This window comes from Meleagris gallopavo, chromosome Z (genome assembly GCF_905368555.1).
Source record: "Meleagris gallopavo chromosome Z, MGAL_WU_HG_1.1, whole genome shotgun sequence".
Taxonomy (NCBI): domain Eukaryota; kingdom Metazoa; phylum Chordata; class Aves; order Galliformes; family Phasianidae; genus Meleagris; species Meleagris gallopavo.
Window position 1 is genome coordinate 34,054,252 of NC_139435.1, and position 126,036 is coordinate 34,180,287.

Here is a 126,036-nt window from a genome sequence, read left to right on the forward strand (position 1 = left end):
CTACTCTGAACTGTGAGGTAGTCCCTGTGTGTGATGAAGCTTTATATTCTGACAACAGTCCTAAATTCTGTTTAGTGGCTGTAGGCACTGTGTGTCTGTGCTGTGAGAAGGCCAGCATTTTCCCACTGGACTTCACTGAAAAGGCCTTTCAGACCTCTGTACTTAGGGGACAGGGTTCAAAGAAGAGAGGAGCTGCCAACAGTGGATGATGACTAAGTCTGATGTCTCTTGGGAAATCCTTATCCTAAGGTGCTGTGCATGCTGTCTGATACCTTAGCAAGGCTACTGTCTAAAATCTTGGATAGATGTTGAGGGAGTATCTCCTAATGGGCAGAAAAAGGCAAATGTGGTGCAGATCCTTAGAAAGAGCAAGAAGTGTAATCTGTTGAATTACAAATCAGTGAGCTTCTTTGCAGTACCAGAGAAAAATCACGTGGTAAACAGTCTTCTTGTAAATCTCTTTTAGTGACAAGAAGGTGGAGGTGGTGACAGGTGATAATCAGCATGTGCTTACCAAGAATGAAATGGAGAGGAGTGAATGCCACTTACCGTTTAGTGAAGTTCATTCATTTATAGTATTTTTGCATTCAGCTTTGGACATTTATGGTCTGGATGAGACAGCTAACATAGGTTAAAAAATCTGGTTGGGCATTGGGACTTAAAGATTGTTAACAGTTTGTGCTCTACCTGAAAACCAGTTGGTAGTGACATTCCTGAAGAGGTATCTGTTCTGTTTAATGTCTCTATTACTGACCTTAAGGAGGATATGAAGTACATCTGCCTCAGCTTTGCATATAGCTAGTTAAGGGCCTACTGTTACTCACCTAAGAGCAGGACTGCATGACCAACGTGAGTGGGAGGAAGAGAATGACAGTGACTCCATGAAATTCTGCAAGAACATACACTGAGCTCTGCCCTGGGAAGGCAGAGGGACTGAAGGTACGTAGAGACTCGGAGCAGCCTTTTCCCAACCAGGATGGCCCAGCCCTGGAGCCAGGGCGCAGGCCTAGGAGTTTCAGGTGAGGCGAGGCCCTGAACAGCCCAGAATGAGCCCCCGCACTAAGCTCACTCTAGTCAGAGTCTGGGGACCTCCCCAGGGCCTTCATTATTTTATTAGTATTATTATTTTGCTAGCATGCTCTCTCTCTCTCTTGAGATTACAGTCTTGTGCTAGAAATTGAAACTGTCAAACCTTAGTGAAAAGTAAAGTGGTCAGGAGCTTTCAAGGAAGGTTAACATCATCTACATCACTGTCTCAATCCTATAAAACAAAGGTCTTTATACTATACTCTGTAGGGAATACTCAAAGTTCCTACATAAATGTGCTACATTTCCTATTGCTGAAATTACCCTTTTAAAAAGCACAGATTAAATCTTTATCCAAAGTTACTGTAGCTCTCAAGTCAGAATTATTATTTGCTCAAGCTTTCACAATAATTACCATAGCAGGCAAGCCAGGTTTCACATTTGCTCTTCTTGAAGTAAAGTTTACTATGGTGTTGGATAGGCTCACTGGCAGTCAGCCATGGCGATTCAACAGCATTACAAGCTTCCACTTTAAGTTTCTACTCTTCTAAATACACTACAAGTTTGGTAAGAATACTGAAATCATTCTGTAATTCCACTGTTAATGTCTTCATCATTGCAAAGAATCATGAGAACCTCACAGATCAGAGGGCAAACCACAAACTTGAGAAACATCAGAGCAGTATCATTAAATCTTTCAGTCAATAGCTATTTAAAAATCAATCCCCAATACAACAGTGATGAAGTACTGGCCAGAGGGGCTGGGGATTCTCCCTCCTTAGAGATCTTCAAGAAGGTCCTGGGCCAACTGCCTCCCCTAGGTGGCTGTTCTTGAGTAGGAGGGCTGCAAAAAAAAAAAACACCTCCAGAGTTCCCTGCCAATCTCAAACACTTTGTGATTCTGTGACCTCCACTTCACTAGACACTGTGTAGCAAAGTGAAAAGTTCAAAGCAGCCATACTCTTTGTTAATAAAACCTTTAAAAAAAAAAAAAAGTTTTAAAATGCAAGTTTCTTACTATTAGCAGAGATAGTTTTTTCAAGGTAGCTAACTACACAACTGTTAGGAAGAATAAATAGCCAGCTTGAGAGTTTCCGTAATAAAATGAGCCTTTAATTCTGACAAGAAATACCTCATGTAATACTGGTATACATGAAAGGCTAGATCCTCCCTAAGTTGAAAAAGAAAGCATCCAACAAGTGGTGCCTAACATTTAAGCACACATGTTAGCACAAATGAGTTCTGCAAAGGATGCACACTGACACTACAGGAGATACTCATCAGATGTAAGATTGAATGAGATCTAAGGACAAACGATTCACACAAAATCCCTTGTTTATAGGAGACTCCTTGAATACATCTTTTAATCTTCTTTAGCCATCTGGGTGATGAATACCAGAAGAGCTTTTTTCAGCAAACAAGAGCAATATTTACAGTATCTTAAGGGACATCACCATTCTAGCCTCTAATAATATGAAAGGCATTTTGTAGCTGGCAATTTCACTGAATTCCTTTTAGAGACCCCATGGCTAGTATGAGCAGATTATGTGAGCCATAAATTAATTCAGTGAGTGCTCAGATAAAACTAGAATAAAACAATTCCACAGGTCATAGGGTGAAATTTTCTCATAGTAATTGAAACCAGTGATGATGAAAAGGATTGCTGACCAACCGCAGTAAAACAAGATTTTCCCTAAAGTTCCCTCTAAAGGTTCATCCAAAGTCCTTTCATAGCTTTGAAGTCAGATGTTTTGTGCTACTTTTCTCTTTGCATGCACCAGCAAGAATGTCCCATACAAGGACATTCAGACCATGTAGAAGAGATAAAGATTATTCGGAGATACAAGAGTTCAAACTCATGATGAGTTTGATGACCCAAAATACACTCAACTGCCCTGTGTCAAAGTGAGATTATGTGTTAGTATCTTTTCAAAAGCATAAAAGAAAGAAACACACGATTAGGTAACGGATGGAAGGAAATCTTCTGGTTATCTCCTCCAGAAACGTGGAGGTTTTTCTGCTGCTATAATATTGTCAATGAACTGTCAGAAAGCGTTATTATAAAAATACTGCAGTTAAGACTAGGATAACTTTCTATGAAATCACTTCAAGATGATGGGAATTCTGACGCTCAGTGAAGATGGCAAGTTTTTCACAAGTTTCAAGGAGAGATCCAATACTGAAATGGCACAAGTATTTTTATCAAATTTAATACCTCAGAAGATGATATAGTACATGCATTAATAATGAAACAACAAAAAGCAACAGTTAGTGTAAAATCCATAGTCAAACAGGTACATTTGGACTGTAAGGCCAAATACTTAAATTGTTAAAAAATAAAGCAGCACCTTTAAGATTATTTTCATTTACTGCACATACTAGAGGAAGACCTGAACCACATTAGGCCTTGGAGAGAAGAAAACATACACATCCTGAAAGAAAGAATCCTGTTCAGAAAGTAACAGTAACATAACAGCTTTGAGATAGTGACTTCATGTTCATAGCAATATTTAGTTTACTAGGACAATCATAGCATGAGAAAGGCTCAATACCAGGAGTTTCCCAAATGGTCTGCTCAAGGCCAATCAGATTTGCATAGAGAAATCATGAAATTGGACAAGATGACCCTGTAAATGTCCCTTCTAACCTCAATAATTCTGTGAAATAGCATCAATCTTGCTACCTTGCTTCAACTCAGAGGTAGATGTAGTGTTGAGTCAGGCCATCAAATGTTGGTCAGATATCTAGTATATCAGATTGCCAAGACAGAAGGGAAAAGTGCTAGTTCCAATGTTTAATTGTTCATTATTTTAAGAATCCGAACCAGTGTGGAAGACGTTGCTAGGTGGCAAAAGAACAATTAATTCTCTCCACCATTTTTAAAAGATTAAGTTCTGTAACTGAAAAGGATAAAGGACAAAGATTTATCTGAGGAATCAACATCATGACTACTCCACAACACAATTCAACTTAATAATTCAAAGCAATACACTGCTGAGCTCTGTCTTGTAGTTGCAAGATGACTACAAGTGCCTGCCCTAGTAGAGACTCTTATTACACATTTCAAAGAGAGTGCTATGAAGTACTCAAAAATCCCAGCAGGTACTACTAAGAAGTCATTTTTTATATAGATGGTGTGCATATGTTGTAGAGAGCTTAGGCAAAAGACAAAATCTAATTCCATACCTTAATCACAAATACCCCTTACCTCACTTGCTCGCATGGTGAGACAGTCTAACTCATACATTTCTGTAGTAATAACAGCAACATTGCTAGGTCCCTCTGCTCACAAGCCACATCCTATCTTACATGTGTACACATTCAAGAGAAACTTCATCTTAATTCATCTTCTGAGCCAAATGACAGTGACACTAGTGAAAGCAGCATTAACTTCTTCCCACACTTGAGTGTTTTCAAAGGAAAATATTTCATACGTTTGTGTCAGCTAAACAGTGCAAAGAAATAAAAAGAAGAGACTACCAGCCTCTATCTTTTCATTCTCTGCCCAAATGAAGGAACCATAGAGAAATTATCCTACTCCTGACCTGACCCTATCCCTAACAAAGATCAAACTCCTGAGTGCGACTAATAGCATTGGAAAAAATAAGTTTTATTCAACTACATATTTTCAAAGTGAAAGCCTAGCTGCTCAAGAATACTGGAAGAAAACTGCTTTATTACATATAGTCTGGGTGGTGCTGGCAGAATCCACTCAGAATGTCTTCTCTGCACTGCTCAAAAACTAAGCCCTCCTGCTGCACTTCGCACTGTTTTCTAGACCACCCACTCAGACATGGATACACAAACCACATGTGCTAGGAATGTCACCCCTGCACTAAAAGCAGTATCAGCATTACAACCTTATTGCTTGCACAGTCAAGCTTTTAATACAACTCATTTGTTTTATCTTTTCAATATCTTTGATTTCTTAATGGTTTATATGTAGTTTCTCTGCTGGCCTTGAGATGCTTAAGGATTTAGAAAGAGAATGTTACTGCGGGAAAAATACATTACCACTATGAAAATATTTTTTGTGCATTTTTCCTCACTGTATTCAAAGATGAGAATTATTTATAGGTAAGACTAAAAATGTAACAGACAGCTTCAGAAACCATTTCCTGAATAGGACCCAGACCTCTAATTTTGTTTCCCTGTCAGCAGTGATAAAAGGTAATCATTTATGCCTCAAAGCGCAGAGGAGGGCAAAAACTGGTAGGACCAGTTTTATAGCATCAGTTCTCTGAAGGAATGTAGGAAAATGCACAACCCATTTGATGCAACATTCTGGAAGGGGATGCTTCCACTCATAACTTTACTGACAGATGGTGAAAATAAATCTGCTGTATCCACAGGCTTACATTTGACTTTGGTCAAATCTCCAGGCTAAAAAAAATAAAGTAAATGAAGAATGAAGAAAAAAAAAAACAAGATTATCACTTCGTAGTAAAATAAATTCAAATGGGGTAAAACACAGATGTAATAGTCATACAAATGTGAAACAGACCCTTTCAAATCATAAGGTAACTCAGAATATTGTACTATACTGCAATACATCTCATCAAGACAGCAACAACACAATTAGTACAGCTGTGAACTGAAGAAGCTGCCATTTTGCAAGCTTTGTCATCGTGGTATCTTACAGCAGATAGAACCATCAACCAGCAAACTGTATTCTCTTTGTTAACATAAGAACCACTTTCAATTACTAAGAGATGCCTTTAACATTACTCCCCTCCTTTCTCCTTTTTTTTTTTCCCCTTCCTTTTCTTCCTTCTTGAAAGGGTATTGTTCTCACTCTGGTAATATTTCTTCTTCCTGTCTAGTCACAGTGGCATTTCTGCTGCTCAAGTAAATGTAAGGCCCTTATATGATTGTGCTTTGATGTTAATTTATCTGCTCACTCACACAGAGCTGCCTTGTAAATGCCATTGTTTTAGCTGTGTTAATGCACTGATTAACTCCCAAAACCCACAAAAGCACTGCAGAAATATGAGTAGTAGTCCCTCCCCATCATCATGTTTGTAGCCTTTCATGCCCAACAGTACAGAATACAGTATACAGAAGAGCTCCTAGCACACTATATACAGCTGTATACTGCTTAGCAGTTAAGCAAACTGAGACACAAACAACAAAACTAAAACACAAGCAAAACACAAGCAAAAAAAAAGGCAAACACGTGCACTAGCTGAACTTAGGAACATGTTTTACACTGCTTATTTTTGCAGTTCTTGCTAGCTTCTGCTATGGATGAAGGTCTGACAGAATTTTCACTAATAAGCCCCAATGTCAGTGCAATGTACTACAACTGCCAAAATATATATTTAAACCATAGAGAGTAGTGTTTTTGTCTTTCCAATTTAAAACCACTTTCTCAATGCCACCTTCACTACAAAGCACAGAGAACAGCACTGAGAAAATAACAGCAGTTCAAAATACACTCCAGCTTAGCACTGAATCATGGAAATTAACAGACCAATTAGCAAACACAGAAATAAAAGCTCTTATGGACAGAAGCAAGAATCTGCCTAAAGATAGAGGGCTTGGCATTAAACAGCAAGACATAAAACACAGAAGATGAAATGTATGATCAAAGACAGCAGAAAGCAAATCAAATATATTACTCAAGATAATGCATATGACCACTGAACAGGGCAGTTTTCTATTCAGTCTTGTCTACAATTTTCCCATTCATTTTGCAGACTAATGGGACTTGAAATCAGTGGTTTGCTCAGGAGACCCCAAAACAGTAACACAATGTTTAAGAAATTAGAATCATACTTCTAGGGACCTGAAACAGATTGTGGACATACTTTATTTCACTGTAAGAAAGGGAAAAAGGGACAATGGATGAGGCAAAACCCAAGAACTTGCCATTTTCCTTCCCCCAAACTAAAACAAACATTAATAGAAATAAACTAAGGCTCTCCAAATGCACTGTACTGTACGTATACTGCGTCGAAAATTAAAAGAATAGACTTAACCTAATGAACCAAACCAACGAAAACAATAAATTCACCAAGAGAAATGATTGACCGCTTCTTACAATCCAAATGTTCTGGCAGAGGAAGCACAGGTTTTATTTTATCTTGAAAGACTCTGATAAGAGTACACTCTTGCTTTCTTTACTGTGAATTATGATGCCTTTCAAATTTAGACATTGAATATCACGTAAGGCCTTTCAATGAACCCAGACACCTAGAAAGATACTAAAACTTGCCTACTCATCTGGATGTGAAGATTTAGTGGCAAGAAAGAAAATTGGCCTTACCAGCTGGATAAAACATTCTAGTGACTCACTGGCTCTGAAATTTGCAACTCACTGATAGCCCTCTGTCCAGTTACTTCAGTGAATTAATCCAAATTCTCCCAGACAGCTTTGTTTAAACAGCTTAATGTTATGTACAACTCCAAAACATTTATTGCTAAAACATTTTAACCATTCCCAAACAGTGTTTTTATGTTGGTAGGGTGCCTTACAACAATTTCTTTAAGAGAAATATGACTGTTTGAAATTAATTGAACAAGAATTTATTTTGTTTCTGTATACAAAATTAGACGAAAATAGCTAACGTATTTTTCAGATCAACATTTGGTAACTCTTATCTATCAGAATTTTGTGGAAAACTCAACATGCACACACACACAACTCTTCAGTCTATATTTTTTTCCCCTCTCCCAACCTCATTGAATTAACAAAATTAAGAGTTTATGGATGCTCCATGATTTGCATTAAATTCAGCAGTAACGATACTACAATTGCTGTTTATACCTGTTTTCCTACTTGCTGTTTTCTTCTACCCTTGCCAATGAACATTAAAGCTTATCCAATATTTTAAGGGTTAAAAGATATATTTTACCATTTCTAACAAAACAGTTTTCAATATTCTTACACTAGCAGTACCATAGAATCCTTCCCACTCCCCTAAGACTGAAGGAGTTGTAAACATGAAACTTGGGAAAGTCAAAATGGAGAAAATTCCACATGTATATGGTATAACTAAGAGACAGGATGTTGAACAACCACTAGTAGACCAAAAGTTAAGGTTGTTTTTAGATTTCCAAACATTTTCATATAAAATATTAATAAAAATTGAAGTTAATCCCCCTCACATGCACCCCTTCCTCCTCCCAACTATCACCTGCCTTATGCTAGAAGTAACTTTAAAATGATCCCCATTTCCCTCCAACAATTGCACATTAAGACATGGACTTAAAAGAACAACATAATGCTTCAAGTATGCTTCATGCCAATCGTCAATAAGAGTCATAACATTACTGAAAAAGTACACTTGTTCTTTGGAAGCCTGAGAAGAACTTCCTGCAGAGTGTGGTCAAACAACGTTTTAAATACGAAAATAGCCCCCAGCCCAATACCCAGCTCACCCTCTCAAAAACAGTAAAGTGTAAAATTTTCTTTGGACTTAAAGAAACAGTATTAAGATCTACTATTTGAATAAGAAATAACCCCAATAGGAATTTAGTTTTACAGTGCTACACAAACAGTGCGCATGAAACAATAAATCATACAGATGCTACTGTTCAACACTATACATAGAGCACATGTGGCATAAAAGCATATACATGACATATACTGGCCTGTCCAGAAATAAGATACATTTCTTAAGGCTGGTAAATCTGAAAAAACTTTTGCATCCAGAAGTATGTATTTTTTTCTTCTTTTCTCTTTCTAGTAGGGGTTTTGTTTTAGCAATTAGTGTTCAGTCATTAGAAAGGTAATGATTTCATCAGGAAACCATCAGCAATGTGACAGCGCCAAACTTTGTTATGAAACACTTCCTCTAATTTATCATGCGTGAACAAGGATTCCCATTTTAAAGAACAAAATACAGCATGAAAGAAAACTCATTTTTATAGGCAAGAAATCCTTCTGGAAGCACAAGCTTGTTACTGAATCTGGGAAGGGTGAAAGACAAGTGTGTGTATATATTTATATATGTGTGAACATGTGTACATATACACACATATATATGATATATATATTTATCCCAACATGTAACTGTGTAACAACCAATTTTTTATTTTCAAATAAAGGTTTTTAATTTAGCAGTTGTAAAAAAAAAAAAAAAAAAAAAAAGAAAACATCAACAACACAACAAAAAAACCACAAACAACAAAAACAAAATCCCCAAACAGGTTAAGAAGACCATTTACTACATGAACAAACAAAAAATGTTATGTCAATAGTTTTATGGTAAGAAGCAAAGGAGTGCAGAAACTCATAGTAATAAATAGCTCCAAATTAAGAATTTTCTACAACATTTTCTTAGAAGACAGGATCAGTATTTCTTCTTTTATGATGATCCTGCAGAACACCTTCACTCATATATATTTAATTTTATAACATTAAAACAGACAAAAATGCAGACTGCAAAAAATTCTGGATTCAGGACAGTATACATAACATTTTTTTTTGTTAGAAATCCTAATGGTTTATTCACTAAGGCTAGACAGGAAGTCATATGATCCTATTTGGTGCATTTTCTACCATGACCAATATCAATAAATGGATAGAGCCAAGGATCTGCAGTCCAACCTGCCATGGTCCAACTTTGGCAGACTGGAGGCAAAACGTAGGACCATCATTTGGTCCCTCCCTTTGTATCTTGATTCCTGGAAGTGCAGAAATAAAAACAAGACTGCAGTGTTTTCATTGTCTAGAGAAAGTTAGCAAGAAGTGGGATTTCAACATGAATAAGATTACTAGGTTTTTGATGAGACTGAATCAAAAAAGCATACATGGAATACCACTACTTGCAACATCTGGTAGTGTCATTCAGTGACTCACTGACTTTGAAATATGTGTATGCAGTAATAAATAGATCAGTTATGCAATAAGGCAGTGTGTTGAACATGCATTCATCTTGTGGACTGGAACACCACAAAGAGATACATGATACCATACACATTCATTAAGACCAAGTTTTCTGTTTGTTTTTGTATTTGATTTTCAAGGCTATCCAGGTAAACTCTTCCAGAGCATTTTATTGTTGAGAAGAGCAGTCCTCTGAGTCTTGTCACTTTTCCTCTTCTTTATCAAGAGATGATGACTGGCTTTAATGAAAAATAAAACTGAACGAGGTTGTTTTGTTTCTCCACCATTTTGGTTGCATCATTCTGAATGTTTCATTTAGAGAACAGTTTTTGATGCATCCAGATGCGGAATCCTCAGGAGGTTCCAGATGTTTCCAGATAACTCTGTAGTTTCCGGACTGTGGTTTTGTCCAGAGAGCAAAGATCAAAGTCAAAGGTTGTATTTGTGATATGAAAGTGTCCAGTTTCTTCTATGAGATTTACTATCTGAAAGGAAAGAAAAGCAGCAGCTGAAAATTTCAGTAGTATCATACTTCCACTGAGTGTATTAACAGACCCGTAAGTATCATACGGATGGCATAAAATAAACCCACTTCACTAATACACGCATATTAAACCATTATCCTTATCACTATCTGACACAGAACCATACTGCAGACTATAGTTTTTGGTGTTTTTTTTTTTTTTTAAGAACATTAACATTTTCATATTTTGAAGGTCAGTCTTTACTATGAATAATAAACAAAAAAGCCCCCTAAATTAAAAATAAAACAAAAACAAAAAAAAAAAACCTTCATCTGTAACCATACAACTGCAAAGAACAATCACCATAACAACAAACAAACTAGGCAGATCTCTATGGAATACATACTTTGTGCTTAGCTGCCAAACAAGTTACTTTAGAAAATAACTGGCATAAACCTTTCCACAAGGAAGAAAAATAAACAAATCCTTACAGAAGCTAGTCTAAATTAAACAACAAAGTACTCAAGAGCTCTCACATCTATGGTTAGCTTGTGTAATAGTATTATTTTCCTCAAATAACGCACTTAATTTTTTTGTAGAAACAGATGACCATGAAGGAGTAATACTAATGGTTTAAAATCTATGGTGACTACTTAATCTATGATCACAGTTTTCATTCAAAGAAGAAACAGAAAAGCTGTTAGGAGTCTTTGAGAAGATCAAGAACTGATGCACTTCATCTATGATGAAAGGCTGAGAGAGGATTTGTTCAATCTGGAGGAGCAAAGGCTCTTGGCGATGTTTTTCGTATGTAAGTACCTGAAGGAAGGGTGCAAAAAAGGATGAATCCAGTTCTCTTCTGTGGTGCCCAGTGATGGAACAAGAGACAACGGGCACAAACTAGAACAAAGTGGTTTCTGTACAAACACTAGGAAATGTTTTTTTTTTTCTTCTGATAGTGACAGAACACTGGCACAGCTTGCCCAGAGTTTGTGAAATCTCTCTCTTCAGAGATCTTCAAAAGCCACCTGGACATGGGCCTGGACAATCTGCTCTGGTTTGCTCTACTAAAACAGTAGATTAGGACAAGAAGATCTCCAGAGGTTTCTTCCAAACTCAGCCAGCCTGTAATTCTGTGAAACCAACATTAATATCCTAGTTGTGTTTCTACACTTTCAACAGTTTGTAGTCTGTTAATTGTAGTGTGTATTTTTAAAGTGCTCATTTTCAACACCAAATTTCCTGTAACAAGTAATTCCATGTATATTATACGCCAGGATTTTCACCCACCTAAACATACACTCAGCATCCTGGAAAGCTGAAGTATAATTAATCAGACTGGGCTAACATGGTGCCCATGCTATAGTTATTGATCTCTTATGCATTTCTACATTCCAGTAGACATATATTCCAAGTGAGCACGTGAAAAGGTACACCATCCTGAAAAGAGTCTCTTTGTAATGGACTGACAGAATATTGCTCTTCTGCTTCACCCTCCCAGCCACTTCTTCTGTGCTCAAGCTAGTATCAGTATTTCTGCCCTTCCATTTGAAACCCACATTGTTTTAGGGTTTCCAGATAGTCCTCTACTGAAATGCTGTTGCTAAATATTCTTTGCTTTATTACTCTGATGAGGAGTTTTTCTATTGCTGAATGAGATACCTATTAACTCATGGCTAACAGAATATACCTTAAAATAATAAATCTGGAAGGAATATACCACCTTAGAAAAGAACTAAATGTTGGAACTGTGTTATAATTTCTCCCTCTCCATTTCATTATGTAATGAGCTTTTTGGTTGTTGTTTTTTTTTTTTTTTTTTTCTGTTCAGACCACAAGAAGAGAAGATTGTTGGTGATAAATGAAATAACTTAATGTATACTGTCAGATATGGAATGATACAGCCCAGTGTGGATTAAATAGATTGGAAATGAGAAAACATGCCTGTTACAGTAAAAATCCCTTTCCAATCATTGCTTTCTACTTTCCACAGACTGGGAGAAAAAAAACGAAAAAAAAAAAAGCAAACTTAATGTCTAATTTCCTTTGCAGATGTACAAAACTCTGAAAGTACAAAGAAACAAACCTTCCCTTATTAGCACTTCATTTAAATCTGTACCACTTGTTTTTTTTTTTGTTTGTTTTTTCCCCATATGAGAATTTTTAATTTAAACTTGCATATTTCATTTGTCCACTTATTGATTCATTGGTTCTTGTAACACTTCTCCATCTCCTACTGTCCTACAACCAACAGGAGAGAAAAATTCAAATGGAATACAACTGATTGTTAACAGTGGGAAACTTTCATATGTGTCATTCTTGTCTTAAGGCACTCTCTGAAGCCTCATTTAAGAGTGAATCCTACTTTGTAAAGTAGGAATCTAATTATAGACTTGGTCCCCAAATATCCACTGTATGATAAATAACTAGCTGCAAAACTTTACAGAAGCTGTGGCCAAGAGAACAATGCTAAACAGTTCTGCCTATACTTTCTTACTTTCTTGTATTACTGTGGAAGAACAACACCTCCCAAAATCCCCACAGCAATATTTCTGATTTTAAGAACAAAGATTACACTGAAGTGTTACCACATGTATTTTTAAGCAGCACTGCATATTTAAAAAACAAACAAACAAACCCGATAAGCACTTTTTATTGATTAGGTTCTACTTTGGGCTTTTAAGCCCTAAACCAAAGGAAATATAAACATTTTTAATATATTCCTCATCCTGCCCTCACAAAATATAGCCACTGTGTCAGGGCACCACACTGAAACCACAGTAAAGACAACTGAAATGAACCCAAAAGCTTTAATGGATGTATAAAAATATATCAAGATAAACCCAGACAGCTCAATGAAAAACATCTGCCCGTGTGTCCATGAATGAGGAATTCATGAGTTACAGTATTAGCATTTGCATCTCTGTGCTATTCAGAAATATTTGAAAAAGAACAAAAGGTTGAGATTAGTTGCCAAGAAGTCTGACAGTTGCAATTTTAAAAACACAGCATTAAAATGTTATATTCAGAGAGCTCAGGCAGCAAAATACAAAAATACTTCATTTGGTCCCGGTGTAGTAATCTTTGCTATTCTGCTGTAATGTACATCTCTGTTTACATAATGTTTCTCCAGCTCAGTTGGATCATTATCCATCATAGCGCAACTATTTATCGGCCTTTAAACAAGCAAATGAGTGTGTGTGTTTAAGGAAGCCGAAGTGCAATTAATGACATAGTCATTTTTCAATTTATGGAGGTTTTAAGCCATTTGATAGTTTCCAGACCTGCAAGCTACCCCTTGCAGAAAATTCTCAGAAGATAGCTGCCATCTGAAGTTAAGCATCTTGTAGACATGAACAATGTAATTTTAAGCAGAGCTGCATACTCCCAACTTCTTCCTTACGCCTGTACTGTCTCGTACAGTGGCTTTAAGGAGAATTTTCACCAGATGAAGACATACCTTCTGATGCATCAAAATAAAAGGCAAAGCCTACCAGAAATCTTGTTTTCTTTCACGAGTCACAATAAGACCATCTGTTCAGCAAACGCTGATTTAGGAGCCCAGCTTCAGAAAGCTAAATTAGAATATATGGGGCATGCAGCATTAACATCTGATTTCGGACTCAATCATCCCTACTTTTTCATGGCAAATGATGAAGGGAAAGTAAAATGCCTTATCACTGTGAAAGACGCTGGAGAGAGTGCTTTTTAAAAGGTAATTTCAAACCAATTTCCGTCTAGTTATGGTCCAATATCTGGATCAAATTGCTCAGGAGGTTCTCACAGAGCTCATTTCTTGGTCAAATGTTCTTTCTCATCCACCTTCTCCCTGTTAGACATTTATTATGTACCTTAAAGAATCACATGATATCACAATTACTTAGTTCTTATTTAGGCACTTCCAGCTTAACACCACACTTTTCTTCTCTTTCTTTTGGTGTATTAATTTTAGCTTTCTTTAACAAAGCAACTCAAAGAGAAATATCTCTCTTGAGGAAAAGCCATATTCTCAAAAAGATGCATTTCTGTCATTTCCAGCCGAGCCACATCCCTATTTGCTGTCACTATCTATAGACTTGTTAACAATTCAGATAGCAAAAAATTTTCCATTCCTTTCCACATCCCTCAGCAGTTCAAGTAGAACTTTGAGTTCTTTGACATTACAATTCCTTACAATCCTGATTGACATCTTCATTATTCTCATCATACAGTTCTGTAAAAATTCCTTAAAAATCTGCAGGTAAGACTTTGACATGTGAAAGAGGTTTTCACCTGCTCCAACAAACTGAAAGTACTACAAACATCACTTAAGATGGCTGCTGCCATTCCACTTCAATGCCAACACTGTTTGCATTTAAACATGCTTAAAACTCCTACAGCTAACAATTTGATGCTTTGATGTTAAGAATGTACTGGTTTGTACTGAAGACAAAGTGAAACTGGGAAACAACAGTACACTAAATATGAAGGGTACCAAATACAGGCCAAAGGACACATGATTGTGTATCATAAAACATGAAACCTGGCATAACCATCAGCATTTTTCTTTAACTAAGAATATTCTTAATCATGATCTTCCTTTCAACTGACCTCAATTTTTTTCCTGATCTTTGCAAACAAAGCCAGCTTACTAAAAGATTTTTTTCTTTTCTTTCTTCTTCTTTTTTTTTTTTTTTTTTTTTTACACTCTTATCCAAGTGTTGAGAAATTTGATGAGTGATTGCAATCATTTAGAAGTGGTAAAAATATCCATATTTATAACATGTCCACAAGAGGCATTTAAGTGTGAGAAATATAATATAACCATCTGTGCTACAATTACATCTGTTTTGCTACTACGCCTTTATTGCTTCATCACAATCCAATGGTGTCTAACAATGCCACCCAAAAAAAGAATAAAAGTTCTTACTATTGTGTAATTTGTAAATATATTTCAAGCCTTCTTAGTTCATACTTTTTTTTTTTTACTACTTCCAAGACTTCAGAAGACTCAAACATTTTTTTTTCTATATTGAGATTGGCATTAAATTCCATGTTTTGTTTGCCAAAATGCACATCTTTAAAAGTGTATTTGAAAAAATGCCTGTCCTTTTCAGCAAAAAGCAACAGTATCTTCATGAAGCATGGTGCACAGATGAATCTATTCACCTATCTTGTTTTCATTATTATTGGCACAATACATTGAAAAATATAAATACAAATTGGTTAAAAAAATCTCAAATAGGCTTTTGTTTGCTTAACTTTTAATCTTACCATTTAGTGTGGCAACACAATTTAAATAATGTCTAAAAAAACTCTAAGCTATACTGAAAGTGTAATGGGCAGGAAATAGATTACACAGACTTTAAGGCTATCAAATCTTACGATAGAGATTTAGACAAAGGGAAAAAAAAAAGTGACTTCACAGCTTCAGTGAGCATGCTGTGACTTTTCATGAGAGTGTTCCTCACCTGCTGCAGTACATGTCTCTCTCTCAATGTCATTAATCTTCTGTGGAGCTCTACTAGTTCATCGAGATATGCCTAGAAACAAACCCCCCATAAACAACTTGTTAATGAAATCATAGCCATGTATTTCAAGAAATTCATATACAAAAGGAAATTTTATTGTACACCTTCCTTAAGCTAGATTTTATTACTAAGCAGGCTAGTTTTCTTAAGTTTCATACAACCCACATATAAATTTTTGTGGATTTCCTTAGATACTTTATGACACTGAAAATTTTAAGGTACTTAAATTTTAATGGGAGAGCCACCTCTTCCTTTTGAAAGCTAGGTGGCCCTTTACTTGAGAAGAAAATATTTCCATCTCAGCTATGGCAAACAGTATGTAATAGACTTGAGCTGCCCAAGCAGCATATTTAAAAAACATCTCCCAGCTTTTCAGATAAGACACAAGATGTAAGTCTCACAACTGATTTCCTCTCTTCCTCTAAAGCTGAATAATGAATTTTCTGCATCAACAGAGAGACATAAGAGGAGAAAGATAAAGAAAAATTAATCCACTAGCAACTTTCACTTCCTTAATTCCTGGGGCATTGCATATGTCCCATCTGTCCAGCCAAGTATCAACTGTCTCCTTCAATCTGAGACATGAAACACCATGTTTGCTTTTAAGCCCAGAGAAATATGGCATCCTGTTTAAGAAATTAAAGAAGTGCATGGATCATAATGCTGAAAATCCAGTAACAGATACTGCAGCATTGGATTCCTACATCATATTAGCGCAAAGAAAATACAATGTTATGCAAAATTTAAGAGGAACTTGTCCACACTGGGAAATAACAATGTACTCTCTCAAAAGGATTGAGAACTCTTAGCCATGCCAGTGACATGATTTTAAACAAAACCACCTTTCTAAGTGGTAAACTGTAACTGTTGCTTCACATCATCTTGGTTAATGCCTTAATACACATTGCCATTCCCTAATGCACACTACCATAAAATGATTCAGTAAAATGTTTATTTCAGTTGTTTATTGACTAAAAATACTAGCGTAAAGTTTCCTGTTCAAAAACCATCATTTCATCTGAAAAGCACAATGCGAATTCATGCAGAACAGACAAAATAAATAGTGTATGGCAGATTCTCATCTGATCGTATTTGCTGAATCACTATATGTTTTGAGGAGAAGGAAAGCATTTTCAAAATAGCACATAAGAAAGAACTACAGAAAAAAAGAAGAGAATCTCCACTTTAAGGAACACAAAGCAAAGATGTTGCAATGACAGCCTTTCACTCCAACAAGAAGTATTTTGTTTTTAGTAAATACGTAAATATTGAATAATTTACTGTTTTTTCATTGGCATTTACCTTATCACAATCACCATTCTTTATTTGTTTATCAGATTTGTTTTGCTTTACTGGACTTTTCACTTCTAAAATCTGGAAAAAAAAAGAAAATCCATTAAAAAAATAAATGCAAAATTGGACACAATTACATACAAAAAATTCGCTGTTAATAACACGGAAAGAATAAAGCAGCTGGAAAAAAAAACAGTCTAAACTCAAAACCATCCTTTTCATTACTTTTCACTTATTCAAACAACCTGCATTTTTTTTCTTTCTTCCAGAAAAAAAGCTGAAAATCCCAAGTTGCTGGATTGAAGTTATACTGATATTATTGATCTTAAAAGTAATTAATTTCATGTTATTTAAACCCTTCTCAATATTTCTTTTCACATTTTTTCCATAGTTGGTAGGAAAAGGTCTGATTTTGCAGGTACAAAATTATGCTACAGGACCCTCTAGCACCTTTGAAGTGACACATACCAGTATATTTTCCATGATTTTTCATGCAAGGCTCTTTTCTTCAGATTCTAAAACAATCTTTGAAATGACTGCAAGAGTTTTAACTAAAAGTAAGAACACTAGAAAGTAGTCTGCCTTGCAAATATATGTACTTTTCTTTCAATGTGAAACAGAGCCAGTTATTGCCACATATATAAATAAAGAATGCTTCGACAACAAGCAACAGAACATCTTCCCTTACATGAAAATTTTAGGACTCAAGTGAGGAATAATTTGAGGAAATAAAACTGCAGTTTAATTTCTATGTATACAAAACATTTTCTGAAGGTAAAGGCAGAGTTACTGAGACAGCACGTCATTCTTAACCTACAATTCTGTAAAACAATAAAGAAAAATATATGATCAAAGATGGAGATTTTGTTTCACATTTTCTTGTAAATAAAACCAACATTAATAGCAGCATTTTCTCCAAAACCTCCTGAGCAGTCACAACCCAATACAAAACTAAGTAAATACAACAATGGAAACAAAGCTTGCAAAAAAAGCAGAGATTTTTCAATTGCAACTATGGCCCACACAATTTGAACTCTTGTAATAGAATCACAGAATCCTCAGAGTTGGAAGGGATCTTTAAAAATCCTCTAGTTCAACTGCCCTGCAATGAACAGGGACATCCACAGCTCGATCAGGTTGCCTAGAGCTTGGTACAGCCTGACCTTGAATGTCTCCAGGGATGGGGAATCCACTACATCTTTAGGCAATCTGTTCCAGTGCCTCACTACCCTCACTTTAAAATACTTTTTCCTTATATCCAACCTACATCTACCCTCTTTACATTGGAAATAATCTCCCCTTATCACCACAGACCCTGCTAAAGAATGTCCTAATACTTGCATGAATTTCACATTCTCAGCTGACTTATAAAAATGCAAGGAAATCAGACATTCCATTTTAGCTAGCTCACTGCTACTGGTTTAGATCATCTAGATAGCCAAGTAAACATATTGTTAGTACAACAAAAAGGAAAGGAACATGAAATACGTGACTGAGTGAGATGTTGCATATTAGGACTTACATTTATGGACTTAACATTTATATCACTTCTTTAGAAGTATACATCTTCATTAAACAAAAAAAAATTGAGACTTAGATACACATGATCTTAGAAAAAACCTATAGAATTTGTGGTTGATAATAAGAATGCTTTTTGGTCAAGGATCCTCCGTCCTCTGCTAAATACAAACCCTACTCCATAGGTTTTTTTCCCCTTCAACATATATTTGACTTTAAGTGACATGAATAATGTCAACTTTTATTGAAATGGATTGAGTACTCTTTCTGTGAAGTAAAGACTACTGTACCTTGTAGTAAAGGAAAAAAAATACTCCATCTTCAAGTCAGAAACTGGTGAGGGAGAGGGGAAAAGCGGAACACAAACTCGTGAGATTAATCCTATCAATTTCAACTGGGTCTAATGCTAAAATAAACCAAAAATAGTATGAACTGTACAATTGATGTTGTAAAGCCAGTTTAGACTGTTTACCTTATGAAGTTAATACATATGCAATGAACACATTCCTTATAACAGAGATAAAAATGATAATTGGCTCTTACAGTATTTTCTAAACCAAATATTTCTCCATCTCCTGAAAAAAATGGTTTTGTCAATTTACAGATTAAGTGACTTCATTTAAGTAATCAAAACATTATATGAATTTCTAGGTGCAAGGCATGCTCCATGTGAGGCTTGCATTTATGAATTCTGACTTTACCTGGTTGCTGTTAGCTTTTAATAAAGGTGGTGCTGGTTCATGATGTAGTGGTGAGGAAGCTGAATTGCTGTCACTGTCACTTCCATCACTCAGACTAACCCTATGGAAAAACAGAGGCGAGAGATTACACTGCGAGTCAAAGGGCTGCTTATAGGAGTGAACCAAGCTTATATTTGAGGGAGGAGGCCAAGAATAAACCCTTTACTAAGGAAGTTATTATTCAAAGTAAATTGAAAAGTGCTGCTCAGTAGCACAGCGGCATCCAAGTAAGGCAGCATTCTGGAAAATGTCCAGTGTAGCATGGCATCCGTTTCACTGGGCTGAGATGTCACTGTCCAGCTAACAACAGTTAACATCTAGGGAAAGAATTAAATATTTTTGAAATATTTATGCTGTTTCTATCATAAGTGGAGTGAATCTGTATCTCTGACACATATAAGAGAGATGATGTTTTTCAGAGATATTTTTCTACTCTTGTAAAAACTTTCTAAAAGCTGTACTTTTGTTTGGAAAATTGCTTCAATTAACAGTTCTTTGTTTCTTGATATAAATAACATTATCTTTCCTGACTAAACTTTAAAAACTTGGTATCTCAGGATATGTAGAGGCCATGTAAAAAAGCTCTATTCTAGTCAGTCTTACCCTTCATTTACTGAGGAACAACAGGAAATATTTGCTAATTGGAAGAAAAAAATATGGTTATTGAGGATAAAAAGAACTCAAGGCTGTGTTTTTCTGACTTTTGTTAAAAATAGGAATAAAATCTCTACACTGAGATTAAGCTGAGCCTAAGAATCCTTTCTAGAACATGACCTGACATGAACTCTCAAACTGCTAGGCTTTTTGCCTTTTTTTTCCCTGTGATTTCAGCTGCTAAAGTGTTCCAGAGAAGCAGTTAATCTTCACTAATACTTGCCTATTACCTTCCCATTTAGACCAGTTGCTGACGGAGTTGCTCAGGTGCTATGCACCCACAAATGGTAGAACAAGCAAAATGTTTTGGAGAAGATCAAGTATACACTATGAAAAAGCTTGAGAGAGTCTGGGATTCAGCAGAAAGAGCTTTCAGTTGCTTGAAAAATAGCTGACTTTTGAAATGCCCTCATGAAATTATAGCTAGGAAACAGATCCCTTTTTTAAGAAATAAATTCTGTGACTGACAATTGCTTTACCGTCTGTCTGCACTTTTACTTATTATTTATGATATGCAGTGCAGAAATTGCTCGGAATTCAATTTCATTGATTCTGATCCAATTTAACAACCTAAAGCTGGTAAGCAGAGGGCTCGTGACAATGTGACATTACATACAGGCTGGCTCGTTCAACAATTAAATGACTTAATTTTATCTCTTATACCAGAGAATAACTACAACTGCTCTCTGAAGTCAAAGGCATGAAACAAGTCAGATGAATGTGGTTCATCATATCCATGTGGATTTGTACAGAAACAGTTTGTATTGGGAATGGCTGATTCTAACAGTTTTTTGTTTGTTTGTTTCTTTAAAAATAAGAATCAAAACCGTCCATTTGCTACTCAGCACTCTTTGAGAACATTAGACTTCATTCCACTAATAATAAGAAAAATGTTTTAGCCACCAAACTATCTGCCATCAAAAGACACTCACCTGCGACTCCTGCTTCCTCCTCGTGTGTTTACAGGTCGTTCCAACTCAGAATCATTATCATTGTCATCCAGTTCCTCTGATTCATCTTCATTATCATCCGAATGCAGATCTTTCATTATAGACCTCAATGGACCTGAAACAACAGAAACAAACAAATAAAAAAAAGCAAAAAAAAAAAAAAAACACAGCAGGCAAATGAAGTTCACTTTGCAGTATGACTACCCAGATTTGTAGATAACAGAAGTGACCTTCCCAGCATTGTATTGGGAGGGGAGAGTCAAATATTAAACAAATGAAGTAATGCACTGGGGGCTTATTTATGAATCATTTATTTACATGAGCAACACAGGAAGCTTCAGGAGACTTACTCATGACAATGAAGTGACTTGTGTTCAAGTGTTTGCAGGTTTGGTCCCCTGGAACATAGACTAAGTAAATAAAATGCTGTCGCAAACAGGCATTCTCTACGCATGTTTTAGTTTAGGAGAAATTTATTATTACTACACTATTAGAAGCAAGATTATTTTTCATTGCTAAGTTTTAGGTTTTTTTTCTTTGTCAAAGGGTATTACATGCCAGTACAGATCTACAAAGACCTACTGGTAGTGGTATATCTGTTAGGTTAATCCACATACTGAGAAGCAAAATCCAGTACATCATTCTGACTGTAACTTGTACTTGTGAAGGCAGACTTTGTCTTCTGTTTTCGATAAACTTAGATTTAGCAGCTCTCCTTATTTCAGGCTCAATTTCGGGTGAAATAAGCAGTTTGCTGACGTTCATATGAAAAAAATAAAAATAAAAAAAAAATAAAAAATCAGTAACTCCCCCAGCCCAAGAAACACAAGAACTGATGTGAATGAACTCCCTAGTGCTCTCCAAAGGGAGATGAATCTTTCCACTCTGTATTTGCTAATGGCGGAACAGAGCCAAGGAGCATTATCTTTGGTCACAGCCAAAAGAACAGACATCTCTCTGCCTGACCCCTTAACAGTAAAGATGTTCCCTCCTCAGGAGTAATAGCTTTGTGGATTACCCAAAGCCTGGCAAAGTACAAATAATTTTGACCAGTTTTGCATATCTGACTTCAAAGCTACTGCTGAGTATGGTTTACAACTAAGTCTGCACAAGAACATTTGTGAGTTGAGGCAGTTTCGGCAAGGTTTCTTTTACGTGTTTGCACACCTTGAGGCTGGGATGGCAGCAGGCACAAATGGTTCTGCTGGGCCTGGTCCTGGTGGAGCAGACAATCACACAGATCACAAGGGAAGGCAAGTTACACAGAATTCTTGTCTGTACAACCATTGCTGATGTGCAGAAGCAGCTGAGTTGTGCTTTGTTTTCTGTTTCTGTGTAAGTATCAGACAAACAGTGCTCAGATATTTGCAAATGCTAAGTTGGAGACTGATTATCTAATCACTTGACACCTTGGAAAAAGGCTCTCTCCAATTTTAATTGGAGCAGTAGCAATTTTCCTCTGAATCAGAGGGAAAAAGGCACACTCAAGAGTGTCAACACATGGCTGAAGGAAGAATCTGACTATTTCCATTTTTTGCAAAAGCATTCCTACTGAGAAGTTCGGCTGTTGGGATGAAAAAAATGAGAGATAAGGAATAGGGGGCTAAATGAATTGAGGTGAAAGGTAAGGAAGGAACATTAAACTGCAAACATACAAAGAAGGAATACACTTTTAGAAAGAGATAAAAGGGAAGAACATATGGGTATTTCCCACAGGTCAGCTCTAATCTAGTAAGGCTAGTTTCCTTACTGCACAAAGAGATACTAATAACTACTGTAGAAATTCTGCTGAAGACAGTAGTCTTCTGTCTGTTCTGGCAGCAGTGAAGTCCTGCTTCAGTCCATAGGCCAAAATCAACTCTTGAGAATGTATTCATCTCCTCTCCACAAAGAGGAAAAAAAAAAAAAAATACAGAAAAGACTAGATAAAAATGTGGATGAAAGAAAAGCTCTTTAAGGAAAGAGCAGAGAAGAAAGACAATGACATGGAAGTTAAAATAATCAACCAAAACCCAAATTTGTAAAAATATTTAGTGTCACAAAAATAGTTCACCTTGCATTAAAGACCAGCACATAACTCAAAAATACAGAAACTGGTAGCTGGGCTGGCAGTGAGTTGGAAGACATTCCAAACAACAGTCCTTGATTTTATTTTTAAATAGAAGAAAACCAGCACACATACAACACGTTTCCCACACAGCCTGTCCTCCCAGGTTTGAGCTAATTCATTATCCCTGCCTGTCTTTTTTCCAAGTGCAGCAGAGGGCCATTTTGTCTTGTTCTATGCTGCTTTCGGGGGCAGACAGTCCCATCTCAAGCTGGAAACGGGCTTGTTCTTCTGTCTTGAAGAAAAATGAATGCAGACTCCTGACAAACAGCCACAACTGACATCCCTAGCCAATAAACAACCTGCCATTCAAATATGCTTTCACTGAACAGAGGATCAGGTCTGCAACTCTGAACAAGACACTTCGTACCTAGCTGGTTGACTTCAGTCAGCCTTCTTAGCAATCTGTAAAGTGTTAAAGTCTTCTGTTTCTAGCACTGGTAGTCACGTTGCCATTAGTACTTTGCTCCTTGCTAGTACTTAATTTACAACTTTGTTTTTTTTTTTTTTTTTTGTTTGTTTGTTTTGTTTGTTTGTTTTTAAGAGTTGTAGAAGCTGTTCTCTACAAAAAGGTCAGAGTGGCTCACAAGAAACTGAAAACTAAGAGCTATCCAAGAGAAAATATTCTTGGCAAGGAAACACAGAAAACCCAAAGTAAGCCCTGTAGGCAAAACAACTTGAAAAAACTTCAGTTAGCCCAATGTTTACCCAAAAAGTGGTGAAAAAAGCCCATCTTGTAGTGGTTCTGACAATTGAGTGAGCAGTTGATTCTGAACCGAAAGGAAAAAGAGTTAACAGGCTTTGTAAATTTTAGTTAGAGAATAAAGCATGAGTTTCCACAAGAGCACAACATATACAGGGCAAACATACCACAGTATGCCTAGTGCTTCATTCCTTGCTATACAAATGCACAACCTGGGGAACAGATGTTTTTAGTTAACTGAAATTCCCAGTAAGAAAGCATAATTGCTATTTACTGTGACAAGGAATCAAAGAGGTATGTAATACATGTACTTTAAAATAGTTCCCATCAGAGGAAAAATCTCCCATCTACTCTTCTGAAATACAGAAATGAGTCTGTGATTTGCCTTATATATGACCCAGGAGAAACTGATGAATAGTTTGCTCAGAAGAAAATACAACATGAACAGGATTTTCCCCAAAATAAGGTTTCCTAGCAGGAACACTGGTATCAAAACCTGCCGGATTGTCATAGACAGCTCACAGCACTAATGATGTTTTCATGAGCAAAAATGGGGTTTCAGCAAGAAAGGGTTTTTTTTAGCATTCTTTATAAGAAAAAAAAAAAAAAAGCCTAAAGCCAGCCATCAGCCACAGTTCATTTCAGCTCTTGCTTTCTTTCACCTGCAGTAGTGCCCCCAGAAACACATTAGAAATTCAGTGCCAGTCACCTCCAGAAAAGTAGCAGGACAGATAGATACAGATCATACTACGTAAACCTTTGTAAAAACAAACTGTCTGCCTGAGATACTAATGTATTTCCATAATCTTAAAAGCAAGTTGACCACTGAGGAATATAAATAGATAAAACAAATGCAATTTTAATTAGCCAAAAGGCTGGTTTTTTTAATGCTTCTGTATCTAAAGGACTAAACAAAAGCTGATTAAGAATGTATAGTTGTACAATCTTACAAAAGCAGGGAAAAATGCCAAGGTGAGAACTAAGTAGTTTAATACATCGTCTATAATGAATCTCAGCTGATGCACAGAAATATTCCTTCAGCAAGCTCACTAAGAATAAGATTGCATTTCTTTAATGAGGTCTGAGTAAACTGTAATTTTTAGCCAGAAAGCCAAAAAGCAAACTTAACGTCAACTTAAAATATAACCATATTCTTCCCCAATCACACTTTCAAAGGAAACACTGTATGCTCCTAAAACCTGCTTATAAAACAGGAATATCATACTCTTTGAAGGGGTCCACATATACACACCCTTGCACTTTCCAAAGCAGCCACGTTAGCCTGAGCAGGGCTCTGGATGGCACATAAGTGCCATACGACATAATCCTGCAAGAGACAGCTTCAAGAAAAGAAACTCTTTTGGGTTTAGCATAAAAATTGACTGGCACATACCTAGTGCTTCAGAACATTCTTTGTGCCCTTTTCTCAGAGAGATACACATCTTCCCTTTTATTCTGCCCTTACAATCAGATTTGTAAACACTTGAGGAAAAACCTCTAAAGAATAACAGTGGCCAATTCAGCCTATAAAAGTCAGTAGAAAAGTGACAATGAGATGCCATCAGTCTGTTTTTATTGGCTCATTGATTTCACATGTTCTTTTTTTTTTTTTTTTTTTTTTTTCCCTTCCGGGTACCTTGTTGTCTGCTGTTTTGAGATGGTGTAAAACTGGAACTGGAACTGGAGCTGGAACTGGCAGGACTGGGCTGTTCAGACTTAAAAGAAAAAAAAAAAAAAAAAAATAAATAACATCATAATGAACTTTTTTTCTTTTTTTTTTTTGCCTAAAACACTTACTGTTAGCTACTGCTTAAGGCATCCTGTGAAGAAAACAGAACTCCTGAAAAGAGCAATACTTTCAGATCTTTGCTTCAGGTGCCAGCAAGCCAAACAATATAAAAATTGCAAAGCACTCAACATACATATGGACTATATAACACACAGTGCTTTAGTAAAGTGTAAATCCCAACATGAAGTTACCATGTTTGAGAGACTCTACAACATGCAAGCCCAAATGAGTTTACAACAGAATGCATGGACAGAAGGCTACTTTGCTCTGCAGTCGCAACATTTTCCAAATAAATAATGCTTTAGTGGAACATGAAAAGAAAGACCTGAGCAGATCAAGCAGAAAACTCCAAGCAGTTTTCTTTCAACTTCCATAGAAAGTAAGTCTTAAGATGAGCAGTTAAAACAAACTTTTCTGCTGTTAATTGATTTCCTCTTATGCCAATATTTTCCTTACACAGTAAGGTCCAATAAACTGTAGCAGTGATTAAACTAGAAAGACTGCATTATTATACAGGAAAATTATTCTAACTCACTGAAAACTAGATTTTTATATCTCTTTAGAATAGAGTCATTAACATAACTTTACATGATTTTACAAGCAGTTACATACATAGTTTTCCAATGCTGTTTAAACCATATTCTTCTCTAAAATTCATAAAAATCTCTTAGACAAATTAATCTGTTCTGATTATTGTTCTGATTGTTCTTGCCTCCTGCTGGTATACTGTATGCCTCCATACACTTCTTTTGTGGTATGTCAGGTTTTAGGTATGTACGTGCACACATATCTGCATATGAGAGAAGAACGAATCTGGTATATGGGCACAGGGAATGCTAACAGAACACAAAACAGGAAATGTCCACACACAAAGAATGGTGAAATTTGAGGCAAGAAGTAATAATAGAAAAATCTACTACTGAAAATAAAACGTGCTTAATCTTATACAGTTGCAGTGCTGTGAATTGTTACCTAAGTAAACCAAAGATTTCTGTTTCTCCTTGCCTATACAATAACCCTTGTGATTTCTCCAGAACTAAATCCTTCTAAAAAACAACAGCAGTAGTATGCAGTCACAGTTGTCTTTTGTCCATAAAACAATCTATTGTTGGCATGTATAAGGAACAGGCAGATTTACAGCATCTTGGTGCCTTTTCTCACACTGAAAGATGCCTCTCTGGACAGCAGAACGTTTAAGAAAAACACCATTGAGATCTACTCTCCTGAAATGTAAGCTTTCACAAAAAAATCAGTCAAAATACAAATTCTAGACAAAGACTCATAGAATCATTAAGGTTGGAAAGACCACTAAGATCATCTAGTCTAACCATCAGCCATGACTGAATGGGTATACACCATTTGTATACACAGGAACCAACCCTCTGCTGAGGAACACAACCCAAACAACTATAAAATCCCTTTCTGACTAACAAGTTTGATTCTAATGTTGTTGACGTGATTGGACCATTTTGGAAGATATGGCAGTATCACTTGACACTCGCTTAAAAAAAAAAAAAGTAATTTTCTGAAGCTTTTTTTTTTTAATCGCAATTTTTTTTTTTCTCCACAAAATGATTTATTTTTTCCTGCCTGGATTTCTGAGTTTAGCTGTAAAATAAGTTTGATGACTGGCTGTTTGATGATACAGACTGTACTGGTAAAGAACAGGAATCAATGCAAACTTATTACAATTCTGGAAACTAATTTCAGCCTTCTAGTTGCAGGTTACCCTTACACATCTGGTTTGCTCGCAGCAAAATTACTGGCTGATAGCCAGCGAGGTTTCCATTAACTGCATTTTTTCCTTTATTAATATTCACATGAACTGTAGTGTATATAAAATCCATTCTCTTAAAAAATTCCAAACACTAATAACATTATATTCAACTTAAAATGCTCGAAGAAAAAAAAAAATGCACCGACATAGAAACATTTGCTTGTAAACTTTACCACTTTCATTTTGAACTAATTTACTAAAGAGGGAAAAGGCCTGATTATGGAATTCCCGCAAACGTTTCCTCCCATCATTATCTTAAGCAAAAGAATCACAAGCAGGAATAGCTAAGAATAGATATAACATTGGTATAATACCTCCTGATACAAATTCCTCATTGCTTCAGTAAGAGAGAGCACTTTGAGAGGTCAAATCATGGAAACTACTAGTGGAACACAAATGATCCCTTCTCTTTTGAAAAGGATTCTCAATGCCACTTGAAGCCATTATTTTATTAAACTGCCCTACCTGAAAATTTACTCCAAGACATTCAGATTAGCACATACATCTAAGAAGTGTTATTTGCTGGAAAAGAAACTTTTTTCTGCTCTGAGAAAATGAGGATGTAATTGCACCTGAAGGATAGTGCAGACAGCTGATTTTAACATGAGAATAAACATCATTAAAAGACCTGCCTTTTAGAAGGAGCTAAAAATCTTCCTTCCATATATAAATATGGATTAGTCCCCATAGCACTGACTCTTCTTTTTATCAGAGGATATCTTTTGTCACTTAACCAAGGCTTTTTGACAGCTTTACAGGATGCTATCCCAAGAGCTTAGGTATTTATAGCTTTATTCTCTTCAGTTTTCTGCTCTTACCCGCTAGTTACTAATCACCAAGTAGATTTTTTAATGGGTCTGAAATGAGCTAAAGAGCGTCCTTCAACGATAGAAACTTAAGACAGGACCAGCAAAGAGCTTCTGTCATACATTCTTTTCCTGTTTTACTGGTTTTCTTTTCCTGCAGACAAGCTAATGAGAGCTCAGACCCAAACTGCTCATTAGTGCAATGAGCTGATATAATTAATTGTGCTCAGTTTATTCCCCTTTACTGCTCTCACACTGATGTACAGGAGACACTGCCTTCTTTATTAGGCCCAGCTAAGAGATTCTGTGTTTTGAAACTGGCAAGGAAAGGAACTTCTCTCTGGCTCAAGTTTTCCCAGAAAAGGTACTTTTTTTTAATCGGTTCTAAATCTCCTGGCTTCAGTTAGTTCAAAACATTTTTATTTGTTTCTACAAGTAGGACAACGATTTATTCTCAGGCAAGAAACAATTTTAAGGTGAACTCATCTGTTTATGACATTCCATATAATATTTTGTGGTTTCTTGGAATCATATAACAATATTAAAAGTAAACCCCATTTAAAGCTGTTTATTCACATTAAAAAAATAGAAAACATCTCTACGTAGATGACATAGGCTTTTCATGCCTTCCTCTGAACTAATTCTAGAGGACCTTGCATATTACTGCATATTACCACAAAATAAAAATCTGCAGTAATATCCCACATCCCATCACCAGGTCTACATATACATATGCCCAACAGTCCTAAGAGCGAGGTTTCCCTGTACTGTACATACTGAGAGGTTAAAGCAGTCAGAGTATTATTTGCATTCCCATTTTGTCCAAAGTGTCTTCTCAAGCAAGGGGCATACTGCCCTAAGAGATACCCTCTTCTGTAATGGAGCTTCTGGACTTGCAACTTCTAGCGCCTCACAGGGGCCTGTCATCAACCACCACTTCAACTTTCAAGAAAGTAATCACAGCCATCTGTAGCTCAACAGAGAGAACACCAGATTAATCCCATCACGTCCACCCAGTGTCCACATCTGTCACAGCCAAGGGAGGACACTATTTCAGCATTCACAGTTCTGTAAGCCTGCACTTGTCAAGTTCTATACCACCACATTTCCTCTCAAGCAACTACAATTGCAATTAACTTGCCAGGCAGGGCAAAACTGTTCCCTTGTATAACTAATGAGGAAAGCTAACTTACAGAATGCAAGCTCACAGAGAAGATGGAAGAATGAGTGTACTGAGCAAAAAGTTGAATTAATTTTGTTCTTATAGAACAGAAAATATTTATTTCTAACTATCATGTTTAAAGAACCAAAAAATTATTGAGAAAAGTAATTTGAGATGTAAAACTTTAACAGAAAATGCAAGAATATTTGTTTTGGGAAGAATAGGTAACTAAAATGGAAGTTGATTCATCACAATAAAAATTAACATACAAGTCACATACCAACAGAACATTCTCTTGTACATTATTGTGTTATTCACTTAAAAAAAAACAAAAACAAAAACAAAAACACCACATGCCCACATACACCACATACAAATACATACTAATGTGTGGAGGACATTTTACCAATTAAAACAATCACTTGGCAGAACATGTGACTTACAATTAGCTGCCTTAATTATTTATAGTCTTGTTTCTTTAAAAAAATCCTTAATGAATTGATGGGGATGAGACTGTTTGTTGATTAACTTGATCCTGAATCTGCTAAATGAGCAATACAATTCTCTGGATAATCTCTGGGAAGAAAATAAGTAAGAGAAGCTCAATGTAACTATAATCCATAACATGCCTGGTGATGTTTGGCTCTAAATCAGCATTACATTCTACCACCGGCAAATAATACTAAGATTCTCCAATTCTAGTACTTAAAAATATTTCACAATACTTGTAAATTCTTTTGCTGGAGAAGGATACCATGAGATGAACGCTATACTGATCAGAATAAACAATGTTAGAATTAATACATACTTCAGAAGACAGGGGAGAGATCCAGGGACAGTGATAACTAGTCAGTTTCTTCTCAAAGAATGGCAATGTAAATACTTTTGACAACTTTCTCCTGTGTACAAGTCTCTTTGCAGAACTGTAGGGATTGGAAGGGACCTCCGGAGATCCCTGAGTCCAAGTCCCCGCTAAAGTAGATTTCTTACAGCAGGTTGCACAGGAAGGCATTCTGACAGATTTTTAATACCTCCACAGAAGGAAACTCCACAACTGGGCAGCTTGCTCCAGTGCTCTCTCATTCTCACAGCAAAGCTTTTCCTTGTTCAGATGGAACTTCCTGAGTTCCAGTTTGTACCCACTGCAGTGCTGGGCACTACTGAAAAGAGGCTGGCCTCATGCTCTTGATACCCACCTTTTAGTCATTATTAAGCACTGACAGGATAGCCTCTTGGCCTTCTCTGGACTGAGCAGTCCCAGATCTCTCAGTCTTTCCTCATAAGGGAGATGCTCCAGGCTCCTGATCACTTCTGCTGGACAATCTCTGGGAGATTACTGTCTCTCTTGAATTGAGGAGCCCAGAACTGGACACAGTATTCCAGATGTGGCATCACCAGGGCAGAGGAGAAGGAAACGATCACCTCTCTTTACCTGCTGCCACAGTCTTTTTAATGCATCCTACCCTTCTAACACAATTTTTTAAAAAATCATGTTTTGTGGTATACTGCACACTACAGTTTAAAGGATGAAGCACTAATTACATCCGTTGTCTGTAGGAGTATTTCTGCTGAAAAAATCTCAAGAATATTGTGACTGAAAACATATAGAAAAGCAGACAAAGAAGCACAAAAGAAAAGATTACTTGTTCCGATGTAAAGCCGCTGAACACCGGTTTCCAAGGATATTGTGCCAACAAAATACTGCATAAAGTTAAAATAAACCAAAAATGCATATAGCCATGAGTGTGAACATGGTCCTTAACATAGCTGAAAGAAGTTGAAGGCAAACTAATGCAAGCTCTTGTTAGAATACTCCAACCAACACAGATAACAACTCTGTTCTAAAGGTGAAGAAGGTATGGCTATCAAAGACACGGCTATATAAAGTACTGGGCATCTCAAAATTGGAAATAATATCTGTGTTTATCTGGACTACATTTTCCCAGAACTGTATGAAAAAACTTCAATATTTATGAAGCATTAATACAGGATGAACAGCACAATATGAGGAAATTAACAGCTCTACATTCCATTCAAAGTCTGAACTATGCATATAAATTCAATTATGCATTATAAAAACAAAGCAAAGTATGAGGACCATTGATGAAAGATGAAGACATCCTGAGTAAATTACTTGTGTGGTGAGTTCTCTGTATCTGTAAGCTCAGTGGTGACTGTACTTACGCGCTCCTGTAATTGCAGAAGGGCCAAATTAAGCTAGAAAGCAATATTTAAGTGCTGATTTTTTGAGAATGACTTTACAACTTCTTTACTTTGTCAACGAAAACTCTATACAGAAAGCTCTCATAAACCTACTGGGCATAGAGGAGAGAAATGTGTTGTAGAAATAGAAGTCTAACTCTCAGTTTTAGAACTGCATAAAAAATAGAAAACTCAGCCTAGGTTTTAAAGTCGATTAGACCATTTTGCTCAACTGATCTGTGTTTTCTGTTGTATGATTGAATTAATAGCAATAAAAGAAGCTGAGTGGTAACTGCTGTGGTCAGCCCTCACAGCTGCCATGTGGGAAGAACCTCAAGTATTGTGTTCAGTTTTGGGCCCCTCACTACAAGAAAGACATTGAGGTCTTGGAACTTGTCCAGAGAAGGGCGACGAAACTGGTGAGGGGTCTGGAGCACAAGTCTTATGAGGAGCAGCTGAGGGAGTTGGGATTGTTTAGTCTGGAGAAGAGGAGGCTCAGGGTTTGGCCTCTTTTCCCAGGCAACGAACAGGACCTGGGGACACGGCCACAAGTTGTATCAGAAGAGCTTTAGGTTAGACATGAAGAAAAACTTTTTCTCTCGGAGGGTGGTCAGGCACTGGAATGGCTGCTCAAAGAAGTGGTGGAGTCACCGTCCCTGAAAGTGTTCAAGAGGAACCTGGACGAGGAGCTGCGAGGTACGGTTTAGTAGCTTGTGGTAGCAGTGGTAATGAGAAGACGGTTGGACTAAATGATCTTATAGGTAGTTTTCAATCTTGTGATTCTAAGAAAAAAGTTCTTTATTTTCTTTTATTGCCCTATTCTCTGCTATGCCCTATCTTACATATCAGTGCTGAGAAGGACAGATGTTGATGCTAACCCCAGTTCACTACTCTGGAGAGTAGACAGTTTGCTGTCACTTTTGGTGCAGTAAGAAGGCTGTTCATTTAAATTCTCCCAGATCCAAGGCCAGGTATTAGAGAAATCTATGCACTCACATTAACAAAGAAACACCTGGAGAACCATGTAACTACATGCTAATCTCCTTTTTTGCATGTTATTCTGCACTCTGGTACATTTCCATACCATTAGGGAGTGGGTCTTCTCAGCACGTACTTACAGACATCGCAAATACACTGTAGTTCCTCTCTTATCTTGTTTACTCGAACTCTATACAGTGCTTCCAAAACAACCCTAAACTAAATACTCAGTGTGCAAAAATCCATGAAAGTCATACATATCAAGTTAACACACACCTAAACATCTGGAAAAACAGCTTTTCTTCTAAATTGCTGCTGCAGAGTACCATCTTAGCTTGCATATCATCTTAGCTTTTGTAGACCACAGGCTCCTAATCCATGTCCCAAGGGGGTAAAAATAAACAACAGATATTCCCAAAATTTCACAGCAGGCTCAACAGAGTATCAATGCAGCACTTCCCATGCCATTGGTGTTGACCCTATCCATTTTTATAGCAAGTTTTATTATATTTAATGTTTGCTCAAACTTGATTCCTGGGATGTAAACGGTTATATTAGGATCTCAGCTTTCATCTCTGTGTATTCCAGTTTCAGTGAAAAGATGTAGGGAAAAAGTATAAAAAGCTTTGTTATGCCCTAAAAAATTCTCAAGCGCATAGAACAAATAAAAGCCATGTAAATGGCTTGCTCTGTGCTAACATTATCATACATTTGTGTTGTGCTTTCACAAAAGTTCATGTGTATTATACATATGCAGAACTACACCATGATGATTGTCTAAAAACAAAAACAAAAAAAACACACAGGCCAGACTGCTCTCTTTTCACTGGCCTTACACTAAACTTTCAAAAGTACGTGCCAATTTTCCCAAAGAAAACAACTGTAATCTTGATGGTTCCGCATTTAAAAAAAGAAAAAAAGAAAAAAAGAGGAAAAGTCATAAGAGCCTCAGTTAGATCTAACAAGACAAAGTTAAACTATTTCAGCTGGTAACTAACAGGTGTTGGATTTCATAGTAATTATATGGAACCATTTCTCTGGATCACAACATAATAGATGTAAGCAGATAAAGCAATTTAAAAGTAATGAAGTCCATACCATGGAGATTTCACATGATCATGAGTAAAACAACACATTTTATTTATATCATTTTTGCTACAATCATCTCAGCCCCTAAAACTGCCATGATTTTGCAGTCCCAGCCATTTATGCCAGAAAAGAATTAAGATAATAAAATATTGGCACTCTACACACTTCAATAAAATCCTTACTTGCTGTGGACTAATGGGAGAATAGAATTTTCTGGGGCTGAAATACAGAAAAGAAGGTCCCAGTAAAAAAAAAAAAAAACTGTTTAAGCAAATGATTGGGTTAATCTACATGACTAGTCTACACTTCAGGAGATGCAGTTAGTACAGTCACATACTGAAGACTAAATCAGTAGCCTAATATGATGACATTCCCATGTTTTGTATGTCATAATATGATAGTTTCTAAAATTGAAAAAAAAAATGTAATACCCATGACTTTGCCTTAAAAATGTAAAATTTCCCACATTTTGCAAGACTGTAGTTGTAACATGGATTTTTTAGCCATATCTATATAATTTCTCTCCTGTGTTTAATTTCTAAATCCTTACTACTTTTGTAAATCATTCCAAACACACCATTCCAAACACACATAGCAACAAAATCTCAATATCCCACCTTGCTGCCATGATTGAATTATTGCCTGTTGATTTCGCTGCCTCCTTATCCTGCAGTGATTCATCCCATCACATAGAAAGCAGTTTAATACCTTCTACAAGTGAAGCAAAAATATTTTTCCCTTTCTGACTACAGCTAATAAAACAGGCTCAGTAGAATCTTTTGAGTTGGAAGGGGCACTTGAATATTATCTGTTCCACCTCCCCAGCAATGAACTGGGACATCTACAGCTAGATCAGGTACTCAGAGCCCCATCCAACTTGGCCTTGAGTGTCTCTGGGGACAGGAGACAGAACATCCACCATATGTTTGGGCAACCTGTTCCAGTGCCTCACCACTCATACTGTAAAAATCTGCTTCTGTATGTCCAACCTAAACCTCCCTTCTTTTAGTTATGAAACCATTTCCTATTTCACAAAAATCTGATTCCGAACCTTGCTTCAGTACTGTTACAGTGAAGGATAAAATAATAAAGTGTATCTGAAAATGGTATAATGCCTCCACTTTTCAAATAGCCAAAAGTTTCTGTTTGGAAACAGATGTCAGGCAATTAATTTACTAAGATTTCCCTGTTTTTCCTCACTATTTGACTGTATTCTTCCTCCATATTCCTCCTCTACTCCTCTACTCTCACTCTGGAAGATGTCTTATTTACACCAAAAATTCCCAGAAAAATGTATACCATTGGGAACATATTCCCTGACTAAAGATTCTTAACAGTTAAAAACCTTTCAAAACCCTTAAACATTTTCTAACATGTTTACAACTATTGACTTTTTGAAGGTTAATAGCCTGGCTGAGCAGATGGTAAAACTGAATCGAAGGACATACTCTGCCAGGTATCAAGTTGTCTCCAAACAGAGTTGTTCAGAGACTTTACTTTTTCCCTATATTTTCCTTGGTCCCACTGTCCCAAATACTGACAGATTTTCTGAAGGGGCTCTGGGCAGGCTAGCCTTAAGACCAGGGAAAGCAGTCAGTCCAAATTCCGCAGTGGCTAAAGGTGCCCACCACTGTGGAGGTTGTTCTCTTCCTCCATCCCACGTGCTGACCTTGGTGCTTTTTCTTAACTCTAGATGGAAGATGGGGTTTGCCCTGTTCAAGCCTGGCACTTACCCCCTACAGCAGTTGAACAGTGCCATACTACTATAGACACTGATGGCTTCTGCCTACCATCTGTCTAGCCTTTCTGCAAGGAGAACAGATCATCTCAAGCCACTATTTATCTCCGAGTACAGTCTGGAAGAAAATATCTTGGACTGTACAATATTTTATCTGCTAACACCTACCTCTGATTGCAGTAACTACATTAGTTAACTACAAGAAAACATCATGTGGAGCTATCTTCAACTACCATGAAGCTAAACTGTGTTATCTGAAAAAGATCTTTCTTTGGCTCCCAGCCCTGGTTAATAGCAGGATTTTTCAGCTAACAAGGGCCTGGAGGTTTTAAAAAACAAAAGACATTTTCCAGATATTCTTGCACATATGTAATAGTTAAATTAACAAATCTGACTCCAGATCTAAAGTGGCATTTTATGGATTACTTTAAAAAGGTGCTCATGTTGCAACTTTAAGACTGCTTAAAAACATGCAAGCAGTTAATTAAATACAACCTATAGTCTATAACATCACTGCTATATATTCATTGTTCGGTAAGTGACTTGCTAAGGAGTTCGTATTTTGCTAAAGGCAAATGGTTTGGCTGAAGTATTCTGCTTAAAAATGAAAACACCTCACTCTTGAGCTGTCACAATTTGCTAGCATGCATTTCTTCTTGGGTTGTATTCCGATAGACTTAGGCATTCCAAAAAATCCCTACTACTAATTACAATGTTATGATTGCAGGAAGAAAAACACTCATCATGCACAAAATAATTAGGCTGGAGACAAAAATTCATAAAACAGCTGTGTGTCTGTGTGCCTTCAAACTCTGCCTTCACACATAGTGAACTTTGAGAGTTTCAGATCACTGCAATTGCAGATGAGTGAGTAAATCAGCCACAATGACCAGCAGATCAGCATACACAATCTGTTTGATCTTCTTGATGCCACCGTGTTGTTGCAGTAAGAGAGAGAGCTTTGCACTACTTTTGCTCCCTACAAAGCCTATAAAAATTAGTACAGAAAGTATCAAAGCACCTCTTCTGCAACCACTGCACCATTCAGAAGAGATAGCTGTCTTCCAGCTCCTTGAAAGACACCTCCCTTGGATCTAAAGCTTTGTATTTCCCTATTTCACAAAGCTTACAGTTTACATAAATATTATGAGAACATCACCATATTTCATGGTCAGAGCACAAAAACAAGGTCATGTCTTCATTTCTATTTTTTTAATCATACTGCTGCACTGTCCCGTGCAGAAAGCAAACAGGAAGCGTACTTCAACTAAAACATCCTGTTACTGAATTTAAAAGCATGATCTTTAGAGTTTTCTACCGGAGCTGTGCTAATATTCCTACACCTCAATAAAAACTATAAAACTATGAGAAGCTGCAGCCGCCACAAGGCCTCCTCTCAGCCTGCCCTGCTCAGGGCTGAGCACACCTAAGAACTGCTCCTCATAAGTCCTGCCCTCTAGTCCTTCCACCATCTTTGTGTATCTTCTTTGGATGCTACTAGTTTTATACCTTATATTGTGGTGCCTAGAACTGTGCACAGTGCTGGAGGTAAAGCTACAAGCTATACCAGTGCTGCAGAGCAGAGCAGAGCAGAAAAATCCTCTCTCTTAAATGTCTAGCTGTGTTTGATACACCCCTAGATACGGTACTTTCACTAAATTTCATGTGCTTGGCAATTACCTAGTCCTCCAGTTGCCAAGTTCTCCCTGCAAGGCCTTCCCACACCTGATGAAGTCCACAATTACTCATAATTTAGTATCCTCTGCAAGCTTACTTAGTATGTGTTTGAGTCCTGAATCCAGATAAAAACATTAAAGAGGACTGGCCAAAAAATAGAGTCCTGCCAAAGATGGCAACACACATTAACAATTAAATTAAATAATCTGCACGCTGCTATGCAGCACACACTTCTGCAACATCTGCATTTGTAAGATTCCAGTTATACTGCAGTTATACTGCTTTTCTTAATTCTTTCCTGTTTGAAGAATACTGAAGATCTTATGTAGAAATGTATTTGCCTTTACATGGGTACCTGAGTAAATATGAAGTATAAAATCAAACTCGGTTCTGATTGGCTGGCTACATCAAGGGTAGGTGGTGAGTCATAGGGTATTCCCATGACTCATAAAAAGCTAAATATTCTATTTTAAAGACATTTAAATATAATTTATACTGAGGCTGTTAAGTATGAACGTTTTCAGGTTTAAAGGGAACATCATAAAAACAACTTCAACAGTACTGTAGAGAGGGGCCTATTATTTTACATACCTTCCAAACTGTATAGCATTTGCATGACTTAACTGTTCGTGCATTAAATTGCCAATTTAGAAACACAATAGAGACGTGAGATCTCTCCCAGCTCCATGTTTCTATGAAGAACCTAACCATTGCTACATCCTCACAGCCTGTTCCAGAGAGTGCAAGTACAGCTATGAATCTGAAGGCAGTAATGGAGGCACAAAAATATAATAAAATCAGAGAACTGTTGAATAAGCTAAATTAGTCAGATTTTCTCTCCATCCTGCTTACTGCCTCAAGCCTTAAGCAAAATGAAGACACCAAACAGGCTTTCTTCTTCCAACTCCCTTCCTTCTCTACTCATCTATCTATAAAAGATGCTCCTAAAGCTGAACCCTGCCAGGAGAATGATTTAAATCCTAATCATCAAAAGAATATTGTGCTTGAAACAGATGAACAGATGGAAGAAATATTTTCAGGAAACAAACTTCCATTAAAAAAAAATCTTTCTTGTTGAGTAACTTTGGATGGATTCCCCCCTTTCAAGGAACTCTTTGTCCATTAAACTGGCATCATTTACAGAACTGCCCTTTTTAGCAGAAAAATAACAAACAATACTATATTACTGCAGTCTTTTCCCAAATTCACTGAATTATCTAATGTCTGAGTGTAAAATCTTAGCATGTGAGATATAAGTATTTAAACCAACTCCCTTCAATCTAAAAAAAAAAAAAAAGCATGAAATTAAAAAGGAACAAGATCAAAAGAACAATACTAGTTATTGCCATTTCCCCTATGCTCATTGGTCATAATGCTGACATTTATAAATTACGTACACTTGATTTGGAAATACAATTCAAACATAATATGCGTAAGTTTAAACAGCCAGTAGTCAACACCCTTCAATTGGAACAATTTGCCAGTAAAAAGGAGAAGAGAAATGAAAATACAAATATGGCACACAATCCCACAGAGAAGAAACACTTCATACACAGGAAAAGAAACAAAACAGCTCTTACTTCAGATTTAGAAGACATGTTTTCTTCCACGTCAGAATCATTGGGGTCTATAATATCATCAGATGGTGGCAGAGTAGACGCCTTCTTTTCCAGTGTATCACTTTCAATTTTGACTCTCCCCATCTTAAGCTGAGACCTGTCCTTTGTTTGTTTTTTGTCAGCTGAACATGTAAGAATTAGTGATGGAGCATTAGAAAAGCTTTTAAATAATGACTCTGGCGCACTTTTTTTTCTCTTTTTTGCAGAAGGTTCATCAGAATCCAGAACGGAGGGCCTTTTTGTAGGAGTCTTCTTTTCTTGCTGCTGTCCACCCGTAATGGTAAGGATGGAGGTGTTTTCAGATTTTGGCTCCTTGGACATGGATTTGGGTTCCTTGAAGGCCATCTTAGGAACCATTTTTTCATCTTTTAGTGGTTTATTTTCTTTGGGTTTCTTAGAGGATTCTTTGGAAGATTTGTTTTGTTCCCTGGAAGGTTCTTTGAAGGCACTTTTTTGTTCTTTTGAGTCTTTAGAAGTTTTTTCCTTGTGCTCCTTTGTTAACTTGTGGGGCTTCAAAAAACTGTTACTACTGCCGCTACTGCTATTTATGTTCAGAATCTTAGTTGGGTCCTGCAAAAAGGAGATACAAAACTTTAAATTAAAAAAAAAAAAAAAAGATATACACCACAGACACAAGATTCATGTCAGAAACTTTAAACTGCAGGGTGAAAAAAAGAAACAGTAAATGACCATATAAGAATTGATAGAGAAACTATTACAAAGTTGTGGAGCAGGAGCAGTTATTTTGGCATTTGCAAGACAAAGGTTAGTTTTTATCTCTTAAGAATCAGATATGGCCTTCTAGAAACATTTTAAGGTGAACATAAAGATTAGTTAACATTTCCTAAACTATGACCATTAAATTTCAGGAAAAAAAATCACAACAAAAGGATTATCATATGAATCACATACTGTTAACAGAAGTATTTCAGAACCAGTGTAAAACGTGTCATCCTACTGACATTTCAGGCGGAGCTTGAGTACCATACCGTGATCCCCTCATCAACTTTAGCTAGAGCCTATCCTTTATACAGGCTGTGGATCCAGCCTGGCTGTGTCAGATATGATTTGACATGCAACATCTCACTAGTAAATGTTGTTTAACAGAAAGCCTCTACTAAGAAGGTTTTCCTTCTTTGTATTTACTGTTGTTTATATTGAGCATTTCATTGCATTTTTTAAATTCAGTAGTTATACAATGAGATGGATCTCTGAGAGGGTGACAACTCAAAGGTCCTATAAGACCGAGAAAAAGAAAAAACTTAAATGTTGGGCAGAAACATAACTGACCATGCGAATTTTGACAAAAGAATCATCCCTAACTGACTGAAGAGATGTAGACAAAAAGAGGATTGTCTCAAAAGTAAAGTACAGTGCACTATGGATTAATTCTAAAAGCATCTCTAATGCTTGCTAAATGTCTGGAGAGCCCATACCTAGTTCTAGAAAGTAAAAATGTTCTACCAGTTACCTACAACACAAACATGGTGGGAAAAAAATCAACCTAGAAAATAAGAGTGAATGGAAACACTATTTTTTTTTTTTTTCTCATGTAGATCTGTTTTAAATGTTGGGAGAAAAAACTAATTTAAAAAACTGAAAACTGAATAATTGCAAAATAGTTTGAGGAAAAACTTCTGCAGCATAACCTAAATTTTTTATCACAAATGAACAGAATGATCTGTGATTAGCAAGCCAAAACAAAGACTCTTTGGCAAGCTTACACTGCCAAGCTACTTCTAGCAACAAGTCAATTTTGAAATTTCCATATATGTATACACTAACACAAATACTAATATCTGCTAATATCCTGTACTAATGAAAGATAAATCACAATGAAACACAAAGTTTTAAATACAAGTCACTACATTTCTAAACAATAAACAAGATTCTGGTGACATCTGAACATATGAATGTGAGGCACTTCCTTGTTTCCCAGGCCAGTAATTAAAAACAGAAATCCCATTTCCATCCCTGAATCTTCTAATACTACAACAACTACAACAGGCAATTAGTATTCCATCTGGGAAAAGAAGAAAATACTTGTAGTTGTTCAAAAACTAGTAAAGCAATACTTCACCTAGCACCGATTCTCACTTACATTCCTTTTCTGCATTATTTTGATGTGGCTAGCAGTAAGTTTACACTAAAGAAATGTTCTTACCTATTGATATCACTGGATTATGTCACGATCTAAAAAATACCTAGAGAGACCTTTCTTCTCAAGTTATTTCCCAGGAAAAACCTTATTGGCTCAAATATTTGCTATCCAACTAAGTCTCACCTTTGGCCCATGAGATGCTTTCTTCTTCACTTCAGAAAAAGATAGGGAGTTACTAGGAAGGTTGGGGAGATGAAGGCTCTGCCCTGAAGAGAACGACGTGCCATCTGTCATAACCATAATCTGTTACAAGAGGGAAAGCATGTTAAGTCAGTTACTACCAACAGTCTGAACTAAGTAACCCGCAAATCAATATGGAAACAAAATTCATACAGCAAACAGTATTCTTGTTTCTTTTCAACAAGGAATGAGTTAATAAAACCATTTGGCCATCCACTATTGAATGAATAAATCATATCCTTCAATTTCCATACAACTACAATGCACCCTCAGAAAACTGCAAAACTTCCTCTAATACAGTTTTTTATATGGCATTGTGTACTTAGGCTTCTTTCCCTTGTCCAAAGCAATGTCTGGCAGAACACTTGAATGTCTGTCCTATCTGCTCTAGAAAGATCTGCAAGCTACTGATGTCCCATACAGAAATACAGAAATGTGTATATGTCTTTGCTCTCCACTAAAGCAATACAATAGAAGATTGTTAGGCAAGGGTGGCAAGGTTGTGGTGGCAGGGGTGACCTCAGAAAAGAGATCCATAGTGGACAGAGTGAGTTCCATTTAGCTCCAACAACCTCACAGCAGGACACAGCTGAATGCCAAAGCAAAGCTGGTTATGCCTCCAGGAAAAGATTTAAGGCTGAAATGGAAAAAATCAAATGGTAAGAATCTGCAGTGCAAATACCCAAGTTGGAGAGGAAGCAAGGACAGAAAATGCTCCAGGTGTCAGAGAAGATATTTATCTGCAGCCTGCGGAGAGAATCATTCCAGAGATGTTCATACATAGCCCAGAGAAGACTACATACCAGTTCAGATGGATATACCTAGAAGGGCTAAATCGCATGGAGAGTCCACACTAGAACAGTTCTTGAACTGTGGTCTGCGGATAGAACCCACACCAAACCAGGGCAAAAACTTAGAAGAGGAAGGAGCAAGAGAACTGTTAAGTTCTCTCTTGTACTGCTCATGGAGAAGGAGGAGAAAGAGGTGTCAAGAATGAAGAAGTAATGTGGATCACGAGAAGGAGAGAGAAAGGAAAAGGTGTTATGATGTTCAGTTTTTAACTTCAAGCTTCTCCTTTACCTAGTGTGCAGTAAATTGGAAGGCTGGTGACCAAACATTTTTGCTGTAGCGGGGGTCTAACTGCCTGTCTTGATTTCAAGGGTTCCTAAGTACAAACCAATAAACCTCAGGGACCAGAGAGAATTCAGCCAATCGTAGAAAAGTGCCCTATGGTTAGCACATTCAGTAGCAAACTAGGGTATAGATATATATGCTTCATATTTTAACTCTCCAGTCAATACAAGTCAAGAGGGGCTATTATTTACTATCCACTGCTTTTTCAAGCCAGAATTTCAATTTCTTTGCTTATTCATTTATTTATTAAACATAAGCTCAAAATAAATCTTTTTGCAGTCAACATTATTCAAAAGATGTTGTAATAGCCTAGAGAATATTAAGGGACATGTCTAGGTAATAAGTATTACTTATTTTTTTTTGCCTGTAACTTCAGCATATGTCAACACTGCAACTACAATTCTGGGAAGGATAATGCAGGCAACTTAAGTCAAAACTTCCTTTTCCATAGGTTCATGTAATAAAAAAAAAATATTTTTAACAATTATTAATGTATTCAGCAAATGTTGTGAAGTAACATTCCACACACATAAATTTAATCCCGTTTCCCTTTTTCATTTCTCAGATTGGTAAACGAGAGCATATGAGACAGAAATTCAAAGATCAACAAGGCAGAAAACAGTAGCATCCATCTTGCAGTCAAAAGAAAGTCAACTGCAACTAGCTATAGTGAATCACAGTAAGAGAACTCTTTTGGCCTTGTAAATACTATATAACCTCAACTTACCTAGGGTTTTGGCTGAATTCAGCACAGCTGAACAGAAGGAAGGGCAGAATAACAAATAGTAATAAGAAAAGTGTAGCATATAAAAATATATTGTGGTTTAAGCGAGCAGGTAGCCAAGCATCACACAGCCATTTGCTCACTCTTGTACAGTGGAACAAGGGAGAGAATGGAAACAAAAGAAAAAAAAAAAAAAAGAGGTAGAAAGATTGAGATAAAAACAGTTTAATAGGACAGAAATAAAAGGGAAAATTAAATAGATAAGAATAACACAAAAAACAAGTAACGTACAATGCAATCGTTCATCACTTGTTGACTGAAGACCAGCCAGTGTCCAAGCAGTGCAATCTTCCTTGGCCAACTCCCCCTGTTTATAGTTCAATATGATGCCATTTGTTATGGGACACCTCTTTGACCAGTTCGGGTCATGATTCGGTTTTTGTCTCCTTCCAGCTCCTCACACCCACCCCCTCAGTCTCCTCGCTGGCATGAGAGTATGAGAAGCTGAAACGCCCTTGGCTCTGTGCTGCACTGTTCAGTGTGTTTTCTCCTAAATCCAAATCACAGCATCAAACTAGCCACTATAAAGAAAATTATCTGTTCCAGCTGACGTCAGGACAATACCATAAGCCTGTACAGAAGATAATGATAGAGACAAATTCATTTTCTCTATCTTCTTTAACAAAATCAATTAAGTGGATCGTTAAATGAGACTGTTCTCCCTTAAATTGAACTTAATGAAATGTTTTAAATCCACCAACTTCATCACAGAGAATACCACTTGCATTAAAACTAATTAATCTTTCAGCAAAAGCAGATACAAGATTACCCATTATTACAGAGTTTAAACAAATATTTTGTTCAAACAAGCAGTTCTGTTCACTCACTCCTGCAAGAAAATGATACATAGTTATGTTGTGCAGAAGCAAAGTCTGGAAGATGAGGTTTTGTCCTATCTTCACAAATAAAAGCAAAGAAACAAAAAACGCTGATAAGGATCTTTCTCCCATAGTTGGAAGCTGCCATTTTCTCCCTAAATACAGAATTCCGACTCACTAGAGTAAGTTGAAATTCAGCAATTGCACAAATTTTCTTTTTAAAGTTATGAAACATTTCAGTTTTGAAATATTTATGTATTTTGTATTTGTATTATTTGTATAATACACACTCTTTAAAAGCTGACATTTAAAAAAAATAGATGAACTTCTCAGACAACTCAGTTTCTAGACAAATATTAAAGTATTATTTGGATCATTAACAGCCTCAGCATGCAGATTATATATTTAGAAAGAGGATGGCTCTCTAAAGGGAAATCTACAGGGCTTGGTCATTAGTATCATCTGAGCTACAGCAAATCTGTCATAGTTCTACACATACGGTTTTTTGAAAACAAAACCTGGACACTCCAAATGGCAAGCCATAAAAATTTCAGATTATTAACTCCTGTAGCCTGCTGGTTCATTATAAATCCCACCAAAAAGAAAAAAAAAAAAAAAAAAAGGCAAAGGCAGTTGTAGATTCAAACTTTTATTTTATGTGATTAATGTGTGTGATAAAGCAGAAACCAGTTTGTCATTCCAGATCAGCTCTGTAAAAATGACAAAACACCAAGGAAGTCTTCTACGAGTTTCATTTCTTCGGTCCTGTGATAAAATACACACTTCTATCTTCCAAACTGATCACTGTCAGAAGATTTGTTCCTGATTAAAATCTCCTAAATCAGAGAGAGTCACTGGTCTTCTCCCTCCCGAAAAATAAAGTAAACATTAACAACTTTACAACTCTTCTAAAATGTTAGTGAACAAAACATCAAAAAAGAGCAAAAAGCCTGCAGAAACATATATATTTTTAAGTGAAATGCATTCCCTCTGTAGCTAAACTTAGGAAAGAGATACATACATCCAGTTTAAACACTACCAGTGAAATAAATGAGCTGTCAGAATTGCAGCAGCTCCTACAGTAGGTTACTGTTCATATGTTTGTACGTACGTATGTAGCTACGTTAAGCCAAACCTACACAAAAGGAGCAAAAGATGAGAGCATGTAATAGCAAGATAACTGCATCAAGAATGCAAGGTCATCAAAAGAAATGAAGTCTCCATTACATCCACTCTATTTAGAGGTTTTTTTTTTACTCAGTTCCTTCTTTCTGCACTGCCAGTTCAGAACAGCAGAGAAGAATTTACTCTAGAAGGGCACCATAGCCAATGCTTAGGGTAGGAATCCAAGAGGAGCCAGAGCTGGTGCTGCCATGCTCTACAATTAGTTTGGAGACATAAGACAGCAAAAGCATTAATTTCTCTTCTCAATTGTTGCACAAGTTACTGCTCTGCTTTGTACAGATCATCAGCTCATTAGGATCACATCTGATTCCACAAACTGGTGGGATCAGATACCAGTAAGGGTGTTAGTGAAAAAAGGTGAGATGATAGAGATAAGAACCTAGCTTTAAATGAGTAAGTTAAACAGCCATGTAATGACACCATGAATTTATCGTTACATAAAGCATGAAGTTCTAGTTTTAACCTTGCTATTGCCTCAGAGATTTAGCTTAATACTGACTATACTCAAGCAGAGCAAAAGTCTAGCTAAACTCACAGCATGTCTTTGATGTGCTCAACAGGAACAGTTTAGGAAATACACAAATACAGGACAAATTGCAGTGTTATTCCTTTCTCTAACACTTTTCCCAGTGTTATTCCTACCTCCTTTCAGGATTCCTTTCAGTAAATACTAGTGCACAGAATTTCTCCACCAGAGGCTGAATCCATACTTATTTTTAACAGCGTCATGGTAGTTCATTATACAAACTGTTATGCCCTCCATCTCATTGCTTTATATTTATTCATATTTATTTCCTGGATCTGAAATGAGTGGCAGCAAGTTCCACTACTTAATCATGCATCTTCAAAAACAAACAAACAAACAACAACAAAAAAAACCCAAATTCATAGCATGTTTTGGAGTGCAAGGGATATTTAAAGACCATCCAAATTCCAACTCCATTGCCATGGGCAGCACTGCCACCCACCAGATCAGGCTGCCCATGGTCCCATCCAACCTGGCCGTGAATGTCTCCAAACATGGCGCATCCACTGCTTCTCTGGGCAGCCTGTGCCAGTGTCTCATCACCCTCTGAGCAAACAGTTTCCTCACATCTATAAGATGGAACACTCAGAAATTAAAGTGGGAAAAGAGGAAGGAGAGGGGGGTCGCATTATGAAAATGTTTCTCCTCCCAAATAACAGCTACAAATGTCAAGGTCCTGGATGTGGCTAAACATCACTTGCTAGTAAGAAGTAGGAAATAACTGTTTTCTCTCTGTCCTTTCTTCCACACATACATTACTCCTGCCCAACTAACAGAACTGAAGTGACTGTTATCTGTGGTTGGTCTTGTGCATGCGGGGAAAGCAACAGCTGTTGTGTATCTTGATTTTCAGCAGAGCTTTGTGCAAACTGCCACAGCCTTCGTAGATCAGATCTATGAGATATGGACTGAATAAAAAGAAGATGAGGTGTGGAAAATTGGCTGGACTGCTGAACTCAAAGGGTACTGCTAACATGTGAAGGCCAGTGACTACTGGTATTCCTCAACTCAGTCAACACTTGATTCAAAACTCTGTAATGTTTTCATTAATGACCCACAGGGAACTCTCAGCAAGCTCACAGATGATATACAGGTAATTATTTTTCACGGAAGCCCCTGCACTCTCCAGAAGAGCATGAGAGTTAGAATGGAAGATCTTCAAGGGAGAGAACAAAAAATACTAATTAGCTATTTCATAACACACATAGAAGGTCAGAAGGTGACACCAACTCCCAAGAAAATCAGGCTCAAATCTAGTGTACATGGAGAGGTGACAGCTCCACATCAGAGGATAAAAAAGACCAACAGCAGTACTGTTTAATGAAACAACTGCTAGACATGACTGAGCAAAAAGAGAAAACATATCCACAGATGTTATTCCCTGTCCTGCCCCATTGTCTGCTCCAGTGTCATCAAAGACAGTTAATGGACAGCTTATTAATAATACAAGTCAGAGTTGAAATGAGACAAATTCCACCTCACCGTGAAAGGCTTTTTATTATTATTATTTTACACTCTAACTGAGCGGTTTCCTACACTACCATTAGTAAGCCATTCCATACAAAAGTTTTAGCTTAAGTTAGGAAGAGAGAACTTCAAAAATTAAGTTCAACAAGATCTCATGCTAATAATGCATCCAAGAAAAAAATTATCAAAACAAGGCAATACTAAATCTTACTGGAGTATACAAATATCACATTAACATTGTGCTGCTATCGTCTAGTAGAGTAACTCCCACTACATAACAGCAAACGTACAAGAGAGACAAGCTGTCTTTTACGTTCATTGGCCTCACAAGCAGACAGAAGATGGCATTATGTATTTATTTTTAAACATTCTTCTTGACAGTCCAATGCTAGAGAATGATTATATTATTTTTTCCTATGTACAACTGTATGTTATGAAACACTATATATGTAATTATTCAAACTGATCTGCTGGCAATACTTTCTGGCTTCTAGTTCAAAAAGCCTTGACTAGCCTGCAGATATTGAGTTTGTAACTAACATCTTTGCCCAATAGTTGCTTCCCAGACAAAGGCAAAATGTATTCTTACCCTCCCCCAAAAAAACCCACCACCAACACCAACAACAAAACAAACAAACAAAGCCAGTAGGTTTTGAGTAGGAATGATCCTATCTTATTCATACACCTGAAGTGACCAGTCTCCATAATACTCGATCTGCAGGCATCCTCTAAACCTATTCTAATTTACTTCTCAGAAAACTGAATGCTACGGAAAGAAGGGTTGTCATGCATTTTATTTATGTAGTTTCATGTGCCACTGAACAACATAACAACTGTGCTCTACCAATTAACTCTACATAATCACAGAATTAGAGAACAGTTCACGCTGGAGAGGACCTCAAAAGATCATCAGGTCCAACCTTCTATGGGGAAAGGGAGCCTAGATAAAATTATCTAGCAGCCTGTTCAATCATGTCCCTGAGTGGGTTGTTCCAGTGTTACACAGTGATTGTTCTCACTGTAAAAAGGTTATATCAAGACAAAACTTCTCCCATTGCAACTTGTACCTTGTCTTCTCCATGTCGCTCGTGGAGAGAGAGACCTAAGTATTCTTTGTTGCCACCTTTGAAAAGGCTTCCAAGCATTCTATAGTAAGAAGAGCTACATTCTTCAGTCTTTTCTCATTAGACAGGTTCTCCAGTCTTTTGATCATCACAACCCTTCATCAGGCCCTCTCCAGTCTGCCCATGTCCTTTTTGATTTGGGTGGACTAGAACAGGAATTAGAACTACCCTGTACTCCCCGTGAAACCTGACAAATACTGAGTACAGTGATATGATCATATCTCTGCTAGCAGTGCTGCTGCTGGTGCAGTATAGGATTCAATTTGCCTCTGTTAGTACAGCAGTGCTCTACTGATGCGTATTCAGCCTGTCCCAGTCTCTCTATAAGATAATTTTCACTTCTGTCTTGTCCATCCAGTTAAGTGCATCAGTAAACTTGGTCACAGTGCTTTCAATTCCACCAGTCAGATCATTTATGAAGGTATATGAAAATCTAGTGACCTTCTCTGACAGAGTAAGTACTTCAGTGTCCAGGGCAAAGAGAACATATGTGATCTACTGTACTTCTCTAAGGCCTTTGACACGAACCCATACAACATCCATGTCTTAACTGATGGATTCACTATTCATCACTATTCAGTGCACAATTGCCTGGATGGCTGTAACCAGAGGCTGGCAGTAAACAACTTAATTTCCACACGCAGACAAGTGACAAGTCATGTCTCTATGGGGTCTGTACAGGGACCGGTTCTGTTTAACATCTTTGTCAATGATGCAGACAATGGAATGGAGTGTAAGCTTAGCAAGTTTGTGGATAACATCAAGCCAAGTGGTGCAAAAATACAACAGAAGGAAGAGACGCCATTCAGAGGGATCATGACAGGTCAAAAAGCGGACCTACATATACCTAACAAAGGTCAAGGCCAGAGCAAGGTCCTGCAGCTCAGATGGGGCATTTCTAAGGATGAATACAAACTGTGTGATTACTGCATTAAGAGCAGACCTGCACAAAAGGACTCAGGGGTACTTACGGATGAAAAGCTAAATATGAGCTGGCTGTGCAGGCTTGTTACGTAGAGAGCCAGTCATACACTGGGTTGCTTCAAGAGAATAGTGACCAATATTTTCTCTCTATGCTCTGTCCTTGCAGGGCCCCACTTGCAGCCATCCAGCTCTGGGGCACCCAAAACAAGAAAGATGCAGAGCTGTTAGAGTGTGTTCAGAGGACAGCCAGCATATGATCAGAGGGCTGAAGCACCTATGGTATGAGAAAAGGCTGAAGAAACTGGAATTGTTCAGCCTGGAGAAGGCTCTGGAGAGGTCAGGTTGGATGGGGCTCTAAGGAACCTGATCTAGCAAAAGTTGTCCCCATGTATGGCAGGGAGGTATGAACTAGATGATCTTTAAAGGTCTCTTTCAATCAAAACCATTCTACATTAAACTGTGAGCCATTTTTTTGTGGACCCTTTTCCAGCAAATATTATGAAACCTGTACATAAAACTACTTAAACTGATTCTCAAGTTGCCCTATAAAAACTGACTTGCCAAAGACAGTACTATTATCTACCAACAAGAAGAACATCTTGGAGTACCCAAATAAACAACAAGAAAAACTTGCTTTCAGAACACTGAACATTGTTCTTCAGATCTCAGTAGAGAAAGCAAGAGGAACAGTCTCAAAGTCTTCTATTACTGAAAATTTCTAAAAACATGCATACTGTCTTCCTCTGATATGCAGGAATCACAGTCTACCATTTTATACAGTCACTGTGTTAGAAACTGTGAGCTGTCACGGTTGTTCCACAATAAGACTATGTTAAGGCACATCAGAGCTCCTGTAGGGGAATGGAGCACTACCAAAAAGCTTGTCTTCTACTTTTTATTTTCCTTAATGCAGGGAGGCCACCAATGCTGGAATAATCCTGTCTCCATAGAGTCTACACCTAGCTACCTGTGGTTTCATTTAACGAGCTGATAATTTATCAACATCCCCACAAAGTAGCCTCTAAACAAGTAGAAAAATTTCCCCACACTGAGGTGCTGAAAAATTTAAATTGTACTTTTAGTCAAATCTGAGATTATCTATTACAATTCCTGGCAAAATGACCCATTACTACTGCATTTCTGCAGCAATAAAGACACAATTATACTTGTCTGGCATATGGAATAAACAGACTTCTTTGTGTTGTCCTGGGCTGCTGCCACTCCACATCATTTTACAGTGAAGAATAAATTCATTCAGTACTGAAAGCACTAAAAGTAACAACGAAAACAATTGCTCTGAACAACTATTTCTACACAAGAAAGTAATATTACCATTAACAGAAACCCACAGCCTAAAGGAACAGAAAACTTCTTTGAATTCTTTTAAGTTATCTACTAGAAACTAAATTAACATATCATTTAAGAAAATTCAATTACCTAATTATGAAAAGTACAAGCTTAAAGATAAAATACTGCTCAAGGGCAGGGATTATCTAAAGTTGGCTCCAGGTATAAGCCAACTATTCTGACACTGAAGGATTGAAAGGAAAAAGGGAGCAGAAAGAAGAGGGAAATCCTCATGATTTCATCATGTGTTAGAACATGTATTACGTAGGTTTATGAAGCAACTGGAAATATATTTCTCAAATTTAAACAGTGAAAAACAAACTTCCAGAAATAAAACAGAAAGCAGTGCTTTTTTTTTTTAATCTCAAAACCAAAATTTCTACTCCGATAGTTTTTCCTAAAAACTTCACCCCTCTCAATATTATTCCTCCTTCTTGCCTCACTAACAGATCAACTGTCTTTAACAAGAGTTATCTTGATGAAGGAGCACAACTACTTATATTTCCAAAATCATTTTAAGACAATAGCAACACCTTTGTTGCTAAAAAGAATCACTGCTACTCTAAACACGACCTCTTCCTGCACACTCTGAGTCTGAAACCTCAAACCATATCATCACTAACCATGTGAGTTTGCAGTAATGTTACGAGCTTTCTTTTTATGAAAGGAATTCCAAGCCTGAAATGTTGTCTGCATAATACTTTTGAAGGAGTAAATTACTGATTTTGATTCTCTACCAAAAAGGCAATAGCATTTCACAGTACAAGCATGATTTACAGCAGAGAGACAAAGGTACATTAAACTGCTGTCTTAACTTGAACTGACAATAGTTTCACTATTTTTTCCTGCAAGATTCAAAAACTGCGTAACACTGAAGTGATGCTTGAGCAAGCCTAAGCTTTTCAGAGACAAAATCTAATTTAAATATTATTCACTATCTTCAAAATTAACTAGTTTCTACAGATTAGGTAGCATTTTCATTTTTTTTCTGAAAATGAAAGATGTGCAATCCAAAATAGCAATAGAATGAATACTGCTAACAACATTAAATCATTAAGTCACACTTTGTTTATAAACAGGCCTAGTGGCTTTCAACATACAAAATCTACTTAAAACTGAATGTTATCATTAACTGAGTATAACTTTCCTGCTAGTATCATCTCTCTTCCCATATTCATACAGAAGAATAGCAAAGCTGCCTCTTTCCTCTTAGATTTCCAAGTTTTAAAGTCTGAAACTAAGCAGAAATGGTAATTGACTATTCTAGGAAGGAATGGCTATGTAATGATCAATGTTTCCTGGCATTTAATTGTCCTCTAGGCATATGAAAGTGGGGATACATATGGGAAGGAAACTATGAGAAGACATTGGCAATGTGTCCACAGTTTTATACTTTTTCCTTTAAAAAATAGGTTATTAGTCTGAAAAATAGCTGCTAGAGCAGATGTTCTTCTGTCTCTTACTAGTTTGCACTTGAGACATGGCCTGACTGAAGAGCAAAGTCATGAACCTTGATGAGACAGCTCAAGAAAACTCCAGAGCAAGAGATAGACAAGTCTATTCTGAACAAGAAAATATGAACATCTCAGAGAAAGTCTGGGCTCATCTACTGAATGAAGCCAAGTATTTCCCATTGTAAATACAAACAGCAGCTGTTTTCCTAACCTCTACCTCTTTCAAGCATACGCCTTGGTTTATGTATAAACAATGTGACAGTTGCCTACTATTTTACAATAAAGCCTGCACTGTTCCCTGGAGAAGGATATAGTGCTTGTTACATAAGTTTATAAAAAATAGAAATATCATGTTTAGTACTTTACTTCAGTTGAACTACATGTCCCATGACTATTCCTTGGAGAGCAACTAATGAGAGGTGCAACATTAAGTTGCACAGAAATAAAGCAGTTTACATTACTAAAAAGCATAGCAAAAGCGTCCACCACCTTTGACTGCTCTCCCTAAAGCTACCACTCAACATCTTACATTAATTGGTACCTAATTCACTTCAAAGAATTCAAATTCACTTTGAAGAATATGAACTTGATTTTGTCTGTCTTGTTGCCAAAGAAATTCAGTGACTATAAGTATTAATTATTGACTTCAGTAAATGCAAAACCCACCACTTGTACTTTGTTTTACTTTAAGTGTCCTTGTTAGCCTAAGATGCTGCAGTTACAACTAAGTTAGTGTTTCATGGATTAATTCAGTGGTCTATTCTAACTACACTTGGAAGTGAGAATCAGCTTTCTGTGACACCAACAGAAGTCAAAGAAAAATGATGATCAATATTTCAATTTAATAGAAGTATTATGGGCTTTTCAACAGTGGGCGATTTAAGAGCCCTTCATAAAGACTTCTAACATTGAGACAAAGTTATTAGATCATCTCTCCTGAGTTGGCTGGACATAACCCTAGGTCAGAAAACCGAGAGAGGGAATCCTAAAAGACTGACAGACTCAAGAAAAAGGGACTCGTTTCATGGAAGAAAACTGGGAAATAATATGAAAAAAGAAAAGGAAAAAAAAACCACGCCGTTTTCTTTCTCCAGAAGACAAGAGACAATAATATGGACATTCAAGGAAACAATTTCATTAAAGCATCCCATATTTCACTGTTTACAATGAAGTAGCATTTTTGTTTTTATTAATTCACGAAACCTAAATATAGACGGTGCAGAAAATGAATAATGAAAGGTCGCTTGATGTTTTTTCTTCTCTCTCTTTACTGATTACATCCTCCCGAAATTCCTACCAGCATACATTTAGATTTATTACACTTGTGGGTAAAACTTATTAACAACTGACCTGATATGATTAGTATTAAAGCAGCTGCTCGTGAAGCTTTCCAGAATACAATCTTGATGTTTTATTTGGAAAGCTTTTTAAAGCCAATAACACTGTCCAGACATGGATACCCTCTTGCACCTAATAAATGCAAACACAAAACACAGCTCACGCTTCTATTTCAATATTACTACAGTTGTAACGGTTCTCTTCTCCAGGAAGATAAAAAGGTCCTTCAGACTATGCCTGCTACTTATTTTCGCTTTATTTTTACAGATAATATTCAAAGAGATTATTCACAAATCAGCTCCCTATCACCACCCCTGAATCTATTTTTATATAATTGTACCAGATAAGGCTAACCATTTTTGTTACATATGACTAGTCAAAAGCATAGATATTGGCCTAATGTAGACGCACAAAATATCAGTTTCCTTATCCTATGAGCTTACTGAGGAAGTGAAGCAAATGACACTCAAGAGCAGGACTGCAACCAAGAGGGACCCAGACAGGCTGGAGGAACAGATTAACAAAATTCTCATGAAATGCCATCAGGACAAATTCGGAAACCTGCAGCCCCTCCGTCCTGTAAAGGAAGCCGGGGCACTGGCGATGTACAGCTGAGAAGAAGTCAACTGTGCACCCATGTAGCAATGCCTGGAGTTGTTGGACCAGGACACAGCTCCAGAACCAGTGAGGGAGGGGCTGGGGGCTTAGCCCTGTGAGATAAAGCTGTGGAGCAAGATTGGTTCAGCCATGAGAAAGGGTGGCTTCAAGGATATCCAGCTGCAGCCCCAGCACCAGAGAATGTAGGAGAGGCAGCCAGACTCTACACATAGTGTGAGGTGGGAAGGTGAGAGGCAGAAAAACAAGCTGAGACACAAGAGGCTCAAGCTTGAGATGAGAAGCCTTTTGACCAACAGGAATCATAGGATTGACTAGCCATGAAGCCAAGGCTCCAGCCTGGGGCTGACGAAGCCCTGGGCAGCGCTGCTTGAACTTGGATTGATTTCCATCAACAGGCAAAATATTGTTGACATACTCCTGAAGTTCTAACCATCTACACTTTTTGTAAAGTGTAACTTTGGGATTTTTCGTAGCCATTAATTCTACAAATATGTGAAGACTTAGTACATTTTCTGGTTTAGAGTATTCATACATTATATAAATTTCAATGCGCTTATTCATAATTACTTTCTAACTTGCTCTACTACTACTAAATTCATTTTGCATTATGTAGAATCTGCCTTTAAAAAAGAGACATTTTATGTTCTTTTTGCATAACTTTAATCACAACAGCTCTGCAATACTTCATCTCTGGAGTGGCAAGCAAGCAATGCTTCATGTATAAGGCTTAAGTTCTGCTTTCATAGAATAAACATGAATCATTTCATTGTTAAGAAGGATCTACTACATTAATCACAAGAACACTTCACTTAGTTTCACTGCCTGGTCAACCTTTATTACAGTAATCATGCACCAGCAATAAGTATGACATCTTGGTGACTGCTTTTGGTGTGGGTGCAGGACTCACCCCTCCTGCCTTTAGTAGCTTTCTTCTGAATTCTTCTGTAGGGTTGTTGAATGTGAGCTTCTCACAGCGGAGATGATTTACAGGTGGGTGGCCTTCAAGATGCAGGAATAAGTCATAGTCAAATCGAACTTTCTTAGGTTCCTCCTAAGGGTTGAAAATAAAAAGATCTAGGGCTGAAGATAAAAAGGTCTAACGCCAAAACTAAAACAAGGGCTACATCAGTCTGTATATTAAAATTACATCATTTTTAACCATCCTCTGTGTTCTGAGATACATGATAGAATTTACTAAACATCAGCTGGGCTACAGAAAATTAAAGAAGGTCCTATCAGCCCATCATAATACATGGGAAAATGAATGAACTTCAAGCTGTCTTGACAAGGCTTCTTTGAAGGTGATATCTGGCATAGGCTAAAGACATACACAAAGCCAAATATCATGATTCAGCTGACAGAAGGTAACTCAGTCACCAACACAATCATTTCTAAGCTGTAGGTAATACAGAAGATGCCTCGGATACAATTTCCTCCAAATTCAAAAAAGTTGTAAATAAGGGTAAGATTGAAACTGCTGCAGCAAATTCTATTTGACTCGTACGTATGGTGTCTGTTTATTTATTAATGGAACTCCATTTCCTTGAACCAAATTGGGCAGCAAGATTTCAAGTATTTCACCACAGCTTCCAAGCATTTAAAATTCTTTGCCACTATAATGAAAAAAGGACAAATGTTCCCTGTACCAATGTGGAGAGAAAAAGAACAGGAAAGGCAAATTTATCTTGGACATAATCAGTGTTCTTCTATTCTAAGAAATCCTCAGCTGGAAAAGGACACTACTGTAACCATATAAATTTCAATTGCTAAGACCAGAGAAAAGACATTAAGTATGTTTTGTGCAGCACATTTACACAAATGTGTTCTAGACACTGTATAAAACTTAAGTGCTCTTCTGAAGCAATAGCAAGAAGCCCTTTCTTCAAAGGTGCCGAGGTGCCAAAGAAGGCACCAAACCAATGACAGTCTTAAAGCAGAACACATGTAAAAGGGCAAATTCTCTACTCTAGAAAAAAAGAAAAAAAAAACACAAGGGAGGAGGAGGAAGAGATGCAGCAAAATTTCAGCATATAAACAACAATGCATCTGATCTGTGTTCTGTTCAGTGACAGACATCCCCAGTACTCAAAAAAAAAAAACCCATCACATTAAAATGTTCAGATTTGACTCCGGACATTAAGGATATGAAGAATAGTATGTACAAAAGTCTCAGGTTTTCAAGGGATATCCTCAGCATCTTGTCTTCAAACATGGAACAAAGACAGCAAAGAAGCTGAGACAAAAAGCTTGCAATAGCTTATTTTTTGATGGCTGAGACTATTTTCTTGATAGACAGTATTCAAAGGCAATCATGGATGAAGGTATTTCTTATTAAAGATGAACGCATGATTTCTTGCAGAAAAGAAAGGAAGACTGCACCACAGAAAACTGTGACATTGCTATAGGCAATCAGTATTGGCAGCTTTGTCATAGAAGTTACAAAAATCATGAGCTAGAGTCTTCAAAGAAATCTGTGGAAAGTATGTTGAAGTAATAATTTCAAAGCAGACTTTCACTAAATATATCATTCCCTGTACCACTGCCGTTAATTCAGAAGAGTGAAGTCCTGACTGTGAAAGCAGAATATACTGCAGTTTATTAGCCTTATCCTAAATTGACTGTAATTTCCAAAGTAGAAGTCTTTCAATATAAAGCCTTCTTCCAAGGAATTTGTCTCAGTGGCTAACAATTACACCTTGAGGGTTATTATACTCGTGGAATGGGATGCTCGTTATTTCCATAATCTTTAAACATGTGGAACATTTTTTTGTCAAGTTAAAATGCCTATTAGATTTCCTACCAATTTCTATTTTGTCCTGGGAAGGGGAACAGTTTCATTCTCCATGATCCATGTGGCATCCTGTACCACCGCATTCTCTCTTCATTAGGGTTCCTTCTGAACCAGAAATGGAAAGGTTATCTACCTTGAATAAGTGATGATGGTCTGTCTCCTCTTCCTCCTTCTAGCTCCTCTTTTTCTGTACTGGAATACCTGTGAAGTGGCTTGGAGGAGGAAGAGTAACTGAACCAGGAGAAAGCAGTAATTTGCCTCAGGAATGCCAGTTTGTGCCACTCCTCCATCATACTGCACTGAGCCCAGGAAAGAGTATGATGCTGCAGCTGTGTGAAGAGCTAGCTGACTCACAGTTCAACTGCTGCTTGTATTCTGTAACACCAAAATAGGGGTGGGAGATGTTTGCAAACTTCCTAATTCCACATGCTGCTTGAGGGTGAGGTGAGTTGTAATCATTGATGCCCTCTTGATTTCAGTCTAAGCCACAACTCCTGCTGGAGAACCCCTGAGACTTGCAGTCAATGGCAGCCAAAACTGAGTGGAAAACAGAAAAAGAAATGTCGGGGGGGAAGCCTTCTGTGGAGATGCTTCAATGAATCACTGTATTCTGACTTTGCTATGGGTCTGCCTGGTTATGGGATGACCTCTTAACAGATGAGTTAAAAAGCATGTCAAAGAAGCCAGCCAACTCACTGAAGCAGTTCTGTTTCCCTTTCCAACAGCAAATGTGGTAGACTGAGCCCTTCTCTTCACAGATTGATACAGGGAACATTTCAGAATTAACTTCTAAATCTATTACTTAGAAAGTGCTTCAGTAGAATTATCTACACCTCGCACCTTAACAGAGTTTCTATGAAAGGCAGAAGAATAATGGAACATCTTTCTGAAGGCAAACAGAGTTAACCAAGTTGTACTCTAAACTGAATTTTAAGTGTGCGCATTTTCAGCAGAAGACTTGTTACCCATTTTCATTTGTTTTTAAGCTTTTCACAAAGCAGTTAGCATTTTAAGGAAGATGAAATACCGACTTCATTAAAACAATGTTAAACATCTTGGAATTACAAAAATACTTAAGCAAGTATCTTTTAAGCATGCATGAAGTAAAATAACAGGTCAATTTTTCAAAGCACAGAAGGAATCCAAAGCATTGAAATTATTAAAATTCTGTGCATTCAGTGCACAAAAATATTAGAGCTTCTTCTTTAATTCTACCCAAGTCCAGTTCTTCTTATCCAAACAAGTTATTTATTTGCAATACAGAACCTACTAGGTACACTAAAAGAACTCTCTGTGTTTGCTATCTGGGAGACTGCAAAGTAAACGCAGTATTTACTTTCGCACTAAATTTGAGATATCACAATAACGCATACGTTTTAGAATAGCACTAGATTCTAAATTATGCCCCCAGTAATGTTGAGTAGAACTAATGTTCACATTCACTCTAGAATTTTTTTTTTTTCAGATTGAGTATGAAAAAGGCTCTTCATGAAAGACCAAAAATGAACAAATTATAAAGATCAGCAATACTAAAAATAAAACAATGGGTTCATTATGAATTCAATATGAGCAAGTTCAGCTTCTTCTCTCGAAGTTTTAAGAGGCTCTCAAGCTTTCTGGCTTTAAAGCCTGTCTACTTCTCGGTAGAAGTAGTTATTCTTCTAATTACTGAATAATTCAGCCTCTGTACTTTATCAAGTAATCCTAACTTCAGAGAGTTATCTACAAAATACAGTTAGACATGTATAAAAGTTACAGTGACTGTGAATTATGGAACAACACTTTGAAATATATTTTTAAACCTACATTCAGTATTTATGAATCAAAATATGTATATTTGAAGACGTGTATACATTGAGTTTTACTTCTCTCCCTGGTTGTTTTGTTGTTGCTAGGATTTTTAAGCTTTTAAATGAACAAATACGCAATTCCATACCTTATTTTTGAAGTAGACCTCAATTGGCAAAATGAAACCAGCATAACCAGATTCTTCAACTTTGTAGGGTGGATCCTTGCACACTGAAACAGAGAAAAAGCCTGTATTTAACAGAAAATGTTTAAAAACAGAATGTGAACAAATAATCTGCAGCAACACTTCCATGAAAGTGCCACTACAAAATTACTCATACACACACAGTAGGACCTATCTTTCCATATAACAACATGAATTTTGTAAGCAAATTGCTCCTGCCAATACACAACCTACAGTTTAGAGAGAACAATGTGTATACACATACACACTTTTCAATTTCTTCAGTCTCTTGGAACACAAGAACCAAGGGATATCAACACCTGGTGGACCTGCTATCACAAGGCCTCTCAGAAGAAAAAAAATCCAGGAATAAAACTGCCAACATATTCTCCAGAGTACTATCAGTACATCAGTCTTCTGAGAAAATGCAAGCTTAGTAAATCACAAAGTAAATTAACATAAGTTTTTCCTGCTACCTCACCATTCCCCTCCTGTTTTGCTGGCACTAACCTCACACTCAAGAATAAGGGAGACTCCAAGTCCATGCTAACCTACTGCAGCTGTCAAAGGCTACTCAGTTTTCTCCACGCAATCAATGGAAAAGGAGAAGCATTAAAAAAAAGCAAAGGAAGAATAATCTTTTCCTGACTTGTTTTCAACACAGTTCTCCCCAAAACAAACAAACAAAAGCAAAAAACCCAGAACTTATTTGGTCTCTCCTGGAAGGAAGAGAGGACCTGTGTTTTATAAGGTGAGATTTAAGAAGACTTTGAAGAAAATAGTAAGATAATAATTCAAAACTGAGAGGTGAATTCAGACAGAAAAGGCTTTTAAGTTATAAATTAAGCATTTTATCTTAGAATCCCCAAGAAAAATTATTTCATACTGATGTCTTTCCTTATGAGATCTTACCAGCATTTGAAAATGTAAACATAGCAGCCCTACCTAAGCATAGTTAGAGATTATGGTAATATACACTGACAACATTTCAGCTAGCTTCCTGCTTCTTCAAATTCAGAAGATGACTTGAGGAAAAAGCCTCTGTGACATTGTTTGATTGCCCATGCAGATATAAATACAGGGCACTGAAAGCTACTCACAAAATATGAAAATGATTAAACATCAGATATTTATAAGCTGTAATAATACATTATCTGGTTCAAAGATTTCAGGCTCCACTGCATGGCATATCAGAAATCACCTTCCACTTTATTTAAGAAATAAAAATAAAAAAAAAGTCACAGCAATGTCTTCCTAAGAATTTTATTGGTGCAGAACATGCTTTCAGCATAAATTTCTTTTTATTCTTTCCCTCAAATCTTTCCTTTCATACTCGCACAACCATTAGCAAATCAGTTTCACATTACAGTTCTGAAAACAAAGTCTGTTATACTTGCAGACATTGTTGAAACTTGGGTGACAAAATGCTTAACATATGCAAATGATTCTGAGTGTCTTCCTAAACTGAAAGATGAGCAGAAAATTCTACAAGTCTTGCGCTTGAAAATTCCCATTCCTCTCCCCCAGCCCCCTGGAAAAAAAAAGCCAACAACAAAGAAAAGGTAACGGTAAAACTGTATTATACTGCATATACAATTACTGCAACTGAAGTGAAGGCTAGTACATTATTCTCACCTTTCTTGTAGACACTTAATATATATACTAGCAAAAGCAACACATCTGTGCTATCTGAATCAGGACCCACTGGCATAAACTCTTTCTTGTTTTAAAACTATCACAGTTGGCAACCAGGGCTCCTGCAACAGCACTTGTAAGTTAGCCAGCAGCTAACAACCACCCAGTTCAGTGGGCGAAAAAGAGAGAGGTGGTTCACCTAACTGCTACCACAGGAGATACAGAGCAAAAAGTAACAGAAAATTAAAAATGCTGTAGTGGGGAAGAAAAACTTGATACATCTTGGCTGTCAGGTGAAACATCCTGTGAATAGAAAAAGGGAAATATCACTCTCGTTTTTATGAAGGGCAGAAATGAAGACTTGAGGAACTACAGGCTGGTGAGCCTTGTGTCCGTGCCTGGGAACATCAGGGAGCAGATCTTCCTGGAAGCTACGTTAAGGCCCATACAAGATGAAGAGGAGGTATGAGACAGCCAAGGATCAATCATATAAATCTTCCTCTCTCTTACCTGGTTTGAATAGGTGATCCAACTTCAATACTGTCTCAATAATAACTAAGGCCCTACGGATTACTACAGGACCTGTGAAAAATTAGTTCCTGCACTGAGAAAGCAGTTTCAGAGAATACCATCATTGCAATGCAATGAGAAGCAGCCACTGGTATACAGTCTCATCTTAGGACAACTATAAGGGCCAGGAGAAGTGAAGAGAAAAATAAGACAGGCAAATTTCAGTGAGTTCAGTGCTCACAGAGCAAGCATATTTCATCTCTTCTGTAGAACAATACAGAATTCATGATACTACATCAGAATGCAAGATCTTTTCCGTAAGTGAAAGCTTTAATCTTAGGTATTTGCAAATGCATTTGCTAAACATAGATAGACCAGATTCCCTGAAACAATTTTTCATGCAATTTCTAAATGCATGCTGGGGAAGCGTATGTATATGTGCATAGATGTGCCACTGCACAAGTACTGACTTACAGTAACATGAAAATCTCAGGTGTTCACCTACACTATATAGTCATTTAGTTTCCTTTGATAGGGAACTATTTATACACTCAGCTGCAGTCCTAGCTGTATTAAATCATAAACACTTCAAAAAACCTGTAGGAATAGTGAGAAGTACATTGCCTAACGCTCTTTAAACAAAACATGTCTTCCAGAAACCATGTACAAAATATCAATGTGCATTTTATAATAAAAATTGCAGTAACAACATCAGCACTATCAAGACAAATTTATTAACAAGGATTTCTTCCCTATACGATTTCAGTACCTGTTTTGCTACTATTCCCTATTACACTCATTATTCACAAATAGATGTGAGCGTATAGTTGTAAAGTGCATTGAAGGAGAGCTAAGTTCTTCTGGTAATGTCAGCATAACAAGATATACAAAATTACAGCAAGCCAGGGCAGGAGTTTGTAAGTTCTAAATTATGTTTATCTCCTGCTTGTCAGGGCAACTTGTCTACAGCTGATATAAATGGACTAAAACCATTTATTTCAAATAGTTTGCTTCTTTATTGCACAGGCGAAGCATTATGTTTAAGCACACACTCCCATGTACTGTGTCAGACATAACTGACACCTGAAGAACAGTTGTAAACCAAAACATGAAGATGTATTTAAGTAATAGTAACAACTCTGAGGCCCATAGAGATTACAATAACAAAATCATGGTAATAACCATTAGTTTTAAAGCTTTAAGAAGAGATTTGTTTGCCACTCCAACAGTCAAACACTTTGTGTTTATTCCTTGATGAAAAATATGGTCAGAAACAGTAAATAAGAACAGAAGTTCATTTCTAGCAGGGCCATGCAGAATTATAGCTGTTACAATTCACATCCACTTTGTGCACTCTACAGGACAGATGTAGTGGGTCTTGTGGGTATTTTATATATTCCTGCCTATAATTTGCTAACATTGGTCACTGTCTCATTAATTTTTCCTGCTAATTATCATCTTCTTTGAAAGAAGTGTCACAAATGAACAGCATTAATTTTCAGATGAAAGCAGGCTGCAGTACCAAAATTCTCCTGACATAAGAAGCCAGCTTTAAGTACTTGGCTATGATTTTCATGAAAAATCTTTTACCTAGGTACAATAGCTGGTGGGCTCCACATTCTATACAAAATGAGGCAAGAAGGATGTCATGTGTTGTACCCTAGCTTCAGGCATATCCCAGCCATTAATACTAACAAATTGCCAGATAGGTTCAAACAACAGCTAGCTAAAATTACTACATTGAACATGGCTTAAGTGGTAGATCATGCCAGGAATAGGACGTTCAAATCTGCTTAATAACTTACACTGACAAGTCTTTCATAAAACACACAGAACACTGAAGCAAAATTACAGAGAGAGATCTAAGGGAGAATTAAGATTGAGATTTCAGCGCATTGTATTTACAATCATATTAAGTTTCCCACATACTCAATTGCCTACATTCCTACAATTTCACAAAAAAGTGAATCCTCGCAAGGTTAGGGAGTAACACTTCCTGTATAAAGTGTCTACATGTCAACCACTGGCGACCTGACTGACCGGCAGACACTGGGGAAAATGTTTCCAAACTGAAAGAGGGGAGATTTAGATTGGACATGAAGTTTTTTTTCACAATACGAATGGTGAGGCACTGGCACAGGCTGTCCAGAGATGTGGTGGATATGCTATCCTTGGAGACATTCAAGGCCGGGCTGGATGGGGCTCTTTGCACTCTGATCTAGCTTAGCTGTAGGTGTTCCTACTCACTGCAAGGAAGCTGAACCTTGGAGGACCCCTACCAGCTCCAATAATTTTATGATCCTCATCAATGGAGATCAAACTGATACACAGGACAGGAAGAAAGGAAGCAGAAAATCTTCTGTCACATCTAACAGTGTTTTCCATACCAAGTATCACTCAACTCAGCACTGGCCTTTAAACACTGCTATAACATAAGCAGATAGAGTTTATTAATCACTCCGAACAAAAATAGTCAAAATAAGGTGCATTTTTACACAGTTAAACACACAAGATGAATTAAAGCCAACTTAAAAATCTGCACCAGCCCTCTTAATTCTGATTCATCACACATAAAGGCAGAAAATGCATTGAGCGCACAATTGATGATGTCTGAAACACAGCACAGAGCTTCCTACTTCCCCTGACTGAAGTGGAGCAACTAGAAGTTTTCCACATACCACGGTGCCAGTAATTCTGAAATTTTTATGGGTGTAACTTAATTTAATAATTTCCAGTGCATATATGTGCCATCTATGTGCCCAAGAAACAATTAAGAAGATGAAGTAGCAAATTCAGCAAATCTAAGTAGTCCTAAATTTTTTATTTTTTAAGCGGCACATACCCTCTGTCCTTTAAAATACAATCCCACCCAGCAACACTGGATAACCACAAATCACCCACAGGACATTGAAATGCCATATTAGACCCTCAGGTCCCGCCTATTTCAGGATTTTCACCAGGAAGAACACTGATCTTAGAAGCCCCAGCAACTACAGGTCTCTAAAGATACTTCGGCACCTGTGAAGTTTCCAACTTAAGCTCCTTTATAAACTGTGCAGAGCTTGTCCTCTTGAGTCAAGTACACAAAAATACTGACCTAGATTCTGCAATGTACATGCATGCAACAATCCTTTATGAAACAAAGAATTTAATGGAAATGTTTAGGATAGTTCACAGTTCAACCCTTTCCATCTGTCTGCCCCCTCAACTTTCCTTCATTTTTGATTACTCATTTTCAGAGCTATCAAAATTACCCATGAATTGAAGTGACACCATACTTGCGCCAAATACCTCTGTCAAACTGCAAGCCAAGGCTACGAACTTTCCATCACATCTCTCAGTTCTCTGAGGTTATCTTACTGATTAGTAAGTCATCTATTTCACTTGTGAGGTTTTTAATATTATTGAACACATCCTTTAACTTTGAATATTATCAGAAAAATTCTCTTGTTGAGAGCAGTTTCTCATGAAATGTGTTCTCATCAGCCTTAGAATGGCTGGAAGGGCTCCTGAGCTGAACTTGGAGGCTGTTGTAGCAGACTCTAGCAAAAGCTAAGTAGCGAAGGACATTTCTTCAAAGAGGGTGAAAGTATTTAAAATAAGAAACAGATCAGAGATTCCACAACACCATGAAAGTCATACTATTCAGTTGCTGTTCACAAGAAAAAGAGCATTTGAGATAATATTAATTAGTATCTAACTGCAAAACAGACAGTTGGCACAACATGATTATCTGTGGCAAGAGCATTTCACACTTAAAGAAGCAATATCCACTATTTCCCTATATTGCATTTTGAAGTCTGCAGACAGACTGCAAAACATTCTAACTTAGGTCGGTAGGAAATTGCCTGTTACTCAAGTATTCAGTATTAATTATAATGACTCTTTCATATCAAATGTACTGGAAAACATTGAAAATGTTGCTTCTATAATTTACTTGATAGCCTTCCTGATGCTGTTCAGAGCAGCTGCATACAAGATCATGAATAATAGTCTGTATTTTATTGCTACTTTAGCAATTGCAGAGTGAGTCTAGGAGAAAAAAAAAAAAAAAAAACAAGAAAATAGTGTTTCGTATATGTTTGGTTAATACCATACATAAGCAGATGGGGAAAAAAAAGTATGGTATCCTAGTATAAACAAACATCTATATTATATTAATATGATATGCACTTAAAGCTATAGAAGGGTACAACTAAGGTTAAAATAATTAATTATTTACACAGATGTTTATATGAATGTGTCTGTTTGCTCTGGCTTTCACTCAGCATTTCTTGCCTAAGAACCCAAAAAATCTTTTCAACTGAAAATAATCAGTAAGCACGGATTCCAAGTCTCTGTGCAATTCATTCTATTATGAATATGATGTAAAGTACACAGCAGGGCATAAACACAACTTAAGAGCCGCATGTAGGCAATGCACATGTTTTATCTGTTGGCATTCAGGTAATTATCACAGCTATTATACTATTTTGTTATTGAACATTTTGAGGGAAGAGGACAAGAGAATAGGTTGCCACATGAGCATAATGTACATTGTAACGAAGGAACACAAAATTCAGATTTTCCTCAAAAAAAAATTAAAAAAATTGTAACACTCTACTACAGCACACTCAGTTTTATTTCTCTGCCTTTAATAAGTACAAGATATTAATTACTAAATGCCAAACATAGCTCTGTCTTCTGAAAGTTTGCAGCCCCACTCCCACTACGAAGGTGGCAAGCTTTGCTCTGTATTACACGATGGAAAAGGGAAGAGAAAGAAATGTAGATTAGAACTTATAAGTAAAAAAAATCTTCAAAGGAGTACGTGGTCTAATCCCTAGTAATTGATTTTGTTCTAGGCCAATTCCAGCATAAAGTGAACAAATAGTTTCAAAAAAACCTCACCTTAAAAAATGCTACATTCATGGGACTCTATTTGTATTACTAATCTGCTGGTAATCTGTAAAACAGTAACAAAAATAAAGTGACAATGCTGTCCAAATATAGATTTGATAGATTTTGTCTAGGGATTTGTCTAAGAAAGCAAACTGCTTTCTTAGGCATTAAAGCCATTTGTTCTGCACTCTTTCAACTTCGTTTTCAAAAATGCCTGGGAAAAAAAGTAGACAATTACATTTGCAAATTGGTCTTTTTCTTTAAAAGAGTAAACAAAACAAGAAAGAGAAAAACTACAGATTGAAATAATTTTTGATTGCTTATATATTGAGTAAAAATATTTTCCAGTTCAAAAACAAAAATTTTCCTTTGGAGACTTCCAGTTAGAAGGGGAAATACACATCAATGGTATACAAGAAGGGAGTGATTCCATAAGTATAACAGCATCTGCAAATTCAAGCTGGTTGCAAGCAAGGCAAAAAAAATTGAGGAGCACCTATTTCACTGAATCCTTGAAGCCAAACAACTCTAAGAGACCATGCTACAGAAATACAGAAGTACAGAAATAATGCTGCTTATTAATGTAACATGCTTACACATGCACAGAAAAACATACACAGTCAATATTATTTTTTCCACATGAATCACTGTACTCTCACATGGAAACTCTGGACTTACCTCCAAAGTTGTCTTTCTAAAGGAGAAGACCAATCTGGAATCTGGCTGCTGGCTTAGCTTTGAGCACCCAGTACAGTCCAAGCATCAGGAAGTCCCATTTCAACCTCTGAATTTTGTTATGGTTCACAAGTAACTGAAAAATCTCAGCTTTGAAACTAATGAAACCAGACTTTCAGCAAAGATAAATATCTAGTCTAGAATGGGAGCTATGTTCCTCAGTTTCCCTGTAAAACTTAGCTTGTAGTTGTTTCTGAGAAAAGATATGTACTCTTTCATACACTTACACTGTGTCTATTCACAGCTTTTCTATATCAAAGTATAATCCTGTTGGACTTCATTTATCCAAAGCATGCTTTCCCACTGTAGATTCAACTGATAGTACCTAACCACACAAAAACGCTTTTAAATGTAGCATTTTTAAAGTCAAGGTGTTCCTTAGACTGTTTTACTTATTTTTAACCTAACAGTTGAATGACTGCTCCAGGAAACTGTGGGAATAGATGGATCTTAGGTTATATTCTCATCTGATTTTCTCAATGTTGAAGACCACCCCTAACCACAGTATGCATGCAATCCACTATTAAATTAAATAAAAAGGGAAAGGAAAGCACTTAAGAATTATGCACGAGTCCTCAGGCAATTCCATACACTTCTCTATAACTATTACAAAGTTACAGGGATGGTAGCCAGCAGAGGGCTGCCCATCAGCAAGGTTACCTAGTTAAGATCTCTGTCTATTCATATGAAAGGAGAAAGAGCCAGAACTTGTGGCTAAAATATGTGTCCTTATATGAGGAAAATTTAAGAGGTAGGTGGAACAGAGAAGGGCAGAAAAGCTCTACTTATCCCAAAAGCTGGTCAAGGACAGACTGAGTAGGGTCAACAAGGGTAGGAGTGATGAACTGCATGGAGTAGTGTAGGGCCATGGACTTCTTGGAAACAGAGGAACCTTTGCTACATCTCGCACTTCTTGTCCATGGCAGAGGCTTGACCCTCCACCACTGCACACCCTTCACCCTAGCAACAGAAAGACATACTCCACTGGGCCTGGGCCAGTAGTGCAGAGGCTCACTCTGTATTTAATTGATTCCGGCTGCCAGATGCAATAAGGGAGACATCATATTTACTTCTGTGATCCCTAAGAAATGAAAACATCTTCAGTAAGGCGGTCACAGTGTGAAATGTGCCTGTCTGAGGATGCATGCTGGGTGACCAGCAAGAAAACCTTTCCACATACATAATCCAATATATGAAAAAGGAAACACTAACAATAATAACACTCGGTCTGCAAAGAGACTCAATACACAGAAGCAGGACAACCTAAAATGAAACTAGTAACACTTGCCATGACAAGCTCCACAGGGTGCCCTTGAAAGGGTTGCAAGGTTCAAAGGAGAACAATGAACTGGAAATGGGTGAGGAAACGGAATTGTCCCAACAACAGATTTGCATTCCAGATCTTAAGAACAGATTTTTGTTATTAGCAGAGGTTCAGTCACGTGCATGAGAAACTGAAGATGCTTTCCTAGCAGTTCACCAGGGTAATTCACACAGACTCTGAGTGCTCTTTAGACACACCAAGTCTACCAGAAGTAGACAGAGCAAGACAGTCACATGGTTGTCAACCATGGAAACAGACGGATGGGCTTTCCACTGGTTTTAAATTATGATACATTAAGATCCCTGCTGTACAATGACAATTCACTCCAAGCAAGGTCCTCCAAGCAAGTCCCAGTTAAATATAATTAAGAGGAAGACTAAGAAAAGAAACAAAAGGACAGTGTTGAAAACACAGAACCACCAAGCGTTTTTACAACTCTCCAAAATGTAATTGCTGGAGAATATTTATATATATAAATATATACATACACACACACACACACACACCAATGACATTGTGGTAAAATGATAAAAAGTATCATAGTCCACATCAGATGTAGTATAGTCCTCGTGAGATTAGAAAATGAACATCTTGATTCTACCCAGTTGTTTACATTCCTATTAGAACTGCATAAAAGATGAAACCTTTCTGTTTCAGGGTAGACTCCAGAGAAGGAAGAAATTAGCCATGTATTTTTCTTTCAGGCAACATTTTACTTTAGTTATAAGAAAGAACGACAGACTGAATCTGATTTAGTTTTCTTTCAAGAACAATTCTAACCAGACACTCTTAAGCTTCTTCATATAATACAATAAGCTTAAAGATTTCATACACCAGCAACAACGGCATAATAGAGGTGTCCACTGTCCACTTTATGATTAGAGAAACTGGGTGCACAAAGAAAGTACACTGCCTAGTAGCACAATGTACATGGCAAAGTCAGATAAACAAGCCCAGAACTTGAACACAGCGTTGTGATGGCACTACCTACTCCTACTTGAAGACTTCAGAACCAAGAAAAACATCAAGAGGGGAGCTGTAAAAGAAACACATACATAGAACGTAATACAGGGGAAAAAAAGCTTCAATGAAATAATACAGAACACGCAAACTGGTCAGACATTTCTTTTCCCTTTTAATTAAAAAGGTAGGTAGCTTAGAACTTTGCAATTCTTAATGAGCTATTTTTCAACACGAGACTGCTAATCACTACATTTATTAATGACTGGTTGTAAGGCAGGGAGCACACAGGGAAGAAAACATCTCGCTAAAAGAAAAGCAGATTAAGCAGCAAGTGAGCATTATAAAGAAAATCAGGTGACTTAACTTCCTATACTGAACAAAATAATAACATATGACCATCAGTGTAGAGAAAGACATAAAACAATGGCACAATGTAGAACTCCATTGTAAGTACCTATCAGTCACTTCCATAACCTACTTATGAACACGAAAAGTCAAAGCAATCTCAATGTGAATCCAGTAAACTGGAAGATTGGCTATTTCAGTTAATTAATGTCTGTTCTTCTAGAGTGTAGCCTAATTTCTCTGAGTAGCTGAGTCGCTGATACTGATGAGACTATCTTTTTATTTATAAGATGCCATTTGACACAAAACCTCTTGACACCTCAAGCCCAATACATTTCTGTATTTATCATTTTCAGTTTGCCGGTGAACCTAAAAAAAAACAAGCAAACAGCTCAATATTAAGTTCTCATACTCAGTCCCATTCCTTGCTTGGAGAAAATACATGTGTGCTAGGTTAAACTGATTAATCTCTTTGACATGCTAAAGTAAATATCATCACTACCGAAATACACAAATTTTGCCTTTGTATCCTTACTGACAGCTTCTAAAGCACTCAGAGGAGGTTTTGTCCAATTCCACAGACTTTGACAGTGGCCTAAACACTTGATAGAGACTTTGGGATATAGTTTCACCACAGTTAATTAAATGGATTGTTTTTAATGGAGATACAGAAGATAAAACAACTGCCTTACACTTGCACACTGATCTGTACTCATTTTCTCCTATTTGATTTTCTCACCTCTCAGCTAACACTCTTCCTAGAGAAGTGCACAAGGATGTACAAGCATTCATAATTCTACTCTTGCTGACTATACTTCACTGCAGGAACAGCCCACAGCCATACAGTTCTAACTCCTCACAGGTGTTCTGGCAGCCTTTGCTATACCTCAGTGAACACTAATCCATTTTACCCTTAGAAAACATGCACAGTAGTGTAGGAAATGTGATGTCAGGACTCCAAAACTTTTTGTCCAACTCATCCAGGACGCTAAATCAGCATCAAAATTGCCAATCTGAGGGTAACTTTCAGTTTCTCTCCAACCCCCCCTCAGGGTCATATAAATCATTGAAATAATTGTTTTATCAGACTGAACATTTTCAGTATTCTTGATCCACCAGTTTGGGGCCAGTAGTTCAGGGAACATACATAAAATTCAGTTCTGTTTCTCTTCTATAACAGAGGTAATAACCAAAAAACATTGATCTTCAGCAATTTACTGCAAAAGGTTTGCTAGTTTCCACCTTCTCTACTTAGAAACAATTTAATAAATGAAGTAGTTTGATTGCATAGGACACTTTTTTTTTTTCTTTAATGCTTTGATCAAAGAACAGGATGTTTCATTTCATGGTTTTCTCCTGGAAGACACATTGGGAGGTCTTTTTCACCACATTTTCATGAGAAAAGTAAAAAGGAAAAACTAGTGGAATCAGACAAAGTTAAAGTGCAGTTAAAGATGCACCATACTACTAGGAAATAATTCTGATTTAGGTTATGACTGGAATCTGATACCATTTAAATTTATGTAGTCATTTTTGTTTAGTTCTTCCAATCTAGAGCTTTTCCACGTGCAGGCAACTCTTCTGCATATGGACTTAACAACTCTTTCCATCTTCCACTACTTGTGCTCTCTCCCCATTTGATTGTAAATGCCTTCTGTTTTTGCTTTGTTCACCTCCCTCCAGATGTTACACTGACACATTTTGAACATGGGACACTAGTGAGCTGTGATCCTCTGCTAATTTACCCAAATGGGCTCATTTACCCACTTACAGCTAGTTGACATCATTGGGAAGCAAAACACTGCTCTGAACTACAGAAACAAGATTTTTCTCAAAACAGCAGACCTACTCCATCCAAATTTTTTTTAATGGATATGGAGCCAGGTGCCTTGGGCTTCTTCACCTTATTCTCAAGACTCCTCCACAGAGATTTCCTTCAGCTTCTCACCAGCAAGACAACCAGTCAGCCTCCCACATTTCTAAGCAGGCATTAGCATATGCCAGTATGTAACTCAGCTGATGGGTTGTGAAGATCCATATGGAAAAGATCAGTACCAAACTCCGTATTCCGTCCATCATTAATGGCACTCATTTGTGCCTGTCCTCTCCTCCCCAAGGAACCAATTTTAACAAAATGTGGGGAAAAAGAAAAGATATATTCAGTGTTTCCATCTCTCATTAGGTTTGGCTGAAACCAGATGACTTTCAAAGGTGTATTTAAGTCAGAAAGAAAAAAGTCTTGCTCCACAAGGAGAGCAGTAAGGTTGTTGTTTGTTTTTTTTTTCCTAGTCAGCCATGATGGTGAAGATTCATTTATGTATTGTTTACACTACAATCTGAACTTTATCTCTTCCTACTGAATTTGATCCACCATTTGACCATTCTTTGCTTCCAGTAAAAACTGCACTAATCTAGAAATTGTATTCTTATCACATTGTGAATTATGTTTTTCTAATAAAAATAGAATTTTCCCACAGGAGCCCCTAATAGGTACCACATGCATCACGATGAAACTCTCAGAGGTTAGGAGCTTATTCAACTTGTGGGAGATTCCTTGGCATCTACACATTTTTACCTTGGTTGAGTAAGCTGTTGTAGTAAATTAACTGCTAAGAACATTAAAGAATAATTTAGGTTCTTGGACCTTGAAATTAGGCCACAACCAAAAAAAATATGCCTCTGTAGGAAGACATGTGGACACTGCTTATTTTTTGCTACTCAGTACCCTCCAAGTGAAAATTTCAATCATTAGCTAATGTCCTGGTTTATGCAAGTTTCATACCACAGTCATTCTAATCTTAAGGAGCAATAAGATGAAAAGAAGAAAGCAAGTCTCTTTCTACCCAAGCTTTTTATACTCTAATAAATAAGATTACTGTCAACATAGGAAATACTTATAAGAGATCAATGAAAACTCTTTTTGGAATCTTGATGAACCTACTTCCTCTTATGGTGAAAATACTGTGTTCTACTATACTAGGAAATATTAGTGTTCTACTGAGTTTTACTTTATTTCTTTTGTTCTCCCCTAACACGATATTATATATATAAACACTATATTATATAAACACTACAGAAGACCAGACACTTTAGAAAACTGCAATATGACAAATGCATATCTGTTTGAGTTTGGATCACATACAAGTTACAATGTATTCTCTGTGCAGCTTTAGGACCTTCAGTGCCAGTATTTTCTGCACCTTTTCTTCTACATACCACACTTACCATCACCATTTCTCCTTATTTGTAGACAGTCCACTGAGTTCCCAGTCATCACTGTCCTCAGGATCCTGAACACAGCATAATGTCTCTTTCTCTCTCCTCCAAAAAAATGAGCTCTATAACATTATATACAGCTGCTGCATGTACTGAACATCTTAACATTGAGGAGAGAAATATGGAAAGATGATAGAAAACCAACTTAACATCAACACTGTAAAACGCCATAGCATGGTTGAAGCTATGTTCTAAATGTCACCATAAAGCACACTGGAAAAATGCATGTAAAAAGGTTTGCAGCATAAAAGTTCACCGTTGTGAGCTAAAAATTGATGACAAAGCAGAGGCTGAAAAAGAGCTTTAGATTTCATTTAATTTTCATCTCGTCAGTACCAATGACAGGTTTAGCCATAAGCCAACTCACAGTATTTACTAATGCTGTCAAGTATGCATGATCCACACTCTATTTTCTATCAGTTAATAAATTGTAATTGTAATTTAATTAGTTTGATAATTAATCCTTTGACTTCTGTATCTTTTTTTTTTTTTTTGATAATAAGCACATAAGTAGCCACCATCCTTCAATCGATCAAAAAGAAGCATCTTGATGATTCATGGAGAAGCATATCGTTTGCTTTAAAAAGAAAATCCTGCAATTAAAACAGTATACAGGAATAGAATTTCACTTTAAGAACCATGTTAGTGTGAAATTTCATCATGATTTTATTCAGTTGAACAGGAAATGGGATATAATTTTAAACTAGTTCAATGCAAGTACAGTAATAACAGTTACCTCAAATTGTTTCACCACTGGCGATAGCTTACAGAAGATAACTGCTCACTCATGTAAGGATATGTTTCTTTTCATGAAGATTTGTATTTTGCTAGATTTTACAAAGGGAAATCCAAACCAAGCTCAACTAAAATATAACAGCTATTTTTCTAGTTGTATAAGTCTGGGGGCTTCAGAGGTTGGTTTGCTTGTTTTTGTTATTGCTGTTTCCTTTGTTTTGTTTCAGTTCAGTTTTGGTTGGCTAGTTAATTGATTTTAAATCCCACTAGGTGGGATCATTTTAAAAACTGAAGTATAATCACAAAATGTTTAAAATAGGAATTTTCTGAACAGTACACGTAATTTGTCTTTTTACTAAAATAAAGGAGAAAGACAAGTAAGCATTCACTTCAAGCAGTAGAACATTGCAAGTCCAATACATACTTAAGTCACAGCACAAGACCTGCTATTATCACAGGATAATTATTAGCAATTGAATAAAGTCATATTCAAAAAGACATTACAGTTAAGTATGTTTAGACAGAGGGAGTGCAACAGCAGGGAGTACCTACGTCTCTCAAAAATATGACAGTACTAGGATTTCCTAACAGGTTTCCTCTTTGATTTGATTGAGCACTGTACTGACAATTCTGTTTCCAAGAAAAATTTATTTGCAAGCCTTACACGAGTAAACTGCTTTCCTAAAAAGTCATTTGCTCAAATATTCTTAATTGATAAGCATGTATTCCCAAGAATAAACAAACTTCCAAGCTTTTGATGCAAGTCTTAAAGAAGAAACTAGAATCGTACACAATAACAATAGATGTTTCAATGATGCCCTTTCTTTTGAACACTTCATTAAAAGACAAGCAAGCAAAAGATTACTGCAACTATTTTAATTCCACTAAGATTCAAGAAGCCATAGTACTGCATGTCAGCCACTGAGGGTAGCTCAAGGTTTTCAAGAGAGAAAAACAGTTTTGCATAGGTAGTCTTTGCTGGAGTGAATTGCATTTGTACAAAATAAAGTCATTCTGATTCTATTTTACTATGCATTAGTTCTTACCAACATATGTTAAACATATGCGGAAGGAAAAATATATTGGAAAGTGCTCTGTAATTGGAATCTGCAAGCAGAAAACTAATGTGATTAAATGAAAGTTCAAGTATCAGCTAATCATCTTCTATTAGTCCTCTTTACTTCTGTAAAGAGAATGCTTGCACTCAGGATGCTTTGTCTTCCTATTCAGAACAGTTATGTAATTTGCAGAAGTCATTTTCCACATTTTATACTTGGGGGAGAGTTAATGTGCCTAGAGACAAAGTAATTATCTGTCATAAGGATAGCTGCAACAACTGCAATTTTACCATCAGTACCCACGTATTGCATCCAGTGTGAACAATAGCACAAGGGACAGCGCAACACAGCACATTATATCGCAGGCTATAAAAGGCAGAAAGCAGCAGAACTGAGCACTGATTTTAAAAGCAAAGCACTGTCACAGCCCCAAAGGTATCTTCCTTCGGAAAGCACCACTCACTGTCTTATCTAACCGCCAAGATTACCTATTATGTTCTTAATTTAGATAATTGCAACACGTGTTCAAAAATTATCCCATTTTCAGTCAAGACATCAGCAATGCCAGAAGCATCAACAGCAGCAAGACACGGAGTAAGGACAAGCTATATGATGTATTCTTCCCCTCTGTTCTAGGCTGGAGCAACAGCTTAGATTAAGAAAAAAGCAGTTTCCTCTTCATTTTTCCAGTCTCATATTGCTTTTCATCCTACAGCTTTGTCCACATAATTCCAATTCTTTAATGTCACTGTTGAAACACGCTAGTATCTACGTGCCAGAAAAACTACTGCTGTGAATTCTCTGTTCACTTGCAAAAACACAATTCCATCCTTGACTTCCTTCCACTCACTTTAACAAATACCCCAGAGTTTCACTATTTCATCTTAAATTCCCAAGTAAAACTGATGTTGAAAAATACCTTTTGCAGTACTTTCTCCTTTTTACAATTTGTTTTTGTGTGCAGCTGTCTGTACAAAGGATATCACCCATGTGGATATATGCATCTTACCAGCTGTGGAAGTGCATGTTCATACATATATCCTGAATGTTTGCTATTATTTCCCAAAATTGTGAAAGTCTAACCTTCAAATAGAAACGGAATGAGAAAAGAACAATTCAGTGGCAACTGGAAGTATCAACTTTCGTCCATCTAAAACCATCCAACTATGACTTCTCACTTTTCCTGCTACATCACAGCAGAGGTTACAATATTGGACTGACAAAACATATATTCCTTCTTTGTTTTCTATGCAGATGTATTAATTATATAACTGTCTTTTATATTAGTCCAAAGCAAAGCAAACTGTTTTCCACTTCAAGGGAAGGCTGTAGGTGGTCATCTCCCAGTGCCATTATTTGCAGCTTGCACATTATGCAGGACATCTAATAGAGAACACCAAATGCTAACTAACAGTGCTGGAGAACATTCCTTTTACACCTATCTCACCGTCTGTCAATTAAACCCATACAGACATCATTAAAAACACAGTTGATATTCTCCAGGTTCGATACACATCCTGGTGAAATAGCAATACAAGGAGGGGATGACTCAACAGATTCATTTTCTAACAATACAAGTTGACTCAATGAACCATCACCTACAGATTCACCCAGTGTAACACTTCTGAAGCTCTTCAATGACAAAACAGTGCCATCATATCAGTTAAACAGCACCAGGCATACACAGTGATATTGATGGTGGTCACTTACCAAATCTAAAGTTATTTTTCAAAGGACACAGTGATATTAAGAAATTAAGTCAGACTGATAACAAACTATATTGTTTATGCAATGACAGCCTGGGGAGATCCCATAAGAAGAATTAAAGACAAGCCATTCAGAAAAACAAAAAACAAAAAACCACTCATCAACATAACAGAGATCCTGACCCAGCAAACTTATAATACAAATAGAAACTCATAATAAAAACAGAAACAATATTTGAAGGGAGTATAAACAGGAGGGGATACAACTGTTTACAAGGGTGGATAGTGACAGAACAAACTAAGACAGGAGAGGTTTAGGTTAGATATTAGGAAGAAGTTTATCATTCAAAGTGAAGCACTGGAACAGTGGCTATGAATGCCCCATCCCTGGCATTCAAGACCAGGCTGGATGTGGCTCTGGGCAGCCTGGTCTGGTGGTTGGCAACCCTGACCATTGCAAGGGGGCTGAAACTAGATGATCAGTGTGGTTCTTTTCAACCCAGGCCATTCTGTCATTCTGTGAAGCTTCCAAGAAATTCTGATGTGCAGTCTCCAGTAAATGAAACTTAAGTCAGTACAGTTATAATTTTAGCCTCAGCGACTTCTAAATATTTAGAACTACCATGATCAGTAACTGCTGGTAAAATTTAAAATCACATATTACGTATCTTTTACAAGCCCAGAACTTCCATTCACTTTCACACAATTTCACCACACATCGTACATTTCTACAAATCAGTGAAGCATTGTTCCTTTACAACCCAGTTGTACAATCCAAACTAGTCTAACAGGCACTACAGTTTTTATTCACAAAGTCTGCAACTAAAGAAGGGAATCTCATCACACAATACAGAGCCACGCAATTAATCTGAAGAAAAAAAATAGCGAGTTATCCCCTGCAAGCTCTATGGCAAGTGTAGTTCAAATGAATTTCTTTCCCTAACAACAACAACAAAAATCCAACACAGATCTATGTTAATTTATACAATTGACTGAGCATGTATTCAGGCAAGAGTAAAAGCTGTTAATCTGTTGGCCTTGCATCTCCGTGTGGCATTTTCTACTCTTGATTTTTCTGGTTCATGTTATACTATTTGTTTTATTCTGTATTTTATGTAAAAAAGGGTGTACATGGTTGAGTTAACGCTTCTGTTGGCTTTCAGCTACAACCACAAGATGCTGGTAAAGGTAATCACGCAGATTTAGCGCAGCATTCACACTATTTTGTAGTAACTGCAAAACAGATTTCAGTGATAGCATTGTTAGAGTTTAGCACAGATCATAGTTTATGCTGTGCTTATGTAGTTGTTTATGCTGTGGACAAGAAAGAATGAATACACATGCACACACTTTTTCTTCCCATCCTACTCCCTACAATCCGTGACACCCACTAAGAGAGTATGTTTTTACAACTGCAACTACCTTATTATAACATGTAATAAAAAAAATGTTCTATCAGTAGCGTTTTTCTGCCAAAGGCAGTACCGCTATCTTTAAAAGGCTAAAGGTCAAAAGGTAAACCAGGAACACTGAATCTTGTATAATCCACTTTTATCGTCTCTCTTTGATAGTCATAATAGAAACTGTTTTCATATCTTAACATCAATATTGCTCTATATACAGCATTTAACAAAAAGTGATCAAACAATTCTACATGATCCTCAACTCTGAGTAAAAGGCAAGTTTTCCAATAGTTTTCTCCAATTAATAGTTCTGATTATATCACAGTCTCTGCAATGCTTCAGCACAGGAATATGACACACAATCAGGCTAACCTATTGAGTGAGGCTTGCTGTGAAACATGCAACACAAACACAATTCATGAAGTTTCTTCCTAAACAGGCTTTGTGTCTTTTCATCTCACTGTCCATACTAGAACATAGTTCGTTGCTTACTCTTTTTGTAACCAATATTTTCTAGTAAGTTCCTACCCAGAACTATCCCTGGTTGCTTTGAGAGACAAAATGAATAGGAAGCATCAGCATTTCTTGGTGATCTACAGGGAGCATACAGATGGGCTCTCATCATACTTAAACATCATCTCTGTTTGTCTGTGAAGTCAGGGACACTTGAGCACTTAAAAACCAGAAGAAAGAGTTGAGACCTCAGCTAGCAGTAAAGACATCTCCAGATACAACTGGTCAAATCTCCCAACAGCAGAGAGGGAGGGGTAGGATGAGGAGGGCTTAGTCTTGTAGCATCTTTCCTAAAGCTCTATCATAGAAAGAGAGATGGATCAGAGATGTGTAATAAGCAACTAAGTCTGAAGAACTCTGATTCCCTGTTCAACTGTGCACATACACTAGGCACTAGGTGTTAAAATGTCCCAGTACATGGCTTCCACAGTACTGGTCACTTCCAAATTTTTATCTTGTTGCAGTCCACAAAAGCTGGTAAACACATCCAGTGAAATATACCATTCCTCAATACACACTGCATACACTGTTTTATTCTCCCACGCCTTTCCCATTTCCTTTATGAGGTATACAATTCATTACAAAAAGCTTAGTAGCACAGCCATATTTTGGTACAAAGCAAACAAAAGAAAAACCATTCCAAGGACATCAAAAGAGAATGTATGATCATTATGACTAGTTGTGCTCTCATTTATTTTCAGATCCTTAAGAAATCTTTTACAACTGAAAAGAACAACTCTGGCAACCAAACAACAATCACAATGTTTGTAGTTACAAAAAAGTGCAAAGAATTTTAAGCGCTAATGTTCTGTTCTTGTTTCAGTCAAATGTAACTGTATGCTTACTACACATGCTTTTTATTTCTCTGGTCTGCAAACCATTCTCATCAAATCCCATAAGCCAGTTTTCAGTTCCAAGGTCACTACAAACACATGCTTCTCTCTCCTCCTCACTCTCCGTAAATCAGTTTTGGTAAATTTTTTGGAGGATTTTCAGTCTTCTTGAAGCAACAATAAGGCTTTTCAGCATGTCAAATTGTTATTCTAAATCCCTTGAAGGCCTTTATTACTGCCTTATGGGCCTCTGTTATTGCACTGTAACTGCTACCTTCCAAAACTGTTTTCTATCAAGCTTGTCCACAGTCACTTCGAAAAACTAGTCAGGAAAATGTGCCAGCCTTGTATTTTGAACGGCCCAGTGCATGAGGATATGTTTCTAATCAGACTGGTCCAGGAGATGGCCAGCTACTTATTCCCTGCTAACTTGTGTCTCTGACTCCAAACTTTTGCACTTACTTCCTGTTTCCATGCACTGGATTTCATTCAGCCAGCTTCTGACTTAGCCATTTAGCTGACCTTCGCTCTGCCTCTCTCCACTGTTCACCAACTCACAAGTCATCTTCCAGATTGCCGGACACAGTAATCTCAAGCATGGAAGGCATGATATATGGTCACAAACTTGCTGAGCAGAATGAAATAGGTGTTATAAAGACGTTTTCCACATAAAACCACAGATTAAAGTGGTCATTTTAACTTTCACAATTGCTTTTTAACTGAAGGATGAATGCACACAACCACATTAATCTCTTAAGAAGCATTAACAGCTCACTGGCATTATTTTAACCTTCAGAATCTATAGCAAGCACTTTCAAAGGTACATTCCTAATATATTTCTAACTTTTGGAAAATCACATAAATGTATAGAGAGAAAACTGTTTTTTATGGAAAATTATGCCATAATGTGGAGATACTTGAGTTGATGTCCACTCACAATAATTGAAAAAAAGCAGATCAACTATGAGGGAGAAAGATAAAACTGTCTTTCCCAGAAAGTATGGAAAAGTCATATTCACAACCAGAAAAAGAAGTTTGACACTGATGGTTCTTTTTCTTGACTTCAGATTACCTCAATTTCTCCATGAGCATTATTTCCACTACTGTCCCTGTTCCTATCTTTTCCTATTTAATGAAGATTTTCCTTTTTAGTTACGCAAGGTTCTTCCCAATTGTTTTGGTCCATAGCAAACTAACAGAACCTGTCTCAAAGATTATGTACTCTTCACACTGCTCACACAATGCATGAGGGAGAAAGAACAGAAGCTACATTTAAAAAAAGGAATAAAACAAAATATGCAACTTTACAGGGAGAGAAAGCCCCTATTTTGATGCTGTTTCAGAAATTCAACAGAGACCTCTCTTATAAACCAATATATATAAAAGATGGTGGCCATCTCTTCCTTTTGTGTTAAGTCCCTTACATCTAAGCAAAATTCTAAATCATCATCTTTTATGCTAAATTTAAACTTCACTCTAGTGAATTTTCTTTACTCCTTTTACTTTCCTGAGTAGGCCAACACTGAAGTGCTAGGGTGCACTGATTGAAATAATCTGTGCATAATTGCCTGACATTCATCTTGATTTCTAAGGGTTTTAATTTAAATTTATTTACCAGGGTTTAACTAAACTCATTTATAAATGTTCTACTATAATGTTCCACTATACTTCCTATCCACTGTACTGATGCTAAGAGATGAAACTTCTCATGAAATTTTAAAAACCTGCTGAAAGACTACTGCCTTCAGCAGCTCTTCAGAGAAGTAAAGCAGACGAAGCCAATCAGCTCTTCAATTCACTATTTAAGTAGTGAATTCCCAGCAGCTTTTTATTTTACATTCTTCAACTGCTACCAACACTACAACACATCTGATCTATCTAACAATAAAAGTGGCCTGTCAATCAAGCAAAAGACACAGCTGGAAAGAAGAACCTTCCAAACACTGTGTATACATACTGCCTCGATGGCAGTTACCACTTAAAGGCTTTATATCTATATGCTAACGCAGGCCTATTTTGTTACCATGCTTTATATTTTAGGCTATACTACTAAAAATTTCTCAAGTATCATTCCATGTTAAAACCAAGACGCTAAAACAATCAGAGAAGCTTAACAAGGATAATGCTTTCCTAACCTCCAATGCGTCTAACATCAATATAAAGGTAGATGTAAAGATAGGGATTCTACTGATGAACTCCAAACATTACAAGAAAGTTTGTACTTCCATGCTTCAAAAATAATTTATCCTAGTTTTGAGAAGCATATTTTAAGTAGACAAATTCAGAAAGCTGGTAAGTTTAGAATACAGCCTTTTTTCATAATTCACATCAAAAGAAGAGAATATTCCTAAAGCTTGCTCATTTGCTTCTCCACCTCTTACCTCACCTAGTAACTCCAAGCAGCATGTTTTCATAGAGGCTGAAGGAGGAGTGAGAAAGAAGGAACAGCAAAATTCACTTTTCAGACATCAGTGTAATTCTGGCATCTGATTAATCCATGTTCTCAAAAGCCCACAAATAAGAAATATTAGAAAAAGAGCAATCACAAGACCAAAGCAGAACTATCACACCAATGTGCTAGGTCTTCATCAAAGCTGGCATTTCCCCATGACAACAGCCCTTCCCACGTTTCACAAGATTTGAGCCAAAACACTTATTGGAGGATTCTTCCTCTTACGCAAAAATACTAACCTTCTTCACAAGAGGAGTCACTTACAAGGTCTCTCCTATTGTTTTCATGAATTTAAATTCCTTAATGCCTTGAAGATTTAAAAACAGGAGAATCTGTTCTCTTATTTTCTTAAGAGCCTGATCGCTTTTTTTTGTTTGTTTGTTTTCTTTTTCCTTTTTAAAGGTTAATTGTCAAAATGGAAAAGGTTGCCCATACCAAAAACTATGAAGAAGAGAACGACCCACCACAAAGCATTCTCATAAGTACGGAAAGCATAAGCAAAGAGTATAATTAAAAAGACTATGGGCAGAATTTCATTATGGAGTTGATTTTCAGGCACTGCCATATCTTCCCACACCCAAGATGCTGGCTGAAACAGAAGTAGCATGCAGTGTGGAGGTGTTCAGGTGAGCTCTGTGATGGGCAAGTGATAACTCTGACTTCACAAACCTCCTAGTTGTGACACATCAAGGGGTGGAGTCTGAGGGAGAGACTTGATTTAACAATCACAGAAATTTGATTTACATATTTCAAAGAATTTGCTGAGAAGACCGATGAATCAATTACAATTATATACCCAAAGTAACCTTTACTTTTTAGTACATTTTCTTGTATGACACAGACATGGACAATATAAATGCTACGTAACACAACAGTTTTCCTTCCACAATAAACCTCAGTTAACTTCTGAAGACAACCCAAACCCATACTAGTACTGAATTCTTCATTAAAAGAATGAAACTGCCTCAATTGAGTGTTCAGTATATGCTCCTATGCACTGAATTATTACAAAGGCTAACTTCAAAGGAACCACAGTGCAAAAAACAACAGCATATATATACAAGCTGCTGAAGGTAGTAGTAACTATCCACTGTTTCACATCAGAGAGGCTAAGTAGTATTTACACTGGCAGCCCCTCTGCCAGCTTTTTCACTTAAAGTAAAGGAAATTAAAGTATAGTTCACCTCCTGAAAAAGAAAAATCCATTATAAATTCAAATCCTATTTTTCTTGATCTCATCTTCCACATTTACACAGCTGAACAAAGTTGAATTTAGCATTAAAATACAATGATTACTCAGGTCTACAAGGAAGATGAAATTCTGTATTATACAGGAATAACACCTAATTTTAAAATCACACACACAAACATAGAAACAGAGAAGTGTTTTCTAACAGCATCAATAGCACAGGTTTGCAAAAAGTAGTTATCATTGGGAATAGCAATGATGATATTGTTGTCCACAAAACATGCACTGGGGAGTACTAACACTATGTCCTCCTTATTGGCATGTGACACCATGCTTTGCAGAGCCAGGCATATATATCTCAAACTCAACACCACAGACACCTCACAGCATTACTTCCTGTAATAGTACGCTTGCATAGAGGTAATATTTGTAGCTGAACTTTTCAAACATGAAAAAGCATTAGTTTGGAAATATCAGTTTAGAGTACATTTTGATGTCTTTTTGTAGCACTCTCTTTATTTCCCTCTCTGAAACTTGACCTGTTCACTCCTTGCCTCTCTTCAGAACCCTTCAGAATTTGGGACAAGGCCTAGAAAATGGGGGATACTATTTTCCACTAAAATACATTCATTCTGATGTAGGGAAAGAAGTCAGGGGGAAAAAAAAGTACTGAAAAACTTGTTTTTAGAAACAATAAAAATAAGCTAAAAACTTAACTACACAATTCTTTCAGAAGCCTAAGGTAGAAAAAGAAGTTCCCCAATCAAAAAAATCCACAGCTTTTAAAAAGTAGTTTTTTGGGTTTTTTTTCTTGTCTTTTAAATAGACAGTTTTCTCAACATTTCAGTCACCCTTCAATGTAAATTTATGACACCTTCACCTCTACACCAAAGACTAGAATAACAAGACAGCCACTATCTCAGCTAGACTTCCCACTGGCTGGTTTGAGAAAGAAAACATAACCCGCTGGAGATCAGTGAGGCACACTATTCCTCCTCAAATCCCCTGCTGCTAAAAGAGGAAACATGGGTCCTCTTGGCACCAAATGTGGTCTCTTAAACACACATTTCCACAATTATCTACTTCCTTCACTGAAAATTACATGCTTAATAACAAACAAACTATAGTACATTACTTCAGCTGTTTGGTGGGCAGAAATAACACTGTTTATTTGTGAAAGATATGGTTCTTGAGTTTTTAGTCCACTGGAAAAGAAGTTACCTACCCTACCTAGACAGTCATTTAATAATTGGACACGAGTAAGTAATAAAAGAAAGGAAGCAGAACAAAAAAAATACACGCATATGAATCCAAAATATGGCTTTTATAACACTGTACAATTTGGAAATAAACTAGACTTGTAGTGGTCTGTGAGGTCTGCTCTGAAAGTATGCTCCTATTTTATTGCATTGGCCCACAAAGCCAGAGGCAGATGTGGGTGATACAGCAGTAGAGGCTGAACCTTCTCACCAATATTCCACTACATGTTGACGTCGTGTGACTGATGGCAGCAGAGAGGCCCTCTGACACAATGCTGTCTGACATTGATGTGCAGATGAAGCAAAGGAGGAGGCACTAAATTCCTTCATCAGTAAAAAATGGCACCCACTGACATTCACTGATGCTTGCTGAACATTTATGCTTTCCAAACAGTGGATATGAGCACAGTGAGGCAGTGAGTGGTGATTTCAGCAATGGTAACAATGGGTCACCTCTGCTGGTGCAAATTTTTATAATCATAGCATGCAGGCTCTTGTTCCTCACTGGCAAAAAAAAAAAAAAAAAAAAAAAATTCTAATGGTAGTGACCGTTGAAAAGTAGCATATTCTGTAGCTGAGAATTTGCTCTATTAAATACTGTTATCGTTTCCTTTCTATCTCCTGTAGTTTCCATGTAAATAAATACGAGGCATTACTTTCAAAATGTATTCTGTGTATTCTGCTACCAAAGCAACACCCCAGGAAGTGGTGCAATAGCTCCTGGAGAAAATAAAGCAGAATCTATATATAATAATCTCAGAAATCAAAGCCTGTCATTCAAGCTCTACCAGAATTATTTAATCAACATCAAATTCTCCAGGTTTATATTAAAGGTAACACTATTCAGTAGATTTTCATATAGGCACAGTTCAACCACTCCTCACTCTCCAGGACACCACAATTAATCTCTGCATTGCAAGAAACTTTCAATCCATTCTGGTTGTATCTAAATCCTAGCTGTCTGAAATTCCACATCTGTGTTATTTAATTGGCATCACACAAGGGACATCACAGTTGTGAGTAACATTCTTTGTAGGTCCCTCATTATAGAGGCATTAATGACTGCAGTCAGCCCAGTTCCACTTCCCTGCCCAGTGATTTAATTTCCTGTACAGCCTGGCTTTTAGCTTGCCTTTGAACACTTTTTCGGCTGACACTGCACAACAGACCCATGCTCTCTGTCACACCAGAGAGCTTTTGATGGCCAATATATAGCCAGCCTGCAAACAGCTAAGTCACTCTCCTCTGTCGTGAAGATCCTGCTGAAACAAGAGTTCTCAAGTTAATTGGGTTTACCTTTCAGCTTTGCATTGCCCAGCCCATCAGAGAGCAAAGTAAAAATTTTAAGGGAAGTCTTCACAGTAAAATAAATAAATAATAAAAGTAAAAAGAAGCCACTACTGAGTACCTCAAACAGAAGCTCTAATCTAGAGGGACTGCCATCTGAAAGTTGAACAACAAAAACTTGATAAAACAAATAACAATTGGTTCTGAGCAGCTAAACTTTTAACTGTGTTATCAGGGTTAGAAGGCTAATGGAAAAACACAAAACACCAACCAACTAGCAAATTCCAAACAAAATACAGAAGTACAGCCTGAAAAATACACTAATTTTTGGTAACTACTCATAAATAGGATGGACAACCCTGACATACACGTCACATACAAATAAATGGAAATGAATCACAGAAACAAAAGTTTTTGGATGTTCAATATATCAATTGCAAGTGACTCTATTATTACTCTTTCTGCTTTACTTTGCCAACTTACTTGAACTTCGGTGTCCTCAAAAGTACTCCATCTTAAGAAGTTATCACAACTTCCTGAAAAATTTTAGCTGCAATGACTTAAGCAAAAAATTCAGCAATTGCATGAAGTGCGAGATAATGGAGCAACAAAACAGAGAATGGTTTGGGTTGGATGGTTCTTTAAGATCATCTAGTTCCAACCTCCCTGCTATAAGGGACACCTGCCACTAGGCAACCTTGCTTAAAGCTCCATCCAGCCTGGCCTTGAATGCTTCCAGGCAGGGGACATCCTCTCTGGGCAACCTGTTCCAGTGCCTTACCACTCCAAGTAAAGAATTTCTTCTAGATACTTAATATCTAGTCTAAATCTACCCTCTTCCAGTTCAAAGCCATTTCCTCTTGTCCGGTCACTACATTTCTTTATAAAATGCCTCTCCCCAGCCTTCCCGCAGGCTCCCTGCAGGTACTGGAATGCTGCTATAGAGTCCCCCTGGAGCCTTCTCTTCTCCAGGCTGCTAAGCCACAGCTCTTTCAGCCTATCCTTGTAGAGGAGGTGCTCCAGCTCTCTGATAATCTTTGTGGCCCTCCTCTGGGCTCGCTCCAGCAGCTTCATGTCCTTCCTGTACTGGGGGCCCACGCAATATTCCTGTACCTCCTCTCTTTTTACATTTAACAGTGCATTGTTTTTTTTAAATATGACCACTGAAAAATTCTTAAAAGGCACATTTTCAGTCACATAAGTTGTTAATGTTCAGCTCCCATCTCCCCCTACTATAAAGGCTGCGTGCCATGTCAGCCTTGGGGACTAGTCCAGTCACTAACTTCACACTTCTCTGGAGTTTCAGTTACATTCTGCTGGAGGGTAATAAAAATCAATCAGTGTCTGTGCTTTTAAATTGCTCGAGAGGAGGGGCTGAACTGTGTGCAGCACTGCTAAAATCACAAGGACTATTCACAGCGTATGAAGATAATGAATGTGTCTCCTAAGGATGAGAAATATAGTGTAGGCTCTCAACTAGGATCAAGGATGGAAATACCTAGCAGGGGATAAACGTGCATTTAGCTTGCATTTTCAGTGTCCCAAAATATAAACATAATTGCCTGATGGTCAGCAGTTATTGCATTACTCTGGCAGTCATAACACATTCTACTGAAATAAAGATATTCCTTGCATAGAGAGTCTACAATTATCCTGCAGGCATTTAATAGTCAGGTCACAGGTGCTTTTTTTGCATAATTAAAATTAATTATAGAACAACTTTAAGGCATTCTGAAAGGACACAGAAACTGTTGATCCTTAGTGACTTACTATACTCTTATAAAATACAAAAGAAATGTACATGAGAGGATTAACTTCTTGAAGAATTTAGAATTACCTGGCCAGGAAAGTGACAGATCTGGTACAGTCAGTGTTGAAGGACATTCACTGTTGAAAGGACAATTTAAAGCCCTCCAGAGAAGAGGTGTCCTGCCTGCTACTACTCATGCACTGTATGAAAAGTGGTCAGAAAATGCAGCTAACCCCTTAAAGCTGTTTACAGATTCATTTGCAGGAGTGAAAATACTAGCATCTCTGTATCACCTCAACTCGGCAAGTGACTTCCATACCTCCTGCTCATTTGAGATTAAAAAAGGTACTACAGACCAAGCTAAGCATGCCCTGTAAATCCACACATCAATCAGTCCCAGCACAGTCTTGCAACGGGACATAGCATGCATTTTTCATGGCCCTGGCAGCACAGAGGAAAATACAGTGTGGGTCACTGAACTTAACCTAGACTGACGCAAACGTAGCCTTCAATGTCCTGAGAAGATAAAGTAAGTTTTGCTGAAGTCTGACTATCAAGGGCACTGTTGGAAATGGGGGGGGGGGAAAACGAAGGGGACTGTAAATATGATCCCATAATTCAGTTTAGACAGATTTAGGTTTTGCATGCATGCTCTTTACCCATGTTGAAGCAAGGTAGAACATGCACAGCCTCACTGGCAGCACATCAAAGTACTGAGCTTGGCTGTCACAGCAACTGACAAAGCCTGCTCGTATGCCAAGAGTAGTAGAGTATGTTGAAAGTCTACAGGTCTACTGGTAAAAAAAAAATTAAATGACAATTTTATTTTGGAAAAGGAGTGTTTAAAGTACAGAAAGAGTACAGTAACAGTAGCAGGAAACTTTCAGTCAGGAGATTACAAGGAGGGAAATAGGTCAAGTGCCAGTTAAGAACTTCCTCCTTTGTGTGCAAGCACATACAGGCCCTCTGGGCAGAGAAGCTTGCTGTGTTTAAAAGAAAAAAAAAACAGGTAAACAGCAGGTAGAGCCTTTTCGAATGTGGCCTCAGAGCAGCTGGAGAGTAAAAGAGCATAGCTGAGAAGAGGGAGAAAGAAATACTTGGGAGAATGTATGGGTCATCCAGGAGGGTCTCTGAGCTCAGTTTTGCCCACAGACTTGTAGTATGTGATTCTACGAAATGAATACAAGATTTGCAATTCTTGTGTTTACAAGTTTTCTTGCTTGCTTTGTAACAGTTCAATCCCTTCTCCTGAACAGTTAAAAAACCCAAACTCGAATATATTATCCTACAGCAGTGTGTAACCACAGCAGAGAATGGGCCATTGACTTTTCTTTACACTTGATCTGATGGGGAGGACTGAGCACACAGCAGAGCTGGGCTCTCTTTGAGGTTCAGACACCCACCTCTAAGAAAATCTGCTATCACATCCCAGGATCTCCATCCCTGTAAACAGGAATACAATTCTTTGCCCACAGAATGCACAGACTAAATTCAAGTGTTATCGTAGCTCAACCAAACAGAATCTTTACTGAAAACTGAAATAGCTACCATTGCTTTAACTACCTCATACACTGTTCAAATAAGCAAACAAGTCAAAAAAATATTCTTAAAGAGAACCTCACCAAAATGTTCTCTCCAGAATACCACAGTCAATAACATTCAAAAAAAAAAAAAAAAAAAAAAACATGAAGACCAGGAATAGGGCAGAAAAGATATCTGCAATAAACTTCCAACAACAATTATCTGTCTGTAAATGAAGATGTATTCTCCAGCTTCTGCGGTCAACTAAGTGACCACAGAAGGCTTGAGGAGAGACTGTAAAGCTGCAAGCATGCCAAAGATGTTTCCATCTATTTATTTAGAGAAGAGAGAAGAACATGTAGTGTGTATGCACTCTCCTGTAAGGCAGAACTGTGACATTCTGTTGTTGTATTTGCCATGCACAAGTGTTAAAGCTAGGTCTTTCACTTTATGAGAAGATGAACTGTGGAGGCAGAGAAAGCTTGAACACAAACACAGCATGCAGCTGACCCCAGACATATGGATAGAGAGACACTAAAAATACTTGGATAGATACTAGGAGAAGACAGTATGAATAGTCCTGTGAATAACTTTATGGAAATCCCACGTACTTATTCTGACAGAGAAGATAAACTTCTAAATTTATGACAGCATACAATGGCTGTGCATGGCAGAACATATTTGCAGCTTCAGTACTACTGGCTATGAACTTGCGCACATGTACATCTGTGAGCTGGTCAAAACCAAAACAATTTTACAGTATTAGAAGCTTTGATCACCGTATGACAAAGTTGCTGGATGAAATATATCAGAAAGTTTCATGTACTGGTTTGCAATTTCTATGAATAGCCATGAAGTCCACACAGAAAACAAACAGAGAAGGTTAATTGAGAACTGAAAGTGATAAAACTCTTCTCCAGTATTGAAGGTAATACTTCAGTGGATACAATTACACTGACAGTGAAGTAACCATTGTCGGACTAAATTTAAAAACAAAGAAAAAAATCCCAGAAAATACATTTCAGTGTGATTTTTTTTTTTTCTTTTTACTTACTGTATAAACGTTATTTGTAAGACTACTTGACTTACACATTCTATCTGGAGATAACCAACTTAAAACCTTCCCTTTATCTTCTAAGATAATCACCAACCCTGTCTAATCCAATCTTTCAATGAAGCACATTACAAAAAAAAAAATCCATTCAAGTTTTTAGTTAGGCAAAAAGATATCCATTTACATCACTAAAGCCTCAAAGCGAGACTGTCAATCCTGAAATGAAGGCACAACAGTAACTAGTGAGTCAGTACACAAAACTGCTGACAGCGAGTTGCTGTATTTCAGGAATGGGTGGAAATATCTTTCTTTCACCTCTAAACAGCTGTCCACCTTTTACCAGCTTACTAAGTTACATACACTAGAAAGTGTAAGTATGGCTGGGCTTACAGAGTGCAAATCCATTGTCTCATTAACAGGCTCTGTTCAAATCCCATTTGCTAATGATCATGTTTCCTTAGGATTTATTTCCTCCTGTCCTTAATCCATGATCAACTCTTAAGCCTCTTTGCAGCAGATGTACACATATTTCAACTCTTTCTGAGCACTTACATACCCCTCTCTATTACAGTTCCAAGGAGATCAGATCCAGTGAAGTTCTCCTTACACAGAATAAATACAGGTAATGGCAAGAATTTGATTTCTTCAAACCTCATACCAATAAGTTTACGATCACACAGGAACTTATCCTGCACTTGTTTCTCTTCCAGTAATACTCCACACTATTTTACCATTTAATAACTGCAATCTAGGAGAGCACGTACTAAAATACTGTTTGTATATTTTCAGCATCTCTGGAAGCTCAAAGGAAGTTCTATACAGATGACACCGTAAGCTTGCATGCAACATTCATTTTAATAAAATCATACCTGATCAAAGGTTTCCTCTGGATCAATACCCTAACTGCAGTACTCCATCTTGAATATTTTACACCATCTTTGAGTTTCTGCTAGGGCAGGAAGTTTCCTAGGGGCTTTACCTTCCTTACAGCTACAAACCTGTCTCAAGCTCTGGTCTGCTGAAGTAAAAAGTAATTGCCAGCAAGATTAAAGGACTGTCAAATATAACAATCTTGACATAATGAAAAAGACGTCTGTGGCCTTCATAATACAGTAAGTATTACAGAATACTTAGAAATTAGAACATTTTTAGTAAATCATACTGGTAAAATAACTTAAAAGCCAGTCATAAGTCAGCAAGTTATCTCCAAAAGAACAGTAGAAAATGTAACACTATTTCAGACATTTTGAGAAACAGTAAGGAGTTCCCAATGGTTTTATTTGAAGGAAAATCTTCAAATGCTTTAAATAATACTACTTTTTATACCGGCATGTCTTTTGTATAAAACTGGACAGAATTTTAGATTTACATAATTCATTAAAACACAATCAATTGAATATTCAATATGCCCAAACAGAACTATTTTTACTCAAAGAAGTTAAAATGGGGTAAAGTTTACAACAATTTTTTCTCCTTATCATCATGGAAGATAGGGCCTACTACTAGAGCCATGAAATAAGTAAAAGTACTTCCGTGTCTTCTTACATAGAAGGGAACTGTAGTGCAGAATTTCCATCTCGCCATAAAAACATGAGAGCAAAGCAAATAAGAAAAGAAACAATGTCACAAGAAGCATGTGTAAAAAAAAATATATAATTCAATGGAAAGATTCACAAGAGGAAAAAGTGGAACAGTTTCTGAATTTGGAACAGCAAAAAGCAAGTATCTAAATCAAAACTACTTCTTCCACCAAGTTTCATTCATGTACTTCAGAGGCATGGAAAAATGCATGTTTCCCAGAGCAGCAGAGCTGTTGCTACTCAGGTATACAGTTTTTAAACATTCCTTCCTCCCCTTCTGCAGAGAAATCAAGCAGAATGACTTCTGGAGAGTTTTTCCCCTGGAGAAAAAAAAAGTCACAAATAGGTGTAAGGCATGGAAATATTAGCTTGAACAACTAAACCTTTCAGAAATCATATTTCTTGCAAGACGACACATTTGTAAAATGCCACTGCTGACTTCATCAATCAAACCTAACTCAAGTGACTTTTGAAAGTATAAACCATATATTTCCGAGGATTAACTCTCAAAACTATTAGAATTATAATTAAGAAAAAAGCAAACTGTGTACAGTAAAATGAAAATCAGATTATTTATCACAAGCTGTTCTCTCCTCATTTAGCATTCATGACTCCTTGAAGTTAATGTTCAGTGCCATTCTCTTCAACCTTCTATCCCCAACCCTAATTTCTGCTATTTTACTTTTCCTGCCTTCCAAAGTCAACTTGGCAAAATCCAATTTTTTCCCACCTTTACTCAATCTCAGGAACAGTATCCAAAAATTAACAGTTATGAAAACATACTTATAAGAATCATAATTCCTCTAAAAACCCTCACTTTTTTATGGCCTCCGCAGCAAAGAGATGAGACTGTATTTTCCTTACAAATCCCAAGCCATAGGTCAAAACAGAAAATGGAAGATTATCACTTCTTAACTCTTCAGCTATGCTTACATTAGTCAATTAAACTACCTATCACTAAATACAAAACAACACTGGCATTTTCTCCCTTACACATATATACCTAAGCAACAATTACCCTTCCCTTCTCGACATGATGCTGAATATATACTCAGTCTTGGACATAACTTCTGTCCAGCCTTAGACGACCCACTACACTTACCACCTTCCCTCACCACAGACATTTAGAGGAAGCTGAAGAAACTACAGAGCTGCTCCACTACATGTATTTTAGAGTATGCTGCTAGTACATCTGCAGTGCATAAGAACAGTCATAAAAAAGGGACGATGCTGTTTTGCAGGCCTCTTGTGTGTCATCTCCTATAAACAACTAAATTAAACTGCTTTGTGCTTAAGTACCAAATCAAGTCACAACTTGGTGTCTGAAGTTGCTCACACTTCCCATTTGTCTGCTCTAATTAGCAGTGTGGTCTGAAGACAAGTTAAATTGAGAACAGTTCCCTGACTATAAGAGTGAGTTTCAGTTATCTTCCCTAATACATTGGTCTTAGTATAACAGGTTTGAAAATAAACTTCCCTTTTCTTCATTAACAAATTGGAACCCAACTACATAAACACTACGCACACATTTTTTTTGCAGCAATTTCCCAGACAGTGAGAAGTCTCAAGGATTTTCTATGCACTTAAGCTACAAATTCAAAAGTCTTTTCAACACCAGCTCTACAACAAAGCATTTTTCGACAAGTTAAAGCCCCTTTCTTCTCAATGAGTTTTTTGCTAGGTAGTTTTCCCTCCAACATCAAGTTTTTCCAGTTTAAAAGGCCAAGTACATGCTCCACTGATGGCTGAGGAAGTGACTTTTAATCTTAATGGAAGAAGGATTCAGCTTCCCCAAATCAGTCTGAAGACCATCTCCCCATTTGGAACACTGTCAGAGATAAGCAAAAGAAATATAAAAGGAGACAAAATACTAGGATGAAGCTGAATAAGTAGTTTCAGTATCCACATTAATACCAAAAGGCAAGGAGTAAGGATTATGCATATTTCAGAGGCCACTATAAAGAAAACAGCAAAAATATCAGCACCTTGCTAAGCACATCTTCCTGAAACAAAGCCAAGATTCATCACATGTCCGCATGCTTTGTCTTATTAGTTCGGTACAAGAAAAAAATAAACAAATGATCTATTTAAAAAAAAAAAAAAATAGTATCTACAAGAAAGCTTGTGAAGGACAGTCACATCAACAGGGAGAAATGGAGAGGGCTTTAATAAGCGTCCAAACCAGCCAGGAGAACAATCGATGAACAAAAATTAAGTTTCAACAAATAATGACTAAATTAAAAATCCTATCAACGTGAAAGAAGTTGTCAGCCCTGCATTTCACTATGAAGAAATACCATCAAAAAACTACAAAATGCTGTTGCTCCCAATCATCTTAGAAAAATTAAAAAAAAAACAACAATGAAACAAAACAACCTAAACATTTTCACCAGATAAACTCTTCTGCAGAATTTCTAAAACACCCAGATTACTGAAAATCTCTGAGAACAAAGTTCACTTTCTTTGTATGTGAAGACTCAAGTTACAATTTTTCCATCTTACATCCAATCAAAATTTTCAGTACCACAGTCATCCAATTGCACATCCTCAGAATACAAAAAAAAAAAAGGGTTTCCAGCACAGACTAAGAAAAGGATTACTCACATCAGATGTGTAAGACACACTCTTTACCTTTCGATAGTCAAGGACTGACTTAAATACATGTTCAGAGTTTCTGTGTTAACAATATATGCACTGAGTCTTTTCCTTAAAATTCACTTGCTCTCTTCCCTCGCCTCCCCTTTTTGTTGAAAAATGCTTAACACCCTGATGTGCAAGCTGATTGCTCAACTATAACATCCAGAAAAGCTGAAATGAGATAGCAAAACGAATTTTCCATTTCCTTCCATTCAATTACTTTCTGCGAGAAACTGACTGAGCCTGGTGAGAAGAAGTGACAAGAGACCAGAGGCTCTCAGACCTTAATTTATTGCAGCCCTGACACACAGCCAAGCTGACATTACCTAGCAGAAAAAAAATAAATTAAAAATAAAAAAGTTCTTGAATACAGAGTTGCACCTAACAAACACAAATGTATGTTTCCATACAACTCTATCTTAATTCCTTCAGTTTGTTATTTGTTTTGTTTTTTAAATAAAGACATTGTCAATGTTCATCATCATCTGCCTCTCTCAAGGGTCAGTCTTCCAGATCTCTGCAAATCTCAAGCTTTCCATATGTAGTTTATCATCTAGACAAACTAGAACGAAAGAGGAAAACTAAAAAAATAGAACTATGAATACAAAAAGAAGACAATGAAAAGGATCTGAGTTGTTTGGGTTACTTTGCTGTGGTGGTGGGTTTTGTTGTTGTTTTTAATAGGTTTTGGTTGAAAAACTTTGCAGATCTGAAATACTTCTGTTCCCTAGAATGTGGTCAGCCGTTGGATTCTTTGGCCCAGCTAACTGAAGTGGTCAAACCATCTTCTGACCAAGTTGCCTTACCCAAAGCAAACTGCTTACAATACATTTGGCTTCTGCTGTTAGTCCTATGTTTGTTGTTACAGGAAAGCTCTTGCTAAGGAACTACTGTTTTGCATTATGAAAAAAAAGTACCAGCAAAACTGTATTTTTGTTACCACTGAGTACTGTGACACAGTTAGCCCTTCCATTGTTCAGCAATACTACCTGATGAATGAAGAATAAGACCTTCTGCTTGCCACCAGCTTCTTTTCAAACAGACTCACACTGAGGGAAGAAGGAAAAATACAGACCAGACTCTGTTTCCCTCTGATGCCAATGTTGGTCACAATTGCATGGTGTTCAGCATTACCTTATACTTATGTTACCTCTAGCAGCAAATATCTAACCTATCCATCTGCCTCTTTTGAGGCTTATCACACTGGCATTGCTCAGCTGACAAATACATGTATATTACAGTCAGAATTTTGCTTCCAGCAATTGTGTCAATCTCAATAAGGATAGACTTCCAAAAGTAAGTTCAGTAAATTTATATTCTGGCACAAACATTTCAGCGCATCACAAAGAATCCAGCATACGCTATCTGTTCTTTAATATTTAATATATTTAATATTCAATTTACTTTAATATATAATCTCTGATTTTGCCGAACAAATACCTTCTTTACTTAAGACTTTACTGCTAAGGGTGGCCTTCGGCAATTCCAGATCCTGAAGGTAAGAGAGAGAGTCTGGAGAAAGGAAGAATTACCCTTGATTGAGGAGTATCTAGTTAGAGATCATCTAGGCAAATCTGATACACACAGATCCATGGTCCCAGCTGAGGAAGCTGTCAGAAGTGACTGTGAAACCACTTTCTAACACTTTTGAAAGACCATGGAGAATGGGAGTGGTGCCTGAAGACTGTAGGATATCCAATGTCACGCCAGTCTTCCAAAACAGCAAGGACTCAGGAATCATAGAATCACCAAGGCCGAAAAAGATTTCCAAGATCATCTAGTCCAATCATTTACCTGCCACCAACATTTCCTCACTGTGTCCCTCAATATAACATATAAAAGTTTCTTGCACACCTCCAGGGGTAGTGACTCAGCCACCTCCCAGGGCAGCCCATTCCAGCATCTCACCAGTCTCTTGGAGAAGAAATTTTCCCAATATTCAACCTGAACCTCCCCTGTCACAGCCGAAAGTCATTCTCTCTAGTCCTATCACTAGTTAAATGGGAGAAGAAGCCAACCCCCACCTTGCCACAACCTCCTTTCAGTTAGTTGTAGAGAGGTGTAAGGCCTCCCCTGAGCCTCCTCTTCTCCATTCTAAACAATCCCACCTCCTTCAGTCACTCCTCATAGGATCTGTGCTCCAGACCCCTCAACAGCTTTATTGCCCTTCTCTGGACACAATCCAGGGCCTCAATGTCTTTCTAATAGTGAGAAGATCAAAATTGAACACAGTACTCAAGGTATGGTTATGTTTTTCCATGTTAACCACCTGCTACATGCTTGTAAACATACTACACTTTGTATAATGAAGTTTAAAAACATCCAGTACTCAATATATTTTGAGTAGTGTACATATAGTATATGCGTATTGGTATGTCAGTAACTGTATTTCAAATATATAAGGTTCTGCCAGCACCTTCAGCCATCAATACCAGAAACTAAATCTTCACATTCAGTTACCTGAACTTTCGTGGAAGAGATATTTTCCATTAAGTCCAGTTATTCTCTAGATATAGAAAGCCATGAAATAATTAGGATGGATATTTTTTATTTGAGCTACAGTATTTTAATCACAAGGCCTAAATCAATTTTATGAATATTTTAAAGAAAATAAATGGCCATCTGTTTTGAGAAAAGTTTTTACCAATAGAAGAATCATGCTTTATACTCTACCACTAGAATAATATTCAAATACTTCAGTAATAAAAAAATATATTTCTATCATTGCTATCCCCTAACCACCTCCAGGCAGTTTGAAGTTGAATGCAAGTAGGAAAACAGACATGTTGCAGAGTTTTCCAACTGAATAAACCTGGCAATAACATCTTACTCTTCTCCTATTTAAGTCAGTATTCTGGGAGAGGGAACAAAAAACAGGATAGTTAAAGGGTTTTTCAATGGTAGAAACGATCTAAGAGAACATATTACATTAAAAAAATCATCACATTATCTTAGTATTATGTCAAAAATCAAACCAGTTCAAATCACTAATCAATGCTGTTTCACATTCAATACAGATTCAAAAATAAAGGGAGGGGGATAAGGAAATGGGGTTTTAGTCTGCAAATACTTAACAAGTATGCAAAATAGAGAAAATAAAAATAATCTGCTTAACAAAGTCATAACATTAAAAAAATGACCATCTTGTTAAAAAAAAAAAAAAAACAGTACTCAGCACTAGTGAGGCCACACCTTGAGTACTGTGTCCAGTTTTGGGCCCCTCACTTCAAGAAAGACATTGAGGCCCTGGAACGTGTTCAAAGGAGGACAACAAAGCTGGTGAGGGGTCTGGAGCACAGGCCTTATGAGGAGAGGCTGAAGGAGCTGGGAACGTTCAGCCTGCAGAAGAGGAGGCTCAGGGGAGACCTTACTGCTCTCTATAACTACCTGAAGGGAGGTTGTAGTGAGCTGGGGGTCGGCCTCTTCTCTCGTGTCATTAGTGATAGGACCAGAGGGAATGGTTTCAAGCTACGGCAGGGGAGATTCAAGCTGGACATTAGGAAGTATTACTTTTCAGAAAGGATGGTCAGGCACTGGAATGGACTGCCCAGGGAGGTGGTGAAGTCGCTGACCCTGGGGGTGTTCAAGGAAAGACTGGATGTTGTGTGGAGGGACATGGTTTAGTGGGAGCTATTGGTTATAGGTGAACGGTTGGACAGGATGATCTTTTAGGTCTTCTCCAACCTTGGTGATTCTATGATTCTAAAGGTTTCCCTCGTGACACTTCTTAAATCTCATTAAGATAAATGAGTTTGCACCATTTAATCTTGTTCCCTCACAACTTTCCTCTAAGAGAGGTTAATTTTGTTATGTCAACAGTAGATATTGTTCATAAAACAGGTACATAAACCCTAACCATAAGTAACTACCAGATGAACCAAATCAGGTTCATCTTCATTTTATTTTTATCATTCATCAGGTTGGGTTTGTTTTTCATTTGTTTTTGGTTTTGTTTTTTAAAAAGTCTCTTCTTCAGCATTTCAGATTACAAAAGTTTTGTGAAAATTTCTCTCCGACAAATTGGAACACCACAGGAGAACCACCATGGCAATGTCTGTAGGTAGCTACAGCAGCTTTTCTCTTTTTCATTAGGAGTGTTAACACAGGGCTGTGTCAGTGTGCATGTAAATCTAGGAATTGTACCTGTTCTTAGACAATTAATTCTGTTCACTTCACTTAGCTCAGAAGAAAAAATGCTAACACTGAAACTTCAGTCTCCCTGTTTTCCTGATGAGTCCATTCATCATTTTTCCACCTGGACACCTGTTTGTTGACAAATGCACAAAGCATACCTTCCCTCCACAGGATGAAACGGGAAGTAGTAGCAAGCCCAAGCATTTATTATACGAGTTTTTATAAAAATATTCTTCAAAATCCCTCAAATTATTTAAGTCAATTCTTTAAGACAGTAAATATTTGAAAAAGCATTTAAAATTCAAAAACTGAAAGATCAGTGTGGACTAATACCTGTATACTGCCCATGTTTTGGGCAGCCAACATATTTTGTACGCTGTCTAGTTTATACTCATCAGTTCTAAGGCCAGGAATTCTCAATCTGCCTGAGAATTTGATAAGCTGTTTCAGTTCTAAACTGTACATATTTCATTTTTAAAGAGATCACTAGATTGGTTTCCAACAATACCCTACAATGAAAATTAAATACACTTTTTTTCTTTTGCAAAAAATTGTCAGAAAACAGATGCATCTGGCCCTATTCACATCACTATAGATGCATGATAAACCAGTTGACCATTCTGACCAAGAAATTTTCAGACAAGCCAGTTGAAAAGCTTTCTCCACTTCGAAAGTGCTGAAGTGGAACACCTCTATATTCTGTACTTGCTTGTTAGGTCAGTCCTGATGTCACCAGAACTCTCTACGACTCTGATCTGACATCACACGTTTGTCTTTTGGACACCAGTGGTTTGAGAGCAAGCAAAAACAGAAAGCAGTGGACTACTCTATCTGTTAAAATGCTTACAGAAGATAATAACCAGCTTTACTAGTGAGAAAGCATTCCCAACACTTGTGTTTGCACTCTGCAAGAGAAAGTCAAGGTTGTGGGGTTTTTTGCATTGCTAGTTAGGCAACTCAACTTTGAATCATACGTAAGGTCACAGGCAAGTAATGGGAAGCTACATCTTTTCGTGGGGAAAAAAAGAAATCATATAACCATAAAATAATGCATTTTGAAGGCAGATGTGTAGGAAAGGAACCAGTAGGTAGAAAAACATATACAGCAATTAGCTACTGCTTCACATTTTGCTAATAGCATTTAGTTTTTACCAAGCAACTGTCAAGAGTTTTCAACTTTGCATGAAGCCATGGTGTCTGTAGTACTCTAACCCATTCAAGTCCTACCACTGCCAGCAATGTAAAAGAAAAAAAAAGAAACTCCAGGATTCCTAACACCATTTCTTCTTGGATTCAGTATTACTGAAGAGATATTAGATGTGTCTGATATGGTATAACAAGTCCTGGAAGCAGTACCGGAAGTCCTACACTAATGTGCAGCAGATTACTTTCTTGGGTCTAAGAGATGATAACCTGCAGCATAAAAAAGCAAGCAATATAGTATAAGAAATCTATTTATTTATTTATTTTTAAAAAGATTTGACAGCAACAAAAAAACCTCTCAGTTTCAGATATCTACAAAACATACACTGTTAGTATAAGTTAAGTAATCGGCAATAAAAACATTCACTGTCAGAAATAAAAAGCTTATATTGCTTTTATGAAGTCAGGACTGTTTCCAAAGTATGAATTGATGTAAGAAAAATGAACAGTTAATTCAGCTTTAGTATGGATGAATTCTGCTGCAGTGTTAAAGTTGCAGTTTTATTGTATTACTACATACCTGTACTGAGATAAAGCTTCAGCCAGTGCTGACCTCCTGTGTTTCTGTTTAGAAATTAACATTTAAAGAACAACTATAGCATGAAACAACCATAGAACAGAATCACAGAATATTCTGAGTTGAAAGAGACATACGTGCAATGAGAAGATCCAATTCTTGACTCCATACAGCACCACCCAAAATTTAAGCCATATTTCTGATAGCTGTGTTCAGATGCTTCATGAGCGCCATGCTCAGTGCCATGATCATTGCCCCTGGAAGCCTGCTCCAGGGTCCTACCACCCTTTCACTGAAGAGCTTTTAAATGTCTCCCACCCTTCAGCTTCATGCCATTACTCTCAGCCCTAACAGTTTTCATTCAGTTAAACTTACCAGAGGCAGACCAAGTCAAAAGTGAAGTCATATTTTAACTACAGCCCATCTTCAGGAGGGAGACCAATTATTATTAATTTTTTTTTTTTTTTTAAACACAGTCAGATTATGTGTTTTGTTTTAAACATGGCATCCTACCTCATCTGACTTCAAGTCAGAAGAGGAAGTCTTGTGTTTCTTTCCAGCTCTCAGCCACTCACTCCCACCTCTCCCATTTGCACTGTAGCTCTACAACCAGTCATTTCAGCCCACGAACCAAACAGAAAATGACTTCTCCAGAGCTCAGAATCAGAAGTAGTTGGAAGGACTTAAAGTTCTTTCCTGTTGAATGAAGGTCCAGCTCACACCACTGTCATATGAAAAACAGCAGCAGTTCACACACAGAAGAGCACAACCATCTTTGAGAAGGAGGAATAGGACAAAAGAAAATTTTAATAGGGGGTACTGATCTGCTCTGGAAGAACATACCTTCAGCCTTACCTAAAGCAAAGTAAGATTAGTCATATGTGAATTCAGTTTGGTAGGTAAACTCACAACCTGCATTTTACACCAGGTATTTTGTTTTATAGATGTTTAAAAGGAATTATGTTCCTTTTTGCTATAAACTTTACACATAAAATAACAGCATAGCTGTAGTACATTAGAAAGGATGGTATCAACAAGAACTCTTGTAATGATTCATTATCATTTAAAGCTTCTCAGGCACTCAAAGCTCAGAATAAGAACAGATACACTTCATATTTTTCTCTGAGAGCTACACTGCATTGGCAACATAACTAGCAAATGAAAAATAAAACTCTTCTGGTTCCCTCAACTCTTGCATTAAGACTAAAATAACCAGAAATGTCATACTATTTATGTTTCAGGAGCTGACAACAGGGATGTTACTAAACAGAGTATTCACAAAGGCACTTCACTTAGCGTGTGCTGTGCACAGCTCTTTGGCACCCTTTATGCAATGAAGAAAGAGGCAAAGTACAACTGCTAACTGCAGCAGAAGTACTTCTTCTCTGGAGGACTTAATACAGTTCAGAGATGCTCACCAACCAGAATAAACATCACTAGCTTTTAATTGAAACCTTTTTCAGGACACAAACCAATTAAGAGCTCATAAAGACGCATTAGTAGGAATGTGCTGGAAGTCAAATGACTACAGTCATGCTATAGGTAGAAAGCCTCCCTTCATATATTCCAGTCAGAGTTAGTATACCACAAGTGTAAAAATTGCAAGACATATCCAAGTCTCCAATTTTCCATTGTTCTACAGCTAAAAGAGTTAAAAATCAAGAATGTAAATAAGATGAGAAACAAAAACAGTGTAAGTTACGTGGGTCTCAGACTACCAAGAGCATTGTCACATTCCATACAAGTTACCTGGAGAAAAGTGAACTGCAAAATAACCCTATCAAGACACAATTTATGTATCAGATTACAGTTTTAAATAGTAAGCTTTATAGTAAGTTTTCCAGTTGCTTGGGTGTCCTCAGTTAGATATCACCTGCTAGTGGATCCAACACGAAGGCCAAGTAGATGGTTTCCATTTCTGGAAATGGAGTTTTGAAAAGGAATTTGGTAAAGCATTCAATACCAAAGTTCACAACATTCAAATCCTCACCAGCTACTTCTGGATAATCCCAGGCCAGCAAGAACATAACTGTCTCAATTAGAAGCCCAAGAATTGAAATTCAAGCACTGCTTAAGAAGATAGAAGATACATACAAGACAGAACAGCTGCAGATATTATAACCAGACAGCTCAAGACAGAAGGGAACATTCAAGTAGGAAATGACAAACTGAGCAGAAGCAACAAAGTCTTGAGAACAAAACCAGACCAAAAAAAAAAAAAACAATTTGCTCTGTTGAGAGCAAATAGCTTTAAAATCAATAGATATAAAAATAATGGATTCATGACAAACTTAACAGTTTGCTAAAGCAATCAATAATGTTTAGTTTCTAAAAGATACTAAGGACAGGGATGCTTGAGATGTTAATAAAGAACAAATGGCAGGAGTGCCAGCAAGCAGGAAGAATAGCATTAAATATGAGATATGAAAAATCTCCTTCTTTCATAGAGGAAGAGTTAACAGTGTGAGATTCACATAGGTGGGCCAATATAGGTACTAAACCTTGTGCATGTATTATGTGAGGCCCAGCAGCATACAGCTGTATTGACCTCATTGCTTTTTAAGATATCATTAATGTCTATCCAGGCACTAGTGCTTTTGAGAACTAGAAAAAGCAGGGACAAAAAAAAAAAATTCAGACATGCCTAGTTTGCCTGCTTTATAAAAATAGTTTGGACATTACCATGCACTTACAGCAGCACAGGAAGAGTACCAAAGTGGAATTTTGCAGCAGAATTCTGTGCACCCTCCTATTGTCTTTATGGGCCTCAAATCCTCACCCGTAGTTGGAACAACTTTTACTGTCATCATGATGAATACGCTCTGCTTTATTTACAGAGCAGAGGCTACTGCCAACTAAGTATCAACTACCTCAATAGTCCTCACTTTGAGCAACATCATTGCCTTGATGCCTCTGTAGTTGCAGAGTAGTATATTAGTTAGCAACTGGATTTGTTACTTTCACAAACGAGATGCAGTTCCATATCTTTATAGATACATATTCAGACATGGCAGTGGCTTTAGGGTCAGTTAGGAGAACCTGACACTTATTCACATATCTTTAAATGCTTTAAATGAAGGAGAGAACGTCTCCCAACACTTGACATGGCCACAAGCCAAGGACCAGTATCGCAGAGAATACTCTTCTGCATCACTCCTCTAAATAAGGTACTGGTAACTCCTCCAACACTACTATGGCAAACCCATTGAGGGTGCTGCATTGTAGAAAGATACTGCTTCCTGGGTAGAGAACATGGTTCTAAAAGCAAGATGCTCACATATCCAAGAGTTGGACTGCTGAAGAACATCAAAACAATCAGCAAGTGAGTCGGGATTTTAGTTGCTCCAATAAATCTGGACTGGAACATAAGGGTGAATTATGTCTAGGCTAGCGGGCCTATGACACCTCAGGTTATCAAGGGAGAGATGCAACATAAAGATGGGATGCAACTCCAACCCTCAGAATCAAGGGGTAGACTTGACCATGGACACGCTTTGCACAAGTTTTCCATAAATATGGAATATGCTGCAATTGAACAAGACAAGAAGATAAAGCCCCCTGGTACGGAGGACCTAGGTACACATAGTGAGTGATGCAAAAGGATGGAGAAGTCCAACATGTACCTCAAGTGGATTTGATTTGAGCTGAAACTATCCAATTATTTGAATCACACATTTGTTAAATGTCATCATTACTATGTTTATTATGCATCATATCAATGACATTACAGTAATAACATTGATACAGCAGTACTGAGAATGAATCTTGATGAAAACATTAAAGCATAAAAGTGATGAGACCAAAGCGAGCTTTGGCATTCAACAATCCAGCACGATATATCATCTCTTCTGTCTGGAAGGACCATTATGACAGAGGGAGTCCAAAGTCAAGGATTAAAATGATTTCAGCAGACATTTTAAAGGGACAGTCCAGAGATGAAGGGAATGATCTCTCTGCAGGTATCAAAGGACAGGAGGAACAAATAACAAAAGTAGTGGAAATTTTAAGACCTAAGCATGATGGAGATGGCATAGAATAAGTGATGAATAAAGTCTCTCCCAACCTAAGCCATTCTGTGACTATCTAGGCATCAAACAGCTAGTGATGAGTAACTTCATTATGAATGATCTGTTTTGTTGACTCTTTTTGCTGTTACTGGGTTTGTTTGATAGCTTTTTCTACTCTTTCCCCTCCCTCCCTGTTTATTTTTCCTACTTTTATTTCCTATCTGATTGTCTCATCCCTCGAGTTCTTTCATTTTTCTTACTAGTTCCATCCCCATCCCACTTCAGGGCTAATGAACAAATAGCTCTGCAGTGTCTAGCTGGCTGCCACCTTAAACAGTAACGATAGGGTAATTCACAGAGTCACAGAATTGTAGGGGTTGGAAGTGATCTCTAAAGATCATCAAGCCCAGCCCCCCTCCAAAGCAGGCCCCCTGCAGCAGGCTGCACAGATAGGTGTGCAGGCAGGTCTAGAATATCTCCACAGAAGGAGACTCCACAACCTCCCTGGGCAGCCTGTTCCAGTGCTCCATCACTTTCACCATGAAGAAGTTCCTTCACATATTGGTGCAGAATTTCCTGTGCTCCATTTTGTGGTCATTTCCCCTTATCCTGTCCCCGCAGACTGCTGAAAAGAGTTTGGCCACATCTCTGACTCCTACACTTAGGATACTTATAAACATTAATCAATATAGTTACTCAATATATAGCTCAATATAGTTAACAGAAAATGAAGACAAATACAAGTAAGTTGCTGTCACCAGATCCATGTCAACATATTGGAAAGCAACAGAACACTCAAAAACTCATTATTCCGAGGGACACAGTGCTTTTTTTTTTTTTTTTTAAAGTATGATAGTCAACACATCTCTAGGAGGTCTTCCCCAAGCAACTGAGAAAGAATTCTACTATAATTTCCAGTCTTAACTTAGCTGCTGAGACTTGAATCATACTTGGGCATTAATTTAGTGTAAGATTTTCAGAAGACAAGGGCATCACGCATATACTCCTAACATAATAGGACTTCTTTCTAGTTTCCAGACTTTGTCACCGAGAAGACCTACTCCTGCTACAGCATAAGTTTCCATGAATTTACTCATCTGACTACTTAGCAATTAAGTCCTTTTAATTCCGCATGTTTGATTACGTGCTTTTGTACTAAAAGAACACAGTTTCACAGAGCAAGTACAGTATTATGTATTTTTAAAGTAGAAAGGGTCCTCATTAACTTCACTTCAATAAAAAGTTTCCTGAACTATTTCCTTCTTGTTCCTTTGAGAAAACAGAAAAGCAATTTTCATTTACAACTTAATTCCTGTTTCCAAAATACCCATTCAACTTTTTTTTTTTTAAATGTTAGAGATAAATGGCACCAAGTTGTCAAATAACAGCTATTTTCTGTGCTACCTATACAAATAGGTCTGATTTCTAGCAAGCCATAAAACAATTATAGCTGAATTCCTTTAGCCCTTTGATATCCCAGCTTAACTACAGAACTTCAAAGCCATCTTGGGGAAATGCTAAAATCTAACTTCAAAAAGACAGAGGGCAGATGAAACTGGACATTCTAACAGGAACACATCAAAATCTTACTGTTGGGATAATCATATTTGAAAGGAAAGTTGTTCAAATATTCTTCTGGCCCAGTAAGGAAATCCATACAACACATGATTTTCATGAGCCTTGCATCATCCCCATCAGTTAAAAACTACCAGTTGGGTTTGAGAAGAAAAGTTCTCTGCATCATTAAAGTACAATTTAATAAGACCTGAACTGTAATCCATCTGCTTGAGTACATAAGTACCGGCCAGAGTTGATTATTCCTTTAATCCAAATAAGAAAATATTCTAAGTTTGTTACCTCACATCAATACACTAAGCTGACTTAACTGTTACAGGGAGTGGGTAACATACAGCAACTGTTTAAGTCAACACTGCTTCATGGAAAATAGATACAGGGATAACTGGAGAAAGCTGATAGACAACACACCAGATGTATTTTTGATTCTCTAATATTTATTTGCAAGTTTGGAAGCCCATTTTCAAGTTTAAGCGTTCTTCTACCTTCTCCGGCGTGAAAGACAATGAAGGGAATGGGAACAATCATAAATAGTAAAGGGAAACAGTGAAACTACCTAACAGCAGAAGATATTATTTCCAACTACCAACATTACCAGTGATAAATTAGAAACATAATGAAAGTCCACTGTAACATGTAGCTGATGATTGGCACAGGCTTCTGCTGGAAAACTAAAAACTTTTACCTGATGTGAGTAGACCATACAAACTACTAAGTCAGAATGTTCCTGCACACCTGTCCAATCTTTTCTTCAACACTGAGTAAAGTCATAGGCAAAACATGTGCAACATAGAGTTAATACTATCCTAACGAAATATATAATTTTGGTTTTAATCCTTCCTTTTAAGAACAAACAAAAACCTGACCGTCTCTAGCACAGGAAAGAGTTGTTTCATAAAGTCCCCGTGGAAATCAAAACAAAAGGAATAAACTGTAATCCATGCCTTTTCCTGATTTTCCCCTCCATTCTTTCAAGGCGCTTTTGAAGAAACAACCTCTCATGATCATGCAGAGTTTTGCCTAATTTTTATGAAGTCCACTATTTTCAACTTTGGCAGGAAAAAGAGTTGCCTTTGAACCACGGCTATGTGATTAAAAGCTTTTGTGTTTTTTACTTACTCTATCACTAATTCACTGTTAAGCTGGTGAGACACCACATTGCCTCTGTGAAAATATTTTATTAGAGAAATAGTTTAGAGACCAGTTACTTAAGATTAACGGAAAGTATAACAAGCTGCACAAAATGTTTGGAAGAACATAACTCTGTCTGGAAAGCAGGAAGAGGAAGGTAAACTAAGCCATACCTTCAGTGCCCCATTGTATGCCAGTCTTTATTTGCTCTACTGTTTTTCATACAATGACATAGATGCCAGTTTTTCTTTTACTGAATAGTATTATTTTCAAATAAGTAATGTGACAAAAATTTTCAGCAGAGTTTAGATTACATGACCGATGCCTGAAGGCAAACATGCTGATCTAATCACTGCGTTGAATTCCAAAACACTTATGGTTCAAGTCAGAAAAAAAAAAAAAGCTGTTAAGCTTTAACACTACAATACATATGAACACATTTATGGACTATGGTAACTATATAGCTAAACCTTAACCTTTACATATTGAATGCATAATTTAAAGGATATACAAAAAGCAGTGATCAAGACTTTGATCAAGAAGTTATTGTTAACTAGACTTCAGGTCAGAACACAAAGGAAGAAACTAAAACCAAAATGTAAAATTTTCAGTAGTCTAGATACAAACTGACAACTTCCCAGATTCAAACCATTCATAAACACACAAAAGAGAAACCAAAAGCTTTTAAATATTTCACCTGAAGTTGACAGACAATTTGGACTGTATAATCAAAATATCAATCAAGTCAATCAAACAAGTACTGTGTTAGTACTCCCATTTCAGCAAACTTGCAGTAAAGCCATTAATATAGAAATATCCATGAAAACCAGTACTAGTAGAAGAGTATAACTAAGCAACTTTTGTTACAGAACTTGCTGTCTGCAACCATTGATTAACTTCGCTTTTATAATACCAAAAATTCAATTAAGTAACCTAAAGCAGTTCTGCTACATAGAAGCCAGATTGTTTTTATTTCGTTTCCAGGCAGTGGAAAGGATAATGAAAATAAAATTATCACACAGTTTATTTGACAATCTTTCTTTCTGTCAAATTTAAAATTTTTACTCTTGTGTACCTTCAATGGAGAGATCTAGTTTGTTCAGAAATAATTTTGGAAGTAAAAATTAAATTTCCCATTCCATACCTTAAAATGTGCTCAACATTTAACAAAAAAGCCTGAAATGTATTCCAAAATAATTTATGACTACCACTTTAAGAACAGACTTTGAATAAGTGCAGCATCTCACAAATACTTTCAGGTTTCTTAAAGCAGAGGCATTTAAACACAGTAGGTGTCACAACTTGAACTGCTGGACAGCTACAGAATTCACTCAAAAACGTGGTCAATATTTGTCAGAAGTGTGTGGATGTTGGTATTTGTGGTGGGTTTCTGAAATTCATCCACCCATTAAAATTGTTTGGTCACTGCCTGTCTGAGCAACAAAAGTGCAGTAATCAAATTCACATAGAATATCACTACACGAAGCTTCCTGCAGAAGCATCAAGACTACAGGTCACTGCAGCTTCCCTGGAGTTATTTCTGACCTCCTGGTGTGTCCTGAAGTAAAACCTACTTCCCTGCTAGGGCAAATGAGATCCAATGCTATCTGTCCTGCATTAATGATGGATAGATAGGGCAACTCTCACGTCCACCCACTCAGTAGAAGAGTGGTGCTATGACAGCTCAGCAATGCCTGCAGAAGCAAACTGATCAGCTATATTGTTGTCAAGCTATTTTATTTGATTTATATCCAAGGGGGTGCTCTTAGTATATTTACACAACTGCCAAAGGCCCTCAAAGAACTTGCAGAGAATCACTTTACAGTAAATGCAAATACCTTGCAGCATTTGTTATAGTCAGCTACAGGTAGTTTCTTATCTTAAAATGACATGCATTTATTGGAGCAGTATGGGCAAGACTTGCTGTAAAGAATACTAAAAGCCAGTCACCTGGTAAGAAAGGATGCTAGCTCAGTAAATAGAAATGTGGGCTGTAACAGTGCTGCCTTCTCATACTTACGAACAGAAGACAGACAAGGCTACTCCCACAAGACACAGAACTCATTTAGGTGTTCCAGTTGTCTCTTTATTAAGCAAGGAAGTGCATTGGTTCTCACACCAAGACCAACTTTAAAAGAAAAAATTCTTGGACTGAGAAGTCAAATTCCCTAAAGTATCTTTATTCTTCAGTCAGTAAGGATACCTAACCTATTGTTGCCTCTGTTAGCCCAGCTCAAACAAGTTACCAAGCAGACTGCAAGTTACAGGTAAAATCCTTTTTTGCTGAGGAGACATCACAGCAATGCTTTGCAGAATTGGGATAATATCTGGCTCAACAGAAAGGAGGAAAAATTTACAAGAGTTGTACTTCTTGTTCTGGAGCATTTGCTAGGCTCAAGTGGAATTCACAGAAACCACAAACTTTAAAAAGACATTCTATAGCAATGAGTAACAGCCAGGCAACGAATTAGTAATTTGATTGTCAGAAGGATTTAAAATTATAACAATATACATGAATTGTATCATAGATGAGAACAGACTACCACAGCTAAGGAAGGCAAAACTGTAACAGAAGCAGCATCAAAACATATAATCTTCACATACAACAGAATTCATGAGATTTTCTGCCACTGAGGTAGCACACCGATTTCCTTGAAGACTGGATTTTTAAATGAAAAGTTAAGTAAAACAGTTTGGGTTTTTTTGTTGTTGTTGTTTTTGTTTGTTTTGTTTACAAAAAAAATATTTTTTTCAAATGCTGTACATGCTTGTTACTTTCCAGATATTACTACTATTAGATTATGTCTTTATTTCTTGACATCACTTATTTTTGAGATGACTGAAATGTCTCTGGTTTGAGGTTTTTACGCTGCTGCTTTGATACAAGAGAAGGAATAATTACTGGTACTACCATAATTATGCTCCTATCCTCTGGTCAGCCTCTCAACTAAGAGAATGACTTGCACCAATACTGTCAGTGTTTAGTTTTCAAGCATGTGAAAGCTCTCCCTCAAAATCCAGGTGTGAGTCCAGCACAAAGTTACCTGCTGGCAGCAGAATTCCAATCCTTTTTTGTTTCCCCCAGAACCATGCAGTCAGCCTTGAGTGTAGTGAGCTTACAGGCAAGAACAAACACAACAACAATCCCAAGCACTGAGACTACAGCAAGTGAGCACACTCTGTGCACATATCCTAAATATCAGCAGTACCTCGAATGCCTGGGTGGCCTTCTGATAATAAAAGACATCAGCTGGGTGTTGGCTGAAAACAGCTAGAAGCTGGACTTTGCCAAAAACAACAAAATTGTGCATATTGTTACCTGCTTATTCCCCCAAGTTCACGCTGCAAAATACTGCAGTGATGGCTTAAAATTATGAGTATGCTGTTCACTTTAAAGGTGCTTTTCAGTAAAGCATGATGTCAGTGCTGTGATCACTTTGGAACAGCCATGCTGTAAACGGATTTTATCGAGTGCTTTAGTAAAACTCATCTGAAATAAGACTATGCGCAAAGACTGTTGTTAAGTTTTGGTCCAGTACTGAATACCAAGATTTACCTATTTAAGAGGATAACATTAAGCTAAACTCCCCAGTAAGACTTTGCCCTCTTTCAACAGGAAGGCTCCTCTGAGTTACCACAAACATTTTCAGATCTGCCCCACTTTCCACACGCGACGGAAAGCTCCAAAGTTCCCAGCCACCAGCACATATTATGGAAGTTCTGTCTCAACTGAATCTCAATGTTACTCTTTTCTGGATTATTTGTCCTTTAAAGTTAGCAAGTGAGAGGTAAAATAACACCTCCCGCTAAATATACACAGAAGCAGTACTCAATTTCCCTCACAAGTCTGCGAACACAGAGCAGCTACCTAAAAGCCCTTGTTTCAAGAGATATGCTGTGTTCATAATACTTCTGTTCAGACACTGAGGTGAGGCAGCAGCAGGCCACAGTGCCACAGCAGGCATGGTCCAGCAACGACAGCAAGGCACAGGCCAGAGCTCCCCTAAGCAGATCCTTCTGCACCAGTACTCTGTGCAGGGGCAGCAGCACAAGCTGGCTGATGAAATAAACTTAGCAATGACTGACTGAACCTGCTAGCAACAGACTTATCTACTAGTGTGGCTTAAAAAAGCAACACGGTACAATTAAAAAGATGGCACACCAGAAAGAAGCAAAAGGTGTTGTTGCTGAATTGCATTACTATTAAGTATTAATACTTTAGCTGTATCTTCTAATCACAGGCAATAAAAGGCACTTAGAATTAGTTTCCCACGCAGAGAGTTAAGTACAAATATTTCAAATACCACTCTGTTCTTCCTCCCCTTCATGAACAAGAAACCACAATGAAAAGCCACGAGAAAAACAAACAAACAAAAAAAAACAAATAGCATTTTCAATGAGAAGCCAAGTGTTTCCTCATCTCACTGTAGAACATAATTTTCATGCAAATGTACACAAGTGCTAGAATTTGATTGTTACTTTGTTCTCACATGTTCATCAATCACTGCTGGGAAGTAAAGTAGTAAAACAGTCCCTTACAAACTAAACCTAGCTGTTTTAAACACACAGATGTCCAGCATAAGACTTTAACAAAAAATGCAGCAGCCTACAGACTGGATTAAGCCTTTATAAATTAATCTGCACTTTACTTGCCTGTTCGGAGCATTATCTTCTATGTAAAGTTTTTAGTCTTTTCCACAGATCCTAACACAACAAAGAACAGAATAACTCTCTAGCACTTCATTCCAAGGCCTAAATCAAAAACAAAACAACCTCAAATCCCTAATCACAGTGTATAGTGTTGTATAAAAGAACAGTCCCTATACCCTTAACAGTACCATGAAGACCAAATTAAACATCTTACAAAGCACTAGGTGGAAAAAATCTTAACTGTATCTGGAGCTCATTTTATCTATCCTGTAATAATAAATAGATGGATATTAAAAATAAACAAACAAAATTTTGCTCCACTTCAACTTTCCCAAGGATATAAACTGCATAGCAGTAGACAGACTAACAACAACAAACAGCAAATCCAGTTGTTTTCATTTTCTGGAGTAAATGCTAATAAGTTTAATTGTCTACTGATTTAACAACGATGAGATCTTTCCATTCCTCTGATGAAGATGCAGCAGATCTAACCTTATACAGAACATCTTTATGATTGTTCTGTGTTGTGATTCATGATTGTTCTGAAACTACAATTAATTTCCTTCCTTTTAACACTTCGAGTCTTAGTTACAGAGTAGTATCAACATTCTACCTTTAGAAGAGACCTAGCCGCAACTTCCTAAACTAGAAACACTGTATTAGCCGTGAAATGCTATTTAAAATTAAGTTGACACAAGACAAATTCCATAAGCCTTCACCAGTAACCTAGGCTCATTTCTTAAGGATTATGAAATCAGTCAGAACAGACACAGGTCAGCATCCTTCCCTGCAGAAACATGCTCTATAGGAATAAGAAAAAATCTAGCACAAATTAGGCATTCTATTCAGAAAAGTGAAAATAAAAGCCACAAAACATTCAATTCAACCACAGTGAAAAATATGCAAATTAAAAAAGCTTAACTTAGTGATGCTTGAGAATATTGCAGGTCTTGTTACTCACATGTACTGTTACACTGCTGTACTACAGACTGCACAGTCGCTGATTCCTGTCTGTAAGAACAGACTGTCACATTTTAGTCTTCCATTTAAACTTCAGTTGAACTAAACTCAATGCAAGTCACCCCAGACAGCACATCACCACTTCTATCTAATAAAGGGAGCCAAAACATATGTGGTAGATTTTAAAGAAGAAGAAAATGGATCACCAGATCCGTTTACTTAGAAAACACTTGTGTGCTGCTCAATCTAGGAATCAAGTCTATTACACTGTATACTTCCAACTAAAGCACCGACATGTTTAGAGACGTATCAGAGAAACAAAATTACTTCTTAGGACAAGGTTTTCCTAGACAAGTAGCATCTTATTGTCAGTGCTGCCAGTATTTAGCGATGGCACTCATGTAACGATGAAGCTTGAGAGCTTCAGCAAATTCAGCTGCTTCTCATTCACTTTAAGAAAGAACACTGTAATGCTCTTGTAACTTACGCTGGACTGAATTAGAAACTGCACTTGAAAACACCAATATACTCTCAAAGCTCTTCAGCCTCTTATTAAAGCAGTAGCTACATTAAATCTCAAGAGTTTCCTGTTAAACAAACAGAACTGTCCACTAGACATCAGAAGTTCTCTCCAGATGCAGCTGAAATCCACTGATAAGCAAATCCTCAGCCAACAACATTTTTGAAGTTAAAACAGCAATGCCTGCCATGACGTTGCAGTATCAAACCTGGTATTGTATCAAAAGTGTACCTGTAAGACTGACAGAAAAAGAAATTCCCATCTAATCACATGTGGTGGGCTAGGCTTAGGTAAGACATGGGAGGAAGAAAAAAACCTCTGGGAAAAAAAAAATAGAAGAGCTACAGTTAACTTAAGTTCTTAGGTTATTCAGGCACGCTCCTACTAAAATTTCTATCAAAAAATACAAAACAACAATAAAAAAAGGTCAACAACAGAAACACAGATTTTCTAAAGAATGTTATGGCAGAATAATAAGCAGTTCCACTTCCATCATTCAAGATGGTTTTGTGGTATGACATGATGTAGTAACAGTTGTTGCTCCCAGGACCATAAAGAAAAGCAACACATTCCACTTTCTAAGCTACAACCTTCCAGAGCCCAAACCTGCATTTTCACAGTTCTTAGCTCAGAAGTATTAGTTCACCTCTTTTTCAGGTAGATTTTGTTTGTCAAGATGTATCACTAAATAGGAACTTAACCACTGAGACCATACCTGTTTTAATGTAGTTTTTGTAATGTATTTAAAAACAAACCATTGAAGGGTATTAAGAGATGCTTTCCGTTACTGAAATGCTGCAAGATAAATAGCAAGCCAAATTGCTCTTGTAGAGCACCAACATTCACTAGATAAGAAAAGGAGTAAAGTATTTATAAATTGCTTAGCCACTGAAGAAATGAGAGAGATTATCAGAGAAGAGCGACAGCTCCTCTTTTCCAAACAGCTTACTAGCTAGACCAAAACTGACTATAATCCAGTGGCACATTTTGCTCCACAGACATGCTTTAGTCTTGGGTCAAAGCATAGGGAGCCAGGAAAACAAGGAGAATGACTGTGTGCTCCTTTGTGCAAAGACAAACTGAAGCACTTGGTCACCATAGGGCAAACAACAGAAAACAAAGAAACCACTGCCAAGCTCAAGTTTTCAAGGTGAGACACAATGAAGGATGAATGAAACTCCTTCACTCCTTCCAGGTCACTCTAGTTTATACACACATTGTTCCCTGCCAGTCACCATCACTTTTCTATCCTGCCTGAGCGCGCACTTATCTGTGCTCCAGAGGCCAAATGTCATTCCTAGCTGTGCTCCCACCTTAAAAATGATGCAATTTCAACATACTGGACCCAACTTGCATTCAGCAGCTACTAGTAGAACGAACACATGAGCACAGCTTTGTTTGCAAACTGACCATCAGCCTCCAGTATATCCAAAATCCTGGTTCAGGGAGAAGAGAGAAACAAAAACAAAGCTGAAACCAAACAGACATTCAAACAGCTATTCTCATGAACATGCAATGCAAGTGCGCTGAAAAGCTGCTTCAGAAAATAATTCCTCTCCTCCCTTGATGTTTGGAATGACTGCCAATAATAAAAACTGAGCTGGCAGCAGAAACACATTATGAGCTAATAAAACCTATGATTGCCTATTCATTTATTATTCTTGAATTGATCCACGGGTTTAACAAATAGACTTAATGAATTAGAACTTTCTCTAGCAAGCACGCATGTTAGAGTGGCCATTCACAGCAATAATCCAGAGGTACAAAGATTACTCACCAAGAAGTTCAGTGTTACAGCTCGTCAGTATTCTGACACTCAGCTTTGATTCATGTTTGATTCACCCACTTCTGCTCATTCAAAGCATGGTTCAGGATTAGTCTGAGAACTTACCATGCATCTTCTAGTGGTAGGCTAGATTATAGAAAAGTATTAAAGCATGTAACAACTTCCAAGATAGTGATGGAGAAGAAGTAGCTTGACTAGCACTATTAGCAAACATTACTCCTGGCAAGCATGCAACACTGTAGCTGCAGTGTTGAAGGCCACCTGAGGTTGAATCAAGCTAGCAGCCCTGACTTACAAAGCAAGAAAACCTAGAATATTATCGGCCAAATCTTAACTGTATTTGGAAGTTAAAAAAAAAAACACACAGAACATTTCCATTTACAGGGCACATATCAGCACCAGCCTATTAAACACAAGCATACTAGATGACTCAAACACAGCAGCACCGCACTCCCCGTTTTCACTGTGATTTCAAGGACCTGAGATTTCTGGTGCTTGCCCCAGCACACGCGCGCACGCACACACGCACACTCTTGCAGCTTCAGGAGGCTAAGCAAAGCAAGTAGAGTGCTCACCATCTGGTCTTACTGCAACTGCTCCCACCAAAGACAGCATATCCTGTGATCTGAGTCATGTGCAATCACAATATCACAAGTCCCCTCCCGAGCTATATAAGCTGGCATCTTTCCCAGCAGTTGCCACATCATGAAAAAGATGCACATAAATAAAAATCCAAACACTTTAAAACAATAGCTTAAATGACTGCATAACTAAATTCAGCAGCTGGAGGCACAAAGCATTCACAGAAGCAAACCATGCCATCTTTCACTTGCACAAGTCCTCAAATACATTCCTATTACCAAGATCCACATCATTCCTAACCTAGGTTGTAAAGTCATGTCTCCTGAGGCCAGACAAGAATAAAAAAGAAAACAGAGAATAGGTAATAAAAGCAGAGAGCGCCATAAGCATCAGGTAAGCAGTCACAGAACTTCAAAGTATTAAACTTACATTCTATCACTGCTTCCAACACATCACCCCATCTGCTGTGCACAAACAATGTGATCTTGCCTATTCAGGCTACTCAAACCCATTCTCAGTTTTTCTTCCAAGCTATTCAGATCAATCTAAAGCCATGCTTTTCTGCACAAGAAACAGCGGGAAACAGGAAGGAAAGGAAGACTTCACTGTGCAATTTGGGCAATTTATTTCACCACAAATGTGGCAGTACTGCGTATATGCCACTAAAAACTACTTGTGCAATACCCTTCTGCTTTCACCTAGACTGAAAAAAAAGTGTACTCAGCTTCACAATGACAAAATAGAAATAATAGCATATATTCTAGAAGAGAATATCAACATCAAAGCATTGCATTTCTTACAGTTCATTTGGTTAAAGGGAACAAAATATCCTCGAGGAATGAAAAAAAAAAAAAAAAATGCAAAAATACCAAAGTCCCAGTTCGAACTGAGAAACATTAAATGAAATATGTGTTTTTACCCTGCCTCAAAAATCTTTCCCATTTCAATACAGAGAAGCGTCCCGTCCTCCGCTTCTCAAACGGAGATTTCCCCCAGGTAGCTCCGGGCAGAACAGACTCCTTACGATGTCATTCCACGGAGCGGCAGGAGCTCTGTGTGACAATAATGACTACCGATCCGACGAAAGACAACTGCAAACCATCGCGCCTACACGAGTGCATAAACCTTCTCACAAACAAAGCACCTTCTTTTGTTCACACCGTTACCTCCGCTAACGGCCACAGCGCTCAGGATACGACCGGATCGGATCCGAAGACAAAAGGCCGCCGCACCTCCCTCACGGGCCAGGGCGCCGCACACGCTCACCGCTCCGCAAGTTCTCATCAACGCCGGGCGCGGCGGGGTCGGACAAGCGGCGCGGGAAGGGCAAAGGGCCGGGGCGGCACAGCCGCGAACCCGACCTGCCCCGACGCAGGAGGGTCCGGAGCCGTCCCTGCCTGTGGGAGCAATGCGCAGGCCCCCCGGAGGCGCTCGTCCCGCGCGGCCGCAGGTGCCCGGGGCGCGGACCCGCGGAGGGCGGCGGTGGCTCGGGGCGGGCGGCTGGATCCCTCGAGTCCGCGCAGGGCGACGAGCGGCCCGCGGCGCCGCCGCTTTTGTTCTGCGGTCGGCGGCCACCCGTTCCCCAGGACAGACTCACCTCTCTTGGGCCTTGGGAAGCTCTCGTGCAGGTGGAAGACGACTTTCTCCACGAAGTGCTGGATGTTGCTGTGCTCGGGCCCGCGAACGAACACCATCCAGTCGTGGGTGAAGCCCTCAACGGTCGGTTTCTTCCTGACCTGGGCTCGGTGCCCCAGCTCCAGCTTCACCTGAACGGCGCACTGCGGGGAGAGGCGGCTGGCGGTCAGCGCCGGGCGGGCGGCCGAGGACGCGCGCCCCGAGAACCGAGCCCGCGCCGCGGGCACCACCCGGGGCAGTGCCGGGAGCCGCTTCGCGGTCGCGGAACAGTCCCGCTCCCCGCGCCCGGAGATGCCGCGCGCCGCGAGCAGCAGCCGGGAGCCCGGGGGAGAAAGAGCAGAACCGAGGAGGAGCGGGCCGGGCACTCACCGCGCTGGCCATGCCTGGGGCGCCGGCTCTGCTGGGCGCTCGCCACGGCCCCCGCCCCCACCCCACGGCGCTAATTCATGGAGATGAAGGCGCAGAGGCGGCCGCGTAGGGCGGCAGCGGCGGGAGCGCGGCGGGCATCCTCTGCCGGTCCGGTGCTGTTCTACGGCGGCGGCGGCTGCCTCCGTCTCCTCCGCGCCTCGCAGCGCACCGACCTACGGCCGGCCGCAACGGCGGCGCCGGCCCCCCTCTCAGCGCTGGCTCTGGCCCCGGCCCCGCCGGCTGGATGGGCGCCCGCCGCGCATGCGCATCGCCCGTTCGGCTGACACCGAGACACAGACATAACAGTGCGCGGAGGGGGCGGGCACCGGTGGGGAGCGGACAGCCAATGGCACGCGGCGGCGCGGCCGCGAGCCGCCCGCCCCACCCCGCCCCGCGGCCCTTAAAGGAGCAGGTTAAGGAGGCGCCGGGCGGGAGCTGTGCGCGGGTGTCTGCGTTACAGGCATGCGGGGGGAGCGGCTCCCGAAGCTGTCTGCGCGTCCTCTTAAGAACTGCTATTCAGAGCGGGCGGTGCGCGGCAGCCCGGTGCCGGTGATGTGACGCTCAGGGTCATTCACCCGGCTGCGCCGCTGGCCAAGCCCGTGCCAGACACAACTCAGCGCGGAGCGGCGCCTCGGGTCGCGCTGTGGGCAGCGGGGCCGCCGCCGCGCGTCGCGCCGAGGAGAAGCCCTGCCCGGCGGCGTTGCCGCACTCCTGGAAGCGCCTCCCGGTGGCGGCTCCCCGCGTCCTCCGCCGAGTTATTGAAATGCGAGCGCGACCACCCCCCGATTCCATAGAGCCAGTGCCGTATCGTACACGTAGTTGACTCGATGCCCACTCCCAGAGGGCTGGATGCGATTTATGAAAATGCCAGCAGTCACACAGTAACTAATCGTTCACCTTGCTGTTATATGAACATCCAGTGTACAAACGAGGCTTATGTATTTTCTGTTCACCTTTTGTCGGGCTAGCCAGCAAGTCAGCAGCTCACACCGTGTCCACAAACGTGTCAGAGCTGACTGATAATTTGAAGACTTCACGCATGCCACAATAATTAAAAAATCTTAGAATCATTTGAGTTGGAAGGGACCCTTAGAGGCTATCTAGTCCAACTGCCCTGCAATGAACAGGGACGCCTACAGCTCAGTCAGGGTGCTCAGAGCCCCATCCAGTCTGGCATTCAATGGCTTCAGAGATGGGGCTTCCACTGCATCTTTGGGCAACCCGTGCCAGTGCCTCACCACCCGCACTGTAAAAACTTCTTGGATCCAATCTAAATCTCCTCTCATTTAGTTTGAAACCATTTCCTCTTGTCCTATCACAACAGACCCTCTTAAAGAGTCTTAGAGCCCTCCTTTAGATAGCGAAAGACCCCTCTCAGGTCTCCCTGAAGCTTTCTCCAGCCTGAACAGCCCGGACTCTCTCAGCCTGTCCGCATGGGGGAGGTGTTCCATCCCTTGGTTCACTTTTTTATGGCCCTCTTCCGAATACAGGTCTGTGTCTCTCCTGTACTGAGACACAGTACTCCAGATGTGGTCTTACCAGGACAGAGCAGAGGGGCAGGATCACCTTCCTCAGCCTCCTGGCCTCACTTCTTCTGGGTGTGGTTGGATATGCTTGGCTTTCTGGGCTGCAAGGCCACATTGCTGGCTCATATCCAGCTTGCCTTGTGCCATCACCCACAACTCCCTTTCAGAAGAGCTGTGCTCTATGTTTTATATCCAGGGTGGCATGGAACACACTGTGCCTCCAGGTGCCAGGGCCCATCTGCACAGAGCAATCTGCAGCCTGAGACTCCAGGTACCTCTCCTAGAAAGATTCCATTTTTCCCATGGCGGAGCTTCTCAAGTGTCCAGTCACTTAAGAGACTTGCAGGGACTGCTGGCAGTAGATCATCATTTAGATGTCTAGATTCCATTGGTTCCAACGGAAATCAGACTCCCAAGCATTTCTCACTAAATGAGGGGTTTTGCGATTCAGAAGACACTCATTTTTTGGTGATAAACCATTATGTACTCTTCACAGTAGCATGGAGCTGAAGGTATAGCATTCCTATTAAATGGCAACAATGAATACCCTAAGTGTATTTTGCATTTTATTATTGTCAAATATTTAACTTTAAACTGAGTGTGAATTTACGTGATTTACATGGAAGGCAGGGAAGATGCAGTGATCTGCTGTCAAAGTAGTGCTGATTGCTCCTTCATCGATGTGGCAAATACACTGTGTTTTATAATAATCACAATGCGTATTTCTGCTTATTTCTGTCTTTAAAAAGTTACACAAAAGCACTTGAATTAGTAATAAGCAGGAAGATCATACAATTCTTAAAGGTAGGCACCTAAAACAATATATCTCAATGAGCCCATATGTGTGTAGTTTCATTCCCTTAGGTATTTCACAGAATCACAGAATTGCAGGGGTTGGAAGGGACCTCAGGAGATCAGGGATCCAATCCCTGTTCAGGCACCTTACAATAGGTTGTAAAGGTTCATCATAGAATTGTCACAGAATGACTTGAGTTAGAAGAACTTTAACAGTCACCCAGTTCCAAATCCCCTGTCATGGGCAAAGCTGCCAGCCACCAACTTGGCCTTGAAAACCTCCAGGGAGGGGGCACCCAGAGCTCCTCTGGGGAGCCTGTGCCAGCACCTCACTGTCCTCAGGGTAAAGAATTTCTTTCTAATATCTAACCTAATAATATCTAACTTATTTTAATTTAAAGCCACTGAATATGTTGAACACAATCATGCTCTTTTTCAACACATTTCCATACCCATTGATTATAGTACCAGCGTAACAGCCTTGTTTTCTGTCTGTGTACCCACAACTTTACACTTCAGGACTACAGAATTCTACCCTAAAATATTCAGGTACAAACATTGTTTTATTAAGGAAATTATGTTGGAGACACTGCAGTTCAAAATCCCAATATATATCAAATCCTGTCTTCAATACTTCTTGCTGGCTAGAAAGTAAATCCTTTTACATTCCTTCTCTACATTCCTGGGCAACTCTTCAAAGACTTTGACTGCCTGTTTTTCTTTCCTTATTTACATAGTAGTTTGACATCGTGAAGAATATACTTCCTATTCTCTGGGAGAAATTGGGGCCACCATCTTTTTGTGTAATAAATTATGTTCTTTTGTGGGGATACCCTCTAAAGATAAAACACCTTTTTTTTTTTTTTTTTTTTAACTCATTTTACATGGAAAAAAAATAGCACAGAAGAATTCTGTGTATGAGTCATCACAGTTTTGTTTGGCACAGTAGGACCAGGGCAGACAATCAACACAGTTAAACACAAAAAGAAACTCACCACTTCAGATGGAATATTTCTTTTTTCACTCCACCTCCTTCTTGCTTTTTCTCTTTTGGAAAGACTTGAATTGTCCTTTCCAAACTTCTTTTGGAAATTCTTATTACCTAATATAAGCTTTGTGCCTATTCAGATTGATTACTTCCTTTTCATAATTACAAATGACACAGCAGTAGCTTTGAAGAAATGTCACAGTGAGCCTGATCCTCAATGTATATTCACTTGTCAGGATCCATTCACACTAGGAAAAGAAGAACCACTTTTCATCATAAAGGTCTTCAGAAATTATTTTATTCCAAGATGGTTATTATCTTACAAGCTAAATCCATGATAACGCAATTTTAGAAAATATATACTTGCACATACACATTTGTTTGCTTGTGTTTTTCTCAGAAGGCTGTAAAGACAGGATTTGTTTTCTTTTCTCCTGATTTAGTAATTTCTGATAAATGAACAATTGTCTAGCAGCATCAAATCTACATACTGCAAAAAAGAACATGTCAGACATGTGGAAGAACTGTAGTCTCCACAACGTCTGGGTTTCTGTGCTCCTGCTAACGTTTATATTGAAGAAAAGTCCCTTCTGAATCTCTGCAGATTTTTCCTGGAAGGCGTAAAACTATAACCACTTCAATGGCAGTCTTGTCTTGTTACTATATATCTTTGGTACTTTTGTTTCACCAGAATTAGATTATAGATTAATGAAAGAGATCTAATAATTCATGTCACTTCAAAAGAAAGCGTGAGCCCTTTCCATAACTGTGTAAGCAAACAGAACAGCTATTAGATTTTTATCAGTAGCTCCAACATAGCTATCTCAGAACCTGCTTAATGAGAGAGAAAGTATCCAAGAAGTAAAGAGTGTCCACTACACTATATGAACAGGGTTGTGGCATTTTCAATTTTCACCCATGGAAGAAACAAAGAAAAGAAAAAAAAGTCTACTCCTGAAGCAAGATGTTTTTTCTTGGATAGTTCTAGTTTGTGTTTCGGTTGAGAACAAAATGAAAAAAGGTTGTCAGGCAGTAACTGGAAAATTCAGATACTAGTATCATATATGAGAGACAGTTCCCTTTTCTGGACTTTAAGTTGGTGCACAGACTCACACACCATATGCGTCTCCATAACTCAGGATTCTACAGGAAAGAATGGATCTGAATGTTCCTCTGGTGTCCTTCATGCTGATGTTTATTTCTTATTTATTTGAATAGACAAAATGTCTTCCTCTTGACTTAGAACAGGAGTAAAGCAATAAAACTGGTACTGAATACATACTGACTTGCTGTATTGCACATAAGCATAATAACGGAAATGCTTCTAGCACTTGACTTTATTTGCTTCTGTCATCTTTATTTATCTGAGACCAGTTAACTGATTAATGATTATGAACTCCTGAAGATTCAGGTTCAAATTTGGAAGAGAGAGTTACTTAATGTGTCAGTTGTGAAGCAGTGTTGCATTTCAGACAAAAAGAAAAAATGTTTTAAAAAACAGCATTTGTATTTAAGCTGAAATGGTTGTGATACAATTAGAGTAATTTTTAAAGTGTATTAGTTTTACAAACTTCAATATAACCCCCAGTTATCAGAGGCAGAATCAAAGAATGATCCTGAGCCATTGAACTGACAAATTGGTGCAACCAGTTTCTTCATTTTGGATCAAAAGTTAAAACAACCATTCTTTGATCTCATCACAGCAGATGGATGCAATTATGTGCATATAAAAGTGCAGAGACTTTGGGTCAAAGACATACAGAATTACAAAGGTGAAAGCAATTTTCTAGTAGTTCTGTCTAGTACTGTTAAACTAGAGCTTACCATGGAATAATTATACAGCTGCAGTTTCTCTTGAAAATAGGAGACACTTGTGACATGTTCTTAACAGAATGTAACTACTAAGAGTTTACGCAAGCAGTCACTGCAGTGCTACAAATCCTTGCACATTTTATGTCTGCTGAAATACCTTCTGTGACTACAGACTTCCCAGTACGCACCAGACCCCTGTTCAGACACTTTCACACATAGTGTGTGATGCATGCTGTGATGCACAGATCCCAGGTTGCTGGGAAGGAAGATGAGAAAACATTTTGGTCTGGTGCACAGCTGACTTTGGATGCCATGTAGCTGTGCTAGTGCAGCACTGTACCTGACACAACAAGGGACACATTTCACAGCCATACTCTGTGGCAGGCAGAATACTGCCTTTCTCTATTATTTTCTAAAGGAGACAGAAATGTTTTATGCCATTAAAAATGAGAATGTTTCCCAAGTTACTTGTACACATTAAATTGCATTCAGTATTTCAAATACAGATGTTTAAAATTAACTTTTCCAAGTTCACATTCTATGACACAAATATATGGGCCGACTTTTACATGGGCCTTGGTTTTAAAAGTTTAAAGAAAGCAACTAGCTGAAACACCTAATATTACCAACAGTAAAGGAAACCACAATGCCTTTTAAATATATCATCACTCAGAATTTCTCTTTATTTGAGATCACAGAATCATAAAGTCATAGAATACCTCAAGTTGGAAGGGACCCATAAGGATCATCGAGTCCAATTCTTGGCTCCACATAGGACCACCCAAAAAATCAGACCATATGTCTCAGAGCTTTATCCAGATGCTTCATGAACTCGATCAAGCTTGGTGCCACAACCACTGCCCTGGACAGCCTGTTCCATGCCCACCAGCCTCTAGTGAAGAACCTTTCCCTAACACCCAACCTGATCCTCCCCTGAAGCAGCTTCATGCTGTTCCTTCCTACCATATCACATCACCAGAAAGCAGAACTCTGCACTGTCCCACTGCTCTCTGTGAGGGGCTGCAGGCTACTGTGAGGCCTCACCTCAGCCTTCTCTGCCCCAGACTGAACACACTTAGGGACCTCAGCTGCTCCTCATGTGTCTTCCTCTCTAGACTCTTCACCATCTTCATAGCACTCTCCTCTGGACACTTTCTAATAGTTTTATGTCCTTTTTGTACACTACACAAGCTCAGGTTACACCACTGTAGCGTAGAGTGGGACAGTCAGTTACTTTCCTTGACCTGCTAACAATGCCATGCCTCATGAACCCCAGGATAAAAAAGTGGAGGGGCTACTACTGCATAAAATGGCAAAGGTAGAAGAATTAGATGAGAAATCTCCGGGAAAGAAGACTATTTCCATAATGTCACAAGATACAAAGGGCTTCTGTCCCACTGTCCATCACTCCAGTTAGCAGGATGAACCACAGGGCCCAATGGAGCAGCTGTATCCAATTGGACAGCAGGATGTCTCTCCTGCTAGGGGCATTTATCTGTCTGGCCAGCTTCTCAGAAGCAGTCTTCTTAAAGGCTGCTCAAAAGCACCTTCCAGATGTGGATTCCTTCTGGTAGCAGCCACAGGTATGCCATACAAGCCTGTCACTCTGGAAGCCACATCCATCCTCCAGTTGCTGCAACAAGCAGCAGGACCCAGTGCCCTAGGAATTTAACATCATCATTGTGTTCATTTTGGACTCCATCAGAGACACATTCACACAATCTGCTGCTTTTAGACGCACTATTCACCAAATGCCATGTTTCCATTAAGGTGGAGAGAACTTTCCTGATGCGGTCACTCTCTCATGGCATCTGAATTTCCCTGAATCAACACTTTTGACAGAATTACATAACAGCAAACACAGCGTGTTAGCTCCTATCCAAAAAGACACTGCGAGCATAGTCTGAGCACCAGGACACTTCTTTACACTGAACTGTGCTCTAACCCAGTATGTGAATTAAAAATAAAAGCAGTACATTTGCTTCTTGGAACAGAGATTCAAGCTACCCAGATAAAACCATAGATTCTTGTACAGGGGTTATTAAGTAAACAAGGTACAGGACCTAATAGTCTGTATTTTTTAAATGCAGTAAAACTGAGCTTTTCATGCAAGCAGTTCTTCAAAATAAATAAAAAATTCTGGGCTAGAATTGCGTTGGAAAATAACACAGTTCTGTTCCAAGCCAGATACTCTGATTGCAATCTTAAGATGCTTGTCTGAACTGAAGCCAAAACTTAAAATGAACCTACAGCTGATCTTACATATACGACAAAGAATATGTATAAGCTGCTTTGTAGTGCCAGGAACTAATGGCAAAATACTCTAGTGGGTTGGCTCTTCTCTGATTTAGCTACATAGGCTGGACAAGCGCCAAGCAGCCCAGTCCAAGTGCATGCTTGTTTTGAGGTTTTATTGGCTTGTACTTTTCTATTCACAAATCAAATTGAAAATAAGCAGTTCAGCTGGTAACATATTAACCCACTACTCAATGGAAAAGATCTTTAAGAGCAATGTCTTCATGTTTTAGAAAACAATATAAAATAGTTTGTAACTCACCACCAGCTACCTCAGAGGGAGGTGGTAATGACAAAGGATAAATGAAAAAAGGAAGTATTGGCTGTGCACATTACTGTAGTATATAATGTAAAAATAAATAAATAAATAAAAAATAAAGGCCTCTAGGGACTCATAAGGAAATCTTTTTGGAGTGGAAAATCTTGTTGAGAGACCTACAAGGAAGTATTTAGTTTTTTGTTTCCCCAAAACAATGTAGCCTCTAGAGGAAATACTCTTCTTATACAAAGAAACAGTCAAATTCTGGAGAATGTCTGAATTCAGAGAACCAGCTCTGGATTTCTAAAAGGGTAGCAAGGTCAGAATCTGATCAGACATGCAAAGAAGTTACTAAGGAATAACTTTACCTAAATTGGTGTGCTCAATTCTTTGCCTGTCAGATCTTCTTGCTGGAAATAAAGCAAAGATTTAAAGGATTTATGGGACTGCCCTCGCTCTGCAACAGGTTTTTTTCACGGCCATTATATCATATATTTAAGCAGATGATTGCCCATGATAGGAAATGTATGCATGTGATAATCATTGTGTCTCAGTCATTGACTACTTGTTCTATGCTCCAGCATGGTTACAGGAGTATCAGAGAGGCTGAGGATACAGGGCCCAGAACTAGAGAACAATAAAACTGTCCTGATTCCTAGTATCATTAGAACATGATTGAGATGCTAGAATGGCTTAACATTACCCTACGGAGAAATTTATTATGATAAGTAGATTTATTTATCAGCAACAGGTACTGATATAAACATAGAGTCTTAGCTGTCCTCATCTCTAATGAATGAATCATCATTGTCACTACTAAAGTAATTACAGCCCCACTTAATAGATGGGGAATTGAAACAAAAAGAGATTAAACAGGTTGCATAAGGAAAACAAAACTAACAAAGTTATAAAAGTTATGCAGTTGAGCAAGCAATTAAACCCAAATAAATCCAAATGTTTAGGGAAAAATTAGGCCCTAAGGGAAAAAAAAAAAAAAAAAAAAGGAAAAAATGAAGAAATGGGAAAAATCTGTACTCAGAAGTGGCATTGAAGAACAAAGAGAGATTGAAATTTAGAGCCAACTGAACAATAAGAAATGCCTGTGAAATGTGGAATTTCAAAGAATATTGTAACATATTCACATAATATGTGAAACATATTATGTATGTATGTGCAGAAGGTCTTAGAGGCTATGTACTCATATATCAGAAATTCAAACAGAATTAATGTGACTAGAAGATAGATATTTCTACACATGATCAAGTTGTAAAGCAAGACTGCTCAGCATATGGATGTTTGGGAGCCAGGCAGTAATCACAGCATTACAAGAAAGTTGGATCTAATGTTTGTGAATGCACTGTGGGAAGTAAGGCAGAATTAAAACGGGGTGGAAATGCTTTGCTACTGGAATGTAGAGTTTCAGCCTCTACATTCTTACTTGCCGTGGAGATTTCAGAAGTCCTTCCATACAAGCTCTGTGTGGTCCACTGAATTCAGCAGATCTTAGCAGCAGAGCAGCTGCACTCTGTTTACACTCCTAATTGTAGGTACTGCTCAGTGCACAATGAACTTCCTATCAGAAGAGTTTCCATCACCAAATGATTTTAATTCCAGATATTTTTCCATATACTTACCATTTCAGACACAATTCTCCAGCACTCCAGAAGATACAAATGGTGTCCTGATCAACTGCATATTCCATACCGCATATTTTAAAGTGATCACAGCAGTTATTTTCATCTTCTTCAAACTTCAAACATATACAAATACATGTGTGATACATATATACTCTCTTCATACAAATATTAAGTGAGAACAATTTTTCCAGAGCATCACTGTTCATTGCCCGTTTTTTGCATCGTCCTCTGACTAGGAGTATTTGAGGGTAAAAAGTGGCACCACTACCTACTAAAATAGATGCAAAGAGGCACGCAAGTCTTTTGGAGGTCTCATTGGGTCACAGATAATTTGCTTTCAGAATCAGGAAGAAGGGAAAAATTCCAGAATTTGCTTGTTCTAAAGGCCTCTCTTGAATTGGAGTAAGTTTCACAGACACTCTGTAGTGCCAAGAAAGTTTGGGTGCAAGAAGTTTTAAACTGCTATAATAGATACCAGCACATTTTAGTACAAGTGAGAGTATTAAAAATGC

General features: G+C 37.9%; 1 protein-coding gene across 2 annotated transcripts; it reads right to left on the reverse strand.

The window, feature by feature from the left end:
* Positions 1-6,820: 6,820 nt before the first annotated feature.
* MLLT3 (MLLT3 super elongation complex subunit) lies at positions 6,821-116,507 on the reverse strand. 2 transcript variants are annotated; one of them, XM_085212950.1, is made up of 12 exons: positions 116,174-116,507; positions 115,767-115,947; positions 58,423-58,505; positions 54,603-54,746; positions 40,920-41,039; positions 38,597-39,205; positions 25,435-25,513; positions 20,971-21,103; positions 19,346-19,445; positions 17,136-17,207; positions 15,774-15,845; positions 6,821-10,344 (listed from the first exon to the last, which is right to left on the reverse strand). In XM_085212950.1, exons 1-12 carry the CDS (start codon positions 116,183-116,185, stop codon positions 10,213-10,215), a joined length of 1,737 nt encoding a protein of 578 aa, XP_085069076.1. In that variant the 5' UTR covers positions 116,186-116,507; the 3' UTR covers positions 6,821-10,212. The 2 variants fall into 2 exon arrangements, with proteins under 2 accessions (XP_085069076.1, XP_085069077.1); XM_085212951.1 differs by lacking the exon at positions 54,603-54,746.
* Between the last annotated feature and the right edge of the window lie 9,529 nt (positions 116,508-126,036).

Coding starts and splice junctions, on each gene's coding strand:
- MLLT3 (XM_085212950.1), bottom strand. Junction 39,206..40,919: donor AAGCATCTCATGGGCCAAAG/GTGAGACTTAGT, acceptor TCCTTTTTGCAG/GACCCAACTAAGATTCTGAA. Junction 10,345..15,773: donor AGAGACATGTACTGCAGCAG/GTGAGGAACACT, acceptor CTTTCCTTTCAG/ATAGTAAATCTCATAGAAGA.